Source organism: Myotis nattereri (assembly GCF_964212035.1).
Source record: "Myotis nattereri genome assembly, chromosome: 2".
NCBI lineage: Eukaryota > Metazoa > Chordata > Mammalia > Chiroptera > Vespertilionidae > Myotis > Myotis nattereri.
In genome coordinates, this window is record NC_138076.1 from 181,760,822 (window position 1) to 181,875,831 (window position 115,010).

The 115,010-nt window shown below is 43.0% G+C and overlaps 4 protein-coding genes and 1 pseudogene across 6 annotated transcripts; 4 read left to right on the plus strand and 1 right to left on the minus strand.

The window, feature by feature from the left end:
• Positions 1-255: 255 nt before the first annotated feature.
• Positions 256-47,931, minus strand: LOC308513959 (inositol 1,4,5-triphosphate receptor associated 2-like; the record flags this gene model as incomplete). Its single annotated transcript, XM_081084010.1, has 15 exons — positions 256-577; positions 9,969-10,132; positions 11,142-11,243; positions 11,986-12,120; positions 14,177-14,276; positions 15,520-15,584; positions 15,687-15,746; positions 17,282-17,338; positions 21,081-21,158; positions 24,139-24,189; positions 26,449-26,566; positions 37,876-38,034; positions 39,596-39,674; positions 46,252-46,341; positions 47,361-47,931. The coding sequence occupies 15 exons, from the start codon at positions 47,929-47,931 to the stop codon at positions 394-396; spliced, it is 2,013 nt and encodes a 670-aa protein (XP_080940136.1). The 3' UTR covers positions 256-393.
• Positions 47,932-65,187: 17,256 nt separating this feature from the next.
• On the plus strand, positions 65,188-65,984 carry LOC308514407 (THO complex subunit 4-like; annotated as a pseudogene). The gene has a single exon. The product of its transcript is annotated as a THO complex subunit 4-like (transcript).
• A 4,471-nt stretch (positions 65,985-70,455) lies between these two features.
• On the plus strand, positions 70,456-71,253 carry LOC308514406 (THO complex subunit 4-like; the record flags this gene model as incomplete). The annotated part of the gene is made up of 1 exon (XM_081084571.1): positions 70,456-71,253. One exon carries the CDS (start codon positions 70,456-70,458, stop codon positions 71,251-71,253), a length of 798 nt encoding a protein of 265 aa, XP_080940697.1.
• A 4,433-nt stretch (positions 71,254-75,686) lies between these two features.
• LOC308514405 (THO complex subunit 4-like) lies at positions 75,687-76,484 on the plus strand (the record flags this gene model as incomplete). The annotated part of the gene is made up of 1 exon (XM_081084570.1): positions 75,687-76,484. The coding sequence occupies one exon, from the start codon at positions 75,687-75,689 to the stop codon at positions 76,482-76,484; it is 798 nt and encodes a 265-aa protein (XP_080940696.1).
• Positions 76,485-80,965: 4,481 nt separating this feature from the next.
• On the plus strand, positions 80,966-81,763 carry LOC308514281 (THO complex subunit 4-like; the record flags this gene model as incomplete). Of its 2 annotated transcripts, XM_081084370.1 has the most annotated exons (2): positions 80,966-81,038; positions 81,138-81,763. In XM_081084370.1, the coding sequence occupies 2 exons, from the start codon at positions 80,966-80,968 to the stop codon at positions 81,761-81,763; spliced, it is 699 nt and encodes a 232-aa protein (XP_080940496.1). The 2 variants fall into 2 exon arrangements, with proteins under 2 accessions (XP_080940496.1, XP_080940495.1); XM_081084369.1 differs by having other exon boundaries at positions 80,966-81,763.
• Between the last annotated feature and the right edge of the window lie 33,247 nt (positions 81,764-115,010).

Genomic DNA, 115,010 nt, shown 5'->3' on the forward strand with positions numbered 1-115,010 from the left:
ACTCGGTCCTCAACCTGGAGACATACAGTTAATACTGGATGGTCACAGTGTGTCCCGGAAAGAAAGCCATTGAGCGCACACTCTTATGCACAGGAAACTGCAAATGTGCTTTTGTTCTCAGGGAAGTGATAAGCCTCCACCGAACTTCTGCAATTCTGTGCTTGCATGGGCTTCGTGTGCCCCAGCGCTATCCACAGCCCTCACAGCCCTGCTATGTCAAGTTGCCTCTTTCTGCAGAGCTGCCTCCTTTCGCAGCAGACTGTTGACACCGCCTCCTTTACAACGCCCCCTTTACTTCCTCCGCACACTGCTAGTCTCCAGGGACTGAACTTCACAGTTCCTCTTTGGGTTTTTTTTTCTTTCTTTCTTTCTGTTGTTGTTCCTTCTCCATTTTTATCTCATGGTTTTAAGGACATCGGAGGAGGCTTCCCCTAAATATAATATAGTCAAAGGCCGCCCTACCTGCTCCTCTGCATCCTCTAGCCGTTGACTGGCTTCTTGGACCTTCTTCCTGAGGATGGCTTCCTGGTTGACAGCCTCTTCTTGCAGTTGTTTAAGGGCTTCTAGTTGTTTCTGCCTGAAGTTAAAAAAAAAAAAAAGTCCAAACCACAAGCTGTCAGTGACATTTCAACTAAGAGTCACCCCTGGGAAGTTGTGACAAATTCAGACTTCATACATTTCCTCAGAGATCAGAGGAAAGAGTGAAAGTGTTTACTTCATACAAGTGCTTCTCCAATATAGAATTTAAATTAAAGCCATCGTCTTGATCACTTAGCCTGATGTCCTCACTTTACAGATCAGGACGTGTAGTTTCCTGTTTTACAGTAGAATATTCGGTTTCCCACAGGCTGCATTCATAGCACTTTGCATCGGTGGCCAACTGCCTGCAGTGGTTCTCAACCTTCTGGCCCTTTAAATACAGGTCCTCATGTTGTGACCCAACCATAAAATTATTTTCGTTGCTACTTCATAACTGTAATGTTGCTACTGTTATGAATCGTCATGTAAATATCTGATATGCAGGATGGTCTTAGGCGACCCCTGTGAAAGGGTCGTTTGACCACCAAAGGGGTCGCGACCCACAGGTTGAGAGCCGCTGGCTTAGAGGATGGAGCTACAAGGGGGTCACAGTAGCAGGTGCAGTATTGACACAGCACAGCTAGCTTTTGCAGAAAATAAAAAAGAATGAGTGAGGAAGGAAAAAGAGAAGAAACAGAAACTTTATTTCATGACCTTAGCCTTTCTCCTTAAAAGTTGCCAATCATGCTAGAAATGTGTGCCATGAGGACAGGAAGGGCACTCCCAAGCTCACACGGAAGCCAGCTGTCAGTATTTCCCCTGCAGTCTTTTCTTTCTGAAGACCTTCCCCTCTCTTTCTTCCTCAGCCCAATCTCTTAGTGTTGTTATGTCACCTCTCTTTCGGATCTGACCTCAATTCTCAAACTACGTCAAAACGCATCTACTCTGATAACAGAGGAGATTATTTGAAGTATGCTATGTATCAATATATCAATGACTATCTGGAAACAACTTGCCCTGAATAAGGATCTTAGCTCAAAGGGATGACAAACTTTGGGAGTTTCAAAGCGGGGGCGGGGGGGGGGGGGGGAGGAAACATTGTCAAGTTTAGGCCATTTGTGTGCCTCTTCAAATGTTAACACACAGAATCCCATTGTGTGTTGTCATAAATCCTGCCCTGATTACAAAAAGGACCACACAAAAGACAAGGATGGCTGAGAATGCTTTACCATTATAGTAAACCAGCAAACAAAACCCTAAACAAAATTAAAACCATCTGAACACATATTCTACTAAGATGGTACAATAGCTTATAGTCAGAGTTTTCTTTTCTTAAATCGTGGTGAGAACATTTAACATGAGATTTACCCCCCTAACACAGTTTTAAATATATAACACAGAGTTAACTATATGCACAATGTTATACAGCAGATCCCTACAACTTTCTCATCCTATGTAACTAAAACTATACCCGTTGAAGAATTGCAACTCCCATTTCTTCCTCCCCTAACCCCTGGAAACCACCATTCTACTCTCTGCTTCTATTGGTTTGATAATTTTTAACACCTCATGTAAGTGTAATCATGCAGTTTGTCCTTGTGTAACTGATTTATTTCACTTAGAGAAAGGTCCTCAAGATTCATCCATGTTGTCGCATGTGGCAAAATGTCCTCCTTTTTTAAGGTTGAATATTATTTCTATCCCGCATTACTTCATTCATCCACTGATGCACATTTAGGCTGCTTTCACATCTTATTCTGAATAATGCTGCAATAAACAGGAGTGTGCCAGTATCTCTTCGAGATTCTGCTCTGACTTTTTTTGGGTATATACCCAGAAGTGTGATTGCTAGATCATGTGGTAGTTCTATTTAAATTTTTTTGAGGAACCTCTATACTGTTTTCCATAGCAGTTGCACCATTTTATATTCCCATGAACAGTATACAGAGTTTCAATTTCTCTACATCCTTGTCAACACTTGGTATTTTTTTGGATTTTTTTTTTAATGCAGTCTTCCTAACAGGTGCGATTCATTCATCATTGTAAATGACTCATTGTGGGTTTTATTTGCATCTCCCTGATGATCGGAGATTTTGAGAATTTTTTTCATATACCTGTTGGCCAATTGTGTATCTTTTTTGTTTTTGTTTTTTTTGAAAAATGGCTATTTAAGTACTCTGATCATTTTTTCCCCCCAACTACACACTTTTTAAATTCCCATCCCCCAGCCCCCATTTTGGCAATGATCAGCTTGTTCTCCATATCTATGGTTCTGTTTGTATTTTGTTTTATTAATTTGTTTTGTTTTTATAGATTCTGCTTATAAGTGAAATCATATAATATTTGTCTTTCTTTGACTTATTTAACTTAGCATAATACCCTCTAGGTCCATCCACATTGTCAATAATGGCAAGGATATTCATATATAAAATAATATTCTTTGCCGAAACCGGTTTGGCTCAGTGGATAGAGCGTTGGCCTGCGGACTGAAGGGTCCCAGGTTCGATTCCGGTCAGGGGCATGTACCTGGGTTGCGGGCACATCCCCAGTAGGAGATGTGCAGGAGGCAGCTGATCGATGTTTCTCTCTCATCGAAGTTTCTAACTCTCTGTCTCTCTCCCTTCCTCTCTGTAAAAAATCAATAAAATATATTTTAAAAAAATAATAATATTCCTATGTTTATTCAAATATTATATATATATGAATTATATATATATATATATATATATATATATATATATATATCACCTCTTCTTTATCCATTCATCTATTGATTGACATCCATGTTCCTTCCATATCTTAGCTAACACTAGTAATGCTGCAATGAAGATAGGGGTAAATATATCTTTTTGAATTAGTGTGCTTTTTGTGCATGTGTTTTTGTTTTTAATAAATACCCAGAAGTGGAATTGCTGGATCATAAGGCAGCACCCCTTTTAGTTTTTTGAGGAAACTCCATAGTATTTCCTATAGTGGCTACACTAATTTACAATCCCACCAATAGTGCACAAGGGCCCCCTTTTCTCCACATCCTCTCCAGCACCTGTTCTTTGTTGATTTATTGATGATTGCCAATCTGACAGATGTGAGGTGATATCTCATTGTGGTTTAAACTTGTATCTCTCAAATGATTAGTGACATTGAGCACCTTTTCATATGTCTATTGGCTAGTCCTCTTTGAAGAAATGTCTATTCAGGTCCTCTGCCAATTTTCAAACTGGGTTATTTGGTGTTTTTGTTTGTTTGTTATTGAATTGTAGAAGTTCCTCATGTATTTTGAGTATTAACCCCTTATCAGATATATGGTTTGGAATATTTCCTCTCATTCCATAGGTTACCTTTTCACTCTGTGGATTCCTTTGCTGTGAATAAGCTTTTTAGTCTGATATAGATCGACTTGTCTATTTTTTTCTGTTGTTGCCTGTGCTTTTTGGTGTCCTATCCAAGAAATCATTGCCAAGACCACTGTCATGAAGCTTCCCCCCACCCCCACTCCCCAAGATTTTCTTCTAGGAGTTTTACAGTTTTAGGCTTTATGTTTAAGTCTTCACTCCATTTTGAGTTGATTTTTATAGATGGTATATAATAAGGGATCAAATTCATTCTTTAGCATGTGGATATCCAATTTTTCCAATACCATTTGTTGAAAAGACTATTGTTTTTCATTGTGTATACTTGGCACACTAGTCAGAGATCAGGTGGATTGCTTCATTCTCTTCTCTTGGTCTCTATGCCTGTCTTTAGACCAGTACCATACTGTTTTGATTACTGTAGTTTTATGATATATTTTGAAACCAGAAAGTGTGATACTTTCAGATTTGTTTTTTCTCAAGATTGTTTTGACTATTTCTGGTGCTTTGTGGTTCCATATGAACATTAGGATTGTTTTCCTCTATTACTGTAAAAAATGCCATTAGGATTGCCCTAACTGGTTTGGCTCAGTGGATAGAGTGTTGGCCGATGGACTGAAGGGTCCCAGGTTTGATTCCAGTCAAGGGCATGTACCTTGGTTGTGTGCTCTCATTGATATTTCTAACTCTCTATTCCTCTCCTTCTCCCTTTCTCTCTGTAAAAAAAAAAATCAATAAAATATATATGATATATATGTTTTAAAATGCCATTAGGATTTTGATAGGGATTACATTAAATATGTAGGTTGCTTTGGATAGTATGAATATTTTAACGTTATTAAGTCTTCCAATCCATGAACATAGGATGTATTTCCATTTATTTACGTCTTGATTTCTTTCAGCAATGTTTTGTAGTTTTCAGTATACAAGTCTTTACCTCATTTGTTAAGTTTATTCCTAAGTATTTTATTTATTTGGATGCTATATTAAATGGGATTGTTTTTTCAGGTTTCTTTTCAGCTATTTTATTAATAGTTTTATAGAAATGTAACTGATTTTTGTATGTTCATTTTGTATGATATAAAATTAAGTTTGTTTATTAGTTTTAACAGTTTTTTTTGGAGTCTTTTGGGTTTTTTACATGTAAAACCATGTTATCTTCAAACAGAGATGACTTTACTTCTTCCTTTCCAATGTGGATTCCTTTGTCTTGTCTAATTGCTCTAGTACCATGTTGCATGGAAGAGGTGAGAGTGGGCATGCCTGCCTGCCTGCCTTATTTCTGAACTTAGAGGAAAAGCTTTCAGTTTTTCACCATTGAGTATGATGTTAGCTGTGGGTTTTTCATAGATAGTCTTTATGATGTTGAAGTAGTTTCCTTCTATTTCTAGTTTTTCGAATACGTAGTTTTATTATGAGAGAGTGTTGAATCTTGTTAAATGGTGTGTTTTTTTTGGAATCAATTTAGGTGCTCTTGTGATATTTATTCTTCATTCTGTTAATGTGCTGTATCACATTAATTTATTTGTATATGTTGAGTCATTCTTGCATCAAAGGGATAAATTTCACTTGATCGTGATATATAATCATCTTTTTAATGTGCTGTTGAAATTGGTTTGCCAGTATTTTGTTGAGGATTTTTACATGTATATTCATCAGGGATACTGGTCTGTGGTGTGTGTGTGTGTGTGTGTGTGTGTGTGTGTGTGTGTGTGTATAGTGTTTTTGGTGTCAGGATAATGCTGGCCTCATAAAATAAATCGGTAAGTTGTCCCTCCTCTTCAATTTTTTGAAAGAGCTTCAAAAGTCTGCATTAATCTTCTTTGAATGTCTGATAGATTCACCAGTGAAGACGACTGGTCCTGGGCTTTTCTTTATTGGGAGCTTTCTGAATATTGGTTCAGCCTCTCTACTAGTTATTGGTCTGTTCAGATAGTCTGTTTCTTCTTGATTCAGTCTTGGTTACGCTGTATGTTTCTAGGAACTTATTTATTTCTTCAAGGTCATCCAATTTGTTGGTGTATAACTGTTCATAGTAGTGTGTTATGGTAGTTTCCCCTACTGTGGCATCAGTTGTGATGTCTCCTCTTCCGTTTCAGATTTTACTTATTGGAGTAGTCTCTTTTTCTAAGTCTAGCTAAATATTTGTTGATTTGGTTTATCTTTTTTTTTTTTCCCAAACCAACTCTTAATTTCATTGATTTTTTAAGATTTATTTTCCTATTTTGTTTACTTCTGTTCTAATTTTTATTATTCCCTTCCTTGTGCTAAATTTAAACTTTGTTTTTTTTTCCAGTTCCTTGAGAAATGATCTAAGCTCTCAAGAGTCCACTATCATCTGAATGAAACCAAAATGACTCTGCGGACCAATAGGAATACATGCTTAATAATATTAAATTTTTAATAACTTGTATGTGTATGCATATAGAAGATAATACATTGTATGTACTTTATAAGTCATAACAATCTTAGAAATAGCTTTTAAAAATTAGATAGAACCATCTGTTAAAAACATTTAACAGCTGGTCATAATGGCTCCATGGTTGAGCATCGACCCATGAACCAATAGGTCACTGGTTCTATTCCCAGTCAGGGCACATGCGCGGGTTGCAGGCTTGGTCCCCAGTAAGGGGAGTGCAGGAGGCAGCCAATCAATAGTTTCTTTCATCACTGATGTTTCTAGCTTTTTATCTCTCTTCCTTCCTCTCTACCCTAAAATCAATAAAAACATTAAAAAAAGAATTGTTTATAGCATTAAACAAATTTAACAGCTGTTGAACCACTGAAGATTTTTCTTTTATTGAGATTATTATCACAGTAAGAGGTAAATATTAGCTTTCAGTGTGTATTTTTAAATTCAGCAACTCTCCTTGCTAACATGTTAATGCTACATCTTGATTATTACTCCTGCCAAGTCTGAGCCTCCCCCAGACTTTGGCATCCAAAATAGATTTTAGTTTCAGGCCACAAACCTCTAAGTCAAGGGTGCCTCTTCTCTTTCTTGCATTCCCACAACTAATTCACTAGCATGTCAGATATGATCCATCCTCAAAACATAGTTTGAATCCAACCATTCCTTACCACTTTTACAGCAATCACCCTGGCTCATGTTACACCTCTCACCTGGACTATTGCAATAGTTCTTAACTCAATGCTTTTGTCTTGCTTTTTTACCATGACCCAGTAAATATAAATAGTTTATATTTCAAGCAATTACACGTATACACACACACACACACACACACACACAGTCACAGCTGAAACAAAAATGTTATGAAACATTACTTACTCTTACTATATGTAATACACTCGGATATTTCATATATATTTTTTCATGGGTCATAATCCAGTAAGTTGATTTCAGGATCTCTAACTGGCAATCTATTATTGAAAAGCTCATCTCACTAGTCCACTGCTTTAAACCTTGCCCTCTATAGATAATTTTCTACCCAGCAGCCAAAATAATCTTTCAAAACTTCTCTGCTTATAACCCTATGATGGCTTCCCATCCACTCAGAATAAAATCCCCACTCCTAAACGTGAACTGAAAGGCTGTGGACCTAATCCCTGACTCTCTCTCTGGCCTCATCTCCACCACTGCTCAGAACTCACTCCACCCCAGTCATGCTGGCCGCTCAGTCATACCAATCTCATTACAACCACAAGGCCTTTGCACTACTTAGTTCCTCTGCCTCAAACACTGCTGAGATCATTACATAGCTCACTCTCTCATTTCACTCAGCTATCCACTCAATTGATCACTCCTCAGACAGGGCTTTCCTGGCCATTTTTCTAAAATTAGGTTCTCCTGACCCTGTCATTCTTGGTCTTTGTATCCTGCTTTAATTTACTTCATATCAACCTGGCATTACAGTATATAATTATGTGTTTATTTGTTCATCATCTGTGTCCCTCAATAGATCTTAGTTTCATGGAGGCAGAGATTTCTGTCTCATTTCCTATAATTCCCTAGTAACTATGCGGGAGGGACACGGCAATGGAGTCAGGTAAAGAGCTGACACTTCCATGTTGCCCAATGATGACATGCTTTTCAAACCAAGCCTTTTGAGGTACTTTTTTTTTTTTCACTACCTCACCTTGACTCTTGGGCACGTGCTCTGACTGGGAATCGAACCATGACCTCCCAGTTCACAGGTTGACACTCAACCACTGAGCCACAGTAGCTGGGCTTGACTCAATTCTTTGCATTCCTCGGCTCTGGAACATAGTTATCTTTCATCCTAGTCAGAATGGAAGCCTTCTCCTCCTAAGTTTATAGCCTCTGAAAGTTGCCTTTAAAAAAATATTTCCTACCTCATCTAAAGACAATACTCTTATTCTCACAAATTTCTCCACTCATTTTCTCATGCTTAGTTAAAACCCACAGCCAAGTCATTTGGTGTATGTCTGTATGAGTTTGTCTATTTTAAATTATGTCTAGAAGTTAGGGGCTAACCCTTTCTCACGTTTATAAATAGCACTTTTCCCACTGCTGGGTTTCCAGAATATTTTTAATGAGCATTATTCCAGATTTTAGCAAGTAGATAGTGGGGGATTAATAGTTGCAAGAACATGCGTTTTGAAGCTGAACATATCTAGATCTGATCCCAGTTGTCACTTAATCCTACCTGGGTGACCTTGGGACGTTATTGAACCTCTCTGGAGATAAATACACGTTAAATTCTTAGCACTACATCCAACACAGTAAGCTTTCAACAAATTGCACCTACTCTTATTTTCTTGTGTGTCTAGTAGATAATACAAAAGATTCACATATTCAGAGATGACTCTAGTAGTAGAGGCCTCTCTCAAAATAGTTCTTTGTTGCTAAACAGAAGAATTTCAATACTCCCTTTTGTGGAGACGGTATCTGGGTAAGGAAGCTGCGTATCTCCTTAACCCACAGCTTTACCACTAAGGGGAAGTCTCGGCTCACTGCTTCTTAGGAAAAGCAGAAGATTATTTTCTTGAGAGTTCCTTCTGGTATTATCTCTGGCATCTAGTTTCCTTACTTAGGGGGAAGAAAATAGTTTTTCTCCTGGCTATTTTTTAAAGCAACCTTGGCCTCTAATGACTTTTTTTTTTTTTTTACTTTATTAAAATTCAGTATATACCCATGTTCATTCATTCCTTTGAAAAGCACTTCTTAAGGAAACATTTAGTATGGTACTAGCAGCTATAGAAACAGAGGTTAACAAAAGATATACTCACTGCCCTTGTGTTTAGTATATGTGCTTTACAAGCTACAAATTTCAAGAATCCCCCATAATCATAAGAATTAAGGTGAGAGAAAGGGTTAGTTGGTAAATTATTTTATATTTAGAACCCTTTATTCCCCAGACTCTTTTCACTTGAGATTTATTTACTAGTGTCCAATGTGATGCATTGTATCCTAAGGTGGAACATGAAGCCCAATGGGATAGGAGTTAACAGACCCAGCATCAGATTCTTCCATTAATAGATCTATCTGTGGATTTTCCATTAACTCTCAGATCTTGATCAATTCACTTTACATCCTTATGCCTTGGTCTTGTATCATTACAGCGGTAAAGCTGTGGGTTAAGGAGATATGCAGCTTCCTTACCCAGATACTGTCTCCACAAAAGGGAGTATTGAAATTCTTCTGTTTAGCAACAAAGAACTATTTTGAGAGAGGCCTCTACTACTAGAGTCATCTCTGAATATGTGAATCTTTTGTATTATCTACTAGACACACAAGAAAATAAGAGTAGGTGCAATTTGTTGAAAGCTTACTGTGTTGGATGTAGTGCTAATGATGAGGTTTTACTAAAAGGTCTCTAAGGCCCCTATGGTTAAAAGAATTCTACATTCTGTAATTCCAAATTCCTCCTCTAGAGAAAATAACTCTGATACTGGTTTTCCACAGATTTTAAAGTTCACTATTTGCAATTTTGAATATATTAGTCCATTTTACACTATTTCACAATTCGAGACTGTCAGACAAAATGTCTTCCCTGAAAAAGCATCATCTGAAATCAATACATAGAACTTGGGAAAAAATGAACTGAAGGCTATGGCACAATCACAACGGTGTCAGGTTCAGAAAGCATGGGTTTCTTATACATAAATGATCGTCACCTGGAAAGATATTCTTTTCCGAAATAAAAATATTCCAGCCCGAATCTCTTCAAAATCTCTATCAACTTGACAAACTCTTTATCAAGAGATTCTTTGTGGTTTCCCAAGTTATTCAGCATTAATACGCAAAAATTTAGTTTCTCTTCCATGGTATATTTGAATTCCTACAAGGAAAATCACAAAACAAACTCCACTATTCCAGTGTTAAATATAAACATGACAGAGGCAATATGAAATGCTGTGGCCATTCTCCTTCAATAGTACTCCCTGCTATTGGACCCTAAAATTCTAATTGAACACATACTAACTCTTAATTGCCCAAAGACTGATTATCCTTTAGGTTGATTATCTCAATTTAACAAGTAGATATTGGGTACTTATCAAGTGCATGGAATTGAATTTCATTTGTTTTTCTTAAGAGTGTGGGTTCCTGACCATTTCACCAATCATCACAATTGCTTTAGAATAGCATGGCACAAGGAAGTGCGATAAAATCAGTATCTGTTGATTAGCATTTTCAAGAGCAACTTTTTAAAAAAAGGTTTGGCAAAGGGGTTGAAATTAACATTCCAGAGTTTCCTTCTTGCTTTAGTGTAATTTAGGGGCTGATGAACATTAATAGTTGTCTGGCAATCAAGAAGTAGAGATAATGAGATTTATATGGTTCTTAACAAAACTGGAAATGGCTACCTAACAAGCTCATGGTTTTCCAATGTTCTGCAAATATTGGGAATAACAAAACTGTCAGAATCTCAGGAATAAGATTCTTTTGCACACTAACCATCCTACCAAAGTCAGAGAATTGTAATAAGCCAATGTTAAGTGGCTTGGACTAGCCAATTCTCACAAGAATTCAAATAAAATACACTCTTTCATTAAGTCATCTTATTTAGTCTTTGTTTCTCCAACATATAACACATATCTTCAAACTCACTCACTCACTCTCACCTTTTCCTCACCCTCACCCTCAAAGACTTTATCCTAACCATCATGTTCACCCTCACCCTCATATGCACATTTATACATCCCCCACAGACACTCTACACACAGCATCAGACTGAGATACCAGAAGACTTCAATAATGCCTGACATGGTACTGCACATAATGAAGTATTACCTGGGTTTCAAAGGTAGAAGGGAAACCAGGAAAATCACAAAATACAGAACACTTACAGTAAGCATGTTCTCCCACTTTTCCTTCACAGTAATTTCTGGACTAGTTACCCACTGGAGAGGACTGTCAATGAGGGCTTCCACTTCAGAAACATCTTCATGCTGAAAAAGAGTTTCACATCTTCAACTAGGAATTCAGGGGGAAGACGTATACTATTACATAAGAACTAATATAGACCAAAGTTCTATTATAGAGTAACCTAGAGAAAGTTCCTTCTCAACTAACGCCTCTCAATGACTTGCCTTTACCTCAGGACGTTGCCATGGGTAACGTCCCATGCTACCTCTCGTCAGGTTCTCTATTTATGCTGAATGTGCAGAGATAGAATCATTTTCAAGAAAAACCTATCCATTTTTATCTTCCTCTCAAATAGAAGGAAACAAGCATTTTTGTGGATTTTTTCATCTGTCAAACTAAATACTACCTACCATACATGCTAGGCACTGTGGAAGGGACTGGAAATATCAACATGAAGATTCTTTGCTTTCTCTGACCATCTAGAGCTTCCAGTCACATATCAAAATGAAGAAAGAGGTGCTAGTCATTAGCTAGAAGGAAGTTGCTCAATAGATACCATGTCTTCAGCCCTTTGATAATAAAGATTAACCTGTAGGAAAACTATGCTCAAGCAATCCATATCCAATGGCCAGTTAGTCCTGATTGACTTAGAACTATAAGATCAACTTCAGGAATATTTGAGAAAAATTTTCTCTTTCATAGTAGGATGATTTGGGGGCTTAACAACACACACATATGCTTGTGCTCAGCAAACAGGTGCAGGTCAGTTGTCTGCAGACATTCCTAGTCAGTGAAACCCCGTGATAGGCGTGTGCTATGTAATACCAGCTTCTGGAGAGTAGCTGTGGATCCCACTCCCTTCTGCTCGAGTTCTCTCAGTGACAGCAGCATTTCCTGGTCCATCATTGTGTCCAGAGATGACAAGCAGATTAAACTGCACTGCTGCTCAATTTCAGTGTTCTGGAACAATTACCAAAATGTTCCTAACTTTTATCATTCTAATAATGAACATTCATTTTTATTTTATAAAAATAATGCCCAGGGCTCAATGTAAGTATCCCCATTCTAAATAGTCTTATGGAATCCTTCTATGTCTCCCTAAAAAACATTTTTACATTTTCTCTTTAGTATGACCTTAACTTACCATTTATTTGGTTCTTAAGAAAGTTCCATTTATCCCATGGATAACATTTACACGTGGTGATATAAACTGCTATGGCTCTAATTTTACGAAAATAAGGGAACGTAAAGAAATTCACAGGGAAAAAAATGTTGGGATGGGGTGCTCAATAAATCCTACTAAAAACAGATTGATTTATTCAGTTTCCCTTCCATGTACAGAAGATAATGTCCCACAAAGACTATTCCTTATACTCCTCTCAAAGTCTCTGTCTCATCATATGGTTGATATATGACAACAGTACATTTAACTTCCTTCTTGTTGGAAAAAGGTCAGAGGACTCTTATCTCCAGATTCTAATTAATAGCAAACTTCTTCATCCTTCCGTGGGGTATACCTCAGTCAGGACTTGGCCAGCTGTTGAACCCCGGCTGAGAGGTGCAGAACTTCATAAGCTGACACCCTGACACTGTCACCATCTCAGAGGGCTGAGGATGAAACACACTGCCGGGGCAGGTTTGCCATCATTTCACTCAGTCTGGCAGTTTGGCTTGGTTTCAAACCCGCAGTAAAATGATGAGTATTTGAAACAATGTCAGGAAAGCACAGCCCCCGGCAGAATGTCCAAGGCTGCCTGAGAGCACGTCAGATGAAGGCAGCATATGTTGCCCCTGCATCCTTGGCAGAAGAAATTCAAACAGCGTTTGCCCCAAAGACATTCTTCCTCCCCTTTCAAGGTCATAGCACAGCTGTCAACAGGAGGACATTCTGACATATCCATTGTCCACAGACATGGAGAGACCATCAAAGTGGTGAAAAGAAAGCAATTTGATAATAAAGCATTTCCTAACATAATAAACACAAAACTGGAAAGTATAAAAGAGTGGAAATATAGCAATGGGGGGAGAGGGAGTCCCAACATTTAATTCCCCAAAAGGCTCTTGATTGTTCCCTACCACGCTGTAAAGAATTGGGTCTACCTAACAAATGGAGATTTTTTTAAAGTAATAATTCATTTTGCTATTTAAAAATTAGTCAGGCCATATCTGTATTGTCTCAATGGATAGAGCATCAGCCTGCGGGCCAAAGGGTCCCAGGTTTGATTCCAGTCAAGAGCACATACCTTGGTTGAAGGCTCCTCCCCAGCCCGGGCCCTGGTCAGGGCTCGTACAGGAGACAACCAATCAATGTGTTTCTCTCACATCAATGTTTCTCTCTCTGTCTTTCCCTCTCTCTTCCACTCTCCCTAAAAATAAATGGAAAAATATCCTCGGTGGAGGATTAACAAAAAAAAACAAAAAACAAAAAATTAGCCAGGAGGTGGGGGGTAACAGGGTAGGGGGGACATGGGAGATAGCTGTAATACTATTAACAATAAAATATATACTTAAAAATAAATAAAAATTAGCCAAAAACATATAAAATGCTAATTTCTGTTCAGAATGCAATCACCACTGTCAATAAATTGGCTTGGTTCAATGACATCCTAAAGCAAAGAGACTGCGTGCTGTTTCTGAGAACTCTGGGTAGGGTAGATACACTGTGAGGGATGGGGAAACACTGGAAAGTCGCTCATGGATCTCTACTGCACCTTTAGGACCCCAGGCTGGCGAACATATAGTTTTTCCTGAGAAATACAAGAATATGAAGATTCCTGAAATCCAGGTTCACTGAATGCACAGTTCCACAACCACATGCTTGACAGTTTTCAGCCATAACTTGAAACAGGTCCGTTCTCCCAGGCTGAGATGTTAGACTTGGATTCCAAAAACAGTCAGCAGATTTGCCTCAAAATGTCACAGGTGCTTTTCTGCAAGCTATGGACCTTCACTTCATGGTAAGTTATCCCACGTGGTGATTGTTTTTTAAAACTTCCCATTGATGATAGTTACCTACCTCTGCAGACTGAGCAAGAATGAGTTCACAACGTAAAGATTTTTGTCCTTCAGAGATGATACTCTTATGTTCTTCACTAACATTCAACTGGATCCCATTCCTTGAAAAGCAAAAAAACAAAACAAAAAAAACAAGAACAGTAATCCCATCTGGTTAGGTGTGCCTCCAACATTGTTTTCTTTCTTTCTTTTTTTTTTTTATATGCCTTTTATTGATTTTAGAGAGAGAGAGGGAGAGAGAGAAACATCTATCGGCTGCCTCCCACATGTACTCTGATTGGGAACTGAATCTGCAACCTAGGTATGTGCCCTGACTGGGAATCAAACAGGCCACCTTTTGGTGCATGGGACCAATTGAGCTACACCTACCAGGGCCCTAACACTATGTTTTGAGTCAGCAGATTAGGGTTTATTTATGACCAAACAACAGTAAGCTTCCATGTGTACTTAGGATTGCGTAAGGTATGTAGGAATACAGAGACAAGAAGAGTCTCTGCCCAGACTAGGAGCTGCATAGATTAGTGATGCTAGGTGGTTGCAAACAAGTAGGCCACACTTTTTAAAACATTTTTAATTTTTATTTTTATTAATCGGAACCAATAGTTAAAAATTAGAGCCTAGCTGGTGTGCTCAGTGGTTGAGCACTGACCCGTCAACCAGGAGGTGGTGGTTTGACTCCTGGTCAGGGCACATGCTCTGGTTGTGGGCTTGACCCCTAGTGGGGGACATGCAGGAAGCAGCTGACTGATGTGGATGTTTCTTTCATTGATGTTTCTTTCTCTCCCTCTCCCTTCCTCTCTCTCTAAAATCAATAAAAATACATATTTTAAAAATTAGCAAATTTCACCAAAAACCTAGATTTCTGGCTTTTCTTAAAAAAACAAAACGGAAGATGTAGCCACATTGGGTGCATATATTCTTGATGTAACCATTAGCTAGAGCTAAGCAGAGCAGCCCCCTCTGCCCTTGTTGGGGTAATGCACTTACCTCATCAGTAACTCTCATGATGCAAGTGTGTGCATCACACCACTGGCTTTGTCTGCGGACTCCTGGACTAGATTACACATGTTCGACAACAAATGTTTATAATGTAAGGTGATGTATGTTAGAAAGGAGATAAAAACATGCACTCGAAAGGGTTCCTTTGATCTCAAGGTAAGAGAAAACCAAGGGAAGGTCATGATAAAATTGTGAAGGAGTTCTGTTGGGGAAAAAAGCAGAGAAAAGAGCACTTACAGAGGAAAAGAATGTGGCCCATTCAGGAACTGCAGAGAGCTCAGTAGGCCAGTGACGTAGGGCAGAGGCCCGTGAGAGAAGGCATGGGGGTTGCTGTGTACTACTTACATGATGAGTTCCTGTTGCAAGTGCTGTAACTCATGAGCCAGTTTGGTTTTTTCCCCTCGTAAATTCTGGAATCACATACAGCATTAGGCTGCACATGCCCCTCCAGTGGGGAAATTACCTTTCATTTAACAACCCACCTTGCAAGTTCTGAAATTATTATCGAATACCTCTATAATGCTTCCATATTCTATGATGGTTGACTTAAGTTCTTCTATACTTAAATCTTTCTGAAAAGTAGAAGAGAAAATTAATAGCTAATAAATGCATGAGTCCACCAAATCATGTTTATTAGAATAATTATCGATCTGAGCCACAAAAAAATTATAATGCCCAATGAGATGAGCTCTTCTATCAATCGTATTATTTAAAAACTGAACCAATCTGTGTTTGTGATTAAAGCCACACAAAAAGTATGGTGTAATTATGTATGGAGTATACATACTTTATTGTATGTATGTACAATAAAGTATGGAGGCAGCTGTACCTAACTGGTGATAGTATGCTCTGTGTCTGCCTAGTCCAGTGATGACGAACCTATGACACGCGTGTCAGAGGTGACACGCAAACTCATTTGGTTGATTTTTCTTTGTTAAATGGCATTTAAATATATAAAATAAATATCAAAAATATAAGTCTTTGTTTTACTATGGTTGCAAATATCAAAAAATTTCTATATGGGACACGGCACCAGAGTTAAGTTAGGGTTTTTCAAAATGCTGACACGCCGAGCTCAAAAGGTTCGCCATCACTGGTAGTCCAATTGAACCAAACCCTGAAAGGTATATCTTAAGTCCAAGTCAAAATTATATGTTATCATTATACATTTAAGAAAAAAATCAGTCTTTAACTGAGGACTAATGAATTATTAAGGCATCCAATTTTATTCAACTCACATGATATCTCTGTTAAAATCACAGTATTACACTAGAACACCAGAGAGGACAGGCAGTGTCTGGTCTACAATTGTATCCCATGATTAGCATGGTGCCTGGAATGTGCAAATTGCCCCAACAATGCCTATGAATACTGGGGAGGAGTGCAAAGTAGTGGGAAGATCAGAGGTATGAAGGAATTGAGCCACCTCTACTACCACAATGTCACTGTATGTCAGTATCTGGGTCAATGTCTACAAGCCATCAATGACTTCTTAAAAATGTCAAAACATGAATGGAAAGAAAGATAAATATTGCACTTTCTTTGCCTCCTTATCTTGAAATGTGGAAGTTTACTAATTTAGTGCTGTGTCCTTCTTATGTCACCATAACCAGAATCTCTGCTCCTTGTTACCAGATAGGTGATGATCACAGGATACAAGGATAAAGAGAATCTCTATTTATCATCTCTCTATCTGATCAATCAATGAAACCAGGAAGAAAATAACTTAGGGATATTTTTTTCTTCCCCCAAATGAATGACTGCGCACACATTTGTGTTGTTATGAATTAAAACTGCATCATTGTATCTAGCCTGATCGACTGCATCATTGACTGATAAATTGGCACACCAATATTGGTTGTGTAGATTAATGAACACCACCAGAATTTAGAGAGGATATGATGAAACTTATACTAGATGAGTAAGTCAGTATTCTTTATTCAACAGAATATTTTTTGAGAAGTTTATAAAGGAAATCTAATATTCTTAATAGAATATTATAATCAGATACTTTAATAGGAGTGAAGGTACACAAATGATCATCTCCTTTCTAATTGGGAGAGAGCTAGCCCATCCCACAGGACTTCATGTGAAGGGACAGACCAACCTTCTGCAAACTTGCATCTTTATTAAGCAAAGTGTTCTCATACATGTGTAACTCCATCTGAAAAGAAACAAAGTTAGTGAAGGCCACTGGGATGTTGCTTTGGTAAAGGGCAGTGCCACAAAATCATTTCAATAGGGAAACATGTTTCTGAAACACTTTTAACGTGTATATGTATTTCACTTTTTAAAGAACTTTCACATAAGCCTCAAAACAATCCTAGAGGCTGGGGTCATTGCTCTCACTTTATAAGTGATGAAACTGAGGCTCAACACTAGTAGAGACTTGCCCAATGTCACACACACAGTTAGTGACAGAACCAGAGCCTAGAATTTGAGTGTCCAGCTTCAGCCAAGTACTTTTCCCGCCATTTCATACTTCATATAATAAGAGGACTTATAGAGTTTTTATTTTTTGGTGAAAATAAAATTCTAGATGTGACATTAACAAAGACTGCATGGGACATATAGAAAACTTCTCTTTTGAAAATTTAGTTTAAAGATGTTCAGGATTTCCTTTAGCAAGGTGAACAGTAAGGATACATCAGTTTATTCAAACCAAAAGCAAGCTTGTTGCTATAGGCTTCTAAATATAAGACAACAGATAGATATGTATAGTGATTGCATTGAAAACCTGAAAAAATAATCAGCATAGTCAGAAATAGGATCATCATCATAATCATATACTATTGTATTTGATATGCCTTTATAGATCTAAAGGTATTTTCACACGATCATCTCATTTGAGTTTGTGTATTAGGTAGAAAATATATCCATTTAGTAGATGAGAAAATTGAGACTTAAAGAGGTTAACTAGTTGCTTCAGATTACAAAGCTTCTAAATAAAAACACAGGATTTGAACCCGTGTCTTCTAGCTCTTTCCACTAGAGTATGACTAGATTAATTATGCTTTCCAAAGACAGCCATTCCTAGAATAAAATTAATTAATGTCTAAATTATAACTGCTATAATCCTATATAATAAAAGCGTAGTATGAAAATTGTCCCCTCGACCAGGAGTTTGTCTGGGAGTTCGACCAGGGGGCAGGGCCAGCTGGGGGAAGGGAGGGAGGCCCCAGCCAGCAGCTGGTAGCTGCTAGGGACTCTACCAGTGCACAAATTTCATACACTGGGTCTCTAGTATATGTATAAGTGTATACACACATGGAATTTGAATATCTGCTAGGAAACTTGAGTCTTCCACATATAGACTTGAAATTTAAGTACATCATCATTTCAAACATGTTCTACAATAAAAAAATATTGCTCAAATACACCGTTAGAGGTGACAATAAGCATGACACAAATTCCTGAATTTATTAATAGTTGTCTTCTGTTTCCTGATAAGAATGTATAGAGAATAGAAAAAATATATATACAAAATATAGACTTTTAGATAAAAAATGATTTTTCTCTATATTGCAAGGTATTATTTCTTAATTTAATCAAGTAACGATTTATTTCCCCAGCTCTCCTCATTTTCCATGTTAAAAAGGTACAATTGTCCTGGCTGGAGTAGCTCAGTTGTTAGAGCATTGGCCCACACACCAAAAGTTCACAGGCTTGACACCTGGTCAAGGGCATGAACCTAGGTTGCAAGTTTAATCCCTGACCAGACACATGAGAAAGGCAACCAATGGATATGTCTCTCTCACATCAATGTTTCTCTCTCTCTCCCCCACTCCTTTCCAATCTCTCTAAAAAAAAAATTAATGGGAAAAATATTCTCAGGTGAGGATTAATGGGGGGTAGAGGAGGAAGGTAAAATTGCTGAAATCTTTCCTGACTTAGACCTTTAATTGATCTACCAAGGCTCAGGGTTGGAGGACACCCAGGCCCAGTAGATCCAGCCACAAATAGTGAATAGTGTGGTCACTTCAGACAGGTAGCCCAAGGCTGGTTACGCACAATGTCTGACATTGACCTGCACTGGAACCCTGCCCAAGTGGACCCAGAACCAACACAACTAATGGTAGGCTTCAGACACACCAGAGCTCAACCCAACTAGCCATACAAGTGGCACACCTAACGGGGAACTCCGGCAGGCATCAGACCCTGTTGGGAACAACTCTGCTTTGGGAGGGGGAAGGGCAGCCCCTGCACAGAGACTCATACATGGTGATTAAGATCTATTTTTATAGTCAGCCAGCCTGAGGGTTAACTCTTCCCACAAATGGACCAACAGCATTCAAAACTCAACTACGCAGGAGGGCACACACAACCCACACAAGAGATATTCCTGGAGCACCTAGCGCAGGATATCAGAAGACTGTGCCACTGAGTCCAAGACACCTACATCATAAAGCCATCATAATAAATTTGAGAGACATAGGTAGTAAAATCTGAGACATTTCTCTTAGCAATATTTTTTTCTGATATATTTCCTGGGTCAAGAGAAACAAAAGAAAAAAGAAACAAATGGGACTCTCTCAAACAAAAAAGCTTTTGCACAGCAAAGGAAACCAACAAAATGAAAAGACAACCCACCGAATGGGAGAACATATTCACCAATGATACAACTAATAAGAGATTACTATACAAAATTTATAAAAAACTTATAACACTCCACAAAAAAACTCAAGCAATCCAATTAAAAAATGGACAAAGAACCTGAATAGACACTTCTCCAAAGCATACATACAGATGGCCAATAAAGATATGAAAAAGTGCTCAACATCAGTAATCATCAGAGAGATGCAAATTAAAACCACAACGAGATGTCACCTCACATCTGTCAGAATGGCTATTATCAATAAACCAACGAACAATGTGTTGGCAAGAATGTGGAGGAAAGGGAACCCTAATGCACTATTGATGGGAATGCAAATTGGTGCCACCCTTGAGGAAAACAGTATGGGGTTTCCCCCCAAAATTAAAAATGGAACTAATGACCCAGTGATTCTACTTGTGGGAATATATCCAAAGAAATATGAAACACTATTTTGAAAGAATATGTGCACCCCTACGTTCATGGTAGCATTATTTATAATAGCCAAGGATTGGAAGCAACCCAAGGGTCCATCAGTAGATAAGGGGATAAAAAGTCCATGGTACATTTACACAATGGAATTCTACTCAGCCATCAACAAGAAGAAAAACTTACCTTTTGTGACCACATGAATGGATCTGGAGAGTATTAGGCTAAGCAAAATAAGCCAGTTTGAGAAAGACAAATACCATACGATCTCACTTTCATGTGGAATCCAATAAACTAAGAAAAAAAATAGAAACAGACCCATAGAGACAAAGAACAGACTGACAGCTCTCAGAGGAGAGGGTGTTTTGGGGATTAGTGAAAAAGGTGAAGGGATTAAGCAAAAAATAAAAATAAAAAACAGACATAGACAACAGTGTGGTGATTACCAGAGAAAGGAGGAGGCGGGCAAAGGGGGATACATGGTGTGAAAGAGACTTGATTTTGGGTGTTGAGCGCATGATGCAGTATGCAGAAGTGGTATAGACTTGTACACTTGCAACATGTATAATTTTATTAACCAATGTCAATAAATTCAATAAAAAATAAAACTGGTTTTGATGATGGTTGCACAACTCTGAACATATTAAAAAGCACTGACTTGTACATTTTTAAGTGGGTGGATTTAATGGCATGTGTATTATTTATCAGTAAAACTGTTACATTAAAAAATAGAGATTGCCCTTTATATAACTCAGACATCTTGAGGAGTACAGATTTTAAAGCTTATAGCAAAAGGTTATTGTACCAATAAGTCATACACACCTTTATAGAGTAATGTTTAGCTTGATGGAAGAAAATGTTTTACCAGTATTTGGGAAATGCTTACTTGGTGCTCTGTCTCAGTTTTAGACAATTCCTCAATATTCTTTTCCAATTCATATATATCCATAACATTCTTGGTATTCTAATGTAAAAAAGATAGTATTCTTTGATTTAGTCCAAATATAAAAATAAGAGACCATCTTAAAGTCTTTTTTAGGAAGAAGTACTTTCATCATTATCATCATAATCCATTTTAAGCTAAGGGACAAAGCTTGAGATAACATGGGCCTTTTAACATAACATCTAGGAAGCCTCTTATTATCTTAAATTCCACCACAGCCATTCACTCCCTAGTTCTCACCTTTTACACTTGTCATTACCAGTAAGTGTGGCCCTTTCATTATATTGACTGCAAGTTTCTCCCTCTTCAACCACCACTTGTCTTTCCAGATTACTTCTTTGAGCACCAACAAACCTCAATCCCCACTGAAGCCTGCAATCTGCTGATCTGACCACCTTCTCATTATTCTTCCACTTTTCTTGTGAACTCGGCCCATCTTTACTCGGCTTAAATTATTCTGTGGTCATTCCATACAATCACCCTCTTCCACATCCGCTCAATTCCCTTGCCTCTCCCCTACTTCTTAGTATTTGCTCAATTTGAGCGTTCCATTCACTCTGTGCCAGCACCCTTCCAGATGAACATTGTTAAAGAAAAACACAAATGAACCCACAGCTCACATGTTAAATTTGTCACCTTTCACCTCAATGCTTACTGGTGATCATATCACATATAATCCTATTCCATTCTTCTGGCCATTTTCGTAAATCAGGGATTTGCAAACTACACTAACTTTCCTACCCCAGCCACACAGGCCAGCTCTAATTGACACCCTGTTTTGTAAATAAAGTTTTATTAAAAAACTACTGTGTCCATTTGTGGGTTTTTTTGTGTTTTTTGGTTTTTTTTAATATATTTTATTGATTTTTTACAGAGAGGAAGGGAGAGAGATAGTTAGAAACATCGATGAGAGAGAAACATCGATCAGCTGCCTCCTGCACATCTCCTACTGGGGATGTGCCCACAACCCAGGTACATGCCCTTGACCGGAATTGAACCTGGGACCTTTCAGTCCGCAGGCCGACGCTCTATCCACTGAGCCAAACCGGTTTCGGCGTGTCCATTTGTTTTTATATTATCTCTGGTTGCTTTCACACTACAATGGCAGAGTGAGTGGCTGTGTCAAAGCTTTTAGCCAGGAAACCCTATAAATACTATCAGGTCCTTTACAAAAAGTTTGCCAACTCCTTGCTTATTTTATCCCTTCTCTCGTCTTGAATTTCCAGTACCACTTCCAACAACCTCACTCTCAGTTGATAACTTCATATTTCACTGAGACAATTTTAGAAACATAAGAGAACTTTCAGAGTACTGCAATATATAATAAATACCTTTGGATATACTACGAAGCATTTGCTGATCTGCACACTTCTTTCCAGCACTACTGCTTTTGCCTGGATTATTCCAAGGTCTCCTAATTGGTCTCCCAGTTTCTATCCCACTCTGTAAACAGCCGGAGTCCATACAATGCCCATATAAGACCTTATGGGTTTGGCTCCAGGCAGCTCTCTGCCACACTTCTTGCTACTTATTTCCTCTGATCCAGCCATACTGATCTTCCTGTCCCTCAATAACAGCAGGCACGCTACAGCCTGAGGTCCTTGAGCTGGCCATTTCTTCTGCCTGGAATGTTCTTCCACAGATAAACCTCCTTTCCAATTTTTAGCCAAATGAGTAATTTCACAGGCTACTTTTATCCTAACCACGCTAGTTTAAATTGTACTCCCCCACAATTGTTTTCACTTTTTTTTTCTCCACAGCACTAGTCACCATCTAACATGCTAGCTCCACAGGGGCTATTTTGCTTAAGTTTGTTGCCTCAGCATCTAGAATAGTGCCTAGCACATAAAGGTCTCCCAAAGAATATGTGTTGAATGAATGAATGAATGAATGAATGAATGTGAATACCCAAACCATTGTGCTGTTACTCTTCACAATGCATCAGATTTTGCCTCCAAAAGGAATCTTAGCTAGCAGTGGCATTGATGTGCCGTTTCTAATGGAAATCAGTCATTGCAATGCTGTGAAGGGTTCCAAATCTCCTTCCTCCCATCTTAATTCTAAACTGATTGGTACAATTCTTTGATGCTAGTCAATCATCTTATATGTGAGGAGAAAAGCATCTTACTTTGGGAGCTTAACTGTAAAGCACTAGTTTTTGTAGCTATAACATGTCTGAATCTAAGGTAGGGTTTCTTTCCAATCTTTGTTTCTTTTTTAACCCACCAAGAAATTTTTTAATGTTCATTTGGTCCATAGTTTGGGTAACTCTCCAGATTTTTCATCACAGCTTAATAAATAATAAACTTTTATAAAGCCCCAATTTTAAAATGTGCATAACGCTTGCCATTCAAAATGTACCTACATAGAATTTCTCTCCAAAATAGTAACGAGTAGCTTTGTTACCCATTCTTTCATTGCTTTAATTCTGTTGCTTAAAAATATATATTGCATAGAGTTATTCATTTTTTAGAGATTTTACTCATATTTCCTAACATATATGAGGTACATTATAATTAAACAAATGGGTTCACCTGCATTATCTTTATCTCTAAAATAACTGAGGGAATAGGTATTATTAGCTCAAAAAAGATAAATGTCTTTTCCAAGGTCAGACTTACAGTGAATTTAAGATCTGGGTCTTAGATTCAAGACATTTGACACCTAGTTCAGTAGAATAATAACGGAAAGGTAATATATAATTTCTACATTTTCCTTCTTGATTTGTATAGTTTTTAGATGCGTTAATTTCACTTCATCTTAAATCTGAATTTTTAAAACCCCACTTCTTCCATGGACATATACAAAGGTAATAAGATACTCCTGTCCAGACATGAAAATCCTATCCCCTCTCCCTCATTTGTCATTTGACAAAGCAACCTGAGTTTTGGCCCACAGGAGTTTGAATACTCACATCATTTCTATTTAACCCGGGGTCAGGACCCATGATTGATTGATTCTATCAGTTTATTGGTGCCCATGTTTAACGATTTTAACATACCTCCTCTTGGAGAATCCGAATCTTAAGAATCAGAGCCCGGTTTTCTGCCTCCTGATTCATTAAAAGAAAAGTCATTTAAAAATATTTTAGAAGTTTATGAAAATACCACATATTTACCGCAAAGACTATCAACATTATTTCTCCTTATTAGTTTTAAACATGGCATTGACATATCACAAATGAGCCTAGCCTGAAAATATTTCCAACATGGGCTTAAGTCTGTGGCTAACAGTTTCTTGGGATCTGTGAGAAGTCACTCTTCTCCTTGACTTAATCTATAACAATAGGAAGGAAAGACTAAAAACATAAAAGAAAGTGCCTGGCTTCTTGCCCTGCTACTTCCCGCCATCCACTTATGACAGGTACTGTGAACTCATCTATTTAAACAGCACTTTGAAATCTTAAAGAAATCTAGCTTTCTACTTGAAGCTGTTGATATTCCCAGATTCAACATTACCATATGATTATAAAAAAATTATTTTCTAATGAAGAGCCCCAAACTCAGAACCCTCAGAAGAAAAAAATATTCCAGGACAAAATAAATGCCAAAATGTTAACAATAAACATATTGTTATGGTAGGATAAATATATTGATAAGTTAGGATAAGAACTTAGTGGGAGTTTTTTTGTTAATATGCATTTCTTTATTTTTATAGAGTAACTAGGAATTACCTTCCTATATAATAAAACCCTAATATGCAAATTGACCGAATGGCAGAACGACTGGCAGAATGACTGGTCGCTGTGATGTGCACTGACCACCAGGAGGCAGACACTCAATGCAGGAGCTGCCCCCAGCCCGCAGGCCCTGATCAGTGGCAGAGGTGGGGGTGGGGCCAGCGAGCAGGCAGTGCCAGGTCTGCCAAGGCGGGTGCCAGCGGGGGCCCCCCATTGTCCCACTGGTCACCCCGCAGATCAGCCCTGATGACCGGCCAGGCCTAGAGACCCTACCCATGCACAAATTTCATACACCAGGACTCTAGTTATAATATAAAAATAAAAGGGAAAACATGTCAGGCTAGGTTGTCATTGATACAAGAATGAAGGAACACCTCCCCCCCATGCACACATAATTGGAATCAGAAGATCTGAGTTCAATTCTAGCTTTATCATTTATTAGACAATTGACTTTGAATAATCAAAACATCTCTGGACTTTACCTATAATTATATTAATTTTTACATGAAATATAGCTACTTCTGTTTCTACCTCAATGAATTTCCATGATGACCAATGAAATATTCAAAATTATTTTAAAATTTAAAACACTATAAAATGCAAAGAATTAGAATTGCATACCTAGGACTCCTTGCTTTTAATAACAGCTAGTATTACCCAGCCCTAGGAGGAAAGAGGACATTACGTGCTTTCCATATATTAACTCATATAACCTTCTCAGCCCTAGGGTCTCAGGACACTGAGGCTTAAAGAGGTATGTAGTTTGTCTAAAGCTACACAGCTCCAGGAGTCAGGACTTGACTGCTGGCCCTCTGATTTTCAAGGGTAGGTTCTTGATAATTTCTCTACATTACATCCAGATAAAAGCTCTTCATTGGCCCCAAATCGAATATTCCCTGTAGTGCATTCATAGACACTTACAGAGTCACCTGACACTCAATGAGTCTAGTCCCACATTTTACTATTGAGGTAAGAGCTAAGCTAAGCTGTGTTGGTTGTGGGAGGTCACGAGTGACTGACACAGACCTGGAGCCCGTCTCTTGATGAATTACAGACCTAAAAATAAATTAGTCTGAATGACTTTCAGCTGACCCCACCATCATTAGTAATGCTAGAATACTACTGCTGTAATATATTACTAAAAATAACAATTTAACATTCTCAATAAAAATGATTATGTACTTCTCTGTTTAGTTAAAGCTTAGCCTAAATAGCAATTTGCTCTAAAAATTACAAGCCTGTACTGATTTAGTATAAGGACTGATTTATGGAGCTTCTTAGTAATCTGGAAGTATTGGGAAAATTGATCTTTTTTTTTTTTTTAACTGAGAAAAAGTTGAAAGTTTGATGGAGAATTAAAAAAAATTCAAGTGGATTTTGGTATTAGGTACTTATGAATTCACCTATCAACTTCAGGATGCATTTTAGAGATCTTCTAGATCTTCACAAACCATTGTGAATATGACCAAGCCATTTTTAAATAATTTTAATCTTGTTTGAAAAGGAAAATACAGGTTTTCGTCCTACCTGCCTTAACTTTTTTAAAGTGTTACCATTATTCATTTATCAGTCTATTGGCTGACTTTTGCCTCCAAAACCCTCCTGGTGTTTCAAGGAACTTGGATGACTTACTAATTGTTTGTTCTGGGCTACAATTGTGGTCTTCTGCTCTTCTGAAGCACTCATACTAGTTTTCAGTTCCTCTAGTTCTTCTTGTAACAGATTTGTTCTCATAATAGCCTGGTGGGCACTGTGGAGGTGGGGGTGGGGGGAAGAAGGTGATGAGCAAAACCTCAAGTGTAACTGTCAAACATGCTAAGAAAAACCAAGGACTATTTTTAGATCCAAGTTGAAAACCACTGAAAATATAAACCAGATGCCAACAATAGTAAAAATATACCCACTATCTTTCATAGTCCTTGGTAAAGAAAGGGATTTCGGGGCAGGGTGATGGCGGGGGAAAGTGATAGAAGGAAAAAAACATATTCTCCGAAGATAAAGATTTGGAGACTCCCTTTGAAATCCTCATGGGCTGAATCCCACAGTTCTTTCCTTCTACTAATAAGATGTAATATTAGTTAGTGCAATTCCATAAATATTTATTCAATAATAGCATGTTCCAGGTGCTGTACCCTGCAAGGGGCCCATGATGGTGGACAAAAGGGACAAGGCCCTTGCCCTTGAGCAGATTAACACTAGTCAAGGAGATGACAGCTGAAATGTATACACACTTCAATAGTTGATAACTCCCTTTTCATTCCTTTTCAGGTTTAACTGATTTGAAATAATGAGTGAAGCCAAACTAAGCTTTGGACAAAGAAAATTTATCCTAAAGTGACACTAGACTGTTTTGGTTTTTTTAATGGGGATACATAAAAGATAAAGTTTACAGTACAAAACCAACAGCAGTCGAGTTGGGGGCACACAAATACCAAATGAAATGATTCTTGAAGTTTGTAATTCCGTTGCTTCGCATTATCAGCAGTGCCTGGACCAGAATGGTCATCAGTTTGAAAACAGACATTGACAAAAAATTATTCATTTCTGTAGATTATTTTAAATTTTGAAAATGAACTGTATGTTAATAAACACTGACTTTATAATCATTCAACGTATGTATACATTTTTGGGGACACCTTGTATTTTATTTTAAAGGTTATTATAGCATTGTTTACAGTAACAAAGCACTGAAAACAGCCTAAATGTCCAACTAAGAAAGCTTATTAAATGTATGATGGTAATCCACATCATGGAATTACCTAGTTGTGCTCCCACTAGATTATAAACTGTTTTCTGCGCAGAGTCTCAAAGAAGATACAATGTGTGCCTTATTAAAGAATTACATTGGTCATTCAACATGTATTTGTTGAGCTCCAACTCTGTGCCAGGCATTATGCTAGATACTAGAGAAAAAAAAAGTAAATCCAGTCAGGAGAACTCTACCCTCCTGGAATCTATGGTCTAGTGGGGTAAACAGACAATCATCATTTACGATACAGTGTGACAAGAGCCAAGGTTGGAGTGAACCCAAGTTCTGCAGACACTGTGTTAAAGGCAGACAGTTCAGATCATGAGAAAGAAGATGAGGAAGGGAGGGAGAGAACAGAAGCTCGCTGGGGGCCTGCAAGCAGTTAGATACTGTTAGAGCCTGGAGTGGAAAACGAGAAGTAGAAATAAGGCAACAGAGGCCCCACCATGAAAGGCTTTGCAAACCAGATGAAAGAATTTAGATTTTTATCCCGAATATGTTAGGGCTCCATTGACGTGTTTAGGGCAGAGGCATAATGTCGTCAGATGGGCCTTAGGAAGAGCATTCCCCCAGGTGTGACACTTTTGGAAAAGGCAAGGAACCTAATCAGGAGGTTGCTGTCATGATCCAGGAGAAAGGTAATGCTGACTTGAACTACGTGACAGAGGTAGGAATGAAAAGGAGTAAATCTATTTGAGAGACATAAAGTAGGTCCATTGCACAGGCCTCGCTATTTGATTTAGAAGCGAAGGCTGAGGAAGAAAAAGGAGAAAAAGATTTCTGGCTTGCAGGCAACTGGAAGGATGGGAGAGCTCTTCCGTGGCAGACATTCTCCTAAGCACCGGAGTAATCAGGGTGGGTAAGATTAAGTTCCTCCTGTTAACAAGGGGCAGTTCATATAGAAGACAAACTATACTCCAACCAGACACCTGTACAATATCAAAAACAGGCTGTGAGCGATGAAAGGAAACAGAGGCCCTTTCTGAAGGATTAGGGGAAGGAGAAAAGCGAAGGACAAAAAGCTTAATTTTGTCGACATTGGCATTCTGGCTGCTCATCTTGATTCTCTGGCCTTTCTGTCCTTCTGTGAGGAATCCAATTCCCTCCTAACACATTTCTTTACTGCTTCTGTTAACCACAGTCCGCAGGAAAGAAACGTGTTCCAACCAAAAGCCCTAACCGACACGTTCACCCAATGCAATCAACTTTAACTTCTTATATTTCACATAAATAATAAATAATTCAAATGTGGAATGGCAAGAGCTTGAGGTAAGCATATTGTTACTGTTTATACTTTGGTTTGGAGGCTGGATTGGCTGGTCAAAAAATCACGAGGATATGTGTCCACGGTCAAAATGCTCTACCGTCTTTTCAAGTTAACTTACAACTTTCCGTTCAGAATATTAGCACTGTGTCTTAAACACAACTCAGTGAGAACCTGTTGCTTCTTTTCTGATGGTCAAGCATCTTCCTGCAGCCACCTCACCAGTGTCGGACACTACCTGGTACGTCTCCTAGGTGCTTCTGGCCTTTCCAACTTAAGCTAAGGTCAGGAACTTCCTCATCATCCTTCTAGGGTATAGGTACCCTGAGGGCACATTTTAAATCTAACTCATCAACAAATCTCTCATTACTTAGCATGTGACAGCATAGAATAAGGGCGTAACAAAACCACACAACTTCTCTGGATAGGTCCACACCTGGCCCCTCGGTGTCATGGTGTTCCATAGAGAACATGACCTTGAGTGACTTAGAGAACATCATTGCTAGAAAATAACTGACAGAAATTACTCATGGGAATATAAAATGGTACAGCTGCTCATGGGAATATAAAATGGTACAGCTGCTCATGGGAATATAAAATGGTACAGCTGCTCATGGGAATATAAAATGGTACAGCTGCTTTGGAGAACAGTTTGGCAGCTCCTCAAAATGCTAAGTGTAGGTTACTACCCAGCAAGTGCACTCCTAGGTATAGACCCCAAAGAACTAGAAACATGTCCACACAAAAACCGGTACCCGGGTGTTCAGAGCAGCAATGTTCACGGGAGCCAAAAGTGGAATAACCCCAGGGTCCATCCTCTGAAAAATGAATAAACAAAATGGCATATATCCATACAGTGGGTTGTTTTTCACCAAATAGAAAGGAATGAAGTACTGGTGCAGGCTACAACATGGGTGAATCTTGCAAACATATGCTAAGTGAAAGAAGCCAGTTACAAAGGACACAGATTGTATGATTCCATTTATATGAAATGACTAGAAAAGGCAAATCCATAGAGGCAGAAAACAGATTAGTGGCTGCAAGGTACAGTGCTGGGGTCCAACCCCAGCAGGTCCAGGGGTCCCCAAAGGTGTAGACAGAGTTGGCGATGAAGGAATGACACGGAGGCAGCGTTCAGTTGATCAGCAGCCTAGCCAGGATCTCTAGCCAAGTTCTGTTCAGGATCTCCAGCGAAGTTGTGGTTTGGATCTCCAGCCAGGTTCTGTGTCCATGTTCTCTTGCTAGGTTCTCCAGGTTCTCCAGCCAGGTTCTGTAGCCATGTTCCCTCGCTAGGTTCTCCAGCCAGGTTCTGTCCAGGTTCTCCAGCCAGGTTCAGTCACCAGGTTCTAGTCAGGTTCTCTTGCCAATTTCTGTAGTCAGGTTCAGTCCAGGATCTTTTGCCATGTTCTCTCCAGCGAAGTTCTTCTGTCTCTAGGTTCTGTGTAGGTTCTGTCTTCTAAGTTCTGTGTCTTGCTGTCTTGTTACATCTGTATTTATGCCAGTTCATTCAATCCTATCAATCTCTATTACAAATGTTAGGGCGTTTCTTATCTCCATTCCAGGGAGTAAAGATTATGTAGCTTAAGCATGATTGTTCATAGTTAAAGTGATTAATTACCCCCCTGGCACTTAGTTGAGGGGTTTTATTCCCTCCCTAACTTCAGGGGAAAATCCCTACCTGGGGAAACAATCTTTCTCAGAGAGGAGACCTTGGTTAAAACACATAGTGCCGGGGAACCAAGATGGCGGCATAGGTTAACGCCGGAGTTTGCTGCCTTGAACAACTACTTCAAAAGTGAAACTAAAAAACGGAACGGACATCACCCAGAACCACAGGAACGCTGGCTGAGTGGAAGTCCTACAACTAGGAGGAAAGAGAAACGCATACGGACACTCAGAGGAGGCACAGTGCTGAAGTCAAATTCTGAGGTGCGGAGTGTGCGGAGCGGGCTGGCGGCGGAGGGCGCAGTGGGCGTTTTCAATCGGGAGGGAGTCGCAGACTCTGAGCTCCAGATACGGTCGAGTCTTTAGGGACCCAGACTCAAACGGGAGAAGCGGGACTGTCTGGCTTTGGTCAGAGCGAGTGCAGCTTTCTCTCCAAGGTTTGCAGCGGGTGCTGGGACTCAGAGAGGCAGAGCCCCTGGGGACAGGACTGAGAGCCGCCATAACTGCTCTCTCCGGCCCACCCTGTTGATCCTGTGCGACCCGCTCCACCCAAGCCCTGCACAGAGGCATTTGCCGGATAGCCTCAGGCAAACGCCAGATTAGCACCTCCCTAGAGGACAGAAGTTCTCTCACTGCAGACACAGCTGATTCTCATAGCCACTTGGCTTGGAGGTCAAACCCTCCCTGGTATTAGCTACAACAATCAAGGTTTAACTATAAGACTGTGCACAAAGACCACTAGGGGGTGCACCAAGGAAGCATAACAAAATGCGGAGACAAAGAAACAGGACAAAATTGTCAATGGAAGATATAAAGTTCAGAACCACACTTTTAAGGTCTCTCAAGAACTGTTTAGAAGCCGCCAATAAACTTAATGAGATCTACAAGAAAACTAATGAGACCCTCGATCTTATATTTGGGAACCAACTAGAAATTAAGCATACACGAACTGAAATAACGAATATTATACAGACTCCCGACAGCAGACCAGAGGAGCACAAGAATCAAGTCAATGATTTGAAATGCAAGGAAGCAAAAAACACCTAACCGGAAAAGCAAAATGAAAAAAGAATCCAAAAATGCGAGGATAGTGTAAGGAGCCTCTGGGACAGCTTCAAGCGTACCAACATCAGAATTATAGGGGTGCCAGAAGATGAGAGAGAGCAAGATATTGAAAACCTATTTGAAGAAATAATGACAGAAAACTTCCCCCACCTAATGAAAGAAATGGACTTACAGGTCCAAGAAGCACGGAGAACCCCAAACAAAAGGAATCCAAAGAGGACCACACCAAGACACATCATAATTAAAATGCCAAGAGCAAAAGATAAAGACAGAATCTTAAAAACAGCAAGAGAAAGAAACTCAGTTACCTACAAGGGAATACCCATACGACTGTCAGCTGATTTCTCAACAGAAACTTTGCAAGCCAGAAGGGAGTGGCAAGAAATATTCAAAGTGATGAATACCAAGAACCTACAACCAAGATTACTTTATCCACCAAAGCTATCATTCAGAATTGAAGGTCAGATAAAGAGCTTCACAGATAAGGAAAAGCTAAAGGAGTTCATCACCACCAAACCAGTATTATATGAAATGCTGAAAGGTATCCTTTAAGAAGAGGAAGAGGAAGAAAAAGGTAAAGATACAAATTATGAACAACAAATATGCATCTACCAACAAGTGAATCTAAGAATCAAGTGAATAAATAATCTGATGAACAGAATGAACTGGTGATTATAATAGAATCAGGGACATAGAAAGGGCATGGACTGACTATTCTTGGGGAGGGAAGGGGTGTGGGAGGTGCGGGAAGAGACTAGACAAAAATCGTGCATCTATGGATGAGGACAGTGGGTGGGGAGTGAGGGCGGAGGGTGGGGCGGGAACTGGGAGGAGGGGAGTTATGGGGGGGAAAAAGAGGAACAAATGTAATAATCTGAACAATAAAGATTTAATTGAAAAAAATAATAAATAAATAAATAAATAAAAACAAAAAAAACCCCACATAGTGCCAAGAAGGTGAGCAAACATTTTAAGAACAGTATGCCATATATGCCAGGTCCTTTGAAACAGCAAGGATGGACTGGCTCCCGGCAAATTCCCCCTTTTTTATTTTTTAAAAGCAGGCATTAAAAAGAAAAACCCCAAATGCTCTCTTGTATCCATTTTAAGAGTAGGATTGGCGCTTTCCACTATTACCTGAGTCCTGATCTATCACCCCAGGGAGAACTTGCCAATCCTGCACTTTCCCGGGGTGGAAAGGCTGCAGTGGGGTTAAGAATAAGGCTCCTTGGGCCTACCTTCTCCCATGCCTCTACATTTACCTTTCGGGCACCTTTCCTTTCTCAGAAAAGCATGGATGTATTTCTTGTATAAAATGTTCCATCTGACTGGGAGTAACCTTAATTCCTCTGCTAGCAAGCATATGTGTTAAAAGATCAATACAGAGTCTTATTTCTTTAGACTCAGTATGGCACATCTTCTTAATCTAAGAATCAATACAGAGTCTTCTTTCTTTGGACTCAGTATGGCACATCTTCTCAATCTAAGAATCAATACAGAGTCTTCTTTCTTTGGACTCAGTATGGCACATCTTCTCAATCTAAGTTCTGTACTATCCACCTTCTTACCCTACTTATCCTCTGTAGGGGGGTCTGCAGTACCCTGGTAGAGTCCTATCAGTCCCGAGTGTGGGGTTCTCAATGGGGGGGGCGGGGGGGGCGCGCTTACCTAGGGGAATCCTGTTCCAGGAGTTCCCAAAGGTGTGGACGGAGTTGGCGAAGACTATCCACCCTCTTCCTACGGTGGAGTCCTATCCGTCCCGAGTGTGGGGTGCTTACCTAGGGGTCCCTGTTCGGGCGCCAAATGCCGGGGTCCAACCCCAGCGGGTCCAGGGGTCTCCAAAGGTGTGGACAGAGTCGGCGAAGAAGGAATGACACGAAGGCAGCGTTCAGTTGATCAGCAGCCTAGCCAGGATCTCTAGCCAAGTTCTGTTCAGGATCTCCAGCGAAGTTGTGGTTTGGATCTCCAGCCAGGTTCTGTGTCCATGTTCTCTTGCTAGGTTCTCCAGGTTCTCCAGCCAGGTTCTGTAGCCATGTTCCCTCGCTAGGTTCTCCAGCCAGGTTCTGTCCAGGTTCTCCAGCCAGGTTCAGTCACCAGGTTCTAGTCAGGTTCTCTTGCCAATTTCTGTAGTCAGGTTCAGTCCAGGATCTTTTGCCATGTTCTCTCCAGCGAAGTTCTTCTGTCTCTAGGTTCTGTGTAGGTTCTGTCTTCTAAGTTCTGTGTCTTGCTGTCTTGTTACATCTGTATTTATGCCAGTTCATTCAATCCTATCAATCTCTATTACAAATGTTAGGGCGTTTCTTATCTCCATTCCAGGGAGTAAAGATTATGTAGCTTAAGCATGATTGTTCATAGTTAAAGTGATTAATTACCCCCCTGGCACTTAGTTGAGGGGTTTTATTCCCTCCCTAACTTCAGGGGAAAATCCCTACCTGGGGAAACAATCTTTCTCAGAGAGGAGACCTTGGTTAAAACACATAGTGCCGGGGAACCAAGATGGCGGCATAGGTTAACGCCGGAGTTTGCTGCCTTGAACAACTACTTCAAAAGTGAAACTAAAAAACGGAACGGACATCACCCAGAACCACAGGAACGCTGGCTGAGTGGAAGTCCTACAACTAGGAGGAAAGAGAAACGCATACGGACACTCAGAGGAGGCACAGTGCTGAAGTCAAATTCTGAGGTGCGGAGTGTGCGGAGCGGGCTGGCGGCGGAGGGCGCAGTGGGCGTTTTCAATCGGGAGGGAGTCGCAGACTCTGAGCTCCAGATACGGTCGAGTCTTTAGGGACCCAGACTCAAACGGGAGAAGCGGGACTGTCTGGCTTTGGTCAGAGCGAGTGCAGCTTTCTCTCCAAGGTTTGCAGCGGGTGCTGGGACTCAGAGAGGCAGAGCCCCTGGGGACAGGACTGAGAGCCGCCATAACTGCTCTCTCCGGCCCACCCTGTTGATCCTGTGCGACCCGCTCCACCCAAGCCCTGCACAGAGGCATTTGCCGGATAGCCTCAGGCAAACGCCAGATTAGCACCTCCCTAGAGGACAGAAGTTCTCTCACTGCAGACACAGCTGATTCTCATAGCCACTTGGCTTGGAGGTCAAACCCTCCCTGGTATTAGCTACAACAATCAAGGTTTAACTATAAGACTGTGCACAAAGACCACTAGGGGGTGCACCAAGGAAGCATAACAAAATGCGGAGACAAAGAAACAGGACAAAATTGTCAATGGAAGATATAAAGTTCAGAACCACACTTTTAAGGTCTCTCAAGAACTGTTTAGAAGCCGCCAATAAACTTAATGAGATCTACAAGAAAACTAATGAGACCCTCGATCTTATATTTGGGAACCAACTAGAAATTAAGCATACACGAACTGAAATAACGAATATTATACAGACTCCCGACAGCAGACCAGAGGAGCACAAGAATCAAGTCAATGATTTGAAATGCAAGGAAGCAAAAAACACCTAACCGGAAAAGCAAAATGAAAAAAGAATCCAAAAATGCGAGGATAGTGTAAGGAGCCTCTGGGACAGCTTCAAGCGTACCAACATCAGAATTATAGGGGTGCCAGAAGATGAGAGAGAGCAAGATATTGAAAACCTATTTGAAGAAATAATGACAGAAAACTTCCCCCACCTAATGAAAGAAATGGACTTACAGGTCCAAGAAGCACGGAGAACCCCAAACAAAAGGAATCCAAAGAGGACCACACCAAGACACATCATAATTAAAATGCCAAGAGCAAAAGATAAAGACAGAATCTTAAAAACAGCAAGAGAAAGAAACTCAGTTACCTACAAGGGAATACCCATACGACTGTCAGCTGATTTCTCAACAGAAACTTTGCAAGCCAGAAGGGAGTGGCAAGAAATATTCAAAGTGATGAATACCAAGAACCTACAACCAAGATTACTTTATCCACCAAAGCTATCATTCAGAATTGAAGGTCAGATAAAGAGCTTCACAGATAAGGAAAAGCTAAAGGAGTTCATCACCACCAAACCAGTATTATATGAAATGCTGAAAGGTATCCTTTAAGAAGAGGAAGAGGAAGAAAAAGGTAAAGATACAAATTATGAACAACAAATATGCATCTACCAACAAGTGAATCTAAGAATCAAGTGAATAAATAATCTGATGAACAGAATGAACTGGTGATTATAATAGAATCAGGGACATAGAAAGGGCATGGACTGACTATTCTTGGGGAGGGAAGGGGTGTGGGAGGTGCGGGAAGAGACTAGACAAAAATCGTGCATCTATGGATGAGGACAGTGGGTGGGGAGTGAGGGCGGAGGGTGGGGCGGGAACTGGGAGGAGGGGAGTTATGGGGGGGAAAAAGAGGAACAAATGTAATAATCTGAACAATAAAGATTTAATTGAAAAAAATAATAAATAAATAAATAAATAAAAACAAAAAAAACCCCACATAGTGCCAAGAAGGTGAGCAAACATTTTAAGAACAGTATGCCATATATGCCAGGTCCTTTGAAACAGCAAGGATGGACTGGCTCCCGGCAAATTCCCCCTTTTTTATTTTTTAAAAGCAGGCATTAAAAAGAAAAACCCCAAATGCTCTCTTGTATCCATTTTAAGAGTAGGATTGGCGCTTTCCACTATTACCTGAGTCCTGATCTATCACCCCAGGGAGAACTTGCCAATCCTGCACTTTCCCGGGGTGGAAAGGCTGCAGTGGGGTTAAGAATAAGGCTCCTTGGGCCTACCTTCTCCCATGCCTCTACATTTACCTTTCGGGCACCTTTCCTTTCTCAGAAAAGCATGGATGTATTTCTTGTATAAAATGTTCCATCTGACTGGGAGTAACCTTAATTCCTCTGCTAGCAAGCATATGTGTTAAAAGATCAATACAGAGTCTTATTTCTTTAGACTCAGTATGGCACATCTTCTTAATCTAAGAATCAATACAGAGTCTTCTTTCTTTGGACTCAGTATGGCACATCTTCTCAATCTAAGAATCAATACAGAGTCTTCTTTCTTTGGACTCAGTATGGCACATCTTCTCAATCTAAGTTCTGTACTATCCACCTTCTTACCCTACTTATCCTCTGTAGGGGGGTCTGCAGTACCCTGGTAGAGTCCTATCAGTCCCGAGTGTGGGGTTCTCAATGGGGGGGGCGGGGGGGGCGCGCTTACCTAGGGGAATCCTGTTCCAGGAGTTCCCAAAGGTGTGGACGGAGTTGGCGAAGACTATCCACCCTCTTCCTACGGTGGAGTCCTATCCGTCCCGAGTGTGGGGTGCTTACCTAGGGGTCCCTGTTCGGGCGCCAAATGCCGGGGTCCAACCCCAGCGGGTCCAGGGGTCTCCAAAGGTGTGGACAGAGTCGGCGAAGAAGGAATGACACGAAGGCAGCGTTCAGTTGATCAGCAGCCTAGCCAGGATCTCTAGCCAAGTTCTGTTCAGGATCTCCAGCGAAGTTGTGGTTTGGATCTCCAGCCAGGTTCTGTGTCCATGTTCTCTTGCTAGGTTCTCCAGGTTCTCCAGCCAGGTTCTGTAGCCATGTTCCCTCGCTAGGTTCTCCAGCCAGGTTCTGTCCAGGTTCTCCAGCCAGGTTCAGTCACCAGGTTCTAGTCAGGTTCTCTTGCCAATTTCTGTAGTCAGGTTCAGTCCAGGATCTTTTGCCATGTTCTCTCCAGCGAAGTTCTTCTGTCTCTAGGTTCTGTGTAGGTTCTGTCTTCTAAGTTCTGTGTCTTGCTGTCTTGTTACATCTGTATTTATACCAGTTGATTCAATCCTATCAATCTCTATTACAAAGGTTAGGGCGTTTCTTATCTCCATTCCAGGGAGTAAAGATTATGTAGCTTAAGTATGATTGTTCGTAGTTAAAGTGATTAATTACCCCCCTGGCACTTAGTTGAGGGGTTTTATTCCCTCCCTAACTTCAGGGGGAAATCCCTACCTGGGGAAACAACCTTTCTCAGAGAGGAGACCTTGGTTAAAACACATAGTGCCAAGAAGGTGAGCAAACATTTTAAGAACAGTATGCCATATATGCCAGGTCCTTTGAAACAGCAAGGATGGACCGGCTCCCGGCAGTACAGATTGAAGCAGGTACTGAGGAGCGACTGCTATTTCGTGTGGGATTTCTTTTTGGAGGAATAAAAGTGTTCTGGAATTAGATCATGATGGTGGTTGCACAATCTTGTGAATATACCAAAAAAATACTGAATTGTACAGTTTCAATCGGTAAATTTTATGCGATGGGAATTATATCTCAATAAAAAGCATATTTTTTAAAGTAAAAGCCACCCTGAAAACTCCAGCATGCAGCCCCACAGCCGTACTCCTCAAGGGCTCACCTTTTTATCTGCAGGCGCAGTTCAGTACAGTCCTCCGATAACCGGCTGTTAGCTTCTTCCAAGGTTTCCAATGCCAACTTGAGCTGATTATTTTCCTCTTCCAGTTTCTGCTTGTTGAAATGCAGCTCTTCTACATAGGTAATCAAGTCAGACACCTCTCTGCAGAGGAAATGAGGAGTAAGAATAAATAATCTTCAATATGTCTAATTCCTTCCCATCAAAATAAGGCATATAGTTAAGCCCAAACAGGCTTACATATTCCCGCAAGATTTTCTACTTTATCACCTTCCATCCTCATTAATGGAGTTTATTTATACAATAAACATTCATTCAAGCATCGATTATAATAGCATCAAAGATTAGTCCAAAATTGTCGGGTATGCATCATCTGCCAGTTATCAAGCCAACTTGCACAGCTTTTGTTCATTCCTTTCCACTTCACTCCCAACTTTTGTACCGTCTACACTGATGAGTTCCTATTTCTGCCTGTGTTATGGACGATCCTGAAATAAATGGACACATTACTCTCTCAGTCAAGGGATCGTGGCAGGTTTTAATAGGCCTTTAACTAGGAAACAGTGTTTGGAGTTTTACATTTGTAGCCTGTACCTCTCGACTTAAGGTTCATGTTCCCTAATATTTTCTACAGCTTGTTAATGTTTGTGTCTCTCTCGCCACAAACATTAGATCATAAACCCTGTGAAAGCTTGGATTGCATATTTCATGGAGTTCCCGGCCTCCTCTTCTTCTTTGCCAGCTTACCACAGGTCTTAGCAAAGACTGGGTAGATGGGTTTTAAACCACCTTTTTGCATGATGAAATCTGAAGTGGCAAAGATAAACTAAGGGAGAGACAGCATCACCTCCCCCTGATATCTAAAATACACATTTAGCCAAAATGCTAAAGTTGTATCTATTAAAGAAGTGCTTTAAAAATAACCCCTCACCACATGATCTCACTCACTTGTGGAATATAAAGAACATTATAAACTGTTGAACAAAAATAGATAGAGGCAAAGAAGCATCAAACAGACTGTCAAACTTCATCAGGAAGGCCGGGGAGGGTTGAGGGGGTAAGAGATCAATGGAAGGACTTGTATGCATGCATATAAGCACAACCAATAGACACAAGACACTGGGGGGGGGGTGAGTGCAAGTGCTGGGGGGTAGGGGAGGTCTAGGGGAGGTCAATGGGGAAAAAAAGGAGACATATGTACTACTATTTGTAATACCTTAAACAATAAAAAAAATAATAATCCTTCAACCAAAGAACTTGTATGCATATATGCATAACCCATGGACACAGACAATAGGGTGGTAAAGGCCTGGGGCAGAGGGTGGTGATGGGCTAGAAAGGGTCAATGGGGAGAAAATGGGACATATTTAATACTTTCAACAATAAAGATTTTAAAAAAATAACGCACCAAAGAACTTAAGGTCAATGTCATGCTCTACTTCAAATGGGACTTGTTTTCCATGGAAAACACATGATGTCAGTGAAGGAGAAGGGTTTCATGAGTGAGAAAATGTTAATTTATGTCTTACATAAATTAGTTCAAATACAATTCAGATAGAATCATTAATAATTAAAAATAAATGATGGCAACACTAGTACACACACAAAAAGGGCTAAGTGACTTCATCATAAGTAAAATATATAAATCTATAAAATAAATAAAAGTTGGGGCACTTGAGAAAGCATTACAGCTAAGAATGCTTACAAGATTCCTCTAGACACGTCTCCGCCCAAAGCCTTGAAGTTCCCTGATGCAGACTCTGTTATATTTGTGATCATCTTAACTGAAACACATACAAGAGAGAATAATGAAAACCCACTTCTTCAAACCACAAGAAAGTGGCAGGACAATAGCAAGAAAACCCATACATACTTGCTCTCCCTGATTTTATGCTGTCCTGGTCAAGGGCAGAATCATCCATGCTGCTGCCTGGTCCACTATTCACTCCTTCACTGTGGGCAAAAAAAACCCCAACAAAACAAAACAACAACAACAAAAACCAATGAGCTAGGATTCTTTGCCAGATCAAAGCTTAGCTAACTTTTCAGATATACTCTGGATTTTCCTATTCAGGTGTTTATTTCTGGATTTTAAAAACTCTATTCATTCAGCAACTAAATGGAGCCCAATATGGTGCTTAAATAGGGTAATAGAAAAGAAATGTAAGGCATTCATTCCTTTCACCTTCCATAACCTTTTAATTTAACATGAAAAAGAAAATGAGAAAGTTCACAAAAAAAGAGAAAAGTTAAAACTATCATGGAAAAGATAATAATGTTGGAATATATTCTTTTCAACTTTTTCCTATGCATATTTTTACAAATATGGGATTATGCTGCAAATATGGATTAATTGCCTATTATTTGAAATACATACATATACATGAATATTTCTCTTGTCAAATATTGATCTAATCATAATTCTGAGTGACTATTTAAGATTCTAGTGTATGGAAGTGTTATAATTTATTTGTTCAACTCTCTGTTTTTAAATAGTTAGGTTGCTTATATTTATCACTATCATAAACAGCATTCTACACATATATTAGAGTACATGATTGGTTATTTTTCTTAAATTTACATTACTAGCTTGAACATATCACATATTTTTAAGGGTTTATATGCATTCCTAAATTGCTCATTAAAAAACCAACCTGCACTACTACCAACAATGTATGAGGGTGGGCTTAATTCTCCACCTGCTCTGACAACATAGGAGAGAGTTATTCTTTTACAGCTTTGCTAAACCAATGGGCAAATATGGTACATTGTCTTTATTTGCATTTCTTTGCTTACTAATAAGATTAGGTATCCTATCTAATAAAAGACAAAAAGGGTAATTGACCATATCTTCGCTACACTTCCCATTGGCTAATCAGGGCAATATGCAAATTAACTGCCAACAAAGATGGCGGCTGGAAGCCACAGAGTTGGAGCGAGCAGAAGGCTTGCTTGCTCCAGTGATGGAGGAAGCCAAGGTTCCCGCCTGCCGCGGCCTGGCTCTGAGCTCAAAAAGCAACAAAGTTTCAATTATAGAAGCTAAACAAACCCCAAATACCTGCTTTCAGCAAGCCGTGGCCTCAGAGCTGGAGCGAGCAGGACCCCAGCTCTCAGCTCCAGTGACGGCAACAAAGTTTCAATTATAGAAGGTAAATAAATTCCAGAATTTAAAAAAAGAAAAAGAAAAAAAGGAGAGGCTGGGAGCTTCAGTCACTGGCCAGCCTGAAAACAGCCCTCAGACCCTCACCCAGAATGGCCAGGCACCCCAGTGGGGACCCCCACCCTGATCCAGGACACCCTTCAGGGCAAACCAGCCAGCCCCCATCCATGCACCAGGCCTCTATCCTATATAGTAAAAGTGTAATATGCAAACTGACCCTAACAGCAGAAAGACTGGGAATGTCTGGTCACTATGACACACACTGACCACTAGGGGGCAGACACTCAATGCAGGAGCTGCCCTCTGGTGATCAGTGTGCTCCCACATGGGGGAGCTCTGCTCAGCCACAAGCCAGGCTGATGGCTGCCAGTACAGCAGTGGTGGTGGGAGCCTCTCCTGCCTCCTCAGCAGCGCTAAGGATGTCTGACTGCAGCTTAGGTCTGCTCCCCGCTGGCAAGTGGACATCCCCCAAGGGCTGCCAGGCTGCCAGAGGGATGCCTGATTGCCAGCTTAGGCCCAATCCCCTGGGGAGCAGGCCTAAGCCAGCAAGTGGTCATTCCCTGAGGGGTTCCAGACTGCAAGAGGGCACAGGCCGGGCTGAGGGACCTCTTCCCCCCCCGCCCACCCGAGTACACAAATTTTTGTGCACCGGGCCTCTAGTATTTATATATTTATCTTGCTTTCATGATTAACTCATGTATGTTAAACACCACTTTGATAGTCTTCTTTTTTTTTTTTAATATAGTTTATTGATTTTTTACAGAGAGGAAGGGAGAGGGATAGAGAGTTAGAAACATCGATGAGAGAGAAACATCTATCAGCTGCCTCCTGCACACTCCCTACTGGGTATGTGCCTGCAACCAAGATACATGCCCTTGACCAGAATGGAACCTGGGACCCTTCAGCCTGCAGGCCAATGCTCTATCCACTGAGCCAAACTGGTTAGGGCTGGTAGTCTTTTCTTAAGTCATCGATATATCTTAACCCTATCTGGAATCTAGCAAGTTTTACCACTCTCGGGGCTTGAAGTTTTCTTTAAGAAAATAGCACCTATCAGCTGATAGCTAGAGATTGGTGGCTGAGTAAAAGCCACAGGAATTTCCTGTCAAAGAAGGTGACTCTTCAGTATTCACCAGGGGCACCTGAGATCATGGTGTCATTCTTCTTCATAATTTTTTTCTATCCCACTATATATTTCCTTTTCCCTTTAGCTTCCCTGTATCCAAGGCTTCTAAATTACACTCACTGCCTAAACATCCGCACTGACCTCAAAAGGGTGTTCACTCTGAGTGTAAGTACATTTGGAGATTTGGTGGTCAGTATCAATAATTTGCTTGACCCCTATGCCAGCTCAATTCTTTTTGAGAACACAGTATGCGATGCCCCCTAATCACAAAAAATAAATGTTATCAGAAATAACATAGTTAACATAGTAGGTTCTCAAAGTGTGCCCATCAGCAGCATCACCAGGAAACACATAGAAATGCAAATGATCAGGCTTCACCCCAGACCTACTGAATCTTGGCAGGGATGGTGCGGGGCATTGACCAGGAATCAGACACAATATTGTTCAGGTGATTGCAATGCATGCTCAAGTGTGAGAAGCAGCAGATCACAATATTTCCATCCACAAAGAAACCAGGGATGAGCATTAACTGTAATCAGTTGTTAAAACAACCTGAACGTGCTTCCTGCTGATGGCCATTTGATTCTACAGCAAGCCATCCATCCTTTCATGATGGCGTGGAAAGTTTCCAGATCCACACGCAGGTCTCTCCTGTCAGGATCAAGCATGTTCCATAGCTCCTCAAAGCCACCGTCTTTAGAATCTTGACTAGTTATTTGTCTGAGGTAATCTATTATTTTGACAATTCTCACTGAGCCTTAGGAAAAGAAAAGGCAAATTAGTTTTGAAAGATGGGTTAAGAGCATTTTTTATAAGTGAGGTGCTTAACTCTCCCAGGTTCCTTGGATCCTGTGAACATGCCCTATGACAGTGATGGCGAACCTATGACACACGTGTCAGAGGTGACACGCGAACTCATTTTTTTTGGTTGATGTTTCTTTGTTAAATGGCATTTAAATATATAAAATAAATATCAAAAATATAAATCTTTGTTTTACTATGGTTGCAAATATCAAAAAAATTCTATATGTGACACGGCACCAGAGTTGAGGTAGGGTTTTTCAAAATGCTGACATGCCGAGCTCAAAAGGTTCGCCATTTCTTTGTTACTAATGTTGTGGCCTCACCCCATAACAAAGAAACAGAATTTCCAGAGGATGAGGCCCAGAAATCAGGATTTTAAAAGATTCCCAGGTGATTTTAATGTGCAGCCAAGGCTGAGAACCACTGTGCTAGCGGGCCAGACCATTATAGGGAAGCAGGTTGTTTACCACGACAGTAGAAGTGATTTTTTTCTGAAGATATGGGTAAACAACGTGATTTAACAGCCTTTGAAAGTGGGATATATTTGAACGTGAGTGGCCAGATTATTATGACCACCCCATCAGTACTTCGTTGGGCCACCTTTTGCCTTCAATACTGTGGTGATTCTTCTTGGCATTGACTCCACGAGATGTTGAAAGGTGATGCGAGGAATCTGACACCATGCCTGATGAATAGCACTGTCCAGTTCTGTGAGATTTGATGGTTGTGGAACCAGCTGCCTGATGGCTCTTTTAACTTCGTCCCACAAATGCTCAACTGGATTGAGATCTGGTGATTGTGGGGGCCACCTAAGCAAGGTAAAATCTCCCTCATGTTCTTGAAACCACTCCTGCACAATACGAGCACCGTGGCATGGCGCATGGTCTTGTTGGAAGAAGCCATCTCCATTGGGATATGCCATCAACATGATAGGACGAACTTGATCAGCAATGATACTTAGGTATGTTGTGCTATTCAGACGTTGTTCCACATGAATTAAAGGGCCCAAATCATGCCAGGAAAACATGATTATGTTTTCCCAAACCATGGTATGCCCCAAACCAGAACACTGCCCCCACCAGCTTGAAGGGTTGTACTCATGCAGGAGGGGTGCATGCTTTCATGCTGTTTCTGCCAACTTCTCACTCTGCTATCTGCATGATGTAACTGGAAACGTGACTCATCAGACCACATGACTTTTTTCCAATGCTCAACTGTCCAATCCTTGTGTTCCTGTGTGAATTGGAGACGTTTTATCTTGGTAACTGCAGACAGCAAAGGTGTTTGAACAGGCCTTCGGCTTCCATATCCCAAACGATGCAGTGTACAGCCAATTTACCTGCAAACGTCAGGTGGTCATAATGATCTGGCCACTCACATTCAAATATATCCCATGTTCAAATGCTGTTAAATTGCATTGTTTACCCATATCTTCAGAAAAAAAATCACTTCTACTGTCGTGGTAAACAACCTGCTTCCCTATTTATAATGATCTGGCCCTCTAGCAACTTCAGCGTGAAATTATAGCTAATTTGCCTACAAATGTCAGGTGGTCATAATAATCTGGCCACTCAATATATATATATGCCACAACTTTTATTCTCAAATGATGAGAAACACAATCAAGCTTTTATCCTGTCTCCCCTATGAGAAAGGAGACTGAGGACAACAAAATAGTTGACGGAGCAGAGTAGAGTTTCTCTTGTAGATTATTCCAGCTGATAAATTAGGAAGGAATGCACCAGCTGATGTGGCTCAGCTGGTTGGAGCATAGTCCCATGCACCAAAGGGTGGTGGGTTTGACTCCTGGTCAGGGCACATACCCAGGTTGTGGGTTCAATCCCCGGCTGGGGCATGTGCAGGTAAACTGTGCCCAGACCCCTAATCCACAGAAGTTGTGAGGTAATAAATGTGTGTTGTTTTAAGCCTCCCTCCCTCCCTTGCCCTCTCTAAAAAAAAAAATCAATAAAATTTAAAAAAGTTCCTAGGAAGGAATGATAGAATATCACCAATGAAAGGAGATTTAAGCCTTCAGCATCAATAGTTTTGCCTTCTAATAAAAATACATAACACATCTATGTAGAATTCTTGCCAAAAAAATAAATAAACCAAGGTTTTATCTGATCAAACCTCTAAATATAGGGGACAGAGAAACAGGTTAAGTGTTCCTACAGTCACACAATCAGCAAAATTCAGAGATAAAAGAACCAGTTTCATTAACAAATAACTTAAAATACAATAAAAATGAGAGATAGAAAGAGAGCATAGATATAAGCCAGATAACTAATTACTATGAACAAACCTTTCTTGGATATTGACTTAAAAATCCAACTATTAAAGAAAAATAAATTTCTCACACAAATGAGAACTTTTGAATATTGGCAAGATATTTGATATTAAGAAATTGTTGCATTTTTAGTCATAACAACATGGTAGTTGTGTTTGAAATCAGTTTATCTTTTAGAAATATGAATTGAAATATTTACAGTGAAATATTGTAATGTTTTGAATTTGTCTCACATTTATCCAGAATGGAGAGAAAAATGGTTGGAGTTAAAAATGAGACATAATTGGTTATGATATATATATATATATTCATCATACTATTCTCTTTAGTTCTGTATATGTTTAAATTGTTCTAAAATTTTATATATATATATATATATATATATATATATATATATATACACATATTCCAAATAAAACAAAACCACATTGAGAGAGGAAATGGTTGAAGGTTATAAAACAAATCACTAACAATGGTCCCTTAGGCGAATAGGATTACTGATGGTTTTCTCCTTCCTTTTTGCTTACCTATATACTATTGCATTTACTACAATGATTATGAATCATTCATGTACTAAAAATTACTTGCGGAAATTTTAAAAAAGCAGAAGTGAAAATCTCAAATTAAAAAATTTGAGCTAAATGTGTATGTGGTTTGATACATTATGAAGTACGCATTTCTTCTGTGGCAGCACCTATGACATGTCAGTAGTTCCATCAATAATTGGAGTTTGTAAACCAGTTGATAAGCTCAATAAAATCATTCAAACACTGGTGAAACATGCAAAAAACACACAAAGAAATTACAAAGACAAAACCAATACCTAAATAGCCATCCTTCCTCTCAAATTTGGTTGCATCCACCACGTGTGTGGAGACAGGTCCACAGAGCACAACAGGTAAAGCATTTCCCTTTCTCTCACAATAGAAGGCACAAGGATTTGATGAAAACCACAAACATTTCAGTAGGTAATTTTCAACTTACCTCTGCAGTTTGTGTCACATGCATGAAAAACGCTTGCGAAGAACTCTTCACAGGTCCTGTTGGTGCCATCATCCGTGTCTAGTTTCCATCCTATTAGATGAAAAAGTTTGTAAATTCAAACATGCTTTTCTGTGCTACAATGATTAACTAGTTTGTTTTAATTTTAACAAAGAAAACATTTAAATAAACAGCAACATACAGTACTGGTTACTTAACTTAAATAGGCCAAGCAAAAAAAGTGGACTTGAAAGGTCTATTATTCATTTTTTCTTTTAATTTATGTTTGATAAAAGTAGGGGGCGGGGGAGATGAAGGGAGAGGGAAATGAGCTTTCTTTTTATTTTTTTTTTATTTTCTTCTTTTTTTTTGCCTTGTAATATTAAAAGTACTCAGAAAAAGCAAGTAGTATAACAAATAGAAAAGTAGAGGGGGAAAAGAAACTTAGCTATACAGAACATGTGTCATTTTGCACTGCTTTTTCACTGTTTTGTTTTCCAGTGCCTTTCATATAGTGGACTCTGTAAGCAATCCCCTAAGCAGAATTCCAGAAATTTCTATTGAAATTGGCCTGAAAACTTTACATTCTCCTCTGGCCTGACTTACTGGCTCTACTGGGAATGCACACTTTCTTTTTACACATTTTATTCTCACAAAATAACTAAATAAATAAATACATTAATGAGTTACTTTTTAAAATGCTAAAATGCTAGTTTTTAGCAAGGGACCTGGGAACTATATGGATTTTACCTCTCCTGGATATATGTATTGCCATCATGACATTCTCATTTGCCCTAGAGAAAGTTTGTTTTCAGGTCAGTAGAGAAATACCAACAATTATGATTATAAATGCAATCCAGAATTTCTATGAGGTTTTTACTTGAAATCATAGAAAATACATTTTACATATAAAATGTTCTTTTAAGACAGAAAAAAAATTAAAGAGGGAAAGATGGATGTTTCTATCCAAGCTTTAATAATGTGAATTGGCTGTGTGTGTGTGTGTGTGCGTGTGTGTGTGTGTGTGTGTGTGTGTGTGTGTTTAGTTCAGGTATCCTGAAAGTGATATGTTTATTGCTTTATTGAAAGAACATTAAAAGATGAATATTTACCATCTTCATTCAGAGACCAATTTTTCCCCACTGAATCCTGAGGAGTAAAAATTTCAGAGCTTTGATCAGAGGTGAAATCAAAGTCAAGTCTTAAGATACTAAAACGATTTTCATTCCCATAGTTATTCAAATCCTTGTTAGAGAAGGACTCCCGCTTTCTGGTCTGTGATACCAACGATCCGTAATTCTGGGAGCTCTGTGATCTCAGCCTTGAGATGTTTTCAGAACTTTTGAGGATGGAGTAGGTTGCATTCTCAGGGGAGCTGAGCTGAGAGACAGATGGGGTTCTCGGAGACCCTGTTTGGGGAGATGAAGTGAGCGCATCATCTTTTTCAGGAGCTGAGAAGTGAGTGTTGGCTGTAGGAAGGTGAGCAGCAGCCATTTTCTTCAGTATCCCTTCAAAATCTTTCCTGGTGTTAGCCTGTGGACTGTCAAAACTGCTGGATTGGTACTTGATAATCTGTTGACTCTGATTGGAAAGCTCTTCCCTCTTTTGGATGGCTCTGATTTTCCTACAGATGCTTTCCACTGGGTTATGCCGCCTCTCAGCTCCCTTCCTCCCAGAGGCCATCGCTGACGTCCTCGCGTTCTGCAGCTGAAATGGCTGAAGTGCAGACAGAAGTAGACATGTGTCTTAAAGTCAACATTGTCCTAAGTACAGTTTAGCAATAGGCGATTTATTCTTAAGTCAGCTTTGGAGGGATCAAGATAAGATATCTTTAACTAACGGTTCTTAAACAATTGCTTTAAACAACTTTCCACGGGTTTAACTGTGGCACTCAAATTTCTAGAGAATATTAACAGTTAACATAATTAAAATACTTATCACATGCCAGGCATGGTAGTAAGTTCTTTATCAATGTCAACTCATTTCATCCTCAAAACAGCTCCATGAGGTAAGCCTTACTATCATTTCCATTCTCAGGCAAAAAGAGAAAAAGGGAGAGCCCCACAGAGTCACCCAGTTAGTACCAGAGCCCAGGTCTGAACCCAGGGGTTCCTTCAGAAGCTGACTCCTAAGCATATTGATTTCCACTTATAATTATTGGCCAAATAAGATGATAATGGCAAAGATGCTAACAGCTCCCATTTGAGTACCTGTTCTGGTTCTCATTTATTGAGAACTTACTACATATGCCCTATGTCAGGCATTTTACAGGTGCTATGTCTAAACTTTACACAAAGCCTGTCAGATATATGAAAATATCCTCTTTTAAAAGATAATAAAACTAAGGCTCTACAAGATAAAGTAACTTGATAATAGTCACATCTTTAATATTTGAGCCAAAGGCTGTCTGGCTCTAGCATAATTTTATTTAATGGCAGGATATATGACCTTAAACAAATGACTGCTCAAAATCCAGAACCACAGATATAGAGAATGCATTGGTGGTTGCCAGAGGGGAGAGGGCCTGGGGGCCAAAATGGGTGAAGGGAATTAAGAAGTTCAAACTTCAAGTTATAAAATAAATAAGTGATGGGAATGTAATAAACAGCATAGGGAAAATAGTTAATATTATTGTGTTGACTTTGTAAGGCGACAGATGCAACCAGACATATTGTGAAGAGCTTTGCAATGTAAACAAATGTCAAATCACTATGCTGTACACCTGAAACTAATTCATGTTGTATGTCAAATACACCTTAATAAGATAAGAACTTCTTATGAGACAGTACTTAAGGAATTTGGAAATAAGTCCAAAATTTTGTCTAAAGTGATAAAATCTAAATTATTCTAGGCAAAGAGTTACAATAGTTTGAATAGTTGCAATGAGTTTGAAAGTTATGATTTTTTATGACCTTAACAAAAATTTCTACTCAGAAATTTAGGGGGGAAAAATCCATAATTGAAAATGAACAAAAGCTATAGGATTTTTAAAGGAACTATAATTGGAGAGGTACTTAGACTGGGAAGAAGAAGGTATTCAAAGTCCTCTTAATCTGCTTTTGTTTTACTTCAACATGATGGCCATCAGCTCCAGCCCATAAAATTTCCACCAACAGAATCCTTTACTATTTAATAATCACTTTGAACCTTTTTGTTATCACTTGACAATACCCATCTTTCTACGTATTCAAAGGTTATCTTTCAGTGCCAAGTCTAAAACACCTTCCTCTATTCAAATCCTAGAAGCAGTGTCTCATTGGACTCAACTCTTTCTGCTCTTTCTTAGTGTGTATATTGTACTATATATTTTATCATTTAATTGACTTTTTCCTTCTATTCTTGGATTGTTTCAAATGTGTATACATGTTGTTTTCTCAAAAACATTTTTAATGTTTGCATTCAAAAGTGATGATGTGATTCTTTCTAGATACTCAATGCAATATTGGCATAATTGATAACCCACAGTTCTATATCATGCAACTACCAGGCTTGTGGACTTGTTCCCCAGCTGTAGTGACTGTTGACTCTCCACTAAGCAGCTACTTCCTTTTCTGCAGAATTTCCCCTGGCCATCCAGGAGCTGCTCATTGCTCAACAGGGAGGTGGGAAGTGAAGTAGTGGCAACAACAGGAGAGAATTCACCTGTGAATACAACACATTCCAAATCTATGGCCGACTATGATGGTGACGTAACAGAAGCCACCTGACTTTCCCTGTCCAGTGAAGAAGACTGGTTAAGTGTCTGTCCTGTTCTCAATGTGGTGCCAGAGAACTGAAGCACAGGCTGAGCATAGGGATAACAGAAGCCTTGGGATCAGAACCTCAGAATCCCAGATCCTGTCTACCCTCCTTGTTGAACATTAATGTGATGTTCAAGTCACCATGAAAGACCTTGCTTTGTGGGCCTTTGTGACTGATTCGAAGGATCTCTTCCCTTTGAGAGGGACCTGGAGAGTATTATGCTAAGCGAAATAAGCCAATCAGAGAAAGGCACGTATCACATGATCTCACCTATATGTGGAATCTAATGACCAAAACAGATCTAGAAACAAGGAAGCATGGAACAGACTGACAAATCTCAGAGGGAAGGGGTTGAGAATAGGAAGAAACTAACCAAAAAACTTATATGCATGTGTATGCATAGCCATGGACACAGACAATAATGCAGTGAAGCCTGGGGGTAAGGATAGGGAAGAGAGGGCCAGTGGGGGGAGGAGGGGAAGGGGACTTCTGTAATACTCTCAACAATAAAAATAATTTTTTAAAAATGTTCCTAGCATGTAAGACACACATTTCTATTTGCTTTTCCAAGGCATTTTCCTCCTACCATCTGGTTTCTGAACTTCCCTAACTCACCTAAGTGAGCCTGCTCTAGAGTTATAAACTAAGCCTTATAAAGAGCACACTTAAGTGAACTCTTCATGAGCTAGCAGACTTGGCAAGAGTCACTTGTTTTGCTTTTTCTAATATAGAGCAGAACATTTGTGGGAGTTCCATAAGTACAATGTGATGATAAAGTTTTCAAAATTTGTGCTACCTTCTCCATATATGGCCTGGAAACATCTCCTGTCTGTCCTGTCCAAGCCTCTTTTTTAGTTTTAGTTTTAGTTTTAGTTTTAGTTTTAGATTAGCTGTAATCAGCCTAACACTTAAAAATACAAGTCTACCTTGATTTGTGCACTAACTGTCTTTGAAAAAATATGAACTGGAAATTAAACACTGAAACTTAATTGTACCAGCAGAATCAGTTGCTTGGAGTCTCTCTTTTAAAGGAATTTCCTCCTTATTTATCCATTTTAGTTGATTGAACAGTTACTATGTAGAGATGGGACACTTGTAGAAACCCCAATGGCAAGGATTCTTGTTTTTAAGTTCTTGGCTCTTAGTGGCATTCCATATCATTCATCACTCTAGGCATTCAACCAATACTTAGTATCTAAAGAGTACAAAACCCTATGCAGATACTAGAGATACAATGATGAGCAAATGCTCTCCTAAAACTTGTACTCTGTGAGAGATACAGATATGAGCAAGTAAGTCAACAGGATCACCAGATTAAATCCAAGGTGCCCAATAAAATTTGAATTTCAAATAAACAATGGTTATTCTTTTATCATACGTATGTCACAAAAGTTGCATAGGAAAAACTTACATGGAAAAATTATTTGTTGTTTGTCTGAAATTAGAATTTCACTGTGTATCTTTATATTTTGTTATCTAAATCTAGCAATCCTAAAGACCCCAGATAAATAATTACACATTGGAAAAGAAAGGTGCCAGGGACTATGAGAACATATAATAGGGGGTTATTCTAGTTTGGCAGTGAAGACAGAAAAAAATTGGGGGGCATCTATTATGTGTTATGCACTGTGCTATACAGATTGTTTGCTAAATCCATGGTTATAAACTGAACATTAAAAAGTAGAGCCATAAATCCCATCAGCTAAATGTAATATAAAATAATGTTGGAAATTATCCAAACCAATTATTTCACCTACTTAATATTATTTCTCCTACTGATTGAACTATGCCTCCTTCTAATTTCTACAACCTGAGTCCTGTTGTTATTATTATTGCCTGAATTGCCTTGTTGTTGTAGTAAAAGCTCTTGAATCAATAATTTTCAACCATCTCCTTGATATAAAACTATAAAGCAATAACTAAAAGCCGCAAAGCAATAATTAAAAGTCTCTGGTGCACGGCAGCATAAAACAAGTTGGATTTGTTTCTTACCTAAAGTTAAGCTACTCATTACATATCAATTTCCACCTGTGATGTAACTGCAGCATTCAGCATTAACCTTTAAGAATTTTTCACTCTTTGAAACTTAGAGAAATAGTCAATAGGTTAGAATAAATTCACCATGTGTGTACAGTATAGACAATACCTCATATTCTTTTTAGAATTTACAGACAAACATACGATCATTTAATATTCATATATTTCAATCACTAAGAAAACAGCTGAATTTCTTTGCAAAGAAAGACATATGATACAGAGAGAGAAAAAATAGGATACTTGAAAAAGTCAGCAGATTCAAAAAGATCTTTAGAAAGCATGAATCAAACTCAGACTAAGAAAAAAAGTTATGTTGACAATGTTATCATCTTTCTTTTACCAGCCATTTACAATGCCCTCCCTTTACTAATAGTTGTTTCTTAAACATTGAACTTACAAACTTTAAATTAGGTAGTTTATTTTAACAATCATTCAATACTTATGAAATCCACGCAAGACTTTCACCTAAGTGAATTCCACTTGGTAGTTTAATAAGGCAAAACCCTTAATCAATGTATGTAAAAAATTAAATATATATATATATCTGGGCACAGGCATACCTTGGAGATATTGTGGGTTCAGTTCCACGCCACCACAACAAAGTAAGTCATAATCTTCTGGTGGAGGGTTTTGCCTTTAATTTGTAAAAAACACAACATTCATAAAGTGCAATGAGGCAAAGCATAAGAAAACCAGGTATGCCTGTGTATGTACATAGGTAACCAAGGGATTCCTCTTGCCAAAAGAGCCCGTTGCTAGCAATTAAGTGCCAGCAAACTCTTCATCAAGACATAAGAAGGAACATCTGTTCACTGAGATGTTCCCAGGAAACTTATCTTTAGCTAACCCAGAGGGAGAGCAGAGCATGGCGTTCTACTTAGCCAGTAAGTTTTACATTTGCCAAAGTACACCCTCTTCAGTCTCTTTGTGACTTGAATTTAATGTGATAAACTAATAACACTTACTTTCTCCTGCCTTCTGTAGGATAGATGATAGCAGCTGTTAAAAAATGATTTGCAAACCACAAGTTCCAGATTTAGCAATGCCCAGTGAGGCTGCCATCTGCAACCCTTTTTGATTACTAATAAATGCAAGCTGGTATAGAGTGAAACCCTCTCCTCCCACCATTCCCTTCACCTTGTTATATTAAGCTCCTTGTCTGGGTCACACCCAATGTATTATAAACATCTCACATTGGCACAATTCCTTAAATAGCACAGTCACACTCATGCCTCTGAAAACTGACAGTGTCCTTCTGTTTCAGTTCTTATTCTGTGAAGTCTGCTTTTCTTCTCAGAAACCAGGAGAAAACCTATGATGCATAAATCTCTGACTCCAAGCACTCAGGTGCTTCCAGATTCTTACCGTCTACAGAACCACATGACCAGTTCCCACTAACACACATCCAAACGATCAAGGCTGAAAATGACAGTTCAAGACTTTAGGTAGCTAAAGCCCCTTTGAAAACAACTCTGGGATTTGCCTGTGGTGAAAGCTACATTTCTGGGGAACCTAGCTTTATCACTTCCAGCCACCCATCTTTTCCCCTATTTTCTCAATGTTTAGGTTTTATTCCTAGATTTGTTTCAAGATTCCAATGAACTTGGAATATAAACTGATATGGGAGGTTGGTCTCATTTGCCACAAGCATGTTGAGCTTGGGTTTGGGGTGAGGAGACAATAGAGAGGCTACATCTGGGATTGCTTTTCCCTGTTTAGGGCAGGACTTGTTCCACCATAAATGACTAAGGGAGCTAGCATCCACCAAAATTTACTTCCTTGGGAGGAAAACTTACCACCTTATTTTCACGTCACCAGCATTCCAAGAACTATCTTCGGAGAACTGGGAATTGGGAATGAAGGCCCGGGGGATCAGGTGGTGTGGGTGGAGCTAACTTCTGCAGGGTTATGTGGCGTGAGGTGAAAGGCCGAGGCTGGAGAACAGGGAAGCCGCTGATGAGCTACACCTGCCTCTTTGGTTTTAGCCAAGATCATGAGAAGACGGGTGTGAGGGAAGACACGTGGGAGGAATGAGGGCGACCTCTTTGGGTGCATCCATGCCATTTGGGGGCACTCCCACCAAGTCGATCACAATGAACTAAAGATCATTCAGAATATACTCTTTAATTGGGATGAAGAAAAAGTCACTTTTTAAGTTAAACGTCAGACATTTCTATTGGGCCAGGTGCTGCGTGGTTTCTAAAACATTAATGCTATTAATCATTGTCTTTTATGGGACCATGGCTGGTCTGGGAGACAAGATATATAAATTATATAAAGAAGTACGTGAGTGGTACATTAAGCTCCATGGGAAGTCAGAACAGAATGAGCTCGGTGTGGGTTGCGAAGCCTTTAAAAATAGATGGGACACAAGCTGGGCTTTCAGTAATGAAATATTTTGGGAAGCTGGAGGCTCGGACAAACATGGGAGGTGGGGTGGCAGGCAACTTGTGGTTTTGGCAGCAGGAGGTGAACAGTCTGATGAAACCTGGAGATAGTTGGGAGGTTGTGGAGTTGTAATAAAATAAAGTAAATATATGTGTATATATGTTTAGATCAGTAGCATACAGATTCAGAAATGAATGAAATTTTCTATAATTCCATTTCCCGTTCCACGAAAATATGTTCAGTTGGGACAAACATTTTAAAAACAGAACAAAATAAAACCTACCCCAAAACAAACAAAGAAGCACACGAGGATCAGGGTTGTAAACACACCGCCCAAAGCATCGTAACTGGAACTGAAATTCTGTTCTCCAACTGGCAGTTTTACTTCCTACGCAAGGGGCTTCTCCAGCCACACCACTCCGGCCCCTAATCACACGCTTCACAGACCCCGCTTCGGTGCTTTCCTACTTCTCCCCAGGTTTCCGTCTCCCCGCTCCTTTTGGGCGCTCAGCAGATCTCTTCTATCTGATCCTATGCCTGTGGGTCATCGTTTCTGTCACCAAGTGAGAGGGAAGGGCTGTCATAGTTAAAAGTTGGGCTCTGGATTGAAATAACCTGACTTAAAATCCCAGCTCTGCCCTCACCAGTTCTGTGACCTTAGACAACTTAACTCCCTGTGCCTCAGTTTCTTCACCAGCAAAACTGCATCAATCTCATGAAGGACTCCTGGGTTATTGCAGGAATGAAACGAGATCACACAGCATGGCGCACTTTCTGAAACGCCTTTGACTTACTCAGATATTTGATGTCGTCTTAAAGCCCAGCGAGAGATGACCAGCTAACTCATTCCTCGCATTAGTCTTGCTCTGTTCGATTTCCCATCAAATGAAATGTCACATCCATACTTGTGATCTTCCTATCACTACACAGATGTCGAAACTAGCAACACCCAGGGAGATTTCCCTCCTAGTCATAAAGGAAGCCGGCGGTGGAGCCAGAAATAATATTCAAGTTCTGAATCCACTAGACTATGTCACCTGTCTGGTAAATTATACTCTTACTTCCTGTTCCAACTAAGTGCCTCGCACCTGATGTGTCTCAGAGCAGTGAAAGGAATGACCTGAATAAATATCAATGGCTCTGCAATGAACTGAATAAAGATGTTATTTCATTATTTACTGATTGCCTCGTGCTTATTCTAACACAGCGATTTTCAACCGTGTGCCACACCACTCTAGGGTGTGCCACAAAAAAATGTAAAACATACAATACCTGACTATTTGGTCAGGGGCACTGACCTTTTCTTCCTTAGATTATCAAATAAAAGAAATGACAACAGCCAACACAACAAAAGCTGTCATGTGTGAATGAATCAAAATTATACCTTTTTTTTGTCAGATCGACAAAACACATCTTTTGTTTTGGTGTGCTGCAGGATTTAGTAACTAGTTTGTGTGCCATGAGATGAAAAAGGTTGAAAATCGCTGTTCTAACAGAACACCTTGTCAGCTTCTCTGCTGGGAACAGCACTCATGAGTGTGGTGGGTTCCTCTGGTATCTGCCCCAGGCAGGCAGCCAGAAAGGTTCAGTTTTGCCCTGGCCAATGTTGCTCAGTGGTTGGAGCATTGGATTGTGCGCCAAAGGGTCTCAGGTTTGATTCCTGGTCAAGGGCACATATCTCCACTCCTTGCACCTGTCCTGGCAAGTGCTGGGGGCAAGTGCAGGAGGCAGCTGATAGATGTGTCTCTCTTACATCCATGTTTCTCTCTCTCACCCTCCCTCCTTCTCTTCCACTCTCTCTAAAAGCAATGGAAATGGGATTAACAACAGCAACATAAATAATAATCTATGTATATAAAAGCCTAAGCAACTATTACCACCATTGGACTGGTTGCTATGACAACAAACAGACTACAAGGGGGCAGATGCTCAATGCAGGAGCTGCCCCCTGGTGGTCAGTGCGCTCCCACAGCCAACTTCCCGTAGTCCTTTCTCCTGACCAGCCAGCCCCGATCAGACCCTTGATCACCAGCCAGGCCAAGGAACCCCACCCATGCATGAATTCATGCACCGGCCCTCTAGTAATTAATAAAGTATGTAAGCCAGAAAGGTTCAGTCTCCGCTGAAACAGTTTCTCCACCCCCACCCAGGCTCTGTTAAGGCTTTGTTAACGTGGGATAACATGCAGACTTCACTAAGAGAAACCCAAGATGGGGCTTTAGCTTTTGGATATACGGTAGGTAGAGATGATAACAGCATGTTCACTTGGCAAGTCCTTTCCTCTTAAGGCATGTTGACCAGAAGGAGCCCTTATGTTGCCAGACCTGAAAGCAGCTGTCTGTCTTGTTATAATCAGAGAGCCTCTGAGAGACTCCCTCCCCAGTCTTCAAAATAACCTTTCAAGGAAATTAAACCATGCCATGTAAATAGCATATATATGTATGACACAGCCCCTTCTCTCTAATGCAATCTGTGATATTGTTAGACATTAGCCAGTAGCTAGATCTCTGGGATTCATCTCTGGTTGATCCAAGAGACCATTTCGTCTAACCAAGAGTAGATTGGAGGGGGAGAGGGGCACCATGAGAAGAAAACCAGACAGTGGAACCCTCCCTTAGTATAGATGCGCCCAAACATAACACTTTTTTTAAATCTGGTCTGTGTAAGAGCAGATTTCTTATAAGGTACTCTCTAGTGCCCTTATATTCTAGAAATCGTTGCCTTTAAATTGCTTTCTGTTAATCAAATTTTAATAAGCAAAGGCAGTGTCTTCAGGAAGCCAATTTCATAAAGATATTGTCCCAGAAAGAAAGGGATTGGGAATTCTAGTGATCTATGGGCTTCATTCTGAAAAGGAAGAACGCAGAAGTGAATGCTGAGAAAGGAAAATTGGCAACACAGTTTTGGAGGGAGTTTAAAATAAAGCAAGGCTCTGAAGATATTACCAAGGTATGTATCTCTAAATGAAAATCACCTGTTGCCCTTCCAGATCTACCCTCTGGAAATAAAGCAAGGTCTACTGATCCCCATTGACAGCCTCCCTCCGCCCCTCCCCTCCTGCCCTTTGATTGCCCATTGAACTTGGCCAGGAAGAGGAACCAACAGAGAATAGGTGGGCAGGAAGGGACAGGGCCTGAGCTCTGCATTCTCCTGGCTCCCACCCTCCAGCCCTGTCTGACAGTGGCCCAGGCTTTTCCTCAGCTCCTGTCTCGTGACAGTCCTCACTTGGTTCTGCACTTCTTCCCTCCCTTGGCCCTTGCTGGGATGGTAATGTCTCCCTAAAGCCATGATGCCTGACCCCCACTTTTTATTGTTTCCTATAACCCTGCCCACACCTTCATGAATGAAACTCTTTTTAGCCCCCCTTTTAAAAAATGTGCCACCCATTTCCTGATCTCAGAGGTTCTTTCAGTTGTCATGTTAATTTCCATAGTTCAATACAGTTGTCATTACATTACTCAAAGGGCACAATACTGCCCTTAAATTATTGTTATTATTTTTAAACTCGTGTAGACTTTTCTTCTAGTTGAATACATGCAGCTAAGGCCAGGAGAGATTTGACTGAAAGTAAAACAACAACAGCAACAAAAAACAACTCCACAAGATTTCCTTTAAAACTTTGGATAGCTATTACCAACTTGGTTTCCATACTGTTTGTATCAATTTATCATCTCACCAACAATCTGTGAGGCAGCTTGGCTCCCCACACTCTCATCAGCACAATGTGTTGATCTTTGCCAATCTGATAGGTGAAGTATGAATGGCATCTCATCATTTTAATTTACATTTCTCTTCTTATGAATATGGTTTCATATGTCTAAAGCTATTTGTATTTCCATTTGTATGCTCTATTTGGTTGGATTCTTGGTCAGTTTTTTAATAGGAGTTTGATTTTATCAATTTACAAAGGCTGTTTATATATTAAGAAATTTAGGTTTTTTTGTATTTCATGTGTTAAATATGCATTTTTACAGTTTGTCATTTTTATTTTTTGTTGACATTTTTTTTTCATGCAGACTTTTAAAAAACACAGTCAAATTTGAATTTTCTCTGTGTGACCTCTGAGTTTGTGGTAGGCATAGAAAGGCTTTCCTGACTCCAAAATTATAAAAACATTCCCCCATGTTACTTTCTAGTATTTTTATGATTTGATGCTTATTTGGCTTATAGGGAGATAGGACTCTACCTTTAATATTTTCCTGATGGCTACCTGTTTTTCTCTAGGAAATGACTCTCCAGATATATTGCACATATTTACAAAGATACATGTAAAATATATTTATTATAGTATGCTTGGAATGGATGTGAAATATAGTATGCTTGGATGATGTGAAAATATTGAAAAATATGAAAAACAACCTTTGCATCCAATAGAGAACTGGTGATATAAATTACAGTTCATTCACACACTGGAATAAAATACAGCTGTTTCAAAGAAATGTTCTTTAAGGCTAATATGGAATTCCAAAATTATGTGGTCAAGTTATCAGTCAACCCTAAGGTGAAGAATAGTGCTTATACCATTTGTGATTTAAAACATTAGTATAGCCTTGGCTGGTGTAGCTCCTTTGGTTGGGTGTAGTCCTGTGCATGAAAAAGTTGCTGGTTTGATCCCAGTCAGGGCACATGCCTGAGTTGTAGGCGTTATCCCTGGTAGGAGGCATGGAGGAAGCTCTCACATCAATGTCTCTCTCTCTCTCTCTCTCTCTCTCTCTCTCTCTCTCTCTCTCCTCCCTCTCTCTCTCTCTCTCTCTCTCTCTCCCTCTTTCTCTAGAAATCAATTAAAAATATTTTTAAAAAGATATAGTACAAACCAAAGCAAAACAAACACACATGTAAATACAGAAGAAAGTAGAGACAATGGTAACCTGGAAAAGAGAAACTGGGGGACTAAGGAACAGGAGTAGAAGAGAGATTTATTTACTTCTGTCTATATTTTTTTACTGTATTAATGTACAATATTATCAATTTAAACAAATGAATAAATAAAAGAGAAAAAAAGAGGTATTAAAAACTCAATTAATTATGTTTTGGTAGTTGATTTAGTATTATAAAATGTAGATTTGTAAGATAATGTCATTTACAGTATTGAAATCTGCCCCTTAGTTCAGCAAAACACTCTTTTAACACATAGGTATGAAAATGTGGATCCGTAGCACCCTCTGCTGGTAGCAGGTTGAAATTTGATGACCCAGAAATCATTAATAAGCCTGTGATTTGTAATTATCATGTACTCAAATAGTATATCATGAGTAATATTTCATATCATGAATTTGAAAAGTCACTGGGAAATTTCTACAGTTAAAAAAATCACCAATTTTTGCCTGGCCGGCATGGCTCAGTGGTTGAGCATCCACTCATGAACTAGGAGGTCACAGTTCAATTCCAGGTCAGGGCACATGCCTAGGTTGCTGACTCAATCCCCAGTTTGGTATATATATATAAAAAATCACCATTTTTGTAGAAGTCCACAATTCTAGTATTTTTTATCTGTGGCCTGTGTACAGAACTCTCTACTTTTGATGATGTGGAAATATTGAGAATAAAGTAATAACTATTTTTAACAACAGTTATCACCAAGTTGTATAAAAGTAAGCAATACACTGTACATGTTTGTCTTATCAGTCTATATTTTTTATTATGTCCATCTACACTAATAAAAGACAAACATGCAAATTGACTGTACCTTTGCTACCATGCCCACCAGCCAATCAGAGCGACTATATGCAAATTAGCCCAACCAAGATGGTGGCCAGCAGCCAAGGAGCTGAAGCCAGGAGGAGGCTTGGTTGCTCCAGTGATGAAGAAAGCCAAGCTTCCTGGCCAGCTCTGAGCTCTACTGAAGGCAACAAAGTTTCAATTATAGAAGATAAATAAATCCCAGATACCTGCTTTCAGCTGGCCATGGCCACGGAGCTGGAGCGAGCAGGAGCCAGCTCTGAGCTCCACTGAAGGCAACAAAGTTTCAATTATAGAAGGTAAATAAATCCCAGAATAAAAAGAAAAAAAGGAGAGGCTGGGAGCTTCTGTCACTGGGGTGCTTGGCCAGCCTGAAAATGGCCCTCAGCCCCTCACCCAGGCTGGCCAGGCAACCCAGTGGGGACCCACACCCTGAAGGGGGTGTGACCAGCCGGCAAACACCCATCAGCCCCTCACCCAGGCTGGCCAGGCACCCCAGCAGGACCCCCACTCTGATCTGGGACACCCTTCAGGGCAAACCAGCCAGCCCCCACTCATGCACCAGGCCTCTATCCTATATAATAAAAGGGTAATATGCAAACCGACCCTCACAGCAGAAAGACTGGGAATGACTGGTCACTATGACACACACTGACCACTAGGGGGCAGAAGCTCAATGCAGGAGCTGCCCCCTGGTGGTCAGTGCGCTCCCACAGGGGGAGCTCTGCTCAGCCACAAGCCAGGCTGATGGCTGCCAATACAGCGGTGGTGGTAGGAGCCTCTCCTGCCTCCTCAGCAGCGCTAAGGATGTCCGACTGCAGCTTAGGCCTGCTCCCAGGCTGCCAGAGTGATGTCTGACTGCCAGCTTAGGCCCAATTCCCCAGGGAACAGGCCTAAACCAGCAGCTGGTTATCCCCCAAGGGGTACCAGACTGTGAGAGGACACAGGCCAGGCTGAGGGATCCCCCCGAGTGCACAAATTTTTGTGCACCAGGCCTCTAGTCATTATTATAATTAATTCACTCATTCAACAATTAATGAGTATTTTGTGTGTGTCAGGTATATCCTAGTGCTGGGAATACACTGGGACAAATTAGATAAATTTCTTGCTCTCATAGAATTTACTTCCTACCAAAGGAGACATAAAATTAACATAACTGACTGTAAATTTAGTATATTACAGTCTTATAAGTGCTTAAGAAAGAAAAATAAAAAGAATGTAAAAATGAGTTTAGAGGGAGGGTTGCAATTGTAGATGGGGCAGCCAAGGAAGGGATCACCAGAAGGTAAATTTGAATATAGCCCTGAAGAAAGGGAAAGAACTATCCAGAGGACACCTGTAAAAATATAGCAAGGCAGAAGAGCAAGTGCAAAGGTCCTGAGGTACAAGTTTACCTGACATATTTGAGAAACAGCAAGGAGGTTAGTGTAGCTGCAGTGAACAGAATAGGGGCAAGTAGTAGGAAATAAAATCAGAGCATAAATGGGGTATAAATAACTATGTAGGATCTTAGGGTTATAAAAGGACATTGGCTTTTACTCTGAGTGAGATGGGAAGCTATTGGATGATTTTTAAGGAGAACAGATACAAGCTCTGAAAAATAAATAAACTGAAGGAGTCAAGGATAGAAACCGTGGGATTAGACATTTATAGCAATAATCCAGGAGAAGAAATGATGACAAAAAGTTATAGATAGACAGGTACAGAGTTACTAGATGGATCAATAATCCTATATAATAAAAGCCTAATATGCTAAGTGTCTGACCGTTCATTAGACCGTTTGACCAGTCACTATGATGCAACCACCAGGGGGCAGATGCTCTACTCTGACCAGTAGGTTAGCTTGCTGCTGGGGTCCGGCCGATCGGGATTGGGCAAGATGGGCCAGATACAACCTGGAGCCCTCCCTCAGTCCCTCCCTGGCCCTGATCGTGCACAAGTGGGGTCCCTCAGCCAGGCCTGAACCTTCTCGCAATCCGGGACCCCTGGGGGATGTTGCACAGCCAGTTTTGGCCCAAGACCCACAGGCCAGGGAGAGGGACCCCACCAGTGCACGAATCCATGCACCAGGCCTCTAGTAGATAGATAAAAAATAAGTAGACAGATCAATACTGTTAGATGAGATGGTACATGCTGACAGACCAAATGTAGGGTGGGAGAGTAACAGAAGAATCAAGAATTACTTCAAGATTTTAGCCTGAGCAACTGGAGGAATGTAGTTGCATTAATTGAGATTGTTTAGAGCAGCAGTTCTCAACCTGTGGGTCGCGACCCTTTTAGGGGTTGAACGACCCTTTCACAGGGGTCACCTAAGACCCTCAGAAAACACATATATAATTACATATTGTTTTTGTGATTAATCACTATGCTTTAATTATGTTCAATTTGTAACAATGAAATTGGGGGTCACCACAACATGAGCAACTGTATTAAAGGGTTGCGGCATTAGGAAGGTTGAGAACCACTGGTTTAGAGGCAGGGATGACTATTTTAGATAGGTGAGTTTCAGATCTTATTAAATATTCAAGTGGAGGTTATCCAATAGGCAGTTGGATATACGGTCTGGATTCAGCAGAGTGATTTGTTTTGGAGACATAAATATGGGAGTCGTCAGTAAAAAGGTGGCATGTGAGGCTGGTAACCCTATTGAAACCAGCCAGGAAGTGAAGGTAGAGAGGAAGGGAAAGGCCAAGGCATGAGCCCAATGGCACGTCAACATTGATAAGCCTGGGGGATGAGGTAACCAGGAACTAGCAAAAGAGACATAAAGGATCAGCAGGAAGGTCAAAGGTGGAGAAAGGTAGAAAATCTGGAGCCCGCATGATCCTGTGGAGAGCTGCTGGGACAGAGGACAGGCTCTCCCGCCCGAGGCTGGACCCTGCTTTCCCAGGGAGCCTGGGGGTGGTGGCTGGGACATGGGCGGCTTCTTCCCGCTGCTCTGGGGGAGATGACACTACCCAACCCTTTCATTGCTGACCCTCTTCCCCGAAGGAGGCGGGGAGAGCGGGAGACCTGAGAACGTCTGTGCTGGTGAATCTTGACCTTGAGCACGTGTTTTGTTTTGTTTTATTCCCCTGATCAGGAACCTGTTTTAACTTGCACAAATAAAGATAAAATCCACAAATCCTTCTTGTCTCCGAAATGTCTGTTTCTTTTCCTTCCCACAGTGCTTTGTGTCACCGATAGGTCTGGCACCCACTGAGGCATCTTTCTTTCACGTGGTCTCCTAGGATCTGAGGAGACAGGAGACCAAACCCATTCGCCAGGAACACCTGGGGAACGGCCGCCATGACATTGTCTGCATCCGTGCGGTGTTGCACACTTGCCCTGAGGGGGTGCTAGGCCAGCGTCTCCAGGGGCACCTGAATTGATTTCGAAACCTTGTGGGGCGATCCAAAGGTTTGGCCATTTTACCCAGAATCCCTAGAACCTCAGCACCCCGGGGAAGCACAGAGTGACAGCCTGTGTTGTCCCGGGGAACTAAGCAGGCTTATGGGGAGGGAGCAGACCCATTCCAATCTTCCCTGTGCGTGGAGGGTGCGGCAGAGCCCTTCATGACAAGGTCCATGGTTTCCCTTCAAAGGGTCATCACCCTTCACAGCACAACTCCTCTGGTGGTGTCTGCAGGGCTCCTGCGCTCTCTAGGCCTGCCCCCCTGGCCACTGAGACACCTAGTTGGGGCAAAAGCATATAGGCCCCACTGTCCCACTCTAGTGCTGAAGGGATGGTATCTTGCACTTTGGGTCACCTCCCAAAGGCGAAAGGACCCCACACCCACCCCCTCCACCACCACACACACACACACACACACACACACACACACACACACACACACAATGTTGTTTTATTTCTCCGCACATTTCCTTTGGCCTTTCCAAAAGCACGGAATCCAAAAGCACGTTGGTGTGTGTTTCTGGGAAGCTTTGTGACTTTAGGAGAGTCGGCAAGTTCTACTTCATGCCAACATATCCTCTTTCTGACACTCTTCTTGGCCAACTGGCTACACTCAACACTGACCCATGTGTTCCCTGTGGCTATGATGAGAGACTTCCCAAACTCATGTTCACAAACTAAGCAGGAACAGGGAACCCTCCCCCTCCGTGTTCCAGAGCCATGATGAGTCAGATGGCAGTTCGCAGTCCACCGAGGAGAAGAGCCAGAGCAGTGTGTTCTGTAGCTCTGCGTGTCTCTATCTATGTGTTTAGCAGCCATTTCACAAGGGCCGATGACACGACCGACCGACCGTGGAGTACCCAGTCCTAGGACAGCTGACTTGAATGACAGTGATGAGAGAAACAGAATCTCCAGGTCCAGTCCTCACTTGGGGGTTCCTCTTCAGAAGGGGCAACTGCCGCCTTCTACTTTCCTAAATCTTCTCTTCCTGAGACGCACCCTCCAGATACCATATCCATGCTGTAGATAGAGAGGGGGTGGGTCAGTGACAGGCCCTGTGGCCCCTCCTCCTCAAGGGTGTCCCAGGTTTCAAGAGACCTGGTGTAGATGGCACATTGTTCTCAGTAAGTTTGCTCTCCTTCTTACTGCTATGTGTTTTAACCAAGGTCACCTCTCCCTGAAAGGTTGTTTCCCCAGGTGGGGATTTTTCCCTGGAGTTAGGGATTAAAGGGACTAAGGAAGGGACTAATCTGCAAAACCCCTTAACTGAGTGCCAGGCGGGTAGTTAATCACTTTCACCAGGAACAATCACCCTTAAGCTACATCATCTTTACTTAGGATAATCTTCATTTACTTCCTTGTAGCTTAACTGAACAATAGGGTAGTGACCTTGGAATGGAGATAACAATCAGCCTATCCTTTGGAATAGAATGGATAGGATTAAAATCCACTGGTATAAATACAGATGTAGCAGGAGAATAAAGACAGAACCTGGAGCTGCAGAGCCTACTACGTGTGTGCGGGATGGTCCAAAACGACTGCGACCTCAACCAGGCACCTCACAGCTCAGCCCTTCCAGCCCGGACCGCAGCCTGCACTCACCAAGCTGCTCCTGAAGCCAATCCACAACCCCGCACCCACGGAGTGAGGGACCAACGTGCTGATGCGCGGGCTCAAGCCAAGGCATATTCCGCGCTAGTCATGGCCGACATAATGGACATGTCTCTGGACGACATCATTAAGCTGAACCGCAGCCAGCGGGGCGGCCGCGGCCGTGGCCGCGGTGGGGGCTGGGGCCCAGGCCGGGCCGGCTCCCAGGGAGGCCGCGGTGGCGGAGCGCAGGCCCCCGCACCAGTGAACCCAGTGAGCCAAGGCGGCGGGCCCATCCGGAACCAGAACCGGGCGGCCCTCGGCCGCGGCGGCGCGGCAGGCGGCAGAGGCAGGAACCGGCGGGCGCCCTACAGCCGGCCCAGACAGCTTCCCGACAGGTGGCAACACGACCTTTTCCACAGCGGCTGCGGCGGGGGCGCCGGCGTGGAGGCGGGAGGCAAACTGCTGGTGTCCAACCTGGACTTCGCAGTGTCGGACGCGGACATCCAGGAGCTGTTTGCGGACTGCGGGACTCTGAAGAAGGCCGCCCTGCACTGCGACCGCTCTGGCCGCAGCCTGGGAACGGCCCACGTGCACTTTGAGCGGAAGGCAGACGCCCTGGCAGCCATGCAGCGCTACCACGGCGTCCCCTTGGACGGCCGCCCCATGAGCATCCAGCTCCTCACCTCACAGGCAGACACGCGGCGCAGGCCGGGGCCCAGTGGCTCAGAGGCGGGAGGACCTGGAACCGAGGATCTGGAGGCTCCGGTGTCGGCACCCGCAGAGGCGCCCGCCGAGGCAGCCGGGGCAGAGGCAGGGGCACTGGCTGGAGTTCAGGGCAGCAGATCTCTGCGGAGGAGCTGGATGCCCAGCTGGAGGATTACAAAGCGAGGATGGACACCAGCTAAAGCACCAGCAAGTCCGTGCGTGCAGCTGGGCCTGGACAACCTGGCTAGGACCTGGCTACGCTGCTGATCATCTGATGAACGCTGTCTCCGTGTCATTCCTTCCTCGCTGACTCTGTCCACACCTTTTTCTCTGAAATCAATAAAAAATATATTAAAAACAAAATACAAACAACAGGAAAGTTTAAGAAAACCCACCACAAAACCTTGAGTGGTTCATGTTTCCATATTACACACTAAAATAACACATACAAGTATTTTCAAATAGAAGAGGTATGTGATTTTTCCCAAATGTGCAGTCATAAATACTTTGAAATACAGCCCTATTAAGTTTACTAGATCAACAGGTATTTATTATTCTTCCCTGGCAGATAAGAACTAGTGTGAAGGTTGTGCTACATAAACATTGCATTCACTTTCTTGTTTTTATGACACACAAAATGGAATCACTTATTCACCAGGACTTTTCCCTTAGAAAACTACTCACAATGCAACTAGCACAGGGAGTTGAATAATAAATCAAACAACATAGAAAACCTAGGCTTCTCTATGCATGCAGATCAACAGGCTGAGCTTTGCATGTTACAGGAGTCAGAAAGTTCCTCAGACAAGAACTTCTACTGAAAACCAGCAGCTGGGTGTGAACCTGTTAGAAGGGCAAAATGATCCTGATGACTAACACATGCACCATGTAGGTCATAAGAGGGAGGCATCACTATGTCTATCTTCAGGAAATTTTTTTTCCCAACATGTGCTTATCGAGTGCCTACAAAAGCTTGCTGGGATAACTAAACTGGGATTAATTTGCTGAAACTCAACAAAGCATTATTTATTTATTTATTTGATCATTATTTTTTTAATTTTTATTTTATTATTTAAAGTATTACAGGTATGTACATATGTCCCTTTTTTCCCTCCATTGACCTTCACCAGGCCTCCCCTAATCCCTGGCACCTGCCCACACCGCCCGCTCATCCCTGCCCCCCGTCCCCCCCCCCCCCCAGTGTTTTGCATCCATTGGTTATGCTTATATGCCTGCACACAAGTCCTTTGGTTCATCTCCTACACACTCCGCCCCCTCCCCCCAAACTCTCCCTAGACTCCCCGCTGTCCTTTGACAATCTGTTTGATGCTTCTAGCATTTTTAAAAAATATATATTTTATTGATTTCAGAAAGGAAGGGTGAGGGAGAGGAAGAGAGAGATAGAAACATCCATGAGGAGAGAGAATCATTGATCAGCTGCTTCCCGCATGCCCACATTGGGGATTAAACCTGCATCCTGGGCATGTGCCCTGACCAGGAATTGAACTACAACCTCCCGGTTGAGAGGTTAATGCTCAACCACTAAGCCACAACAGACGGGCTTGACAAAGCATTTTTATCGCAATAGCCAAAGGGTGCCAGGGATTTATTGTTTTCACCAGTGAGGTCAGGCAGTGTTCACAGTGCACCAGCAGGGATTTCTTGATGTCCTCTGCAAGGACAAGACCCAGCGTGAAGCGGGTCTGAGGCCTGCTGAGATCCCCAGGATGGACACCAGCAAGTCCGTGGGTGCAGCTAGGCGTGGACAACCTGGCTAGGACCTGGCTACGCTGGTGATCAACTGATGAACGCTGACTCGGTGTCATTCCTTCCTCGCCAACCCTGTCCACACCTTTGGGAATCCCTGGACTTGCTGGGCCGGACCCCAACACAGCAGAACGCGCTCATCGCCAGGGCCGGGCTGGGACGGCCAAGGTCTTCTTCGGGGAGGTGGTGGAAGAGGCCCTGGATGTGTGCGAGACCTGGGGGGAAAGGACGCCCCTGCAACCCAAGGATCTCAGAGAGGCCTTGCGCAACATGAGCGCCAAGGGCAAAGTGCCCAACATCAAGCCCAGAAGCGTCCTGTTCCCCTAGGACACAGGCCTGGGGCCCAGGGCCCGGACTTCCTGGCACCAAAACGGCGGGTGCTGCAGCCCCTCTGCCTCCCTCCGCGGACCATTCACCCATGAGGACTCTGTTTTCCTCCACACTCCCCCACGTGGGCCGCGACTCTTGCAAGGCACCTGGAGGCCTGGAGCTGGCTGGGTGAGCCCAGGCGGGTGGAGAAGAGCGCCTGCCAGGAAGGAGCCCGCACCCTTGGGCTGGGACAGAGGACAGGCTCTCCCTCCCGAGGCTGGACCCTGCTTTCCCAGGGAGCCTGGGGGTGGTGGCTGGGACATGGGCGGCTTCTTCCCGCTGCTCTTGGGGGGATGACACCACGCAACCCTTTCATTGCTGACCCTCTTCCCTGAATGACGCAGGGACAGCGGGAGACGTGAGAACGTCTGTGCCTGTGAATCCTGACCCGGAGCCCATGTTTTGTTTTGTTTTGCTTTATTTCCGTGATCAGGAACCTGTTTTAACTTGCACAAATAAAGATAAAATCCACAAATCCTTCTTGTCTCCGAAATGTGTACGTTTCCTTTCCTTCCCACAGTGCTTTGTGTCACCGATAGGTCCTGCACCCGCTCATGCTTGTTTCCTTCACGTGGTCTCTCTCCCAGGCTCTGCTCAGACAGGAGACGAAACCGAATCGCCAGGAGCTGCTGGGGAGCGGCTGCCAGGACATTATCCGCATCCGTAAGGGTCCCACACTTGCCCTGAGGGGGTGCTAGGCAAGTGTTTCCAGGGGCAGCCAAATTGATCTCCAAACCTTCTGGGGCGATCCAAAGGTTTGGCCATTTTACCCAGAATCCCTAGAACCTCAGCACCCAGGGCAAGCACAGAGTGACAGCCGGTGTTGTCCCTGGGAACTAAGCAGGCTTATGGGGAGGGAGCAGACCCATTCCAATCTTCCCAGTGCATGCAGGGTGCGGCATAGCCCTTCATGACAAGGTCCATGGTTTCCCTTCAAAGGGTCATCACCCTTCGCAGCACAACTCCTCTGGTTGTGTGTACAGGGCTCCTGGGCTCTGCTAGGCTTGCCTCCCTGGCCACTGAGACACCCAGTTGGGGCAAAAGCATACAAGCCCCACTGTCCCACTCTTGTGCTGAAGGTACGTTATCTTCCACTTTGGTTCACCTCCCAAAGGCAAAATGACCCCACACCCACCCCCTCCACCACCACCACCACCACACACACACACGCACACCCCACCCCCCGCACACACACACACACACACACTCACACACAAACACAGACACACGCACACAATGTTGTTTTATTTCTCCCCACATTTCCTTTGGCCTTTCCAAAAGCACGGAATCTAAAAGCACGTTGGTGTTTCTGGGAAGCTTTGTGACTTTAGGAGAGTCTGCAAGTTCTACTTCATGCCAAAGTATCCTCTTTCTGACACTCTCCTTGACCTACTGGCTACACTCAACACTGACCCATGTGTTCCCTGTGGCTATGATGAGAGACTTCCCAAACTCATGTTCACAAACTAAGCAGGAACAGGGAACCCTCCCCCTCCGTGTTCCAGAGCCATGATGAGTCAGATGGCAGTTCCCAGTCCACCGAGGAGAAGAGCCATAGCGGTGTGTTCTGTAGCTCTGCGTGTCTCTATCTATGCGTTTAGCAGCCATTTCACAAGGGCCGATGACACGACTGAAGGACCGTGGACTACCCAGTCCTAGGACAGCTGACTTGAATGACAGTGATGAGAGAAACAGAATCTGGAGGTCCAGTCCTCATGTGGGGATTCCTCTTCAGAAGGGGCAACTGCTGCCTTCTACTTTTCCAACTCCTCTCTTCCTGAAACACACCCTCCAGAGACCATATCCATGCTGTAGATGGAGAGGGGGTGGGTAGGAGGGTCAGTGACAGACCCTGTGGCCCCTCCTCCTCAAGGGTGTCGCAGGTTTCAAGGGACCTGGTGTATATGGCACAGTGTTCTCAATATGTTTGCTCCCCTTCTTTTCGCTGTGTTTTAACCAAGGTCACCTCTCTGAAAAAGGTTGTTTTCCCAGGTGGGGATTTTTCCCTGGAGTTAGGGATTAACAGGACTAAGGGAGGGACTAATCTGTAAAACCCTTAACTGAGTGCTAGGCGGGTAGTTAATCACTTCACCAGGAACAATCACCCTTAAGCTACATAATCTTTACTTAGGCTAATCTTCTTCATTTACTTCCTTGTAGCTGAACAGAACAATTGGGTAGTGACCTTAGAATGGTGATAACAAACGCCCTAGCCTTTGGGATAGAATGGATAGGATTAAAATCCACTGGTATAAATTCAGATGTAGCAGGAGAATCAATACAGAACCTGGAGTTGCAGAGCTGCCTTCCTACAGTTGCAGAGCCGACTCCGTGCCTGCGGGAAGGTCCAGAACGACTGCGCCCTCAACCAGGCACCTCACAGCTCAGCCCGCCCAGCTAGGACCCCAGGGCGCACTGGCCAAGCTACTCCTGTAGCCAATCCACAACCGCCCGCCTGGGACTCTGCTCCCGCCCGAAGTGAGGGACCAACGTGCTGACGCACGGGCTCAAGCCAAGGCATATTCCTTGCTAGTCATGGCCGACATAATGGACATGTCTCTGGACGACATCATTAAGCTGAACCGCAGCCAGCGGGGCGGCCGCGGCCGTGGCCGAGGTGGGGGCCGGGGCCCAGGCCGGGCCGGCTCCCAGGGAGGCTGCGGTGGCGGAGCGCAGGCCCCCGCACCAGTGAACCCAGTGAGCCAAGGCGGCGGGCCCATCCGGAACCAGAACCGGGCGGCCCTTGGCCGCGGCGGCGCGGCAGGCGGCAGAGGCAGGAACCGGCGGGCGCCCTACAGCCGGCCCAGACCGCTTCCCGACAGGTGGCAACGCGACCTTTTCGACAGCGGCTGCGGCGGGGGCGCCGGCGTGGAGGCGGGAGGCAAACTGCTGGTGTCCAACCTGGACTTCGCAGTGTCGGACGCGGACATCCAGGAGCTGTTTGCGGACTGCGGGACTCTGAAGAAGGCCGCCCTGCACTGCGACCGCTCTGGCCGCAGCCTGGGAACGGCCCACGTGCACTTTGAGCGGAAGGCAGACGCCCTGGCAGCCATGCAGCGCTACCACGGCGTCCCCTTGGACGGCCGCCCCATGAGCATCCAGCTCCTCACCTCACAGGCAGACACGCGGCGCAGGCCAGGACCCAGTGGCAACAGAGGCGGGAGGACCTGGAACCGAGGATCTGGAGGCTCCGGTGTCGGCACCCGCAGAGGCGCCCGCCGAGGCAGCCGGGGCAGAGGCAGGGGCACTGGCCGGAGTTCCAGGCAGCAGATCTCTGCGGAGGAGCTGGATGCCCAGCTGGACGCTTACAACGCGTGGATGGACACCAGCTAAAGCACCAGCACGTCCCTGCGTGCAGCTGGGCCTGGACAACCTGGCTAGGACCTGGCTATGCTGCTGATCATCTGATGAACGCTGTCTCCGTGTCATTCCTTCCTCGCTGACTCTGTCCATACCTTTTTCTCTGAAATCAATAAAAAATATATATTAAAAACAAAATACAAACAACAGGAAAGCTTAAGAAAAACCACAAAACCTTGAGTGGTTCATGTTTCCATATTACACACTAAAATAACACATACAAGTATTTTCAAATAGAAAGAGGTATGTCATTTTCCCCAAATGTGCAGTCATAAATACTTTGAAATACAGCCCTATTAAGTTTACTAGATCAACAGGTATTTATTATTCTTCCCTGGCAGATAAGAACTAGTGTGAAGGTTGTGCTACATAAACATTGCATTCACTTTCTTGTTTTTATGACACACAAAATGGAATCACTTATTCACCAGGACTTTTCCCTTAGAAAACTACTCACAATGCAACTAGCACAGGGAGTTGAATAATAAATCAAACAACATAGAAAACCTAGGCTTCTCTATGCATGCAGATCAACAGGCTGAGCTTTGCATGTTACAGGAGTCAGAAAGTTCCTCAGACAAGAACTTCTACTGAAAACCAGCAGCTGGGTGTGAACCTGTTAGAAGGGCAAAATGATCCTGATGACTAACACATGCACCATGTAGGTCATAAGAGGGAGGCATCACTATGTCTATCTTCAGGAAATTTTTTTTCCCAACATGTGCTTATCGAGTGCCTACAAAAGCTTGCTGGGATAACTAAACTGGGATTAATTTGCTGAAACTCAACAAAGCATTATTTATTTATTTATTTGATCATTATTTTTTTAATTTTTATTTTATTATTTAAAGTATTACAGGTATGTACATATGTCCCTTTTTTCCCTCCATTGACCTTCACCAGGCCTCCCCTAATCCCTGGCACCTGCCCACACCGCCCGCTCATCCCTGCCCCCCGTCCCCCCCCCCCGCCAGTGTTTTGCATCCATTGGTTATGCTTATATGCCTGCACACAAGTCCTTTGGTTCATCTCCTACACACTCCGCCCCCTCCCCCCAAACTCTCCCTAGACTCCCCGCTGTCCTTTGACAATCTGTTTTATGCTTCTAGCATTTTTAAAATATATATATTTTATTGATTTCAGAAAGGAAGGGGGAGGGAGAGGAAGAGAGAAATGGAAACATCAATGAGGAGAGAGAATCATTGATCAGCTGCTTCCTGCATGCCCCACATAGGGGATTAAGCTTGCAACCTGGGTATGTGCCCTGACCAGGAACTGAACTACGACCTCCCGGTTGAGAGGTTAATGCTCAACCACTGAGCCACACCAGACGGGCTTGACAAAGCATTTTTATCAGCAATAGCCAAAGGGTGCCGGGGATTTATTGTTTTCACCAGTGAGGTCAGGCAGTGTTCACAGTGCACCAGCAGGGATTTCTTGATGTCCTCTGCAAGGACAAGACCCAGCGTGAAGCGGGTCTGAGGCCTGCTGAGATCCCCAGGATGGACACCAGCAAGTCCGTGGGTGCAGCTAGGCGTGGACAACCTGGCTAGGACCTGGCTACGCTGGTGATCAACTGATGAACACTGACTCAGTGTCATTCCTTCCTCGCCAACCCCGTCCACACCTTTGGGAATCCCTGGACTTGCTGGGCTGGACCCCAACACAGCAGAACGCGCTCATCGCCAGGGCCGGGCTGGGACGGCCAAGGTCTTCTTCGGGGAGGTGGTGGAAGAGGCCCTGGATGTGTGCGAGACCTGGGGGGAAAGGACGCCCCTGCAACCCAAAGATCTCAGAGCGGCTGGGAGCAGCTTGAGCGCCAACGGCAAAGTGCCCAACATCAAGCCCAGAAGCGTCCTGTTCCCCTAGGACACAGGCCTGGGGCCCAGGGCCCGGACTTCCTGGCACTGAAACTGCGGGCGCTGCAGCCCCTCTGCCTCCCTCCGCGGACCATTCACCCATGAGGACTCTGTTTTCCTCCACACTCCCCCACGTGGGCCGCGACTCTTGCAAGGCACCTGGAGGCCTGGAGCTGGCTGGGTGAGCCCAGGCGGGTGGAGAAGAGCGCCTGCCAGGAAGGAGCCCGCACCCTTGGGCTGGGACAGAGGACAGGCTCTCCCTCCCGAGGCTGGACCCTGCTTTCCCAGGGAGCCTGGGGGTGGTGGCTGGGACATGGGCGGCTTCTTCCCGCTGCTCTTGGGGGGATGACACCACGCAACCCTTTCATTGCTGACCCTCTTCCCTGAATGACGCAGGGACAGCGGGAGACGTGAGAACGTCTGTGCTTGTGAATCCTGACCCGGAGCCCATGTTTTGTTTTGTTTTGCTTTATTTCCGTGATCAGGAACCTGTTTTAACTTGCACAAATAAAGATAAAATCCACAAATCCTTCTTGTCTCCAAAATGTGTACGTTTCCTTTCCATCCCACAGTGCTTTGTGTCACCAAGCGGTCTGGCACCTGCACACACGTGTTTCCTTCACGTGGTCTCTCTCCCAGGCTCTGCTCAGACAGGAGATGAAACCAAATCGCCAGGAGCAGCTGGGAAGCGGCCGCCAGGACATTGTCCGCATCCCTGCGGGGTCCCACACTTGCCTTGAGGGGGTGCTAGGCAAGCGTTTTTCGGGGCACCCGAATTGATCTCCAAACCTTGTGGGGCGATCCAAACGATTGGCCATTTTACCCAGAATCCCTAGAACCTCAGCCCCCCGGGCAAGCACAGAGTGACAGCCGGTGTTGTCCAGGGGAACTAAGCAGGCTTATGGGGAGGGAGCAGACCCATTCCAATCTTCCCTGTGCGTGGAGGGTGCGGCAGAGCCCTTCATGACAAGGTCCATGGTTTCCCTTCAAAGGGTCATCACCCTTCACAGCACAACTGCTCCAGTGGTGTCTACAGGGCTCCTGCGCTCTGCTAGGCTTGCCCCCCTGGACACTGAGACACCCAGTTGGGGCAAAAGCATACAAGCCCCAAGTCCCACTCTAGTGCTGAAGGGATGGTATCTTCCACTTTGGTTCACCTCCCAAAGGCAAAACGACCCCATACCCACCCCCTCCACCACCACCACCACCACACACACACACACACACACACACACACACACACACACAAAAAAAATGTTGTTTTATTTCTCCGCACATTTCCTTTGGCCTTTCCAAAAGCACGGAATCTAAAAGCACGTTGGTGTTTCTGGGAAGCTTTGTGACTTTAGTAGAGTTGGCAAGTTCTACTTCATGCCAACATATCCTCTTTCTGACACTCTCCTTGACCTACTGGCTACCCTTATCACTCAACACTGACCCATGTGTTCCCTGTGGCTATGATGAGAGACTTCCCAAACTCATGTTCACAAACTAAGCAGGAACAGGGAACCCTCCCCCTCCGTGTTCCAGAGCAATAATGAGTCAGATGGCAGTTCCCAGTCCACCAAGGAGAAGAGCCAGAGCAGTGTGTTCTGTAGCTCTGCGTGTCTCTATCTATGCATTTAGCAGCCATTTCACAAGGGCCGATGACACGACTGAAGGACCGTGGACTACCCAGTCCTAGGACAGCTGACTTGAATGACAGTGATGAGAGAAACAGAATCTGGAGGTCCAGTCCTCACGTGGGGATTCCTCTTCAGAAGGGGCAACTGCTGCCTTCTACTTTTCCAACTCTTCTCTTCCTGAAACACACCCTCCAGAGACCATATCCATGCTGTAGATAGAGAGGGGGTGGGTAGGAGGGTCAGTGACAGGCCCTGTGGCCCCTCCTCCTCAAGGGTGTCTCAGGTTTCAAGGGACCTGGTGTATATGGCACAGTGTTCTCAATATGTTTGCTCCCCTTCTTAGCGCTGTGTTTTAACCAAGGTCACCTCTCCCAGAAAGGTTGTTTTCCCAGGTGGGGATTTTTCCCTGGAGTTAGGGATTAACAGGACTAAGGGAGGGAATAATCAGTAAAACTCCTTAACTGAGTGCCAGGCGGGTAGTTAATCACTTTCACCAGGAACAATCACCCTTAAGCTACATAATCTTTACTTAGGCTAATCTTCTTCATTTACTTCCTTGTAGCTGAACAGAACAATAGGGTAGTGACCTTAGAATGGAGATAACAAACGCCCTAACCTTTGGGATAGAATGGATAGGATTAAAATCCACTGGTATAAATACAGATGTAGCAGGAGAATCAATACAGAACCTGGAGTTGCAGAGCTGCCTTCCTACAGTTGCAGAGCCCACTTGGTGCCTGCTGGAAGGTCCAGAAGGACTGCAATGTCAACCAGGCACCTCACAGCTCAGCCCGCCCAGCCCGGACCCCAGCGCGCACTGAAGCCAATCCACAACCGGGACCCTGGGACGCTGCTCCTGCCCGAAGTGAGGGACCAACGTGCTGACGCGCGGGCTCAAGCCAAGGCATATTCCGCGCTAGTCATGGCCGACATAATGGACATGTCTCTGGACGACATCATTCAGCTGAACCGCAGCCAGCGGGGCGGCCGCGGCCGTGGCCGAGGTGGGGGCTGGGGCCCAGGCCGGGCCGGCTCCCAGGGAGGCCGCGGTGGCGGAGCGCAGGCCCCCGCACCAGTGAACCCAGTGAGGCCAGGCGGAGGGCCCATCTGGAACCGGAACCGGGCGGCCCTTGGCCGCAGCACCGCGGCGGGCGGCAGAGACAGGAACCGGCGGGCGCCCTACAGCCGGCCCAGACAGCTTCCCGACAGGTGGCAACACGACCTTTTCGACAGCGGCTTCGGCGGGGGCGCCGGCGTGGAGACGGGAGGCAAACTGCTGGTGTCCAACCTGGACTTCGCAGTGTCGGACGCGGACATCCAGGAGCTGTTTGCGGACTGCGGGACTCTGAAGAAGGCCGCCCTGCACTGCGACCGCTCTGGCCGCAGCCTGGGAACGGCCCACGTGCACTTTGAGCGGAAGGCAGACGCCCTGGCAGCCATGCAGCGCTACCACGGCGTCCCCTTGGACGGCCGCCCCATGAGCATCCAGCTCCTCACCTCACAGGCAGACACGCGGCGCAGGCCGGGGCCCAGTGGCAACAGAGGCGGGAGGACCTGGAACCGAGGATCTGGAGGCTTCGGTGGCGGCACCCGCAGAGGCGCCCGCCGAGGCAGCCGGGGCAGAGGCAGGGGCACCGGCCGGAGTTCCAGGCAGCAGATCTCGGCGGAGGAGCTGGATGCCCAGCTGGACGCTTACAACGCGAGGATGGACACCAGCTAAAGCACCAGCAAGTCTGCGCGTGCAGCTGGGACTGGACAACCTGGACACACTACCTGGCTGGAGAACCTCCTACGCTGTTCATCAACTGAACGCTGTGTCCGAATCGTTCCTTCCTTGCCGACTCTGTCCACACCTTTTTCTCTGAAATCAATAAAAAATATATTAAAAACAAAATGCAAATAACAAGAAAGTTAAAAATAACACACCACAAAACCTTGAGTGGTTCATGTTTCCATATTACACACTAAAATTACACATACAAGTATTTTCAAATAGAAGAGGTATGTCATTTTCCCCAAATGTGCAGTCATAAATACTTTGAAATACAGCCCTATTAAGTTTACTAGATCAACAGGTATTTATTATTCTTCCCTGGCAGATAAGAACTAGTGTGAAGGTTGTGCTACATAAACATTGCATTCACTTTCTTGTTTTTATGACACACAAAATGGAATCACTTATTCACCAGGACTTTTCCCTTAGAAAACTACTCACAATGCAACTAGCACAGGGAGTTGAATAATAAATGAAACAACATAGAAAACCTAGGCTTCTCTATGCATGCAGATCAACAGGATGAGCTTTGCATGTTACAGGAGTCAGAAAGTTCCTCAGACAAGAACTTCTACTGAAAACCAGCAGCTGGGTGTGAAACTGTTAGAAGGGCAAAATGATCCTGATGACTAACACATGCACCATGTAGGTCATAAGAGGGAGGCATCAGAATGTCTATCTTCAGGAAATTTTTTTTCCCAACATGTGCTTATCGAGTGCCTACAAAAGCTTGCTGGGATAACTAAACTGGGATTAATTTGCTGAAACTCAACAAAGCATTATTTATTTATTTATTTGATAATTATTTTTTAATTTTTATTTTATTGTTTAAAGTATTACAGGTATGTACATATGTCCCTTTTTTCCCTCCGTTGACCTTCTCCAGGCCTCCCCTAATCCCTGGCACATGCCCACACTGCCTGCTGACCCCTCCCCCCCGCCCCCCCCCCCCCAGTGTTTTGCATCCATTGGTTATGCTTATATGCCTGCACACAAGTCCTTTGGTTCATCTCCTACACACTCCGCCCCCTCCCCCCAAATTCTCCCTAGACTCCCCGCTGTCCTTTGACAATCTGTTTGATGCTTCTAGCATTTTTAATAAATATATATTTTATTGATTTCAGAAAAGAAGGGGGAGGGAGAGGAAGAGAGAGATAGAAACATCAATGAGGAGAGAGAATCATTGATCAGCTGCTTCCTGCATGCCCCACATAGGGGATTAAGCTTGAACCTGGGTATGTGCCCTGACCAGGAATTGAACTATGACCTCCCGGTTGAGAGGTTAATGCTCAACCACTGAGCCACACCAGACGGGCTTGACAAAGCATTTTTATCAGCAATAGCCAAAGGGTGCCGGGGATTTATTGTTTTCACCAGTGAGGTCAGGCAGTGTTCACAGTGCACCAGCAGGGATTTCTTGATGTCCTCTGCAAGGACAAGACCTAGCGTGAAGCAGGTCTGAGGCCTGCTGAGATCCCCAGGATGGACACCAGCAAGTCCGTGCGTGCAGCTAGGCGTGGACAACCTGGCTAGGACCTGGCTACGCTGGTGATCAACTGATGAACACTGACTCAGTGTCCTTCCTTCCTCGCCAACCCTGTCCACACCTTTGGGAATCCCTGGACTTGCTGGGCTGGACCCCAACACAGCAGACCGCGATCATCGCCAGGGTCGGGCTGGGCCGGACAAGGCCTTCGTCCGGGAGGTGGTGGAAGAGGCCCTGGACGTGTGCGAGACCTGGGGGGAAAGGACGCCCCTGCAACCCAAGGATCTCAGAGAGGCTGTGCGCAGCTTGAGCGCCAACGGCAAAGTGCCCAACATCAGGCCCAGAAGCGTCCTGTTCCCCTAGGACACAGGCCTGGGGCCCAGGGCCCGGACTTCCTGGCACTGAAACTGCGGGCGCTGCAGCCCCTCTGCCTCCCTCCGCGGACCATTCACCCATGAGGACTCTGTTTTCCTCCAAACTCCCCCACGTGGGCCGCGACTCTTGCAAGGCACCTGGAGGCCTGGAGCTGGCTGGGTGAGCCCAGGCGGGTGGAGAAGAGCGCCTGCCAGGAAGGAGCCCGCACCCTCGGGCTGGGACAGAGGACAGGCTCTCCCTCCCGAGGCTGGACCCTGCTTTCCCAGGGAGCCTGGGGGTGGTGGCTGGGACATGGGCGGCTTCTTCCCGCTGCTCTTGGGGGGATGACACCACGCAACCCTTTCATTGCTGACCCTCTTCCCTGAATGACGCAGGGACAGCGGGAGACGTGAGAACGTCTGTGCTTGTGAATCCTGACCCGGAGCCCATGTTTTGTTTTGTTTTGCTTTATTTCCGTGATCAGGAACCTGTTTTAACTTGCACAAATAAAGATAAAATCCACAAATCCTTCTTGTCTCCGAAATGTGTACGTTTCCTTTCCTTCCCACAGTGCTTTGTGTCACCGAGCGGTCTGGCACCTGCTCACGCGTGTTTCCTTCACGTGGTCTCTCTCCCAGGCTCTGCTCAGACAGGAGACGAAACCGAATCGCCAGGAGCTGCTGGGGAGCGGCCCCCAGGACATTATCCGCATCCGTGCGGGGTCCCACACTTGCCCTGAGGGGGTGCTAGGCAAGTGTTTCCAGGGGCAGCCAAATTGATCTCCAAACCTTCTGGGGCGATCCAAAGGTTTGGCCATTTGACCCAGAATCCCTAGAACCTCAGCACCCAGGGCAAGCACAGAGTGACAGCCGGTGTTGTCCCTGGGAACTAAGCAGGCTTATGGGGAGGGAGCAGACCCATTCCAATCTTCCCTGTGCGTGGAGGGTGCGGCAGAGCCCTTCATGACAAGGTCCATGGTTTCCCTTCAAAGGGTCATCACCCTTCGCAGCACAACTCCTCTGGTTGTGTGTACAGGGCTCCTGGGCTCTGCTAGGCTTGCCCCCCTGGCCACTGACACACCCAGTTGGGGCAAAAGCATACAAGCCCCACTGTCCCACTCTTGTGCTGAAGGTACGTTATCTTCCACTTTGGTTCACCTCCCAAAGGCAAAACGACCCCACACCCACCCCCTCCACCACCACCACCACCACACACACACACGCACACCCCACCCCCCGCACACACACACACACACACACTCACACACAAACACAGACACATGCACACAATGTTGTTTTATTTCTCCGCACATTTCCTTTGGCCTTTCCAAAAGCACGGAATCTAAAAGCACGTTGGTGTTTCTGGGAAGCTTTGTGACTTTAGGAGAGTCTGCAAGTTCTACTTCATGCCAACATATCCTCTTTCTGACACTCTCCTTGACCTACTGGCTACACTCAACACTGACCCATGTGTTCCCTGTGGCTATGATGAGAGACTTCCCAAACTCATGTTCACAAACTAAGCAGGAACAGGGAACCCTCCCCCTCCGTGTTCCAGAGCCATGATGAGTCAGATGGCAGTTCGCAGTCCACCGAGGAGAAGAGCCAGAGCAGTGTGTTCTGTAGCTCTGCGTGTCTCTATCTATGTGTTTAGCAGCCATTTCACAAGGGCCGATGACACGACCGACCGACCGTGGAGTACCCAGTCCTAGGACAGCTGACTTGAATGACAGTGATGAGAGAAACAGAATCTCCAGGTCCAGTCCTCACTTGGGGATTCCTCTTCAGAAGGGGCAACTGCCGCCTTCTACTTTTCCAACTCTTCTCTTCCTGAAACACACCCTCCAGAGACCATATCCATGCTGTAGATGGAGAGGGGGTGGGTAGGAGGGTCAGTGACAGACCCTGTGGCCCCTCCTCCTCAAGGGTGTCTCAGGTTTCAAGGGACCTGGTGTATATGGCACAGTGTTCTCAATATGTTTGCTCCCCTTCTTTTCGCTGTGTTTTAACCAAGGTCACCTCTCTGAAAAAGGTTGTTTTCCCAGGTGGGGATTTTTCCCTGGAGTTAGGGATTAACAGGACTAAGGGAGGGACTAATCTGTAAAACCCTTAACTGAGTGCTAGGCGGGTAGTTAATCACTTCACCAGGAACAATCACCCTTAAGCTACATAATCTTTACTTAGGCTAATCTTCTTCATTTACTTCCTTGTAGCTGAACAGAACAATTGGGTAGTGACCTTAGAATGGTGATAACAAACGCCCTAGCCTTTGGGATAGAATGGATAGGATTAAAATCCACTGGTATAAATACAGATGTAGCAGGAGAATCAATACAGAACCTGGAGTTGCAGAGCTGCCTTCCTACAGTTGCAGAGCCGACTCCGTGCCTGCGGGAAGGTCCAGAACGACTGCGCCCTCAACCAGGCACCTCACAGCTCAGCTAGCCCAGCTACGACCCCAGGGTGCACTGGCCAAGCTCCTCCTGTAGCCAATCCACAACCGCCCGCCTGGGACTCTGCTCCCACCCGAAGTGAGGGACCAACGTGCTGACGCGCGGGCTCAAGCCAAGGCATATTCCGCGCTAGTCATGGCCGACATAATGGACATGTCTCTGGACGACATCATTAAGCTGAACCGCAGCCAGCGGGGCGGCCGCGGCCGTGGCCGAGGTGGGGGCTGGGGCCCAGGCCGGGCCGGCTCCCAGGGAGGCCGCAGTGGCAGAGCGCAGGCCCCCGCACCAGTGAACCCAGTGAGGCCAGGCGGCGGGCCCATCCGGAACCAGAACCGGGCGGCCCTCGGCCGCAGCAGCGTGGCGGGCGGCAGAGGCAGGAACCGGCTGGCGCCCTACAGCCGGCCCAGACCGCTTCCCGACAGGTGGCAACACGACCTTTTCGACAGCGGCTTCGGCGGGGGCGCCGGCGTGGAGACGGGAGGCAAACTGCTGGTGTCCAACCTGGACTTCGCCGTGTCGGACGCGGACATCCAGGAGCTGTTTGCGGACTGCGGGACTCTGAAGAAGGCCGCCCTGCACTGCGACCGCTCTGGCCGCAGCCTGGGAACGGCCCACGTGCACTTTGAGCGGAAGGCAGACGCCCTGGCAGCCATGCAGCGCTACCACGGCGTCCCCTTGGACGGCCGCCCCATGAACATCCAGCTCCTCACCTCACAGGCAGACACGCGGCGCAGGCCGGGACCCAGTGGCAACAGAGGCGGGAGGACCTGGAACCGAGGATCTGGAGGCTTCGGTGGCGGCACCCGCAGAGGCGCCCGCCGAGGCAGCCGGGGCAGAGGCAGGGGCACTTGCCGGAGTTCCAGGCAGCAGATCTCGGCGGAGGAGCTGGATGCCCAGCTGGACGCTTACAACGCGTGGATGGACACCAGCTAAAGCACCAGCACGTCCGCGCGTGCAGCTGGGCCTGGACAATCTGGCTAGGACCTGGCTACGCTGCTGATCATCTGATGAACGCTGTCTCCGTGTCATTCCTTCCTCGCTGACTCTGTCCACACCTTTTTCTCTGAAATCAATAAAAAATATATATTAAAAACAAAATACAAACAACAGGAAAGCTTAAGAAAACCCACAAAACCTTGAGTGGTTCATGTTTCCATATTACACACTAAAATAACACATACAAGTATTTTCAAATAGAAGAGGTATGTCATTTTCCCCAAATGTGCAGTCATAAATACTTTGAAATACAGCCCTATTAAGTTTACCAGATCAACAGGTATTTATTATTCTTCCCTGGCAGATAAGAACTAGTGTGAAGGTTGTGCTACATAAACATTGCATTCACTTTCTTGCTTTTATGACACACAAAATGGAATCACTTATTCACCAGGACTTTTCCCTATAGAACTACTCACAATGCAACTAGCACAGGGAGTTGAATAATAAATCAAACACCATATAAAACCTAGGCTTCTCTATGCATGCAGATCAAACAGGCTGAGCTTTGCATGTTACAGGAGACAGAAAGTTCCTCATACAAGCACTTCTACTGAAAACCAGCAGCTGGGTGTGAACCTGTTAGAAGGGCAAAATGATCCTGATGACTAACACATGCACCATGTAGGTCAGTGATGGCGAACCTATGACATGCGTGCCAAAGGTGACACACGAACTCATTTTTTTAGTTGATTTTTCGTTGTTAAATGGCATTTAAATATATAAAATAAATATCAAAAATATAAGTCTTCGTTTCACTCTGGTTGCAAATATCAAAAAATTTCTATATGTGACATGGCACCAGAGTTAAGTTAGGGTTTTTCAAAATGCTGACACACCAAGCTCAAAAGGTTCGTCATCACTGATGTAGGTCATAAGAGGGAGACATCAGTATGTATATATTCAGGAAATTTTTTTTCCAACATATGCTTATCCACTGCCTACAAAAGCTTGCTGGGATAACTAAACTGGGATTAATTTGCTGAAACTCAACAAAGCACTATTTATTTATTTATTTTATTATTATTTTTTAATTTATTGTTTAAACTTTTACGAATAGTAGTACATATGTCCTTTTTTTTTCTCCATTGACCTTCCCCCAGCCTCCACTACCCCCTGGCACATGCCCTCACCGCCTGCCCATCCCCCCCCCCCCCAACAGTGTCTTGCAGCCATTCGTTATGCTTATATGCATGCACACAAGTCCTTTGGTTCATCTCCTACCCGCCCCCGCAAACTCTCCCCAGCCTTCCCGCTGTCATTTGACAATCTGTTTGATGTTACTAGCATCTTTAAAAAATATATATTTTATTGATTTCAGAAAGGAAGGCGGGGGAGAGGAAGAGAGAGATAGAAACATCAATGATGAAAGAGAATCATTGATCAGCTGCCTCCTGCATGCCCACATTGGGGATTAAACCTGCATCCTGGGCATGTGCCCTGACCAGGAATTGAACTACAACCTCCCGGTTGAGAGGTTAATGCTCAACCACTGAGCCACACCAGACGGGCTTGACAAAGCATTTTTATCAGCAATAGCCAAAGGGTGCCGGGGATTTATTGTTTTCACCAGTGAGGTCAGGCAGTGTTCACAGTGCTCCAGCAGGGATTTCTTGATGTCCTCTGCAAGGACAAGACCCAGCGTGAAGCGGGTCTGAGGCCTGCTGAGATCCCCAGGTGCCTGCTCCCTTCACACTATTCTAAATGCCAGAGGCAGCTGCACAGAGGCCACTCTGAAAAGGAAGAGAAATCAAAATAGCCTGTAACTTCCATTATTTGTGAAGAGTCACAATAATATGTTTTGCTTTATCTTAGAGGAAATTTTATGGGTCAATCTGTTGATGAATTTATGTCTTTTGAGGGAGTCAGTGGGATAGAAATGTTAATTTATTTGAAAAAAACAACAACAGTATCACAAACAAGCAGAGGTGGCCATATCTGTCACGTCTATGACTTGGTTATTCTGACTCCCTTGAAAAACGCCCCTCCTGCCAAAATAGAAGGATTTTCTCTTACTCTGCTCGTTGCTGTTAGCAGGAGAAAGGGTTGGGTAATTTCTTTCATGTAGGTTCTGCTTAATAAACTCAAACTTAGCCTTTAGTGAGCATTTCCAAGTTCTCCTCTTTGCTCATTCACCCTGGTGAATGGAGTTTGGGCCTGCTGATGGAGTTTGATTCACTCTTCTGCTTTAATCAACCACAAAAGGAGCAGGAATACAGCACAGCAATTTTCTTATCTCTAAAATGGCAAAGAAAACAGTGTCAGATGAGGACTACATGAACTGCCAGATGTAACATACATGGAACCTTGCCTAGCACATCATAGGCACACTGAACGTTAGCTCTGTTATGGCCAAATATATTCCAGACACCAAATCGTTTCTCTCAGCTTCTCTGTGTCTTGCCCATCTTTATCAATTATCTATTGCTGAAAGGCAAATCATCTCAAGATTTAGAGGCCCCGATCAATAAACATTTGTGATGTCAGAGCTTTTGTGGGTTGGGAACATAGGCCTGCCAATAATCATGTGAGTGATCTTGGAAGCTAGGTGGTTCTGCTTCCAAGATGACTCCCATGATCATTGGCAGCTCTCATTTTCTCTTCACATGGGCCTCTCAGTAGTCTTGCCTCACAACTTGGCATTGGCTTCCCTCAGGATGAGCAATCCAAGAGAAAGAGATGAGAGAGAGAGAGAGAGAGAGAGAGAGAGAGAGAGAGAGAGAGTAAGAATCACACACACACACACACACACACACACACCCCAACATAGCAAGTCCTTTTAAACCTAATCCTGGAAGTGATTGCTTCTGCCGTAAACTATTCATTACAATGAAGTCACTCAATCTAGCCCAGTTTAGGGTAAGGGATTACACAAAGGCCTACCATACCAACAACCATGAACTGCTTTGGAGCGTGCCCCTAACTTATTTTGCCTATACATATTTATAGAAAGAATATTATTTTCACCAATGAGAACTAGTTTCTAACATCTACCCTCTTAACATACAGACATTAGTCTTGCCAATAGAAACCCATATTTAATATCTAATATGCTAATTCGAGAGGCCTGACTGATGGAGGAGATAGGCTAGCAGAGAGCCTGGCCTTCCTGGGCAGCGCTAGATGACCATCCTGTAACACATGCTGGAGAGCAGGTCCCCTTAAATGAATGCCATGGATGTAGTATTCTGCCAACTACACCGAAGTTTTTAAATTATAGACTTTATAACACCTTCCCCTAAGGTTTTCTGTAAATTCTACCAAAGTCCTACATCTATGAAAACCTCTTCTTAAAAAAGAAGGCTACAAATAAAAGCATAAATAAATAAGGAAATAATAAAATGATAGAGCACTCATATTTTTCTAGCTTTCATGAGTCTCAAAATGGAAAGTCACACTAGCCACATTTCAGCTGCTCCGTGGGCACCCGTGGCTGGCGGTGACTGAATTGCTCAGAGACTCCCAGGTTGGAAAGCACTCGGTTCCCAAGGAAGAACCGAGAACAAGTAAATACCCAAAGCATTGTTGCTAATGATGCGTCTAGACCAGTGGTTCTCAACTTTCCTAATGTCGCGACCCTTTAATACAGTTCCTCATGTTGTGGTGACCCCCAATTTCATTGTTACAAATTGAACATAATAAAAGCATAGTGATTAATCAAAAAAAAATATGTAATTATATATGTGTTTTCCGATGGTCTTAGGCGACCCCTGTCAAAGGGTCGTTCGACCCCCAGGCTGAGAAGCGCTGACTAGACCAAATCCAAAAGGATGTCTAGTGGCTGCTGTACCCGAGGGCGAAAGGAAGATAAGGACACTGCACCGCACATGCCATGGGACATGGAACGCAAGGAGCACGAACCAAAGTCAACTGGCAACTGTAAAGCAAGGAATGGGCCCCGTAAACGGTGCAGTGCTGGGTGGTAGCGACTACAACGTGCTCTGCTCTGGAAACGGCAGAGTCCCAGCAGTGACGGTGGGTGGGTGAGGCTCAGGGCTGGGCCGGGGATCCGGAGTTTCGTGCTGGGAGCCAGCTACCCTCAGGGGGCGGTCTGGGGGAAACACACCCTCACCGCTCTTCCTGCTGATGCAATCAGCCCGGAGCCAGCATCTCTCGGCGAGAGGGCCGGCCCGCAGTCCCCGCCACGTGTAGCAGCCACCACCCCGGCCACTTCCCCAGACGCTCCGCAGCCCACGACCCAGCAGGCCCCGAGGCTGGGACACGTCGGGTAGATGCTCCACTCAGCTCCAGCCATCCCCACCGCCGCCGGGACAATGAAGGTAACGGCTCACGATTTTGACCCTGTTTTACAGAAGGGGTGTGTGTGTGTGGATGGAGCCTGCGATTCCTCAGAGACACGGCAGGCAGGAAGGGGGCGGACGCTGCAGCGCCGTGGTCTGTGCTGGGATAGCTTCTTTGTCAATCGGGGCTGGACGGACGGGACCTTGCATGCTTTTCAGACTTCTGTTTGGCCCCCGCTCACAGGATGTGCCTCTTGAGGCGTTTTCACAGCTGCATTTGTGAGCGGAGATAAAAGGCGGCTGGCGGCTCCTTCCCTGCCTGTTACGAAGTTTGCAAAGGAAGGGGAAGCTTTTCTCAATGTCGAAGATGCACGGGAGGCGGGGGGCGGTGGAGAAGAGGCCTGGGGGTGTCCCTGGCTGTAGACAGGGCCTTTCGACTGGGGGTACCTAATGAAGGAGGGATGGACCACTAGGTGACGAGGGTGGCTGGGGGATGTAACACTGCCTCATCGCTAGGAAAAGCAGAAGTCTCTTTACTTTGTACCTTATGAAAATTAAAGCTTTTAGGAGTTACAAATGTTGTAACCGGAGGGCATTCTTTTATGAAACGGAGTGAGCCCCCTAATGGCTGTCATTCTTATGCTAATCAAGGGTAATTGGCTTCCGAAACTTTTGAGGTTTAGGGGAGAGGATGAACACTACTCCTTCCATTTTCCTGGTTACCCCATGGGAAATTTGCAATGACACTGGAAACTGAAAAGCAGCTTTTTAAAAGGAAAGTGAAGGATGGGCAACTCGTCTTCCATCTAACATCTAGGAAGTAAGAGATTCCTTCATGCAGTCTGAACTTTTAGGAGAAATAAAGCCATGCTTCAAGTGGTTCTCAACTGTGCTTAGCCACAATCTCACCTACAAGAAATAATAAGTAAATGGTGCCTTTTTTCATCAAACAAAAGTGCCCACTAAGATTAAGCAGAACCGAATGGAAACACTGTTTTGTCTTAAAAAGAGATCATGCCAATGAGCCACGGTGAAACAGAAGCAATCTTTTTTTTTCTATGGTTAGACATTCTATTTCTGGCTTGCTGATGTCTGTATAATTGCAGCTGGAAAATACACTTCTATTGAGTATAGCGTTAATGAATAAAAGGGGGAAATTATGAGAATAAACAGCCTTGCTTTTCTAGCTTTTCTCTCTGTTACATAGGGTTGTAGTTGATGATGCATTTTTCTAAGTTCATGGGCCCTTTAACATGGGTTCAAGAACCACTGTCTCTTTTACAAGGTAATTTTATATGCAGCAAAGTAGAGGGCATCTTCAGGTGGTCTCAGTTCTGTTTTCTGAAACATTACTAAGATCTGGAAAGAAAGGATTGTACGCTAGGTGTGATCTAAGGGGTACGTGAGGTTTCTTTAAGTTTGTTTTTATGATCTCAAAAGCCTTCCTACTTTTACCTAAGTATTGCTATCATCATAATTTATTTTCTAAAATATTCTTTACACATGGTACCATGATAAGTTCTGTCCTCCGAACATTCTCAAGACGTGGTCTGGCCTGGGAGCTTATATTTTAAGATAGACACACACAGAATGGGCAACAGAATAAGAAAAATAGTACATATCTTGAATAATGTGTATAAAAATGATATGTACATATTTAGTTTTGCTAGATATTTAAGGTGGAGATTTTAAAGAGACACATACCCTAAAGGGACAGATAAGACAGTCATTGTTGGGGTAAGTGAAGGAAGGGGGCAGGACTTGAGGCCTGGCTGTGAGAGGGGTTCCCATTCCAGGCACAGGGTGTGGCCCCGCAGGGAGGGCTCAGAGATACAGAGCTACTTAAGTTGACCTAAGTAAAGGGCATTGATGGAACATGTGGTGAGAAAAAAGGAAAGGGGGGTGAGAGGGGAAAGACAATTTAATTTTGGCCAATCTTTCATCTAGTGAGCTTCTGTAATGAATAACTTCATTTGACTTTAGAACTATGGACAGAAAGGAAGAAGAGTTAAGAAAATTTTCCATTTGTATGTAAGAATTTCTCTTGCCAGTCAGCTCATGGAAACTGAGAAGGTCTAATTATGTGAAATGGATTTAAAACCATAATGAAATAAAGTTGAAAACAGTCATTTTGTTATTACAGAGATTTGTGCTAAGAATTGAAACCAAATTATGGTTTTATTCAATAGCTGTGTATGTCATCTCAATTGTCTTCATAATTTTAGTTTTTTAAAAAAATATTTTTATTGATTTCAGAGACGAAGAGAAAGGGGGAGAGAGATAGATACATCAATGATGAGAGAGAACCATTGATTGGTTGCCTCCTGCATGCCCCCCACTGGGGATTGAGCCTGCAACCTGGGCATGTGTCCTTGACCAGAATCGGACCTGGGACCCTACTCCACAGGCCAATGCTCTATGCACTGAGCAAAACCGGCTAGAGCCATAATTTTAGATTTTGTCCCTTAGTTCAGGACCTGACTTTTAATTTTACAGGAGAAGAAAAATAATTTACTTCTACCCCTCTAGGTTCTTGGCTGTGATTTCCCTGTTATAAAACACAGATTAATAAGAGAAAAACAAGAGAAATTTAATAGCATGTATACCTCCACTAAACATGAGTGATACCCAGAAAAACCAAGGGACTCCCTGAAATGGCCCAAGCTACCCCTTTACAGACCATCTTCAGCTAAAGAAAAAAAATAAAACACCAATGTTGGGGTGAAAGTTATGGGATGTTATCAGGGAAAGCACAGTAAACAAGAGTAGTAAGGTTTTTATTCAGATTTAAGTAGGAGCCTTCTCTATTGGTAAGCGTTTCTAGAGATTCTGTTGTCTTTCTCTTTCTGGCACAGAGAGGGAGACACTCTTACAAATGGAAATTTCCCTTATAAGTGTAAGAGAAGGGCAACTTCTCTGTTTTCAAAGATTCTCCTGCGTCTGCAGCCACTCAGACATTGTTTGGCTGGCATATGCTGCTCCCCTTTAGTTCTTTATTTCTAATATCAAGATATAGGCCAGGGAGGTCTGGGCTTATTAGTAAACTATTTCTGTGTATCAGTGAAGGCTTGTTTCTAAACTGTGGACGTCCTGAAGGTTTGGATTGATTATATCTTTTGGGACTTTATGTTGTCTGCTTCTTTGAATGCCTCTTAATGGGAGTAGGAAGATGGAAAAGAGAAGAGCTTTCTCTATTTCTTTTTAGGCTTGGCAACCACCACCCTGTGAAAACCCATTGCGTGCACAGCCTTACGCCGCCCAAGGGGATCTCGTTACCATATCAGAGTGAGGATCTGGGATTTTTTACGACAGAAATGATTATCCCAGGCATCCTCTACTTTCTGTGTGATACTATCATTCTCTTTGAGCACAGAAGGAAGCTGACTAGTCAGCTCACTTTACAGTTGTAAACGTGAACAGCTTTTTTTGTTGTAACTTTATCCCCTGAACAGCTGCCCCAAAGTGCTAAATATTTAATGTGACTTACGGTAAACATTCCTGCTGATGGGCTTTCCTGAGCCTCTGTAGCCCATCTATTATAGTAAAAGCGTAATATGCTAATTAGACCGGATGTCCTTCCGGAGGAAGCTGTGGTGGGCGGGGCGGAGGCAGAGGCAGCCTCCAGGCTGGCAGGGGCCAAGCCCCTTGCAGGAATTTCATGCATCAGGCCTCTAGTTTGGTAATACATGTCAGTGAGCTCAACTAAGGCCTCTAAAGTTGGATTCTATAGAATTCAACCGAGACATAAAGGTGAGGTGCAACTGTAATGTTTGAAATGATGCAACGTTAAGGACTGGGAATGCTCTGATTCGTAGACATAACTTTGTAAATATGTGCAAACATTTTTATCATAAGCTGTAGTCTGTGGTTCATAATGTCAATGGTGAATGCAAAGCCAAAGCAGAACTGGTCTTCCCTGAAACACCTATGCTTCCAATTAGCCCCCTCAAATTCACAAGCTGATAATATTACCTCTAGAAACTGAGTACCTATGTCCTTACAATAACTTAGGAATTAGATCACCGCATTAATGCAGGATAGCACATTACATAGACACTTTCCTATTGTCATATAGGCCATGCCTTTTTGTGGGAAAAATTAATCTTGCAAAACATTTTCCTTATGTTCAGTGGTTAATGAGAGAAAGAAAACCTTAAAAGAGATAATCATGCTCCAAACATAATGAAAAAAGTCAAGAGGAAAGGAGAAAATGTTTAACAAATAGAAGAAATAACACTACAGAAAGCAATCATCCAGAGAAATCATACTAAAAGACACATGCTCCTTTGTGACTGAAAAATTGTGCTACTTGTAAAATTAGTTAATTCCATTAATACGAGTGTTGTCTTTCATCTAAAAAGAACCAACTTATTAGTTCTTTATTTTGATATGTAGATCTGCATATTTGACCAATTGCATTTACAGTCTACCCCTTCGTTTGAGAAACGTTTTTAACTATTTTGACCATAGTTGGTTTTTTGTCTAGGGGAGCCCTAAGAAGCTTAGGACGGAATTTGAGAGTTCAAATGCTGTCTGACTCCTTATCAATCTAGACAGGAAGAGCACCTGTTGGGATGTTCTAGGCCAAACATTCCTCAGATGTCACTAACAAAGACTCAACACAGTTTGGGCCTGAGGCCCAGGGTGGATTTGCACAGGATGGTCACTTTGCATTTGTTAGAATTCCATCCCACATTAAAGGGTAGTTTTGCCATGTGCATTTCACTTCCTTTTTTCAGATTCAGATTCACAGTTAAATTGTTTTGATTTTAGTACTTACTAGATGTTGGTTCAGGAATCTGGAATCACAATAACTGTTTCTTTGAACATTGAAGACTAAAGGTAGAGTGATAAAGTCTACATGGGCAAGCATAATGCATTACTTGGGGATTCCATGGTGGTCAGTGTTGGTCAATGTTCTGTACGCTCACAAGGTTAGAAACTCTGGTGTTTATAAGAGAACACATCCAGGCTTGAGGAAAGACTTCTTGGCTTAACTAAGATAATGATGCTATCTATGTTTAAATTCTATGTAAATTACATAACATTGAATTGTAACCTCAAAACGTTTGTATGAGGAAAGCATTGCAGTTATGATTAGCCCCATTTTATGCATGAGGAAAAATGAAAATCAAAAACTTACTAGAATTGCTTAAGATTAGAAATAGCAAAGCATAATGAGACACTACTTCTAATCCAGTCTGCTTTCCACCTCACTAGGGATTCTAGAAACTCTTGGATCTGACGTCACTTTGTAAATCTTATGAAAAGTAGGAAAATCTCCCCAGCAAAATGTACAAACATTCAGAGGCACAATATTTTATATCTAAATTATGTGTTACTAAAATCAAAACAATGGAGTCCATGGAAGACTGTTAGAAAATACTGAAGTGATCTAGTTATTTAGAGCAGCAAAGAGCCATTGTTTCTTACCTATGCGATCAGCTGGAAATATAAAAATATACTAGTATAAGCAAGATATCTACACTGCCCTTTGAATATTGAAAAGCCCACTCATCTGCCTTTATTTCAAACAGAAAGGGAACCAAGAGTTTCTTTGTTGTTGTTGTTGTTTTAATCACCACATGAATTACCACTTTCTTCTTTGTGGAGAAGTGACAAGATGAAGGTAAAGTCTTTAGCCTTTGAGGGGTGGCAAACTGTGGGAGGCTAAATATATGGGAAAACTAACAGGACAAGGTTTGTTAGGGAAGGTCCAACTCATTGCTGACTTTCCACCTTCTTCAGCCATAAACCTTCCCCAGGAGAGAAGATTTATGGCAGTCCTCATTTCTGAGGTTTCTGCTTTTAGTCAGAGAAGGAAGCTACACAAAGGCCTCCTTCTGCATCTGTTGGATCTTAAATGCCTTCAGCTCAAACTGATTCTTATGCTAAAGTGGGACATTTTGATCCCTTGCCATAGTCACAGAGTAGGAGTTGATTCACAGACTCTGCACTCTCATTTTTTTATTTTAATTTTGTTTTGAAGTGTACGCCTGGTTGTTTTGTTAAACAGGGATAATGCAGTATCTTAGTAGAGTTTAGTAGTTTGGGGTGACTAGCCTTCCCATTTCTTAGATAATGTCCCTACCTGTTGTTCCTGTCAAAGGGACAGGCCTACATGCCTATCTATGTTCCTGACAGATTACCCCACCTCAGCCACAGCTGATTGTAGCAAGGGTGCATATTTGACCAAAGTCCAGCCATCTTTTACTTCTTTCTTATTCTCTTGCCCCCACATTTAACTAGTATCATATCCTGTGGATTCTATTTTCTCTGTATCTATATGTGCTCTCATTTCCATTGCTAGAGTATTGATTTATGCTCTCATTACTTCTTTTTTTATTTGTTAATCCTCACCCAAGGATATTTTTCCTTTGATTTTTAGAGAGAGTGGTGGGTGGGAGAAGGGAGAGACAGAGAGAGAACAATATCTAGGTGAGAGAGACACAGCAGTTGGTTGCCTCCTGCACATGCCCCGACCAGGGCCTAGAACTGAGCCTGCAACCAACGTATGTGCCCTTGACTGGGAATCAGACCCGGGACCCTTCAGTCCACAGGCTGAGGCTCTTTCCACTGAGCAAAACTGGCTAGGGCACTTCTTGCTTGAATTATTTCAAATTTCTCTCAATTGATCTCAATTTTCCTAAGGAACTATTTTGATTAGTTCATTCCCCCACTCAGAATACCTCTGTGGCTTCCCTCAGTGTCTACTGAATTTAGCTTACTACATGAGGCATTTTTCTAATCTATTCTCCCAGCATTCTTCTGTGTGCATGCATTCCTGTATGGTCTTTTTTATTTAATTTTTTAAAATTAAATCTTTATTGTTAAGATTATTACAATTATTCCTCTTTTTTCTCCCCATAGCTCTCCCCCACCCGGTTCCCCCCCTCCCTCTGCCCTTACCCCCTCCACTGTCCTCATCCATAGGTGTATGATTTTTTCCCCAGTCTCTTCCTGCACCCCCACACCTCTTTCCCCCTGAGAATTGTCAGTCCACTTCCTTTCTATGCCCCTGATTCTATTATATTCACCAGTTATTCTATTCATCATATTATTTATTCATTTGATTTTTAGATTCACTTGTTGATAGATATGTATTTGTTGTTCATAATTTTTATCTTTACCTTTTTCTTCTTCCTCTTCTTAAAGGTTACCTTTCGGAATTTCACATAATACTGGTTTGGTGGTGATGAACTCCTTTAGCTTTTTCTTATCTGTGAAGCTCTTTATCTGACCTTCAATTCTGAATGATAGCTTTGCTGGATAAAGTAATCTTGGTTGTAGGTTCTTGCTATTCATCACTTTGAATATTTCTTGCCACTCCCTTCTGGCCTGCAAAGTTTCTGTTGAGAAATCAGCTGACAGTCGTATGGGTACTCCCTTGTAGGTAACTGACTGTTTTTCTCTTGCCACTTTTAAGATTCTCTCTTTGTCTTTTGCTCTTGGCATTTTAATTATGATGTGTCTTGGTGTGGTCCTCTTTGGATTCCTTTTGTTTGGGGTTCTCTGTGCTTCCTGGACTTGTAAGTCTATTTCTTTGACCAGGTAGGGGAAGTTTTCTGTCATTATTTCTTCAAATAGGTTTCAATATCTTGCTCTCTCTCTTCTTCTGGCACCCCCATAATTAGGATGTTGGTACGCTTGAAGTTGTCCCAGAGGCTCCTTACACTATATTCATATTTTTGGATTCTTTTTTCTTTTTGTTTTTCCAGTTGGGTGTTTTTTGTTTCTTTGTATTTCAAATCTTTGACTTGATTCTTGCGATCCTCTAGTCTGCTGTTGGATCTCTGTATATTATTCTTTATTTCAGTCAGTGTATACTTAATTTCTAGTTGGTCCTTTATCATAATCTCGAGGGTCTCACTAGATTTCTTGAGGGTCCCACTAAATTTATTGGCGGTTTCTAGAAAATTCTTCAAAAACCTTATAAGTGTGGTTTTGAATTCTATATCCAGTCATTTGTTTTCCTCCATTTCTGTCATTTGTGACCTGTTTCTTTGTCTCCGCATTTTTTTATACTTCCCTGTGTTGACAGCGTGGCTTTCTGTGCTCGATGTCCTATAGGACCCAGTGTCTCAGCCTCCCCAATTACCTGAGGTGGACACTCTTGGTGCATCCCTTTGTGGGCTTTGTGCACAGTCTTGTTGTAGTTAAGCCTTGATTGTTGTAGGTATCACTGGGAGGAATTGACCTCCAGGCCAATTGGCTATGAGAATCAGTGTGTCTACAGTGGGAGAACTTCTGTGCTGGAGACACCCTTAGGAGCAAGACTTGCTTCAGTGGGGCTTTGGTGCTCACTGAGTCTGCCCCCTGAATGTGTCCCTTATGGATCTGAGGAGTTGTAATCTGGATGGTCCCACTCTGACCACTGGGTACACTGGCTCTTGGATCTCTAAGAAGGTGATAATTTAGCCTCTGCCTGTGGCTACCCAGCAGGGGCTGTGGAGGGATCTGCAGATTCTTCTTCTTTGTTTGGGATTTGGAGGTGCCCAGATGAGGCCCAGCTGTGAAGCAATGCAAGCTGCTGTGGGGCCTTGGGCCTTCTTTTGGATGTTCTCGGTCTCTCTGACCCAGTTGTGGTTTGTTAGGTAATTTTAGATTGCAAAGGGCCAGGCCATTCATATGAAAAAGCCTCTGCACACAGCTTGGGTGGGGCGGGGTCTCAGGGAATCAACAGGGTGGAGCAAACAGCTATGGCTGATCCTCAGCCCTGCCCTAAGAGGCCCCGGGTCTCAGTGTCTGGAGGTAATTACTGCAAGCACCTCTGAAAGAAAGCTGCCCTTGAGATCCGCCCACTTCCAGACAGTCCAGTTTCTCCCCTTATGAGTCTGGGTCCCCAGAGACTCACCCGGAACTGGAGTTCAGAGCAGTTGGGAGCGTGTGCCTCCCTCCTGATTGAAAAAGAATCACGTCCTCAGTTGCCAGCCCTTTTTTGCGTGCCTCCGTACTTCTGCACTTTACTTCTGCACCTCCTCTGAGTCTCAGTGTGTTTTTCTCTTTCCTTATAGTTGTAGAATTTCCACCAGCCTTCCGGTGGTTCTGGATGATGTCTGTTTTGTCTTTTAGTTGTATTTTTGAAGTGGTTGTGCAAGGCAGCAATTTCAGGTGTTTATCTATGTCGCCATCTTGGTTTTCTCTATCCTGTATGGTCTTAATGGAGGATTTAGTATTACTAAAATGAGTTCCCACATTTCCATATGTTTGTTTCTAACTCCTTCCTCCCTGTTTATACCTCTTCTCCATCTATACCTTCCATCATGCCACTCATCATGAGGTTCACTCATTCCCAGTATTTTTTTTTAGAACAGTGACTATATTTTACAGTGGAATGAATATGGGTGGAAGATGGGAAGGTCAGGGTAGGGTAAACTTTTGAAGTCAGGAAATAAGGTATTTATCATATCTTGTAATCTCTCTGTACTTATGGTTCCTCTGCATAAACCTTGCACTTTTAATGGTGCTTTACAGTATTAATTGAGCTACATCAACTACCTATTTTCATACTTCTAGATATAGATTTTTTTCTTTTCATTAAAGTTTTATTTCTCAATTAGAGGTCCGATGCATGAAATTCATGCAAGAGTAGGCTTTCCTTCCCCCGGCTGCCAGCACTGTCTTCCCTCTGGCACCTGGGACCCAGGCTTCCGTCTGGCTACCAGCAGGTACCTGGGACTTGGGCTTCCCTCACAGCCCCGGCTTCGTCTGGAAGGACGTCCAGTCTAATTAGCATATTGTGCTTTTATTATTATAGATTACAGTTGACATTCAATATTATATCAGTTTCAGGTATCCAATATAGTGCTTAGCCATTTATATAACTGATATTTTTTGCACCTACCTGACACCATATGTAGTTATTACAATATTATTAACTACATTCCTTATGTCGTATTTTACACCCATGACTGTTTTGTGACTACCAATTTGTACTTCTTAATCCATTCACCTTTTTCACTTAGCACCCCCAACTTCCCTCCCCTCTGGCAACCATCAGTTTGTTCTCTGTATCTACGAGTCTGTTTCCGTTCTGTTCATTTATTTTATATTTTATATTGTACATATAAGTGAAATCACTTAGTGTTTGTCTTTCTCTGTCTGACTTATTTCACTCAGCATAAAACCCTCTAGGTACCTCCATGTTGTCATAAATGGTAAAAATCCATTCTTTTTATGGCCAAGTAATATTCCATTGTAGATATCTGCAACTTTTTGTCCATTTGTATTTTGATTGCAACATTTACTTCATTTACATTTAAAGTAATTATTAATAGGTATGTAGTTATTGCTATATTATTGTTTCCTATTGTTTTTGTAGTTTTCTCTTTCTTATTCTCTTGCTCTCTTTTCTTATATGTTGATGACTTTTTGTAGGGTTGTGTTTGGATTCCTTTCTTTTTATTTCTTGTAGATTTTTAGTTTGTGGTTAACATGTGTTTCATATACTGTATATGAAATATATATATTTCATATATATATTTATATATATATATATATATATATATATATATATATATATATATATATATAAAATCACTTCTACTGTTGTGGTAAACAACCTGCTTCCCTACTGATAATGGTCTGGCCCTCTAGCAACTTCAGCGCAAAATTATAGCTAATTTGCCTACAAATGTCAGGTGGTCATAATAATCTGGCCACTCAGTGTATATCAAGCTATGTTTTAACAGTCTATTTTAAGTTGATGGTCACTTAAATTCGAACACATTCTAAAAACACTACCATTTTTACTGACTCCCTCTGTGTTTATGTTTTTGTCATTATTATTTTTTTACTTCTTATATGTTTTTGTATGTATCTCTTAAAAAGAGATAATTGTAATTAACATGATCTTCCTACTTTTGCCTTGTGACCTTTGTACTAGCTTTAGTATTGGTTGAACCACTGCTTTTATTATGAGTTTGCCTTTTTCAGTGAGATGTTTTTTCTTTGTGCTGTTTTCTTACTCATATTTTTTAATTTTCTTCTTAAAGAAGTCCCTTTAATATTTCTTGTAATATTGGTTTGGTGATGATGAATTCCTTCAGCTTTTTCTTGTCTGGGAAGCTAATTTTTTGGTTTTATACTTGTTTTTGAACAGCAGGTACATTTTTCCATGTCTGGATTTGTTTGGAATCCAATTGACTCCTAAAAGATAGAGGCTTATAAAAAATAGAGAACAGTAAATTATGATGCCTATTGCCAAACTCATCTTATAGAGCTGCTATTTTCTCGTTGATTTTTAAAGAATGTCAGTGGTGAAACTGTATAGCAACTGTAAGCATAAATTGTAATTATTTCTGGGAAAGTTCATACAAAAAGCTGCAACATAGCAATATGAACTGAATACCATGAAGATTATAAGAAACAAAACCAATAATGCCAGTCTGCTAAATCATCACCGCTTTTACATTAGGCAATAGGTAAAGGAAACAGCCATGTTACATCCCAAGGAACTGACTTACGCTATAGAACAAAGTCATGTGTCTGGGGATGTTAACCAATTCCAGTACTAGTAAACATGGTTTTCTTTTGTTGCAAACAATGCTGTTTTTAAGCAAACTAATTAATGCATACACTGACAAACAAATCCAACAAAAGAGGCACTCAGAGGCACTGTTCACTGAATACTAAAATTTTGAAAGGAAGAATCTATTAGGTCATTTTAGGCATTTACTTCTGCCAAAGAAGGATTGTTCTTTTGACCTTATTTTTCTAACTTTCAATTCTATTCATTAGGAACTAAGATTTTCCAAATTTTCTGTCAAAAATTCTGCCTCCTACTATGTTCACTACTTAAAAGTTTTCTGGTAATTAACTTATTTCCCTTTTCTTTTGCTTATACACATCAGCAACAATTTATACTAAGGATCTGGTGAGGAGTAGTCCGTAGCTTTCTGCTCTTTCCAACACCACTACTCAATGAGTCTTCTGGTATTCTTTAGGAAACTTACTGGATCCACTTGGTCCATGGGAAAATCACCACTATACTTATTTCTCCTTGGGGACAGCCCAGAGAGTGGGACCATCATATGCTCCAGTCACTGGGTAGTGGACAAGTGCTAAAGCAGCAGAATGACCTGAAGCCTGTAAAGGCAGAAATAACTTGGTCAAGAGACTGTAAAACCCAAAGAACCAGAGTAGCTGGTACTGAAAGGCAGACAAAGCTGAGATGTGTTCACTGGTACATCTAATAGCAAAGGAGGATAAATAGTCTCCCCTTCTTTTCATTTCCTTTGGGGTGATGACCTCTGATTGCTGTAATGCATTTACTGAGCAAATATTTGAAGAGTACTTACCATGTAAGCATCAGTAATGTGTAAGATCTTGAGGCTACAAGAATGAAGAGGAGGTAAATTCTCTGTTCTCATGACAATTGCAAGGAAAGACCATGTGGTTTCAGCACAAACTGCGGCAGGGTGTGAATCCCAGCTTTGCTCAGTTTCCTTGTCTATAAACTAGAAGCCCGGTGCACAAAATTCATGCATGGGTAGGGTCCCTAGCCTGGCCGGTGATTGGGGCCTTCCAACTGCCATCCGGGGCCTTCCTTCCCCAGCTGCAAGCTGCTGGACAGGGCCTTCCTTAGTTCCATAACGCCCCACAGTAGTCAGCGCATGTCATAGTGAGCGATCGAACTCCCGGTTTCCCTGTTGAAGTCACAAGGGGACACAATGCATATTAGCCTTTTATATATACTACTAGAGGCCCAGTGACAAAAATTTGTGCACTTGGGGGGTGGGGAGGGGGGTCCCTCAGCCCGGCCTGTGCCCTCTCGCAGTCTGGGACCCCTCGGGAGATAACAACCTGCTGGCTTAGGCCTGCTCCCAGGTGGCAGAGGGCAGGGCCAGTCCCTAGGTGCAGCCCCTGGTCGGGCTCAGAGCAGGGCCGATTGGGGAGTTGGGGCACTGCCCCCGTCATGCACAGAGCAGGGCCGATCAGGGGGTTGGGGAGGTGCCTCCTGTCACGCACAGAGCAGGGCCCATCAGGGGGTTGAGGAGCTCCCCCCTGTCACTCACAGAGTAGGGCTGATAGGGGAGTTGGGCCACCGCTCCCTGTCACACACAGAGCAGGGCAGATCAGGGGGTTGGGGCGCCGCACCCTGTCACACACAGAGCCACAGGGCGATCAGGGGGTTGGAGAGCTCCCCCCTATCAGGCACAGAGCAGGGCTGATCAGGGGGTTGGGGCGCCTTCCCCTGTCACAAACAGAGCAGGACGGATAGGGAGGTTGTGGCCCCGCCCCTTGTCACACACAGAGCCGCAGGGCGATCAGGGCGTTTGGGCACTGCCCCCTGTCATGCTGATCCTGGTGCCGGGAGGCCTTGCGGCTCTGCTGATCCCGGTGCTGGGAGGCATATTACCCTTTTACTATATAGGATAGAGGCCTGGTGCATGGGTGGGGGCCGGCTGGTTTGCCCTGAAGGGTGTCCTGGATCAGGGTGGGAGTCCCCACTGGGGTTCCTGGCCAGCCTGGGTGAGGGGATGATGGTTGCTTGCAGCTGGTCACACCCCCTTCAGGGTGGGGGTCCCCACTGGGGTGCCTGGCCAGTCTGGGTGAGGGGCTGAGGGCTGTTTTCAGGCTGGTGGGTGACTGAAGTTCCCAACCGCTCCTTTTTTCTTTTTTTTTTTTTATTCTGGGCCAGCTTTAGCTCTGAGGCTTGGCTCCAGCTCTTAGGCCTTGGCTGCTGAAAGCAGGTATCTGGTTTGTCTGGATTCTATAATCGAAACACTGTTTCAACTCCAGCTCTGAGATCCCGGCTGGCTGAAAGCAGGTTTCTGGCGTTTTGTTTAGCTTCTATATTTGTAACAATGTTTCAAATTGCAAGCTCAGAGGCCGGCAGCGGCAGGCGGGGAAGGTTGGAGTCCTCCATCACTGAAGCAAGCAAGCCTCATGTAAGCTTCACGCTGCCTGGCTGCCGGCTGCCATCTTGGATGGCAGTTAATTTGCATATCGCCCTGATTAGCCAATGGGAAGGGTAGCGTAGGTACGGCTAAATACCATGTTTCTCTTTTATTAGGATAGATTGTTGGTAATAATAATACCTATCTCATAAGAATGCTGTGAGGATTACATAAAATAACAAATGTAAAGAACAATGCCCGGTCCAAATAAGTACTACATAAATATTAACTAATATTGCCACAATGTACTCTTTTTTTTTTTTTTAAATATATTTTATTGATTTTTCACAGAGAGGAAGGGAGAGAGATAGAGAGAGCTAGAAACATCGATGAGAGAGAAACATCGATCAGCTGCCTCCTGCACATCCCCCACCGGGGATGTGCCCACAACCCAGGTACATGCCCTTGACCGGAATCGAACCCGGGACCTCCCAGTCTGCAGGCTGACGCTCTATCCACTGAGCCAAACCGGTTTCGGCAACACAATGTACTCTTATATACACTCATGTGTTGCATAATGGCATTCTGGTCACATTGCACTGTAGGATGTGTCATTCAAGAACCCAAAAAGGTAGAGGAAAATCCGCTGTGTAGTCAGGTATACCATCTAGATGTGTGTACTCTGTGAGATTCGCAGACCAATGAAATTACCTATCAGTGCATTTCTCAGAATATATCCCTGTTGTTAAATGATGCATGACTGTAGTAACAAAATATTTCCATTAGTGATGTAATGCCGGTGGTCTTAATTCAGCATCTAGAAGGGTTCAGGAATCTGGAGAAGGCACTGTGTGTAAATTGATTAGAGTCCAGAGATGAAACATAATTTTGGAAGGCATTATGGGAAGTCAGAGAAGACTTAGCTAAAGGAACTAAGTTCTCCTTTGTCTCAGGACCCCTTGCTATTTATTAACACAAATTGTCCTAAGGCAAGGTAGATATGCACATCAAAGGGTAAGGTTTGGTATTCAGAATCCATTGTCAGATTGGGGAAATTGCCTATGGCTGTTCAGGTGTTTGGCCAGTAGGAGGCAATAACATGTAGACTGAAATGCCCTCAGCTGTCTGGCAGTAAGTGATCATCTTATGCATACTTTTCAGGTTTGGGGAAATGCCCTCAGCCATCTTCAGATGTTTCAGCCCTGCTGACATGCTGGAATTGGCTTCCGGCAGTGATGCAACAGGAAGAAAATAAAATGTTAAAAATAAAATGATATAAAATATATAGCAGTGGCAAAATTGAGGGAAAGCTGGCACTAATTCATACTGGCTGGTCAGGAAAAGCTTCACAGAAAGGTAAACTAAGACCTGAGTACCACCATCAAAATACAAAGAAAACCAAAACCATTCAGAGTGATCTGGAGGTAGTGTTCCTTGTATAGGAAGCAGCAAATGAGACTTCCAGGGGTTTAGTGAGTAAAGGGAAAAATTGGAGGAGTCGCCACATCCTAAAATCTCCTTTAGACCATGCTAAGGAGTATAGATTTTTTTCCGAGTGCAGTGGGATGTCCCTGGAGAGTTTGGAGAAGCAGATGGAACTTTTTGAAATTCACTGCTGAGTCAAGTAGTGCACTGAGAGACCAGTCGGGAGCTGAAAACCGGGATTACAGGCTTTATTAGGGGAGTGAGACCTGCCGGGCTGTCTCGCAAGGGGAGAACAGCAACCCGCACAGAGGTGGGCACTCCTTTTGAGGGGCAGGATGGGAAGGAATGGGGGCTTAGTGTACTCGGTGCGCGCTGATCGGTGGCTTAATGTATGGTCCATATAGGAACAAGGGCTTAGGGTATTTGGCAGGTGTTGATTGGTGGTTCAATGTATAAATCATATAAGGTATATGGTTAGTCACTCAGGTATTTCCGAGCTGCAGGTTTATCAAGTTGGGGAAAGGGAGGACCTATCATACACAATGGTTACATTTCTTTTCTTTTGCAACATTTAGTTTTTCTTAGTTAATTATTGCATTCTTTTCTTCCTTTTGCTCACTTTACTCTGTATTTATTGCGAATTCTTCCCAACTATCTAGTAGTCTCAATATAATTTTGCGTAGGTCAAATATATCCACTTATTTGTTAGTTCTTTTTTTTTTTTTCTCCTGTACTTTTTTTGTGTTTGTTTTTCCTGCTACTTTTCTTGTTCTTGTTCCAATCTGTCCTGGTTTCTCTCCAGGCCAGCTGCAGAATTGTCTTTCTAAGACTTCTCCTTGCCACCCATTATCCTCTCTCCTTAGTACGTCTCCAGATTTCTGAGTCTCCTGGCTTCCTCTTCCTTAGTTTACTTCCTCCTTCATGTGGAGCATTTCCTGCAATAGTCACCAAATAAAGAGTGCACGAGAGGTAAATATTTTGATCCTCGCATGCCTGAAATACTTTTGTTCTACTATCAGACTAGTTTGATATTTGTGAATAACCTTCTAGGTTAGAAATGATTTTTCATCAGAATTTTAAAGGAATGGCTTTATTGTTTTCTCATTTCCTGTGCATCACTAATGAGAAGTCCGAGAACACGCTTATTTCACATCTTTTTTACCTGTGACCTGTTTTCTGTTCTTTCTCAATCCATTCAGCATCTCTTTTTAAGTTAGTGTTTGAAAGTTTGATGATAACATGAGTCCTTAGTCATTCATCCTAGGAAATTTTCTGGTCATATATCTTTGATAATTTTTTCTTTTGTTTCTTTGGTGTTTGTTGTTATTGTTTTTCTTAAACTCCTATTAGCTTGATGTTAGACCTCCTTGATTGATCCTATAATTTAAAACATTTTTCTCTCATTGTGTTCAGTTTTCTGGGTGGGGTATTACTGGTGGAGATGGCAGTGAAACTGGACCTCAGTTCTTGAGTTTAGCAATGAAATAATTCTGAGCCAAGAACTCAAGTTATAAGAGAAAGTTTATTTAGAAAGTTACAGAGGTAGTAGAATGAGCCATCTGGGCTGTGTGGGCTCAGGAAACAAGATAAAGAAGCTAAAGAAGGGCCCCTGGAGTTTAGGAGAAAGGCAAAGGTAACACATGGGGGTGGGGGAGGGGGGCGGGGAGATGAGGGGGAAGGGAAAGACTCTGACTTGCTCCCTAGAGGGAGAACATGTCTTGGGTCCTTCCTCTTGAGGGTTTTAAAGGCTGGGAGTGTAGGGGAGGTCTTATGGGAAGATCTCAATAGAATAGTCATCAGCTTTATGCTGATAATTTAAAATGAGATTTATTCCCTAGACTTCATCCACCCTTTGGTGTGGTTGGAATAAATGACAGTAATTGGATTTCTGCTATCTATCTCCCTGAGTAGGGTAATTTAAGCTATTTATCCTCTGGTGGGGAGAAGTGTGAACCATTTACTCCTAAGTGTCCTTGGTTAGGGAAGATAAGATTTTGCAATTTTAAGATGGCTGTAAACTGCTTGGCCATTTAACTGTCTCGGGTTCCCTGCTTCATCTGTCCTCGCTGGATTGCCTGTCTCAGGGGGAAGGTTTTGCCTATGTCATATTCCAGCATTTTTCTTTCATTTAAAATGTTAGCTTCCATATTTCTAAGAGCTTTTAAAATTCTCTTTTTAAAATGATCATGTTCTTGTTTCATGGATGAAGTTCCTTCCCTATATTTCTGAACACATTAATTACAATTTGTTAATGTAAAAAAACCATTGAAACCTGTAAAGAATTTTTGTGAGTTTATTTGAGCCAAACTGTCTACATATGCCGGGAAGCAGAACCTCAACGAATTGAGATAGTGCTCCGGAGAATGGCAGGGTTACATCCCTATTTATACATGAAATTCATTGGTGACAGATTTAAGGAGGTGGGATTAAGCGAAGCAGGGGGGAGGGGGGGAGGGGGGCGGGGGGGGCGGGGGGACGAACCTCTGTGATAGGATAAAAAGTAAAATGATGGACACATACTTAGGTGGGTGCAGGATCAATTAACATGATAATGAAGGAATTTGTAGTATCTGTCCTGGAGCCCAGAACATTTGGTTATGCCCCAGGGGCTCCAAAAAAAGGGAAGTTACAAGTTACCCAGACATTTCAAGGGTATGTTATCTTAGAGGCAAAAAGGCAAATGGGCTCAGTAAGGATCAAAGTTGATCTTGTCAGTGAAGATACCGGCCTAGGACATAACTGCCACCATAACTGCTTTTAGTTAAAGTTTAATTTCAGACCATCCTTTGTGGTTATTTTAGGTCTCTGAGTCTGCTAGGCTGCCACGCAGGCCTTCCCTGAGCTTGTCAGGTCAGCGTGTGGCCCCTTTCGTCCACAAATTAAAACCTGTATTTCTGAGGAAAATAATTATAATTAACACTGTTTTCTCCTGTTCTTTGCACTGTCCCTCCCCCACATCTCTTTGTTTCTGTTTCTTTTGGGAGGTGGTACATTTCATGTTGGAGGCTTTCCCCGACTAGCTGGTGACTTGTGTTGATCCATTTATACACATATATATGTGTTTTTTAAATTTTATTTTTCAGTCCAGTTCACATTCAGCATTATTTTGTAGTAGTTTCCGGTGTACAGCATAGTGGTTTGACAATCCTGTACTTTACAAGGTGATCCCCCTGATGTTTCCAGTGCCCACCTGGCACCATACGTAGTTATTACAATATTGCTTTGTTCCCTATTCTGTCCTATACATCAATCCGTTACATTTAAGAGTGGGCCACTAAGAAGCCTATAGGAAACTCGGTACATACGCTTTGCTCCTCTGGTGGTTTCATTGTTATGTGACTGCTGTAGATAGCGGGAATGGCACAAGGCATCTAACTGGCGGGGTCAGACCAGACCTGGATTCAGCAACCCTGGTACTTGGGTTCTGGCTAGGAAAGAATTCAGAACCAAGACCCAAACTGTAAGAGAACATTCATTTGGTAAATCTCAGAGCTAGAAAAAGTAATACCTCGAAGAAATGGGCTTAGGAAACGAGTTATGGAGGTAATGGAAGGGCCCTGGGAGCTGGGGAGTGAGGAAGCTAATGGTAAGGTGCCTGGGGCAGGGAGGGGGGCGGGAAAGGCACTGGTTCCTCTATCCTAGGGTTTTAAGGGTTGAGATTTTAGGGGAGGCACCAGAGGAAGATCTCAATAGAATATTCAGCAGCTTTCCAGGTGTGTCCTTTTGAGAGGGTTAACATGAAATGCAGGCAGACAGGGCAGGGGTCCAGTGAAAAACAAAGGCAGGTGGAACATAGGCAGGGGGAGTCAGGGCAGTTTGAGCAGCCTAATCACAGAAACCAGCCAGGCTGAAATAATAAAATGTTTCTGGACTCAAAGCGGGAGGCATGGGAAACCAAGGGAGGGCCTGCAACAGTAAGGTGTACTAACACACAGAAACAGAGAAAGTTCAGCATGGGAACAGAGAAAGAACACATAGAAACAGGGAAAGTTCAGGTCCATTTCTTGGCAGAAACAATTGAGGGAATCAATCAGGTGATGACACAGATAGATATGGAAGCAGGCTTGTAGCAAATATACACCCCTGGGCTATAAGGCTTTTATGGGCAGCCCATTATTGGGCCCCTCCCCCTTGAGGGGAGTCTGAATCTGCTTGTAATAAATTTTCCACACTTTTGCTTAAATCTTTTGGTCCATGGAGATCATTCTTTGGCATCGAGAGATACGACCCTGGGGAAAACACTTCTGCTCACAGTTCTGGTCATCACCGTCAGGGTCTAGTTCTCCACTGATTGAATGGCTGGCACCAGGGCAGGGGGGTCATTATTCAGTGTAGCTGGTCCTAAGGCTTGAGGCATAGGTGTTATCTCTAGGGAGGAAAGGTCCAGGGCATCCTGGTCTTAATCAAATGATCATTGAAATTTAGGGGAGAAAAGTCACCCTGGGGGTGACCTTACAATTGTCTGTTGCTAGGCACCTGGGACTTTCTGCCCTGGTGACCTTCTGTACCTGGCCCATGGTCCTTGCTCTGCTCATGTCTGTCTACATAGAAGTGACTAGGCCATTTTGTTGGAGGACTCCTAAATGTTTTTTAACTCTATATCCTCGCTTAGGGTGTTATTAATTTTGCAGGAAGAATCACCCAACCTGCATAGTACTTCCTGCCTTTGTTCTGTGGTCCCACCAGGGGCAGGAGACTAGATATTTCACCACGTAATCTCCCCGAAAACAGTGTTTAGATTTCCTGAAGCCTGGATCTCTTGTGGCTCATCTTTCCAGTGAATAAACCTACTGTGTCCTGCTGCAATCAGGAAAGAATAGTTACCTGGCTGTGCTGGGTGGGCATGGAGACCTGCCCACACAAACCTGGTGGTATAGCCTTCCACACACCAAGGTTACATGCTCTAGCGCAGCGGTTCTCAACCTGTGGGTCGCGACCCCTGTGGGGGTCGAACAACCCTTTCACAGGGGTTGCCTAAGACAATCTGAAATTATATATAATTACATATTGTTTTTGTGATTAATCACTATGCTTTAATTATGTTCAATTTGTAACAATGAAAATACATCCTGCATATCAGTTATTTACATTACGATTCATAACAGTAGCAAAATTACAGTTATGAAGTAGCAATGAAAATAATTTTATGGTTGTGGGTCACCACAACATGAGGAACTGTATTAAAGGGTCGCGGCATTAGGAAGCTTGAGAACCACTGGTTTAGAAAGAAGAGATGTAAGTGGGAAGCTTACAGTTGAGTGATCCGCAGGCATTTCTAGCCAATAGCATTACTTTTGATAGACTGAGACCAGCACAAAACATCCTCTCAGTCTACTCCTGTGCAGAAAATAGTTAACATAGTACACCTGAGACTGCTAGACTTGCAAAGGTCTGCTGCAAGGCTGGCCCCTGGTTGGTGTCTGGGAATTTGGGTTTCTAGGGGGTTCCCCCAATTCCCTGATAAGAGTGGCTCACTGTGTCTAAACTATTTACACAAACAATGTGGTTTCTGTTGAACATCTGCTTCTGTTCTGGGAATCGGAAATTTTGGTATGTGCTAGGTATAGGGTGCCTTCCTGACCAGCGCCCCTAATAAAAACCTGAGCACTGAATCTCTAATGAGCTTCTATGGTAGACAACAATTTGCATGTGTTGTTTTAACTTGTTGGTGGAGGAATGAAGAGCATGACTACAGAGAGAGGATTCCTGGAAGCTTGTATCTAGTTTCCTCTGGACTTCATCCCATTTACCTTTTCCCTGATTTGCCTTGTGTCAAATAAATCTTCGCTGTGAGTACCGTGGCCAATTTTCTAATCTGTCAGATGGGGTTTATGATGATAATATCTACCTTATAAGTGGTGTGATGATTATGAAACATGTGTGGAATGAAGGGCCCGATGTAGGATGCATCTGATAGAGGGTGATTGTTATTCTGGAGTATGTTCATATAAAGAACATCTTGTGTTTATGTGTTCATGCTCCTGTCTTTTTGTCAGAGTAATACTGACATATCCGCTCAAGTAAAATAACTCTCAAATCTTAGATGACACATTTGATGAAAACAGGTTCACATGCCAGCTTATGAAGACCCCTGGTTCTTTCACTAAAGTGTGTGTGTGTGTGTGTGTGTGTGTGTGTGTGTGTATTAGTTTCTTCACTTAACAGACATGAAATAAATTATTTTTGTTTGTTTGGTCAAAATTCACATGTTGAATCCTAACTCCCAAATGTGATGGTTTGAGGAGGTGGGGCCTTTGGGAGTGACTAGTTCCTCACGAGTAGGATTAATACCTCCTAAAAGAGGCTCCCGAGAGATAATTCACCCCTTCTTCCACTGAGGATGTAACAAAAAGTCTGCAATCCAAAAGAGGACTCCCATTAGGCATGCCGGCACCATGACCCAGCCTGCAGAGCTGTGAGAAATAAATGTTTGCTGTCTACATGGTGCCTTGCCCGTTTTGATATAGTAGCCTGAACAAACTAAGGTTGTTTCCCTTTCCTTTTCTTCATGCTACCCTTTGATGTGAGCCTGGAAGCCTGTAGAATAGTACATGACCTATTCTAAAGGCTGAAAGTTGCAGAAGTGAGGAAGGGGCATGGAGTGGAATTAGAGAGGAACTTTAGGGTAGTTTATATATTAAGTTGTGACTAGTGGAAGCTATTAAAACAAAATGCACCAAAGATACATCGCATAAACTTTGCTCCCGCTACAACTATTTTCTTTACAAAGTTCTTTGGCTGCCTTGAGGCGGAGGAATGTTGCTGAATGCCTTATTAAAGAGTACAAAGATCTCCAAGGTATGTGATATCTCTTATGATCAAGAGAGCACACCACTGAGAATACATACCAGCTGGTAGGTAACATGCCTGAACACCGCCAGCAGTGTACTGCATGAAAGCTGGCTTACAAGGAAAGTACAGATCACACTTGTTCAAGGCAGAAGTCCAAGGCCATACTGGCTCTGGGCTCTGTGGCTCCAGGTTTAGAACAGTCTCACATTGAAAGAGTTATCCATCCTTGGGAACTGTCTATTAACGCTTGCATATTTAAGACATGATGAGGGGAGAATGGGGTTTTAGAGAGTTCCCTTGCCCCTTCCACCACTGAGGACATGATGAGAAGTCTGTGACCCAAAAGAGGGCCCTTCATTGTCTGCTCCCATTTTTTGGGGTATTGGCATACAAGTTCTTTAATAATCCTCGTACTATCTCCCTAAATTAGTTCTCATTAGTCTCCTTTATCTTATATTTCTCAAACTTCCTATTTTTTTTTCTTTCTTTTCTTTTTTTTTATTTTTATTGTTTTATTTGGTCCGATGCATGGGAGAGGGCTTCAGGGTGGTTAAAAGAATGGCTAGTAGTTTTGGGAAGAGGCTCAGGTAAAAGCCAGACACCAGGGGATGCAGAGGGGCCTCTCAAAGGCCTCTGGGCTCCAAAGGCTCCTAATCATGCTTGAGGGTGAGCCTTTGGAAGAGATACTTGCTCAGCCCAGTCGGGGGCCAGCCAGCCTGTGGAGGTGAGTCAGGTGTCACTCATCTTTTTGATGAGTTTCATCTCCTCACCCAGGAAGTGATTCTCTAGGAGTCACAGGATGAGGGTCTGCGCGGGTAGAACCCAGGGCCTGCAGCTCCAAAAGGGCCTGGTTCAGGCTCCTCTCCAAGGCCAGGGCGGCTTCCATGGCCCTGAGTTTTGGCCACTCATCCTGGGAGGCCTCAGCACGTCCTGAAGAGAATGCAGCCATAGCACTGGTTTTGCAATTTTAAGAGGCCATCAGCGCCCTTGCGCTTCTTCTCTGGCAACTCTCAGATAAATGAGCCACATCTTTGCAGTTGAAATAGAAGCCCAGAGAGAGGTAGGTGCGGGAGGCCCGCAGGTGCAGGCTGGCCAGGCGGGTGACCGCAGCTTCCACCTCGGTGGAATAATTCTGACGAATTTGGGAGCAATAAGGAGTTAAGGTAGAAAACAAAAAACAAAAAACACCAGTGTGTTGGCTGGTCCTGGAGGTGGTTCTGAGGTGGTGACTGGATGAGACGCAGGAGAGTGGCCGGAGGCTGGGAGAAGGGGCGTCCCTGGGTCTGTTCCGTCCAAACACTGTTGAAGCAAGAGACAGATCCGGGACCGCCGAGGGCACTCCCAAACTTCCTATTACTAACCCTTACTTACTGTTTACCGCTGACTGCTTTAAAGAGTTATATGATGATGAATTATAATTTAGATCTGTCATAGCATTTTTATTTCATCAGAAATAACTAATGACCAAATAGGGTATTATCCTGATAGTTTGAAGTAGCTGGAATCACTGTGGGATAAAACATGTAAACATAAAACACACATACATATGCTCACAATTCTAAAACCTTTTTTCTTTTTTAAAAATATAGTTTTATTGATTTCAGAGAGGAAGGGTGAGGGAGAGAAAGACAAACATCAATGATGAGAGGGAATCATTGGTTGGCTGCCTCCTGCACTCTCTACACTGGGGATCAAGCCTGCAACCTGGGCATGTGACCTGACTGGGAATTGAAATCCAACCATGACCTCCTGGTTCATAGGCTGATGCTCAACCATTGAGCCATGCCAGCCTGGCAAAATCTTCTTTTTCTCTAGCAGAAGATAGACTGGTAGGGAGAAACATAGTTCTTTACTGTTGAGCCTATTTTTATATAATCAGTCATTACATTATTATACATTTACAAGATCTACTTTTTACTTTGTAAAGTAATTACGCTCATGCACAAAGTGAATTTACTATTTAAAAGCCATTTGTGGCAATACATTTGCATATTAGAAATCCTGTGATATATCTGTTTTGTATATTAAGACTGTCATACACTGGCCTTGCTTATAGTGGGGAAATGGATGCCGTCACTGGTGAGAAAGAGCCTCCAAACCAATTTTTTGAAATAGAGATATACATTAACCAGACTCTTTGAGGAAGCGAGTTATAACTCACTTGAGGACTGCACCAAATCCAAATGTTGAAGGAACCCCAGTGGAAGATGGCTTTTTCTGTATGTTGCTCCAGCAATCTGAGGAAAGGCTGCAAAGCAAGTGGAGCTCCTAGTACAATGGGAGAAGTGCTGGCCATCTGGGGTGGTCACATTGCCAAGAGGATTTTTGGAGCATCTAAGGTCAAACTACCACTGAGCACCCAGCTGGGCAGCAGGGTTGTAAGAAAGCCATTGCACAAATTTATAGAGAGGTGAAGTATCTGAATCCTTTCTTCTCACTAAAAATCATAAATAATTTAAGTTTAATAGATGCCAAATTTTCTCAAAGCAAAAGCCCTTCAGATCTAATATAAATCTGCACTGTAATAATTATAGCTAACATAGATTAAGAACTCACTAGGTACTGGCACAGGCTTTATGCAAATTCTCTCCTTTAGTACTCACAAAAACTCTATTATTCATAGCATTTCACAAATGGAGAAATCGAGACACAGAGAGATTAAGTAACTAGACCAATCTTGCAAAGCTATTGAATCTGGCACTGACACTCCAGAAGCTAGATGCTTCACTGCTGCATGACAGGGTTTGCCTATCAGCTTGATAACCTTATGTTAGAACAAAGAAACAATGGAGACATATTCCGTTCAGTAGTTTGTAAAATACTCTAACTTACGTATTTCCGTTTTGCCTTTATAGCGAAGGCAGCTGAAGTTCAGAGTCAGTAATGTAAGGTTTGGAGACATTAGGTGACTTGCCCAAGGTCATATCTACTAGATAGTGGGGGTAGAGCTTGAAACAAATCTTGCAATGAAACCAGAACTCACAGCTTAAAGAGATTTAGGAAGAATTCCCAGGGGCATTTCAATGTCTATCCAGAAGTATGTGGAAGTTAGAGGAGATAGGCAAAATATGTTGTGACTAGATGAAGGCATTTTTAGTAAGGTTCTATATATCGCAGACACAGAGCCTGAACAAATGGCTATATTGAAAATCTAGTTTTGATTTGTTTATTCCTAACACAATGAGTTTATATTGGTATCTGTTTTCTGCTCTCACATATGTATGTATGTATGTATGTATGTATATGTGTGTAAAACATATCAGCTCATCTATCAATTTTATTTTATTGATTTTTTAGAGAGAGAGTGCCGGTGTTCTAGCATCAAGAAGGGTTCAGAAAATCTGGAGAAGGCTGTGCGTAGATTAATAAAGAGTCCGGAGATGAAGCATAATTTTGAAAGGCATTAGGGCAGCGGTTCTCAACCTGTGGGTCGCGACCCCTTTGGCGATTGAATGACCCTTTCACAGGGGTCGCCTAAGACCATCCTGCATATCAGATATTTACATTATGATTGATAACAGTAGCAACATTACAGTTATGAAGTAGCAACGAAAATAATTTTATGGTTGGGTCACAATATGAGGAACTGTATTTAAAGGGCCAGAAGGTTGAGAACCACTGGTAAGGTATTCTCGTCCCAGGACCCCACGCTTTTACACACAATTTGTCCTGAGGCAAGGCAGAAACATACACTTCAAAGGGTCAGGGTTTCATACAAAGTCCATTGTCAGAATGGGGTATTAGCTTATGGCTGTTCAGGTGTTTGGCCAGTAGGAGGCAATAACATGTAGATTAAGATGCCTTTTTAGCTGTCTGGCAGCCACAATCAATTTAATGTGTCCTATTCAGGTTTGGGGAAATGCCCTCAGCCATTCCCTGCTGAACACACTGGAATTGGTCTCCTTGGTCTCCAGCAAGAGAGGAAAGGAGAGGGAGAGAGAGAGAAACATTGATCAGCTGCCTCCTACACATCCCTTACTGGGGATCAAGCCTGGAACCCAGGCATGTGCTGGGCATGTGCCCTGACCAGGAATCGAACCAGTAACCTTTTGGTGCATGGGATGATGCTCAACCAACTGAGCCATACCAGCCAGGGCAATCAGTTTTTAATTTAAACAAAAACATGGTGGATTTACTAGTATACATTCAGTCAATTTTTTAAAAAAACTTTTGAGGTTCACATTTACCTGACGGTACTAAGCCCTGGAAATCCAAGAGCAGGTGTCCTCAAACTACGGCCGGCGGGCCCGCTGAAAGCATTTATCCGGCCCTCCGGGTGTTTTTGCCGCCGCTGCCTGTCCTGCTTAGCAGCCGACTCGTCCCGGGCCCGCAGTGCGCATGTGTGGAATGTCTGAGGGACAGTGAACTGGCCCCCTGTTTAAAAAGTTTGAAGACCTCTGTCCAAGAGAATAAAGTCATTGTCCGGACAGGAGGGGACTGGCACAGCAACCAGCAGGGCAACCCTCAAGTGTCCTAACTGAGTCAGTAAATGGCGGGTTAAACTAGTGTCTCCAACCTGCAGAACTCACACAGGAAAACTTTCCAAAGTGGCGCACAGGTCAGGCAAGTGTTCGGAAGCCCTTCAGCTTCCAGGCTCCCCACCTTCATCGACGTCTTCCCCAAATCTTGCCTGCAGCAGGAAGCATCTTGCCGGTAGTCTTTTCCCACCTCCCTTTTCATAACACCCATCTCTCACACGCTACAACATAAACGCTTTTCTTTCATCCCCTCTACATTGTCCAGCACGCTGCAAAACCACCAGGGCGAAAGAAAGGGATGGGTCAGATTACTGTATCAGTAAAACCTCCTCCGATCAAGCCACCACAAACCCGTTATCAGGCTTCCTGTCTTTGTCTTGTTGCTGTTTCACACTCCCTCGCAGGTGGAATAGGACCCGAGAAACAGAGAGTTTTGGTGTACACAGGATACTCTCCACCCAGAAGCAGCCGGAGCACGGGCACATTTTCACAGACCCAGCCTTCTTCCATCTCCTTGACTGTGGTCTGCAGATCCCCAGAGCAGTGACGATGGCAGGCCCTTGTTTCATCCAGGTGACAGGTCTATGGTATGGCTCCAGGACTATTCTCCGTATCGATATTTGAATATTTGAGGTTTCTAAAAGGCATGGCAGGGATAACAAACATGAGGCGTGCCCTTGGCCCTTTCACCATGAGAAAGCTTGATGGACTGTCGCATCCATTCGTGTCTCTCTTGCACACTTGGGATGGTCTCAAAGAGGAGGAGGTGATAAGGGCCCTGTTTACTTCTGATGGAGCAAAAGGGACACAGAGAAGTTGGTATTTTATAGTTTCTTGAACATATATGACACTCACAGGAAAAGCGTTTTCTTGATTTCTTTGTTAATCCTCATCTGAGGATATTTTTTTCCATTGATTTTTTTTTTTTTTTTTTTTTTTTTAGGGGCTATCGAGGGAAGTAGAGAGACAGAGAGAGAAAAAATATCAATGTGAGAGAGACACATCGATTGGTTGCCTCCAACATGCACCTCAACTGGTGTCAGGGATAGAGCCTGCAACTGAGGTACATGCCCTTGATCGGAATTGAACCCAGGACCCTTCACTCTGTGAGCAACCAGCTAGGGCAGGAAAATCATTTTCATCATTCCCAAAAGATTACAGCATTCCAAAATATCTAATTTTCCATTGGAAAAACTAAACATACCTTTTAGTTTTTCTTAATAGGAGTATGCTGTGGATTTTACTACAAATAATTTCCTCAAAGTAAATTAACCTGCACTCTTAACAGCAGAGCAGCTACTTATGTTCTGGTGTAGAACAAAATGTTCTCCAAAGCAATCCAGGATATAATACCCTGGATGTTTAAAAACAAGTCTCATTTAATTAGGATTAATTTCTCCCTCCCAGAAATTATGTGATTATATTTCTGTAAAAAAAACAACAAAAAACCCAAAACCATAAGCTGAATTGTTTCTAAACATGAAATGAAATTTCTAATCTTTCTATCAAGAACCCTTGCTTGTCTGTTTCTCTGTCCACCGTCACTCCTTTTCAGGGTACCTGGTGATGACCTAGGCACTTGTACGGGTAAGGGTTTCTTCTGTGTACAAAGGGCATGGGGAGTGCAAATGAGGACAAGGGGAGGGTCAGGCAGGGACAGATAAAGCAAGAGAAAATTCTGACAGACAGGCAGCTCCAGTGCATGTAGAACCCCACAGACTGAGCTCAGGAGGTTCCACTTCGAGACAATGGTTTCAAAGTGGAGAGTATGCACCTGGGATGTGTAACAGAGACCAGTGGGTGTCAGACGCATTCATTATATAGGTTTATGTTTTTTCCAACATGTAGGAAAAAATTAAATTGTACGTATATTTTAACTCACAATGGCTGACATGGGCACCCTCTGTGCAGCCTGTCAGGTTATCACACTGTCACAGACTCTGAGCTGTGTAGGGGGTTGTGGGGGGGAGGGCAGGGGCAGTGTCACTGCTCTAAGAGGTCCCAGTGCAGCCTGTGCGGTCACCCTCCCTTAGCAGGTTGTGATTGTGATTATGGGAAACTGGTTAAGGAGATTTACAGATTATGTCAGTCTGTGTTCACTGATAATCCTTACAAAAGGGACAACTGGTTTTAAAAGATTTCTGCAAACAAAAAATAACAGTAGAAAGCCAGAATAAAATATTAGTCATATAAAAACCAGAAAACAACAAAAATAAGACAGAGCTAACATTTTTCCATTTCTTAGTATAAGTTCTTTATTATCCATGTTCTGAGATAAAAATAGCAATGCTGTAGTCAGAACTGACAAACAGTGGGGCACAAGATATTGGTACCATCAATAAGACTGTTTAAAAGATATATTTATTATCATTTATAATTCCTTGGTCCTGTGCCTTTAGCCAAGGAT